The sequence below is a fragment of the Rana temporaria genome, chromosome 3 (genome assembly GCF_905171775.1).
Source record: "Rana temporaria chromosome 3, aRanTem1.1, whole genome shotgun sequence".
Lineage (NCBI taxonomy): Eukaryota > Metazoa > Chordata > Amphibia > Anura > Ranidae > Rana > Rana temporaria.
This window is the reverse complement of record NC_053491.1, coordinates 247,538,031-247,649,851: the sequence shown is the minus strand read 5'-3', so window position 1 is coordinate 247,649,851 and position 111,821 is coordinate 247,538,031. Positions and strand designations below refer to the sequence as shown.

The following is a 111,821-nucleotide window of genomic DNA, read 5'->3' as shown; positions in this document are numbered from 1 at the left end:
CGTGTACGTGCCCCCTACCTGGAATTGCATAATCCGGTACGTATACATGACTGTATAGAACGGCTGCCCTGTAGCAGTAAATCTGCTATAGGGCAGTTGGCAAGCAGTTATATTTCATCAGTTGCCTTCTGCTTTATTGCCAAGGCCAAAATGATGTCTCTGGGCCATATTCTGAGTATAGTTACGATGGAGTATCTCAGGATACTCCATTGTATCTCTCTTTTTTGGCCCGCGTATCTATGCGAGTGATTCTTAGAATAATTTTCGCATAGATACGCTTAAGATCCGACATGTGTAAGTCACTTAGGCTGGGTTCACACTACGGTTTTCCCGTCCGTCAGCCGCATACGATTTATATGGAAAACCGTATGCGGCTGAAACGGACGGGAACGTATGGAACCGCACACATGTGCGTTTTCCATTAACATTAATGTTAAAGGAAAACGTATGCGTTTGCCATACTGTCTTAAAAACGACCGCAAAACCGTGGTTGAACACGGTTTTGCGGACGTTTAAAAAACGTTTTGCCAGCAAATCGTACGCACCCGGATGCATCTGAGTGCATACGATTTGCAATGCATTCTCTATCTATACGTTTTCCCGTCCGGGCCCGTACGTTTTCAATACTGAAATCGTATGCGGCTGACGGACGGGAAAACTGTAGTGTGAACCCAGCCTTACACTGTCGGATCTTAAATGTAATTACCCAGCCGGCCGCTAGGTGGCGTTTACGTTCAGGTCTCATTTGTTTATGCAAATGAGCCTGATACGCCGATTCCCGAACGAATTTGCGTTGCGTAACCGTCGCTAACGTCGTTTGCGTAAGCGTAAGGTTACCCCTGCTATATGAGGGGTAACCTTCCGCCAGTCCCACGTAGGCCATGTTAAGTATGGCGTCGGGTCCGCGTCGTGTTTTCCCGTCGGGTACGTCGTTTTACTAAGTCGTTCTTGAATACGACTTTACGTCAATGACGCACACGTCGGCGTCATTGACGTTTTACGCCGAGAACTGAAGCATGCGCACTGGGCTATTTTAAGCCCAGCGCATGCGCAGTTTGTTAGAATCGGGGGCGCGCTTAATTTAAATAGAAGCCGCCCCCTTGGATTTACACGGGGATACGCCGGGCCAAATACACTACGCCGCCCCAAACTACGGAGCAAGTGTTTGGGGAATACAGCACTTGCTCCTGTAGGTTGGGGCGGCGGAGTGTAAATGGCTTACGCGCCGCCCGCCGAAAATGTAAGAGAATATGGCCCATACATTCTAAGAGTCTTCACAGGCATTTTTGTTCTTTCATTTGGAGGAGGGGAGGAGAGGTTTTCCAAGCTAAACCGACCCTCCTGCCTGCACACTTGATCCAAGGGGAGATGGATTCCAGGAAGTAAATGCTACATGATTCGCCTGCCCTTACTCAAGATGGTTGCAGATAGAAATGCTAGCGTGTTTTTCAAAGTGGTTTCTCAACAAATAAAGCATGGAAATATGGATGGATGATTAAATAATGAAAATGAATAAAATTGCACTTTTGGTTTCTGGTGCTCAGATACAGTTAAGTTCCACCTTATGGTGGAGTAGAAACATCATACATTGCTCCATAACAATCTTATGGCACTTCCTTTATGCAAAAATAACCACAGCTAAAATATTTTTGACACCAAAAAAATGATGGATTTCTTTTACTGTCATCCGAGAGTTATGATTATAAGAGATACACGGTTAATTGTATTTTGCCGCCGCATTGGGAGCCTCACATGCGCTGGTCTTTGGCTATGTCCATTGGTAAGTATGGGGTTTTCCATATCAAGGGCCCCCCTTACCCTGTGCCCTTCATATCATACTACATACTTTATCTTTTCATTCTAGATATACCACGAGCATCTACCCCTGAAGAGCGAGCTAAGCCGTGCGAAACGCGTCGGGTATACACATGATGCTTGTGCGTTTTTTAATATGGACAGTTACTTGCAATATTATTTTACCCATGTTTTGTATTCTGTATGAATTGGCTCATGTTCATGACATTAATGTATGTACTGCTTTTTATTTGAATTAAATATATACAGTAATTACTCCTGTTATTTTATTGGCTCCATAGTGCTCACCTCACTCAAAGTCCCAAGGGCAAATTTTTATTTTTTGGGTTCATAGTGGTGGTGTATTGTAATGGTTTGCAGATAGCATTATACCTATCATAGGCCATTGTAGCCAGTATCAGACATTTAGTAGCCTCTATAGCCAAGTGGAAATAGAATTGCACGACAAATCCCAACATTATTATAGACGTGTCTTTGGATAGCGTGTTTGCTAAGATCTTCAGTGTTATGGTTGTCAAGAAGCAAATGTCAATGAAAGAGAGGTTACTTAACCTCCCTGGCGGTATGATTCTGTCTGGAATTACGTACCAAAAGCGGTACAATTATTTTGCAAAGAAATTTGGCGTTTTATACTGTAGGCCTGCAATTCTTAGAAATAACTAATTTAAATCTGACCAAACAAGAGTCTAGTAGGCATCCCGGGTATGATTTTTTTTTTAAAAACAAAATTATAATATAATAAATAATTATAAATAATTATAACAAATAATAATATAATTATAATAAAAATTATTCAATAATAGAATCAACTCAAAATCACTGAAATTTGCTCAGTTGCAGAATTTTCGCTGTCATTACTTTTTTATGACGAATTTCCTCACAAATCGCTATCGCACAATTCTGCGACAAGGGAGGTATGTATTTTTTACATACAGTACTGTAATATATAAGATTACAGTATACTGTATGTAATGTGTTTGTTTACTTTTTTTATTTGGCGTCGTTCTCCGCCCCCGTGCGTCGTAACGTCGCAGGGAACAGAGATCAGCGGCACACGGGGACACTGTGAATCGAGCGAGGACCCGCTCGCTCACACAGCGGGGATGCATCGCAGGATCCAGGGACAAGGTAAGTAACTTGTCTGTGGATGCTGCGAAAAGGTAAGCCACGCCACTGCACATCTACCCCGAGCGTGACTCAGGGATACAGATCCTAGCATAGAAAAACAACCCAGAGTCACGCCCGGGGATACCGATAAGGGGGTTAAAGCGGTTGTAAAGGGAAAAAAAAATTCCCTAAATAGCTTCCTTTACCTTAGTGCAATCCTCCTTCACTTACCTCATCCTTCAATTTTGATTTTAAATGTCCTTATTTCTTCTGAAAAATCCTCACTTCCTGTTCTTCTGTCTGTAACTCACCACTGTAATGCAAGGCTTTCTTCCTGGTGTGGAGAAAGCATCTTGAGGGGGGAGGGGGCGAGCAGGCAAGTCAGGACACTCTCTACTTTGCAGATAGAGAAAGGAGCTGTGTGTTAGTGGGCGTCCTGACACTCCTGCTCGCCCCCTCAAGAGGCTTTCTCCACACCAGGAAGAAAGCCTCACTTTACGGTGTGTAGTTACAGACAGAAGAACAGGAAGTGAGGATTTCTCAGAAGAAATAAGGACATTTAAAAGCAAAATTGAAGGATGAGGTAAGTGAAGGAGGACTGCACTAAGGTAAAGGAAGCTATTTAGGGAAAAAAAATGTTTTCCTTTACAACCCATTTAAGAAAAAGTACATGGGTGTATGAAGTCGGGTATTAAGCTTCACTGCAATGACAAAGGTACATGGGTTTGAAGTTGGGTATTAAGTAGTTAAAACCAACAATGGGGCAATTTTCCTCCCACTAATATTGATAGGGCATTCTTTACCCACATTGACACGGGGCATTTTCTACTCACACTGGCCACAGTCTGGCCCTTACAAAGTCTGAAGGACAGAAAAGTGGCCCTGGCTTAGATCATAGATGTCAACTGTCTGATATGACTACTTTGAAAAGCTCAACATTTTGTTTTATATGCAGTACTAGTGTCTCTGAAGGCATCACACTTACTCATTGGACTACCTTCTGTTACCTAAGGGCAAAATAATAACACAACTACAGTACATCAATTTAATTCCACATTAAAGATAGGCTTCCAATATTCTGTCAAAATCAATATAAAGGAGATGCTGTATCTAGTGACAAAGTGAGAAGTGTCCTCTGGTTGTTGTTCCATGTTTATGGAGTATCCCATAGCTCCCTGTGTCCTATCCAAATTCATTCAGGAATAAATATCAAAAAGGCAAACCAGTAGACTTCATTGAGCCAAAGGGAGAGTGATTGTTGCTGTGTGCCTGGCTCCCGCTGACCTAATCTGGGAGAGGAACTTTTGGCCTTGCTGTAGTAAACGCTATACCACTTTTGTCACAATTTGCACAATTTTCACTTTACCAGTCTAGGGACCCTGCACTTCTGTGCAAGGGAATTTAAAAAGACTCACCTAATACTGCCGAAAGTAAAGGGCAGGCACTGGAGCTTTTTGGCATGTGGCTTTAGAGCAAAAAGGAGCACCTCTCTTTAGGATAAACACTGTAAAGGCACGTGAAGGTTATTTTTCTGCATGTGCAGAATGCCTCATAGGGCTCTGTGCTATCAGCAGATGGACTGAGGACAGTAAAAAAAAAAAGGGGAGGATCAAAGAAGACTGGATCAAACAGACTTTTTACATATAGCAGAGCACTAACCCTTTAGGTTCCACAGTAAGTATGACAAGCATGCTTTACTGTAGATACAGACTGATTTTACTGTTGTGAGTTCAGTAACACTTTAATCTTTATATGTAGTGACAGTTATTTTTTAACATGGAGGTTGGATTGCCCCACTGTATGTCTGTAAAATAATGGGTCATTATGTTGTGATAAGGGTCAGCATTGTACTGCTCCAGCTGCCTCATTTGGTTTGGTTTGTAGTACCAAAAATAATACCACAAGATGGCAGAAAAGGGTTACTCAAAGAGGAGTTCCAGCCTGAGTGAAAATAAAATAGAAGTCAGCAGCTTCAAATACTGTAGCTGCTGACTTTTAATATTGGGGCACTTACTTGTCCAGTGATCCCACAATTTCGGCACCCCAGCCGCTCTTCGGATCGACTCCCGGGTGTTGCCGCCGCCTTTCCTGGTAAGGGAACCAGGCAATGAAGCCTTTTGGCTTCACTGCTGGTTTAGGGTGACCACGTTTCCCAGATTGCCCTTCAATCCAGGACAATACAGTGTTCCGGAATTAAACTGACACAGCCACCTGATGAGCCGATGGGGGAAACTGTCTGTTTCCCAGCCCAGGGTGTTTGCCCAGCCAAATGCCCTGCAATGCACTGCGCCCAACTAGGGCGCAGTAAAAGCTGGTTGTTAAGGAGCGGGGCTGGTAAGCCGACATCCTTAACAACTGATGAGTCATCAGCTGTCAATAGGCTTCTCCGCTGAATGATAAAAAAAAAGAAGCTGCCAATAAAAAAAAAACGGCGTGGGGTCCCCCTCCCCTAGTCCATTCCAGACCCTTTGGGGCTTCCAGATTCCAAATTCCCCTGCCTGCATGCCACCACAACCACCATCCAGGGTAAGATGGGGACAAGGTGCTTTGGGGTGGGGGGGAGAGCCCGAGGGGTCTGGTATGGACTAGGGGAGGTGTTTTTTTTGAATAGCCGGATGCAACCGTGAGTCAATTTAAATGTGATTTGACTGTTTTTTTCTTTAGAAATGTAATTTTTGCTGCAGCATGTTCAATACATGGTACACATGCACCACTTTACAGGCAGACTAAGGAGACCTCCCAGGCACTATATTTAGAGGAATTGTTCATTTTTATTGTTGCACTTTAAAGCGGGGGTTCACCCGTACATAACACTTTTTCCCCTTAGATGGATGCTCGTTTTGTCTAGGGGAATCGGCTAGTTGTTTTAAAATATGAGCTGTACTTACCGTTTACGAGATGCATCTTCTCCACCGCCGCTTTCGGGGTATGGGCTGCGGGACTGGGCGTTCCTATTTTGATTGACAGTCTTCCGAGATGCTTCCGACGGTCGCATCCATCGCGTCACGATTTTCCGAAAGAAGCCGAACGTCGGTGCGCAGGCGCAGTATAGAGCCGCACCGACGTTCGGCTTCTTTCGGCTACTAGTGTCGCGATGGATGCGACCGTCGGAAGCCTCTCGGAAGACTGTCAATCAAGAAGGAACGCCCGCTCCCGAAGACCCATACCCGGAAGCGACGGAGAAGATGCATCTCGAAAACGGTAAGTACAGCTCATATTTTAAAACAACTAGCCGATTCCCCTAGACAAAACGAGCATCCATCTAAGGGGAAAAATTGTTTTATGGGTGAACTCCCGCTTTAAGCATAATTAGAATCACTGCTCCTGAAAAAATTGTAAAAACATTTTTTGCATTGATACATGTCCCCCGAGACAGTACCCGGACCCCCATACCCCTATTATGGCCAATTACTTGCTTATAAGCCTTTAAAATTGGCAACTTTTTGTGAAGGAGGGGGGTGTCCCTGAATGGCAGTTTGGAAATGTGGTCACCCTATGCTGGTTCCCTACTGCGCATGCGCAAAGTGCGCTGCGCTTTCTAATTGGCCCGACTGTGGGGGAAGGAGAAGGAGGGGCCAACTTCCATCTCCTGAAAGTGGGGAGGGGGACCTGTCAAAAATGGGTCCCCATTCCCCCCTCCCCCTGAAATGTACCAAATGTGACACAGGAGGAACTTTGCTTTAAATAATGAGACGCACACTTTCAAATTTAAACTTTTATCCAGGTCATGGTATATCTAGTAGTGGTTTGTCACATTCTGGATTCTTTCTGAAAATAGTGATGAGGATCCATGTTTGGATCCTAGTCCGAACCCACCTGAGCAAGCCTACCAGGAAGCTGTCACTGTGGCCGGGGCAATACCTGCCCCACAAATACAATTGATGTCTATATGCATGGCTGTGAGGCAGAGAATGCGTTGGCTGCTTATGATTGGCCTAGCACAGGGACAACTTCCTGGCAGAGTTCGCTGAGGAGGGTTGGGACTTGGATCCGAACACATCTGAGCTCATTCCTATCAATAATGATGAAGACATTGCACCACTTATCCTAACTGATTATTCACTGCTGATGAGTGTCTGGAATATACCCAGCATTAGAGCTGCACGATTAATCGTCAAGAATCTAAATCGCAATCTTTATCCCTTCCTGATCTTCAAAACAGCATGTCATGATCTAACAAGTGCAGAGAGTTCTCACAGTTGGAAAAACAAAATCCAGGCAGCCTGCCAAGTTTTATTACAACAAGTGAAAAAGTAGAAACAAAGTATCTCTTCGTTCTTTTATCAATGGAAAGAGCTCAGCATGTAGATGAAGGAAGTTTAACCATTTAAAGACCAAACCTTTTCTGACATTTATAAGTAAATATCATTATTTTCTGCTAGAAAATTACTTGGAACAACCAAATGTGATATATATATATTTTTTTTACAGAAACCCTAGAGAATAAAATGGAGGTTGTTGCAATATTTTATGTCATGCCATATTTGCGCAACAGTTTTTCAAATGCAATTTTTAAAAGAAAATACACTTTAATGAATTTAAAAAAACGAAACAGTAAAGTTAGCCCAAATTTATTTTTGTATAATGTGAAAGAAGATGTTACACCACGAGAATCGTGATCTTTATTCTAAGCAAAAAATTATTCTCATTTTAGCCAGAATTGTGCAACTCTACCCAGCATTTTTGAAGTCACACAGGTAACTGTTGATTGTCAAAGAGCAGAATGGGAGAAATGAAGGTTTGTGGAAAGACTGGTTTTATTATTTTATCCAATTCCTTGCATCTACAGAAAGTCTGCAATAGATATTTCTATCAAAAGAATTTCTCTGTAGATCAGGATACAATAGACTTGGTCGTTTCAAAGGAATGTCTTTGCAGAAGAGTAAAAATTCAGAAAGAACCCTCTGCACACTGCTTTCAACACTCTTTCTAGCAAACTTTGCATACAAATTTGTATTTTTAGTCCACATGCATTCCAATGCATGTGTAAGCTGACCAACTACATCAAAGTAATCCCTCTCTGACCAGTTCTACACTACTCTAATCTATATGTGTGTAAATGTGACAAGCCGACTTTTGATTTTCATATGGTAGCAATCTGGCAGCTGTGTAGCAGCGGGATCACTTCCACACACCCCTGTAGAAAGGTTTTTTTTTTTTTCAACATTTTTATTTATATCACAAAAAAATAAAAAACCCAGTGGTGATCAAATACCATCAAAAAAGCTCGTTATGTAAAAAAATATATAAAGTTTGTTTGCGTACAAACCACGTGATTACCAGTTAAAGTAGCACAGTGGTAAATAGCCAAAAATGGCCTGGTCATGAAGGGGGTAAATTATATGCAGGTGGGCAGATTAATTGTTTGACAAAGTATTTAAATAGCAGTCAAGTCCTGTGTGTAACGTGTTATGATTAGGCACCCGCTGGCATGAAACACATCAACACTAGCTTTGTATGGACATTTCTTGCACCTTGAAATAGACCTTTGGATTTTATGCATATCGGTGTGGGGTCAACCAGGCTTCATTCATGCTATCCAACGGTACAAGCCGGAAAAGAACCAGATCTTTTGAAGCTGAATGGTTGTGGGAGGCCCACCTACTGTAGAGTGGTGTATAATGCTTAGGATCCTTTATTATAGGCCTCTTCATTTAGGCCCCTTTCACACTGGGCTGATCTGCTCAGCAGAGTCCGCCAGCTCAGCGGGAGATCGCTCCATTAATCCCCGCTAAGCAGGCGGATGACAGGTCCATCTTTGCTCACTGAGTAGGGACAGACCTGTCAGAGCCCCGCTGATTTGTATGGGGAGATCAGCCAAAAACGTACAGCATGTCCGTTTTCATCTAATCTCATCCCATCCAATCTGCCAGACGGATAGCTGAACATATCCCCATACTGTTTTTAGCGGATCAGATGGCAGGTGGGTGTCAGCGGACACATGTCCGCTGACACCCACCTGCCCATAGGAGTCAATGGGTGGCCCACTCGGATCTACCTGAAAAAAAGACAGGCGGATCCAACACTTCAGTGTTGTATGTAATTTGCATGAGTGTAAAGTCTTATTTTTACATGTTTTGCCAAACTTGCTCTTCTCTGCCAACCCCCCTCACGTGCTCTCGTGGTTCCTACTCTATTACGAGTGCCCACATACAGTAGGTGAACCCGATTTTGTGTCAATCTCGCTCTCTTTCTCGGCGAGATTGAGCACCTACGAGCCCCATCGCGGGAGCCAGCGCCGAGCTGGCTTGCCGCGATGGAGACAGAGCCGTCATAGAAGCGACGGGAGATCCGACTTGGATTCCCGCCAATTCTACACGTGTGCGGCGTTTGTTATGAATCCTGAGGGGGAAGTCCCCGCCGGATTTTAAATAAAAATCCGGCATGGGTCCCCCCTCAGGAGCATACCGGGCCCTTAGGTCTGTTATGGGTTGTAAGGAGAGCCCCCCTACGCCGAAAAAACGGCGTAGGGGGTCCCCCTACAATCCATACCAGACCCGTATCCAAAGCACGCTACCCGGCCAGCCAGGAAGGGAGTGGGGACGAGCGAGCGCCCCCCCCCTCCTGAGCCGTACCAGGCTGCATGCCCTCAACATGGGGGGGTTGGGTGCTCTGGGGCAGGGGGGCGCACTGCGGCCCCCCCACCTCAGAGCACCCTGTCCCCATGTTGATGAGGACAGGGCCCCTTCCCGACAACCCTGGCCGTTGGTTGTCGGGGTATGCGGGCGGGAGGCTTATCGGAATCTGGGAGCCCCCTTTAATAAGGGGGCCCCCAGATACCGGCCCCCCACCCTAAGTGAATGAGTATGGGGTACATCGTACCCCTACCCATTCACCTGCAAGAAAAGTGGTAAAAACACAAATAAACCACACAGTGTATTAAAATATTTTATTTTTCTGCTCCGGAGGCCGCCCCCTGTCTTCTTTATTAGCTCTTTTACCAGGGGGGGCTTCTTCTTTGACGTCTTCGGGTGGGTGGGGGCCGCCGTCTGGTTCTCTTCCACCGCCGGGGGGGGTGGCTTTTAAAAAAGCCCCCACCCCCCCGGCGGGTTTCCTCCGGCGTCTTCGGCGGGGCTCTTCTTCTTCCGCTATCCCGACGGGTCTTCTCCGCTATCCGGGGGGTCTCGCCGCTCTCCGCTGTTGACTCGTCGCACCCCGGTTCTTCGTCTCGCAGTCCGGTCCCTTCTTCCGTGCTGTACGTCTTCTTCCGCGCTGTGACGTCATGTTCTTCACTTCTCTTCTTCTCCCGATGTTGACTCGCCGGTCCTCCTCGCTGAAATGACGGATGCGCGCCTTGCATCGGACCTATATAGACCTCACAGTCCCATCATGCTCTGTACCTACCCATGTGATACCTACCCACGTGGTAGGTATCACATGGGTAGGTACAGAGCATGATGGGACTGTGAGGCCTATATAGGTCCGATGCAAGGCGCGCATCCGTCATTTCAGCGAGGAGGACCGGCGAGTCAACATCGGGAGAAGAAGAGAAGTGAAGAACATGACGTCACAGCGCGGAAGAAGACGTACAGCACGGAAGAAGGGACCGGACTGCGAGACGAAGAACCGGGGTGCGACGAGTCAACAGCGGAGAGCGGCGAGACCCCCCGGATAGCGGAGAAGACCCGTCGGGATAGCGGAAGAAGAAGAGCCCCGCCGAAGACGCCGGAGGAAACCCGCCGGGGGGGTGGGGGCTTTTTTAAAAGCCACCCCCCCCCGGCGGTGGAAGAGAACCAGACGGCGGCCCCCACCCACCCGAAGACGTCAAAGAAGAAGCCCCCCCTGGTAAAAGAGCTAATAAAGAAGACAGGGGGCGGCCTCCGGAGCAGAAAAATAAAATATTTTAATACACTGTGTGGTTTATTTGTGTTTTTACCACTTTTCTTGCAGGTGAATGGGTAGGGGTACGATGTACCCCATACTCATTCACTTAGGGTGGGGGGCCGGTATCTGGGGGCCCCCTTATTAAAGGGGGCTCCCAGATTCCGATAAGCCTCCCGCCCGCATACCCCGACAACCAACGGCCAGGGTTGTCGGGAAGGGGCCCTGTCCTCATCAACATGGGGACAGGGTGCTCTGAGGTGGGGGGGCCGCAGTGCGCCCCCCTGCCCCAGAGCACCCAACCCCCCCATGTTGAGGGCATGCAGCCTGGTACGGCTCAGGAGGGGGGGGGGGCGCTCGCTCGTCCCCACTCCCTTCCTGGCTGGCCGGGTAGCGTGCTTTGGATACGGGTCTGGTATGGATTGTAGGGGGACCCCCTACGCCGTTTTTTCGGCGTAGGGGGGCTCTCCTTACAACCCATAACAGACCTAAGGGCCCGGTATGCTCCTGAGGGGGGACCCATGCCGGATTTTTATTTAAAATCCGGCGGGGACTTCCCCTTCAGGATTCATAACAAACGCCGCACACGTGTAGAATTGGCGGGAATCCAAGTCGGATCTCCCGTCGCTTCTATGACGCGCTTGCTGGGATGTGCTGTCACTATTCCAGTGAGTGCAAGATGTCGGCGAGATCTCGGCACCGTGTCGCCGAGTATCAGCGCGACGCTGTCGTGCTAAAAGCACAATATCACAAACACCTACTGTAGTAAACCGCTTGCTATGGGGGTACTTGAGCGGGCATACAGTGTACAGCTCAGCCATGCCCCTCTGCTCCCTCTTCACAGGATTTAACTGACATCAGCAGGAGTCAATGACTTGGCGTTTGAAGTGATGCCAGATCCTCATTATCTACACCTTTAGTAAATGAGGCCCAGTGCCTGAGAACAACTGCAAATGCATCCATAACCGTTTCAGGGACATAAACAACCTTCATGTAATTAGCACAGTGAGTCAGAGCTGGGCAGTGAGAGGTAGGAATTTATCTTTTCACACTAAAAACTGATCCTCTTATAAGCAATCTTTAACATCTATTTTTTTTCACTGAGAATACATTTTTATATTGGAGTAATTCATCTGGTTTTCAACTTTTATGTACTTGTGCATGATATCCTTGTAGAAAATCTAAGACATTTGGCTACAATGTTTTACACACTACAATCATACAAAAAATGTCAATTGGTGGTATTTAATCACCACTGTTTTTTTTTTGTTTTTGCCAACTACAGTAAATAAAAAAAGATCATAAAAAATATGCATTTTTAATTTTACAAATAAATATTCGTTTTTCATAAATTTAGACCAAAATTTATTCTGCTACATTTCTTTGGTAAAAAATATCCGAAATTTGTTTATATTATTCAGTCTGTAGGAATGTTATAGCCTCTACAAACTATGGTATACAGTGCCTTAAAAAAAGTATTCATACTCCTTGAAATTTTACACATTTTGTCATGTTACAATCAAAAACGTAAATGTATTTTATTGAGATTTTATGTGTGACCAACAAGTGGCTCCATATATCTTCCCCTCAACTCTGACCATCTTCCCTGTCCCTGCTGAAGAAAAGGTGTGTTTAGGGTGATGTGCAGTGTTACTTTTCCACCACACAGAGTGTTTTGCTTTTAGGCCAAAAAGTAAAATTTTGGTCTAATCTGACCAGAGCACCTTCTTCCACATGTTTGTTGTGTCCCCCGCATGGCTTCTCGTAAACTGCAAACGGGACTTCTTATGGCTTTCTTTTGATAATGGCTTTTTTCTTGTCACTCTTCTATAAAGGCCAGGTTTGTGGAGTGCGCGACTAAGGCTACTTTCACACTGGGGCGGTGCTGATGAAATCTTGCTGGGTATGGAGACGAGTGAGGGGAAGATGGCCCCCACCCTTCTCCAGATCACTTCAGGGAGGAAGCGATGTCAAAACGTCACTTCCACCCAATGCTCTTAAAAGGGACATTTTTATAATGACATAAATATTTTTTTATTGCATTGTAGTGTAAATATGAGGTCTGAGGTCTTTTTGACCACAGAGCTCATATTTAAGAGGACCTGTCATGCATTTTTTCTATTACAATGGATGTTTACATTCCTTGTAATAGGAATAAAAGTGACACATTTAAAAAAAATAAAAATAAATTTAAGTGTTAATATCAAGAAAATAAATGTTTTTTTCTTAAAGCACTCCATCCCGACGAGCTTGCATGCAGAATGCATACGTGAGCAGTGCCGCATATGAAAACAGTGTTCAAACCACATATGTGAGGTATATTTGCAATATTTAGAGCAAGAGCAATAATTCTAGCTCTGGACCCTCTGTAACTCAAAACATGCAACCTGTAGAATTTTTTAAATATCGCTGATGGAGATTTGTAAGGGTAAAAGTTTGTCGCCATTCCACAAGCCGGGCGCAACTTTGAAGCGTGACATGTTGGTTTTCAATTTACTCGGCGTAACATTATCTTTCACAATATATAATGTTTGGGGGTCTTAAGTAATTTTTGAGCAAATAACCTGTTTTTAACTTGTAAACACCCAATCTCAGAAAGAGTCTCAGTCCTTAAGTGATTAAATATTACTGGTGTTTAATCATGGATTTTAAAGTTTACTGAGCTATTTTAACTACCTTTATACTGTACACCTCTGTGAAATTAATCACTAATCACTGTATTTAAAACATGCTTAGTTAGTCCAATAAAACACATTTTTTGTATCAATATAACCTTAAATTAAAGTGAAATGTGGCTGGCTCATAGCCCATTTTGTACACCATCAGTTCTTACTGAGGTGTATTTTTACAATTTAGCATTGATACATTAGCTGCTGCAATCTCATCTATTACACTGGACACAGATTGCAGTCTTATCTTGAATAGTTTTTTTTAAATAAGTTTTCTCTTTCAATTATGGGCACTGATATGGCGGCACTAATGGGCACCGATGAGATGGCACTGATGGACATCGATGAGGTAGTACTGACGGGCACAGATGAGGTGGCACTGATTGGCGGCGCTGGTATGCGACACTGATGGGCACTCATAGGCGGCACTGATGGGCACACATAGGCGGCACTGATGGGCACACATAGGCGGCACTGATGGGCACACATAGGCGGCACTGATGGGCACACATAGGCGGCACTGATGGGCACTCATGGGCGGCACTGGGCACTCATGGGCGGCACAAATGGGCACTCATGGGCGGCACTGATGGATACTTATGGGTGGCACAGATGGGCACTGATAGGTGGGCACTGGGCATGGATGGGCACTGTGGGGTGGCACTGATGGACACTGGGGTGGCGCTGATGGACACTGGGGTGGCGCTGATGGACACTGGGGTGGCAGCACTGATTTTTGCCAGGTTGCCAGTCAGTGCCCATTTGTGGGCACTGACTGGCATCATTTTTCTTTTTTTTAATGCTTTTTTTTTTTTAGACTTTTTTTATTCTTTTTTTGTGGGCTTTTTTTTTTTTTTTGCCCACCCTGGTGCTCCAGGGTGGGCATCCCTGGTGGTCCAGTGTGGCGATCCGAGGGGGGGCTGCGCTGATAAACAATCAGCGCGAACCCCCCCTGTCAGGAGAGCCGCCGATCGGCTCTCCTCTACTTGCGTCTGTCAGACGCGAGTGAGGAAGAGCCATCAACGGCTCTTCCTGTTTACATCGTGATCAGCCGTGGTTGGACACGGCTGATCACGTGGTAAAGAGTCTCCGCCGGAGGCTCTTTACCGAGATCGGAGATGCAGGGTGTCAGACTGACACCCCGCATCACCGATCGCCGCAATGCGCGCCCCCACGGGCGCGCGCGGCATGAAATCCTGCAGGACGTTCTAGAACGTCCTGTCAGGATTTCATAACCCCTTCCCGGACGTAAATCGGCTATAGGCCGGGCGGGAAGTGGTTAAAAATGATTAAAAATAGATAAAAATCAATCATATAATGTACCTGCAGTTTAGTTTCGTTTTTAAACTAGTTTCATGTTTCTGTGAAGTACAGAGACACACATAACAAAAACAAATAAACACAGGGCAGTGTTTGTTTTTAAAATTAATCTGATTGGTTCTGAGGAGTTTTAGACACACAGTAATCACACCTTCTTGATCATGGACCACAGTGAGAAGCTGGCATGAGTTTTGTCATAAGGAGCCAGACAAGCAGGAAGTGTGGAGATCAGTTTTCAGATCAGATTTCAGTCTCTCGATGTGCAAAACTGATAGAGACATACCCCAAGCGACTTACAGCTGTAATCGCAGCAAAAGGTGGCGCTACAAAGTATTAACTTAAGGGGGCTGAATAATTTTGCACGCCCAATTTTTCCGTTTTTTATTTGTTAAAAAAGTTTGAAATATCCAATAAATTTCGTTCCACTTCATGATTGTGTCCCACTTGTTGTTGATTCTTCAAAAAAAATTACAGTTTTATATCTTTCTGTTTGAAGCCTAAAATGTGGCAAAAGGTCGCAAAGTTCAAGGGGGCCGAATACTTTCGCAAGGCACTGTACATACTGAGAAAAAACACACTTGTTGCCAGTGAAGAAAACCACTAGAAGAGTGAAACTTTCGTATTTATTACGATACCTTCAAAAATTCAGTGAACATTGAAACATAAAACAGCAGTATAAGCTGCAATTTTACTTATAATAAAGATACAGCTAGAAAGGATTATAGTTCTGCTATAAGGCACAAAATAAATATAACTAATAATAATCCATTTAAGCCTTATCAGGGCATTCCTCCAAGATGTTGCAGAAATGACAGTGAAGGTGATGATATGCTATATGTTGACAGTGGAGCGATTTAAATTATATATATTGTTTTATGTATGGCTAAAGAAATGTTTTATGTATGGTTAAAGAAAGCTAAGACTTCCACTTTATCTGATCCAGAAAAAACACACAATGATGCCAAAAAGCATGGTAGCTACGAAATGGAAAAAATTTAGTTGCAGAAAACATCTGTTCAAAAGTTAAATGTGTTCCTTCTCCAGAACTAAACAAAATAACACTTAATTTTTCAAGAATCTTCTTTTGTCAGCCAGCAGCCCTCTAGTAGGATAAAAAGAGAAATGTATTAGCATTTATTTGTAAAACTTAAAGTGGGCTTAGCATTAAGATACAAACTTTACAAGTATCAATTAGGCAGCAAAGGCAAAGAACATTATAATTTTTATGAGATAAAAAAAAAAAAAAAACATCTGTCTGATTACACATTTTCTGAGTATAGTAAAATAAATCATCTCTGGTTGCAATACCCACCTACTTTCCAATGCTGTCCTTGACAGTAATTTATTTCTGCCACCAGATACCTCTAGACTATGGCTACTTTCACACTGGGGGCTTTCACTCTCTCAAATCGCCGCTAATTTTAGCAGTGCTTTACTGCTGCTATAGCGGTGCCTTTCGACTGCTAGCGGGGTGCTTTTAACCCCTGCTAGAGGGATAAAAGCGGACGCGAAGCACCGCTGCCGAATCGCTTTGCACGCGCTGCCCCAGTGTAAAAGCACTCGGGTTCTTACACTGGGGCTGCAGGGGAGGCATTTTTCAGGCACTTTACAGGCGCTATTTTTAGCACAAAAGCGCCTGAAAAATGCCCCAGAGTGAAAGGGGTCTATGCCCAGGGTTATTTAACCTTGCAGACAGGGACATATTGTTAATGTAGGGCATTGGGGGGCATCATTATGGCAACCTGAACTCACATGAGTTGATTTACTAAAATTAGAGAGTGCAAAATCTGGTGCAGTTCTGCATAGAAACCAATCAGATTCCATTTTTTTGTCTAAGCTTACTTAACCACTAGCCGACCAGCCGCTGTCGTTATACGGTGGCAGGTTGGCTCTCCTGCGCAAATCGGCGTAGCTGCACGTTGGCTCGAGCAGGCACGATAGCGAACAGGCGCACGCTGCCACCAGCATGCTCACGCTATGGACGCGTTCCCGCAGATCGCCTAGTACAGAGGCAGAATGGGAAACATGGAAACATGACAGAGATCTACTGCAGGGGTTGACAAATTTGCTTGGAATCTAGGAGCCAGCTTAAAAAGTTAGGAGCCAGAAAACGCACCCCGTCCCGACGAGCTTGCGCGCAGAAGCGAACACATACGTGAGCAGCGCCCGCATATGTAAACGGTGTTCAAACGCAATTTTGAAGTGTGACATGTTGGGTATGAATTTACTAGGCGTAACATTATCTTTCATAATATTAAAAAAAATGGGGATAACTTTACTGTTGTCTTATTTTAATTTAAAAAAGTGTAATTTTTTCCCAAAAAAGTGCGCTTGTAAGACCGCTGCGCAAATACGGCGTGACAGAAAGTATTGCAACGATCGCCATTTTATTCTCTAGGGTGTTAGGATAAAAAATATATATAATGTTTTGGGGTTCTAATTAGAGGGAAGAAGATGGCAGTGAAAATAGTGAAAAATTACATTAGAATTGCTGTTTAACTTGTAATGCTTAACTTGTAATACCAACGGCCACCACCAGATGGCGCCAGCTCACATCTGGTGGTAATAACTTGTAATACCAACGGCTCACCACCAGATGGCACCAGCTCACAAAAAATGTATTTTTATTTTTTTTGCCCACCTTCCAAGCCAAGTCGCCAGGACATTATTTCTAGTCGCCATGGCGACCTGGCGCCCGGGATTTGTCGATCCCTGATCTACTGTTAACCCCTTGATAAACCCCTAGTGTTAACCCCTTCCTGCCAGTGTAATTTTTACATTGATCACTGGATTTTTATAGCACTGATCAACGTACTAATGTCACTGGTCCCCAAATCTAAAAATTACAGATCGCCGCCATTACCAGTAAAAACAAATGTTTTTTTACTTTGCAGCTTGCTATTGAGGCACTCTGAAAGCAGGAGGAGCCAGAAGCATCGATGAGGGACCCCAGAAGTGGAGGATCTGGGCTGCTCCATGCAAAACCATTACACAGAGCAGGTAAGTATAACAAGTTTGTTTAAAAAAAAAAAAAATCACTTTAAAAACTCTGTGCAGGGAAGATCAGCATCTGAACCCAGAGAAAGTGGAGGTAATAGAAGGCATTACAAGTACTGTAGTTGGTTATTTATATTTACCACTGCATATGGATATTTAAGAATAAATTGCCTTTTTTTTTTTTTTTTTACAAATTAACTAAATTGTACACCACACTTTTTTTTAAGATTATCCGATTAGTCAATTAATCGAAACAATAATCGGCCAACTAATCGATTATGAAAACAATCGTTAGTTGCAGCCCTAAAAACAATTAAAAGTCCCTAAATCAATCCCATAGATTGATTTGCGCAAAACTTATTGCATCTACAATCAACATACGCCTATTGCATTTTTTACCAAAAGTATCTAGAAGACAATATATATCGGCCTAAACTAATACATTTTTTTTTCCGATTTTTTGGATATGTTTTATAGCAAAAAAAAAAAAATATATATATATATATATATATATATATATATATATATTTTTTTTTCAAAATTGTCGCTCTTTGTTTATAGCGTTTGGGTACAACATCACACGCCCGCGCAATTGTCAGTTAAAGCAACGCAGTCCCATATCGCAAAAAATGGCCTGGTCATTAAAGGGGCAAATCCTTCCAGGGCTAAACAAGTTGAAGTTAGAAGCTGATTGGCTACCATACACAACTGCACCAGGGAACGGAGTCTGGAGCCTGAAGTTGATCTTTAATTTAAAAACATGCACACACACATAATGTTCATTTAGTTCAAACTGAAAGTGAGTCACACCCGGGGCTAGGTATAAAGAGAGGTGTCATCCCAAGTGTCCCAAAGGCCTCCAATATAGAAAGAATGTTCAAAAGGTTGCAGAACTAAAGTGGAAGTTCACTCTCTCAATCAACATTGACTATTTTTATTCCTTATGCTGCTAGCAGTAAATGCATAGGAAAGTATATCAGATTTACTAATTTTAAACCTTGTTTCTTCAGTTCCTTCCTTGTTTCCAAGCCTAGGTAAATGATGTCATTCATTCCTTGAACCTTCAGGAGGGGATGAGTGTTTTTTTTTTTAGCTGAAGCCTAGTACACACGGGCCGAATGTCAGCCTATTCGGCTTCTGTCGAACGCTCATGACCGAAAGAGGTCTGCTGACTGGCTCCCGATCGGTGCTCTCAGCCAACGGCTGAGATCGCAAACTGGAGTCTTCTGAAGGGGGGGGGGGGGGCAGGGCAGGGGAGATCACTGTATTAACACTGAATTGCTAGTACAGCGACTTCGACCAGAGCTGTCAGATTTTTTTTCCGATCAACCCACTGGGTTGAACTAAAAAAATAGTGGTGTGTACTAGGCTTTTGTGCTGTTAAATTCCAGGAAGAAAATGCAACATAGACCGTCGGCCCTCACTCAAGATGACCACGGCAAGAAATACTAGCGGGCGTCCGCGTGCCGTCGTGGGTCCCGCAGACTCGATGTTCGCCCGCGGCCCACAATTGTGACACAGAGAGTCAGAACGGGGAGATACCTATGTAAACAAGGCATTTCCCTGCTCTGCCTAGCAACATGACAGGGATCCACTGCTCATCAGGAGCAGTGATCTCTGTCATGTTGTAGTGAGACCATCCCCCCCCTGCAGTTAGAACACCTCCCCAGGACACACTTAACCCCTTGATTGACCCCTTCCCTGCCAGTGACATTTATACAGTAAATTAGTGGCTATTTGTAGCTCTGATCGCTGTATAAATGCCAATGGTCCCAAAATAGTGTCAAAAGTGTTCGTCCTTAATGTCGCAGTCCCGATAAAAACCGCAGATCGCCGCCATTACTAGCAAAAAAAAAAAATATATATAAAAAAAAAATACAATAAATCAATCCCATATTTTGTAGACGTTATAACTTTTGCGCAAACCAATCAATTTCCACTTATTGCAATTTTTTTTTACCAAAAATATGTAGAACACATATCGGTCTAAACTGTGGAAGACATTTTTTTTATATATTTTTGGGGGTATTTATTATAGCAAAAAGTTAAAAATAGTTTTTTTTCAAAATGTATAAACAAAAAATGTTTTTTTGTTTATAGCGCAAAAAATAAAAACTGCAGAGATAATAAGATACCACCAAAAGAAAACTCTATTTGTGGGAAAAACTTCAATTTTTTGGGGCTACAGCGTTGTGCGATCGCGCAATTGTCAGTTAAAGCGACACAGTACAGAAAGGGGGTAAATCCTTCCGGGTTAAAGTGATTACATGATAGAGACAGAATATCAACCAAAAATCCAGAAAAAAACTTGATACAAATGTTATAAATTGAGTTTCAGTTCAGTGAGTAAAATTAGTATTTGACTCCAAGCAAAAAATTACTTAGTACTTGGTGGAGAAACCCTTGCTGGCAAGCACAGAGGTAAGATATTTCTTGTCGTTAGTGACCAGGTTTGCACACATCTCAGAAGTGATTTTGGTCCATTCTTCCTTACATATCTTCTCTAAATCCTTAAGGTTTCTTGGCTGTCGCTTGGCAACTCAAAGTATTAGCTCCTTCCATAAATTTTCTATAGGGATTAAGGTCTTGAGACTGGCTAGGCCATTCAATGACCTGAATGTGCTTCTTGAGCCACTTCTTTGTTGCCCTGGCGGAATGTTTTCGGTCATTGTCATGCTGAAGATTTATCCATGACCCATCTTCAGAGTTCTGGCTAACGGAAGAAGGTTCTCATCCAAGATTTTACAATATATGGCCCGTCCATTGGCACCTAAATGTGGCAAAGTGGGTATGTTCATTTAGCAGAGAAAAAAACCCAAATCATAATATTTCCATCTCTGTGCTTGACTGTAGGGATGGTGTTCTTAGGGTCATAGCCAGCATTTTTCCTTTCTCCAAACACGGTGAGTTCCCCTCCTCAAAAAGGCACACGTACAGTCATGCTAATGAAAATATAAATGATTCAGAGGAGGGTTGAGAGAAAGTGCTGTTGTCAGATGAGACCAAAATTTAGCTCTTTGGTATTAACTTGACGATCCATGTTTGGAGGAACAAATATACTGACTATGACCCTAAGAACACCATACCTACAGTCAAGCACGGAGGCGAAAACATGATGCTTTGGGCAGGGGTCAAGTCCTGGGGAAAAAAGTGTGGGAACTCCCACCCAAGATCCACTCCCCCACCAAAAAATAAAAATAAATGATACGCTCATATGTATAATTACTAAACCGCAAGACTTCTTTCTAAATCTCGCAATAACTTGCGTCAGACCTCCGCAATGTCTCCTGGGAACAATGACAAAAGCTACTACCTTCCAAAACTGCACAAGGATCCAATCTGCCCCCCGGGACGTCCCATCGTTAGTGGGATAGATTTGATCACGTCCCGGGTGGGCAGATATATTGACTTTTACTTACAGCCTATAGTCAAAAAGATGCCTTCTTATGTCAAGGACTCGAGACATATAATGAACATCTTGTCTAGTTTCACAGTGGTTTCAGATATGTGGATGGTAACTATTGACGTGAAGTCGTTATATACCATCATACCCCATGCCTTGGGCATGGAGGCAGTCCTGTATTTCCTCTCTAAAGAATCAGGCCTAAATAATAAACAGATAGAATTTATTATGGCTCTACTTAAGTATGCCGCTGGATCAAACTACTTTTGGTTTGACAACAAGTTCTACAAGCAGGACACGGGGGTGGCTATGGGGGCCAAATATGCCCCAAGCCTGGCCAATTTATTTATGGCCAAATGGGAGGAGGATGTCATCTTTTTAAAAAATGTACCCCAAGTGGCCCTATGGGCAAGGTACATTGATGACATCCTCCTCCTATGGGACGGTGAATACGATGATCTTATTCAGTTCATCTCTGATCTCAACTCTAATACCAGGGGGATCGAATTAAAGTATGAGGCAAGTCAAGTAAGTGTCCATTATTTAGATTTGAAGATCAGTATCAGGAATGGTGCCTTTGTCACCTCCACTTACTTTAAGGACACTGACCGCAACGCCTTTATCCCCACTGATAGCTGTCATCATGCCCCTTGGCTGAAAGGAGTTCCCAAGAGCCAATACCTCAGGCTAAGGCGCAATTGTTCGGACCATCAAGAGTTTTTAGATCAAGCTGGGGTCCTTACGGAGAGGTTTTTGGAGAAAGGGTACAATGAGCGATCCTTAAGAGAGACTCTAGACCAGATCACAACTATAGATAGAGGTGAACTACTACAAGAAAGAGAACGTGCTGTAGGTAGTCAATTTCCTGATGGTGTGCCTTTCATTACTTCCTATTCCATCCAACACCGTTCCATTTCACATTTAATTCAAAAACATTGGCACATCGCCAGGAGTGATCCGGTGTTGAGGGAAATTTTACCACCAAAACCCAAGGTGATCTTCAAAGGGGTACAGTCCCTTAGAAATAAGATTTCCATCAACGTAATTGACCCTCCCCTTAGAGGTATTGTTTTTTTCGATCAGCTTAGAGGCTACTACAAATGCAAGAAGTGCCGAGTATGTGCCCTTAGTAGTAACCATCAAAGATGTGTAACAACATTTATTTCTACAGCCACCTTGAAAGAATTTAAGATTGTGCCATGTATCACCTGTGCATCCACAGGGGTGGTATATTTGGTCCAATGCCCTTGCGGGCTGCAATACGTAGGCCGGACCAAGAGGTCATTGCAAATAAGGGTAAATGAACATATTACAAATATCCTGGCGGGCTTTAGGAACCACTCCGTGTCCAATCATTACAGGCTTAAACATCATAAGGACCCCTCCAATACCCTATTTCTTGGGATCGACAAATATAAGGCGCATTGGAGGGGAAGCAATTTGGTTAGGGAAATTTCCAAAATGGAAATGGGGTGGATCCATCGTTTGAAATCATATAGCCCTCATGGCCTGAACATTGAAACTGACGTGAATGCCTTTATTAACAACGCCTGATGTGAACCTCTGCAAAGGGTCCCATGGAAACAGACGCGGTTTTCAAGTTTTTTTAAATTTTAAATTTTAAACTGTAGTTGTACCTACATTTGGGGTTTTTGTCCAGAATTTATATACTAACAATTCAAATAAAGTTTTTTTTTCCCTATAGGATTTTTATACTTTGTATGAAGAATGAACTATAGCCTCAAAAGATTTCACATAAAATATTTTCACATAAAATGTATTTAGTTATATTGAAGCACTGTTTTGGCCGTTTTTGGCCCTTCCCCCTTGGGGTTTTTTGATAAACCTGGGGGTGGACTTAACATATATGTATAAGATTAATTTTACACTGAGCACATTTATTCACTTTTACATAAGTTAATTAAATAAAATAAGCACTAAAAAAGAATAATTTATATTCAATATTTAAATTCATATCTTTGGGTCATTAAGGATCCACTGATCACGCCAATCATAGGGTGTGTACTATAACGGACCCCGTGACCTGTTTGTTTTATTTTCCCTTTCTTCTTTTTTATTGGCTTTTAGTATACCACAAAGCCTTATACCACTTAGTCAATAAGATGAAATAACTAATTTTTGATGAGGACTTTATTAAATATTATATAGGAGTCTAATAATCCCCTTTTTTGGATATATTTGATAGATCCCATAAAAAACCTTCTGTTAGGTCAGAGGCTTTGATTCCTCTTAAGCCGTGTATTGTCATGAATGAATTTACCTCTTATAAAAAGAGATTTTAACTTAATCCACAAGATGGCCACACTGAGCCAAGGGGATTTCTGTCTTGTGCCGGATTTATAGATCTTCCCTCGGTTCTCCTGTTCTCTTTAGGATTTATGTACAAGCACTACACTTTTTTTTTTTTTTTTTTTTATAATTTTTTATATTTATGTTATCAATCTGTAGAGAACGAAGCTCCATCCTCGTTATAAAAACGATGGCGAATGCTTTATACTCTTTTCCCTGGCCGCGCTAGCTATGCGCGGTTGTATGGGCAAGTTTTTCCCTCAATAAAGATGGCGGGGTCTGTTTCTATGGACCACCCTTTGCATTGAGTGGCCGCTATATATGGTGCCTCACTGTTGCTAGCCCTACCCCCATTGAGAACGTCCAATAGGACGAAACGCGTCTGGAGGCAGCGTCAGTGACGTCACCACGCCTAGGAGGAGGGCTCCTCAAGCCGGCCGGCTTTTTACCTAATACACACTGTTTTTAAACTGCCTAAGTGTAAGTACATTACTATTCTTAATAAATCTGTTATACCTACGGTATCACGCTATTGCGTCCCTTTCTGTCTTCCCGCCTGCATGTGAGCCGGATTGGGTTACGATTGCTGTTTTACTGACGGGTTGTGTTTGCGTCCTAAACCGCAAACACTCATCACTTTCAATACCAAGGCTGCCATTTGACTGGGAATCTTGGAGCATCTTAGCCCAGGGGATTTAAAGGCCGTGGCTGGGCTATAGCCAACTGCACTAAAGGCTTGCCATCTGGTAAGCTGATATACATTTCTGGTGGTGGGATTACACAGATTGTATGCATGTCACCAGGTGCATTGAAAAGCTAACATCTCTACATGCAAATCAGCTTCTGATCAATATATTGATTCTGTCTTTGCTGGATGACTAGTTGAAAATCCACTACCATTTATATCATCTGTGGACTGTCTAACTATTACATAGATATTTGTTTTGACATTTGGCGCAGCTTTTTTATATTGTTTTATTCTTCTGTCATCGCACGCTAGCCGCCGCCTAAAAACGGTGTTGTGTTAGCGCGGTTTTTTGTTGTATGACAAAAGCTCCCAGGAGACATTGCGGCATCGAGGAAGTGACAGAATACCCGCACACTACCTGATGAATCCATATACAGGAAGCGGCCAGTAACATAAAGGATTACTAAGGTTCGCCTGCCCCTGACAATGACTCGAGCTGGGCATCGCCGCTTAGTGAAGGATTGGCTCGGGCAGCTCGGCTGCTCTAGTCCTGCAAAGGGAACTGAGTTCCTGCTGTGAAAAAAGTGCAGGAACTCCATTCCCACGCGTTCCCGCAGGACTTGAGCCCTGCTTTGGGGCTGTTTCTCTGCTTAAGGTACAGGCCAACTTTGCCGCATTGAGGGGCATATGGATGGGGCCATGTTGTGTAAAATCTTGAATGAGAGCCTTCTTCCCTCAACCAGAACACCGAAGATGGGTCTTCCAGCATGACAATGACCCAAAACATACAGAGAAGGCAACAAAGGAGTGGCTCAAGAACAAGCACATTAAGGTCATGGAGTGGCCTAGTCAGTCTCCAGATCTTAACCACTTCCATACCGGTCCTATTCTGGCCCTCCTCTCCTACATGTATAATTCATCTTTTTGCTAGAAAATTACTCAGAACCCCCAAACATTATATTATTTTTTTTATCAGACACCCTAGGGAATAAAATGTTGGTCGTTGAAACTTTTTATCTCGCATGTTATTTGCGTAACATTTTTTCAAATGTTTTTTGTTTTTGTTAAGCCGAGTAAATAGATACCAAACATCACACACACTCATGGAATGGTGCCAAACTTCGGTACTTAAAAAATCTCCATAGGCAACGCTTACATTTTTTCCTACAGGTTACCAGTTCAGAGTTAGAGGAGGTCTTGTGCTAGAATTGTTGTTCGCGCTCTAACACACGCGGTGATACCTCACATGTGTGGTTTGAACATATGTGGGCGGGACTTCCGTGTGCGTTCGCTTCTGAGTGCGAGCTACCGGGTACAGGTATATTTTTTTACACGTGCTTTTAAATTTATTTATTTTTGATCACTTTTATTCCTATTACAAGGAATGTAAAAATCCCTTGTAATAGGATTGGTTCGTGATAGGTCCTCTTTATGGAGAGATGCAGGGTCAATAAGACCCCACATCTCTCCTCCAGGCTGGAAAACATGAGATCAAAAAATAAATAAAAAAATTCACAATCTCATGCTTACCAGTTGTGATCGTGGCTTTGTTTACAACCGTGGCCCGGACGTAACGTCATAACGTTGCGCCCGGGCCTCCGATGGTCATAGAGATGACTGGTGACCATTTGGTCACCGGAAATCTCTATGGTCGTCATCCGGCGGCGGACGATTTTTTCTCTGGGTCCCAGATGGCACAGGAGAGCCCGGAGAAGCACCGGATGGCGGCGGGACCCCCCCTGGTTTGTCCACTCCCGTTGCCTGTAAGAACGATCAAGCGGGGGAACTGCCGCTATAATAATTCTTATGGTGCACAGAATCACCAGCTAAAAACAAGGATGTCTGCATGACACCTGTAGCTGCAGGCATCATTCAGATATTCCCACTGAAAGTCAAAGACGTCATATGACATCCTTGGGCTGGAAGTGGTTAAAGTGGTTGTTAAGCCACATTGTTGCCTCCTTCCAGTCTCTGTGTTTAATAATGTAAGGTGTCCCAGTGTCTGTGCTTTATGAACAAAAATGTTGTTCCATACCTTATTTCAAAGTGCCTCTCGGCACTCATGTGACCGGCTGCCTTTCTCGATCTGACAGCTACAGCAGAAGGGGCCAAGAATCCCTCACTGACGTCAGTCGGGAGAAGAAGAGAAGGAGAGAGGCAGCCGGTCACATGAATTCTGCTCTGAAATAAGGTATAGATCAGCACTTTTTATAAAGCAGAAATACTGGGGCACCTTACATTATTAAACACAGAGGATTGTATGAAAGAAAAATGTAAATGTAATTTCAGAAGCAGGAGGGGAGGGGCAAGCACAATCACTAGCTTAAAGACAGGGAAGGAGAGGGGAGAGAGAACAGAGGAGGACAGGAGAGCTATGGATGAAGGAGGCACGTCAACTGACCACAGTGTCAGGGTTTAGCAGCCATGATAAACCATGGTAAGTTTACAGGGGGCAGGGCAAAACCAGGCAAGATCAACCAGGTATTTCAGGTGATACAGGGGGTCAAATTACACATAACAAGCATTGTGCTGCATAACATGCTTTAAAGGGAACAGAACCCCCCCTTTTTTTGGGGTAACAAACGCTTTAACCCTTTTGAAAATTTATGAAGGGAGCCAAAACTTAGAATTGCAAAGAGACAGCCAAGAAACCTTAAAAATTAAGAGAAGATCTGTAAAGAGGAGAGGACCAAAATCCCTCCTGAGATTTGTGCAAACCTAGTCAGAAAATACAAGAAACGTCTTACCTCTGTGCTTGCCGACAAGGGTTTCTCCACCAAATACTAAGTCATGTTTTGCTTGGGGATCAAATACTTATTTCAAGCACTGAACTTCAACTTAGGGTAAATGGCGCAGATGCATGAGGTAGTCAAGTACCAAAAATATAGTATTTTATAAGCGTTCTTATAAAGAGTGCAAATGGAGCTCTTAGCCGCTTCAGACCATATCACCCGCCACAACTACAGAGGCAACTCCTTCCTAATCATCTGTTCCCACTTAAGCATATAGCTATGTTTCCCGATACATATTGGAAATTAAGACTTTTTGCGACAGGCCCGCTAGGACTAGCCACTCAAAAGGAGACAGTTTAGAGAACTGCAATGTGGGAGCAAAGGAGATCACATAGTGGCGTATCTGGAGGTAACCAAAATAGGCTTTGCGGGATGGAGCCGGACGGCTCAGTGATCACAGACCCCCCGAAGGTGGCAGATAGATTCAAAGATTTTTTATGGGGCTCTATATAAATCGCAATGTCAAAACACGCCAGCGGAAATTAGAAACTATTTACATAGATTGCAGTTCCCCAAACTTAACTCAGAACAAGCTAAATTATTAGAAGCCCCGGTTACAACGCACGATATAGATAATGCAGTATCGCAACTGGCCAAATCTAAGGCGCCGGGACTAGATGGTCTACCATTAGAGTTTTATGCCACCTACTCAGAGGTCCTAATCCCTAAACTGAAGGAATTGTTTCACTCCATATTTGAACTAGAGAAGCTCCCTTCTTCCATGCAGGAGGCCCAGATCATAGTGCTACCAAAACCGGGCAAGGATCTACAATACCCAGAGTCATACAGGCCTATATCCCTGTTGCCAGTGGATATAAAGATCCTGGCCAAGGTACTGGCCAATAGACTAAATGAGGTTATTCTTTCCCTAGTGCACCCGGATCAGACCGGGTTCATGCCGGGGAAGAATACAGCAATGAACATACGTAGACTATTTATGAATATCCAAGCTCAACACGATAACACGGGGACGAGAGTAGTAGTGGCGCTAGACACGGCCAAGGCCTTCGACTCAGTCGAGTGGCCATACCTGTGGGAATGCCTAAGGTGCTTTGGATTCGGACCAAATTTTATAAAATGGGTGCGACTTCTGTACCAGACCCCCAGAGCTAGGGTTTACGTTAACGGCTGGCTCTCGGATCATATATCCCTGGAGAGGGGTACGAGACAGGGCTGCCCCCTCTCTCCACTGTTGTATGCCCTTTGCTGCAGAACCCCTAGCTATCGCCATACGGATGAGCCCGGAGGTCATTGGACTTAGAAAAGGTGACACATGGGAAAAGATAGGACTATATGCCGATGATACGGTCCTCTATTTAGCAGACCAGGGCCCATCACTAACAGCGGCATTGAACATCATAGAGGAAATAGGAAGATTCTCCGGGCTCAAAATAAACTGGGATAAATCCAAGATCCTCCCACTAGATCAGTTCCCCCCGTCAAAGACCCAATCGGAAATGCCACTACAAAGGGTAGCAGAGGTTAAGTATTTGGGAGTTATGGTCACCAAAAATCTACAGGAGTATGTGTCCCTTAATATAGACCCTCTATTTGAAATTATAAAATCCAGAACACAGGCATGGGCGAGACTACCTCTGGGGGTCATGGGAAGAATCAATTTAATCAAGATGATCCTACTACCCAAAATTTTGTATATGATATGGCACGCTCCCCTATATATCCCACTGAAGATATTCAAACAGATGGAGGCCATACTAAATTCCTTTGTATGGGGATCTGGCAGACACAAACTGGCATGGCATGTACTTAAAAATCCAGCGGCGGAGGGGGGTTGCTCTCTACCAGATATCCAGGACTACTATGTAGCAGCTCAACTCTCTCACCTCTATCATTATAACACAGTTGAGTCGGGGAGATACAGATCGCTGGTCTGCAACAAGCCGGGAGGGGTGTTTCACACCCCCTGCCAGGCAATATTCAGAAGAGGACAGGGAGGCTGTAAGACATCGCAGTTTGGAGCCGGTATGCTAATACACCTTCAAAAGATATGGGACATAGCACTTAAAAAGCAACACAGGACACATATGCACTCGCACACGCCGCTGTGGCTAAATGGAGGCATGACCGAATTGACATCAGTACCAGACCCACAGATCTGGGCAGCATATGGGGTTCTATATCTCTCCCAGATCCTAACAGAAAATGGGGTCAAGCCCTTTTCGGTGGTAAGGAGGGAGTTCTCCCTTCCACAACAGTTCCTCTTCAGATACCTGCAACTCAGGCACGCAATTAGCAAACAAATAGCATCGGCAGCAGTAGACTTGAGTGTCTCACCAGTGCTGGGCATCATATTTGGAGCAGACCCGACCAAACTCATTTCCAACTTATACTATGCTATCAGGCAAAGTAAAGTAAACAGAATAACCCAGGCAGCAAGAATACAGTGGGAGCAGGATGTAGGCCCCATCGAGTCAGAGGAATGGGGGGAAATTCTGGAGGGAGTGAAGACCGCATCTCCCAAGCTCTCAGACAGACTGACGCAACTGTATATAATACACCGAGCATACCTGACGCCACTGAGAATGACAAAATTCCAACCCACGAGAAGCCCACTATGCCCCATGTGTCTATTGATGGAGGGCACCTTCTACCATTTAATATGGCAGTGCTCCGACATGCAGGCATACTGGCTTCAAGTGACGCAATTCCTGCATGACAATATGGGATCACCAGTGGGAATGGACCCAAAATTGTGCCTACTGGGCCTAATACCAGACGTTGAGGTTGACAAATACCAGTCCATATTTATGCAGGAATCACTGTTTGTCGCAAGAAAAGTGGTAGCCAAGACATGGTTGCGAGCAACGGCTCCATCCTTACGGGATTGGAAGAAGGAAATAAATGCTGTATTACCCTACAGGAAAATGATATATAAACATAGGGGCCGTCCACAAAAATTCTCTAGTGTATGGGACAGGTGGTTAGAGGATGGGGAAACGTGCACAGTATAACCCAGGAGTAATACAGGGAAGGAAGTGGGTGAAGAAGAAAATGTATGACCACTGCATATTGGGAAATACGAAAAGGGATCCCTCATGTACGATATGGTAATGGCGATTGTAATAAAGATAGGTATACATACCTGGAACATATTGTCAAGGCGGAAGGCCTTGAGTTCAGAATACATATGTTGTAAGTCAGGAGGAAATGTAACTCCTGTATTGTATGACCTGTACACCTTGAACACATCTCAATAAACTTGTTTTTTGAAGTTAAAAAAAAAATAGGCTTTGCGGGAAATATGTTTTTTTTCCACGGAATATCTTTGAATGAAGTCGATTTTGGGTTATAGGATCGACTAGGTGGCCAAAGTGAAATAGGTTAGCATCTTAGGGTTGGACAAGAAAGAGGTCAGTGAAGTAGTATCAGACATGAGAGAATGTTTGTTTTGTTTCCACAGACTACGAAGAAATGCCATAGTATGCAAGAGAGAGGAGGAGGGAACATCAATGTCCACATTCCACAGCAAATTATTTGGATGGACTGTGGCTGACCATAATTTATCAATTTCAGTCCAATGGTTATATGCAGGTAGGGTAGCCGATGGGGCAATTGCTTTTAGTTGGAACGCATAATAATACCGCAAGAGATTAGGCAAAGTCAAACACCCATCATTCAAAAAATAACAGTTATCTACTCTATGCTGTTTGTAACCAGGAGGTACAGGGACAGGTAACGTACCAAAACAATACAAGAGTTTGGGCAGTATAGTAATTTTGCCCGATGCGTCCCAACCAGGAAATCTGATGGCGTTTCCAACAAGCCAACAGGGATCTTATTGAGGCAAACAACGGTTTAAAGTTTTACCGCAAAGAAATTCATATTGAGAAGTTATTTAAACTCAAAGCTTTTTAATGGCAGCAGACTTTCAAGTGTATGAAACACACCCCGACAGTAGAGGAACCATGGAGGGAGGGATATTAATAAGTAAAGCATCAGATTTAGAAGGATTAACTTTATAGCCTGACAAAGCACTGAATTCATCAAGGAGTTTGTGCAGGTTAGGAAGGTTTCCCCGGGGCTGAGTTATGGTAAGCAGGACATCTTCAGCAAACAGTAACATTTTTAATTCCCATCCCCTGACTTGAACTACATGTATAGTTGAATCACTGCATATTTGGGATGCCAGGGGCTCAATGCACAGAGGGAAAAGAAAGGGGGCAGCCTTGCCTCATTCCATTGGAGATGGTAAAGGAGGGGGAGGTGGAAAATGGGGTTCTAACCACTTGTTGACTGTGCTAAAGCCAAATGGCGGCTACAGCCGGACGGTTCTGGGAGGGTGTCATATGACAACTTGCAGTGATCACGCCCGCCGTGGCTGACAGACGGTGCACTCTGTTATGACGGTATCTTCCAGACACTGCTGATCACAGATTAAGGTAAAGAGCCAATCAGTGTCTCTTTACCACGTAATCAGCTGTATCCAATCACAGCTGATCATGATGTAAACAAAAGCCAGTTATCGGCATTCCTTTCCTCACACTGACAGCGTAAGCATAGCCGATGACCGGCTTGTGTAAAAGGGACATGTACACTAATAATCAGAGCACTGATTATGAGTGCAGTCCCAACAGTGCCCACCAGTGCTGTCAACCATTGCCTCCTCATCAGTGTCACCTATCAGTGCCACCTCCCAGTGCCCATCACTGCCGCATATCAGTGCCAATTAGTGCTACCTATCAATGCAGCCTCATCAGTGCCCATTAATGTCCATCAGTCCCACCTCATCAGTGTAGTCTTATTTGTTCCCATCAGTGCAGCCTCATCAGCACACATCAGTGAAGGAGAAATTTTATATAAATAACTATGATAACGTTTTGTTTTTCTCAGAATTTTCAGTTTATTTTGATTCATTTAACAAAAAACCCAGTGGTTAATAAATAGCACAAAAAGAAAGAGCTATTTGTGTGAAACAAATGCAAAAAAGTTCATAAACAGTGTTGCATGACTGCACAATTGTCATTTAAAGTGTGACAGCACTGAAAGCTGAAAATTGGTTTGGACAGAAAGGGGGTAAAGGTGCCCAGTAGATAAGTGTTTAACTAGGGCAGTTGGCACTGTGTACAAGTGTCTAAGCACTCTGAGGATAGGGCCCCTAAAGTGTTCAAGAGTAGTAAATAAAAAGGGCCAACTTAGCCTATCAAAAGCTTTCTCAGCATCTAAGCTGAGTAGAAATGCCTCTATTTGTTTCCTATTAATAACATCTATAATGTTAACTACCCTTCTGGTGCTGTCCCTGGCTTGTCTCCAGAGGATAAAATCCACCAGATCTTTATGTATCAATGATGGAAGATGCATGATCCTTATCTGGTTTAGGGATTAGAGCGAGAAAAGAAGATTGCATGTTCCTTGGGATCGCTTCTTTATGCAAAAAAAAAACATAAAAAAGTCGGGTCATATGTGTCAGTAAGATAGGTAAAAGGGCCTTCCGTAGGTGTAAAGTGGGATAGTTGGATTATTATAAAGATGCGAATAGAAGATACAAAATCACTTTGCTCCTCCCACAACTTCTGAGGGGCCCCGACTGGGTTTGCTCTCTGAGTTTAGAGGCTAGCAGAGAGGTGCTTATTGCCCTTATCGAAGAAGACTTATCACAGTTGCGTGAGCGTTTTTTCTACCTTGCCCAAGGCAAGGTTCTTTAAAAGGTGTTGCATAATTGGACTATTTCACATAAGAGACGGGGCTGTCGACAGTCGGGTATTCTAAGGCGCAGAGTCTAGTTTCAACTTGCTGAAGTATTTTTTTTTTTTATAGGCCGTTGAGAGGGCAATACACTGCCCCCTCACCACTGTCTTCTGGGCCTCCCAGAGTGTACACTGCCCCCTCACCACTGTCTTCTGGGCCTCCCAGAGTGTGTCAAAGGATATCTCTGGGGTACAATTCTCTACAAAATAAAGTCTAAGAGCAGATTCCAATCCCTTCCTTGTGGGTTCATGCTTAAGCAGTGGTTCATTAAGCTGCCAATGGCAACATTTAACTTTTTAAGTGTCCAGATACAGAGTCAACCGGCTCGCAGCATGAGCCGACCAATAAATGGATAGGACGTCTGCGGATTTAGTTGCTCGCAAAGTGGGCCATTTACAAAAAAAAATTACGAGACATGGGTGGGAGTAGTGAGAGTATTGGCAATCTGACAGATGGGCAACCCGCCAGGAGTCAAACAAAGCGTGTTTACAGGTGAGCTGTCAAAGCAGCTGAGATTAACGAGACAGACATGGCGGGAGAGGGCCTTTAGAAAAAGAGGTCCTATCCAATGACAAAAAAAATGTCAGGTTATAATCACCCCCCACCCCCGCTATGAGATGTGTGATCTGAACAAAATAGATGGTTATAGATGTGGGCGAGGAAGGCCGATTTACTAACATTGGGTGCATACAGAGTACGTGTGGGTATGCAAAAACAGGGATGCTCTTTTTATCAAAATTGCTTCTCCCATCTTCTTCCGTGAACTGGAGGCTAGATAGGTAGGAGAATAGTGTTTATCTGCAAACTCCAATGTGCCCCTCCTATCAAAGTGCATCTCAAAAATCGCATCTGCCTCTGAGGACCGGAATTTCCCCAACGCCAGATGCCTTTTAAAATTTGAATTAAGACCATTGACAATTAAGGAATATATCTGTGTCATGGCAATAACTAGGGGGGGGGAGCTGAAAAAATAATGAAGAATCCAAATTCTTATCCAACCCTGGTTGCCAGGAGATGAGCCAAAACAACGTGAGGGACCTTCTTCAAGACACAGCGTCCCAAAAGTCTTGCGGGTGGAAAGGCAAGAAAACAGATGGCAGATATAATGGAAAGAGAAGACAAGAGTAAGAATTAGCAATGTACGCACTGCCGGTCGACGTGTGACCTGGGGGGAAATGAAAACTGAATGAACAACAATAACGTTCCATAACACCCCCACACACCGTACACCCAGGTGTGGGGGATATAACATTAATTAGGAACTCAAGATCACAAAGAACGAGGGGTAGTGTCAAAAGCAGAGCTAACAGAACGCTCACAATAAACCAATCTGTGCCAATAAAGCATATTGGGGGGGGGGGGTGTCAATCAATTAGGAGGTAAACTCCATATCAATAACTTTTATATATGGGCAAACCAAAAAGGCTTAAAAGGATGTGCCACAGTCAAAATGCATATGTCAGAAGAAAGCTACGACCGCTGCGAGATGAACTACAGCAGATCTTGGCAAAACTATATATTAAGAGGTATGGAAAAAACATTCAAAACATAACATGTGCAAGTGCAACAAAAGTATTCTAGCTTGCAAATGTCAAAGCTGTGGAAAAAAAGAACAAATTAGGTAGGGTACCTCAGATTCACTAAAGAATGAGGGCAAAAAAGAACCCCAATAAGTTTTAGCAGTCCCTCAACCTGGCTTTATCTTGGGACTCTTGCAGGGGGAAGTCAGGAGGCCTAAGGCACTTTTTAGGAGAGACCTTGTGCCACAGAACCGGAAGGGGGGTCAGATCCCACCCTAGGAGTTCTGGAACCGGGATGTCCACAATTTCGCAAAAGAAGCATAGGTCCTCCAAAATTCAAAGAACCGCCGATTTTGTGGGATGCTGAGAAGCTGAATGGGAAACCCCATCTGTAAATTACTTTGGCCTCACAAGAACAAGCGATTGAAGCAATCTCGGCTTCTGGTGAGTGATCCAGGATAGATCCGGAAAAGTTGAATTTGTGTCCCTTCATAATGAATCTGTTTTGTCACTCTGGTCTTGTGCATGATGTCCTCTTTTTCAGAAAGTAGGAGTATATCCTGCAAATAACATCTCAGGGCCTAGACAGGGGGCCCTTAGGTTTCAGGGCCGATGGACTCTATCTATTTCGATCTCCATCTCCATCCCAGCAGGGCATTAAACAGAGTCTGGAGGACTAAGACAAGGGGAGGGGGAATTTGGGACTTTAAATGAGGTCATGGCTGGGTAGATTCATGCACCTACATCCCTATCATTTGAAATAAAAATGGTGTTAGCATTTTTATTTCAGAGTCTGGAGGACATTCTTCAAGTCCTCAAAAGCAGATGCCTCAGGAAGACCACAAATTCTAATGTTATTGTGACAATTGGGATTATCCAAGTCCTCCAGCTGCCGTTGCATGCCACAGAGAATATAGCAGTCTACTTGTTGAGATTGCACCCGAGGGACAGCAAGTTTTGTGCTTTGCAAATCTCTCAACATCCTTCACCCTGGTAACTGGATGGAAAAAATCTGTTTGAAAGGCCTTGATCTTACTCCGACAAGCTTTTTAACATCTGTAATCAGTTGCTTAAAGTCCTCTTTAGTGACAGCGAATGTAACTGTTCCCGCCATGAGGAAAGCTCCTCCGCAGAGAGAACAGAGGAGGCCTTTGCAGGGTCCTGAGCAGACCCAGTAGCAGACAGGGAAGAGTCCTACATTTCACACCACTCCTGTGGTTGGGCCAACAGCGGCGGGTTTAGCAGGAGCCTCCTCTGAGGGACTCCCAGGAAACAGAGAGGGATAGGTGAGACTTCTGATATTGCGGGAGATGCTGGTTTCCCAAAAATGTTGGGCTCAGGGCAGAGGCGATGGCTGGCCTAGGCAGTTTGGAGATTCCATCAATTGCAGCGGGAAGAAAGGCAGCGTGAAGGAGTAGCCGGGTCCCGAAACAATAGTGGGGTGCCTAGGGGAGAGCTGTGATCTGTCAGAGTCACTGCTGAGGCCCTTGATAATGATGGAGGGCTCATCTGGAGAGTCTCGGCCTGGTCTCCCATTGGGACTACCCAATATGGTCGACCTGACCTCACGTAAGCTGGTGACTGAGGTTCCGGCGGCTGGATGCCAGGCGTTCCAGGGCTTCCCGACTGACGGCTGGTGGGTCTGGACACTGTTGATGCAGCAGTAGGTCCTCCGTGTCTGTCAGGAGCCCGGGTAAGCGGAGGCTACGGCGGGGGTCGTAGCAGCGCCATCTTGGCCTCCTCCTGGAGCAGCAGACCCAAGATTGGCTTGCGCAAGGCGTAGATCGGCTGTACTAAGGGGGAGGCTGTAAAGCACCCCTGCTTCTGGGACTGTGTGGAGTGCGGTTTGCCCATGAACATGTACCCCAGTTGGAGCGGATTTCACACACAGGTCAGGAGGAGCGATCAGCTCACACAGCCATTCTGCTTGACGTCCAGCCATGCACCCCGAGTCACACTGTTATATGTAGTGAGGGTCTCTGCCCGTTACATAAATGTGGGAGCATTTGAGCTGAGCAGCAAGAAGAGCTGAAACCGAAAAGTTATAGAAAATTTCAGATACTACTGACATGTCTGCACTGCAACCTGAGACCTTCTAGAAAAGATACAAAGACACAGCTATGCAAGTGCGCATATATCCACTATTTTTAACCTGCAATTTCAGGATACATTAAAATAGTTTTGCTTTAAAGTACTTTGAAGTACTGATCACATAGGCAGCATTTACTGTAGGCATTTCAAGGATTCGCTGTCAATTTAGGCTGGAGCATGCCTTTAATGTTCTAAAAACAATGCAACAGTTGAGGTATCTTGACACTTACATTCACTATCTTTCTTGCTGTGCTGTTGAAACTTCAGTCTAAGCCGTTCATTTTCAAGCACATTCTGTTTAATAAGGTCCATTACAATTTCTTGGTTCTTTTGCTGGATACAAAGATAGTAAATTAAGTACATTGCTAACATCAACCTCACTGAAGAGCAAACAAGTGAAAAACAGAAGTGTCTCTGGAAACAGTGGTTTATTCTTGCCATCTGTGCAATGATAGCAAAATAATTAATTACGCTGTGCAGTCTACATAGGAAGAACCTGTAGAAAATATTTCCCTTGTGATTCCTTTTGATTATTCTCATGCTGCAACCTCTGAAACCATAACTGATGAACCCTGCAGTGTACTGTGTATTAGAAAGTTCCAAAGGAGATAAACCCTCAAATGTTTTTCTCTTAAAATTATAAACATACAGGGCCGCCATCAGGAATTATGGGGCCCCTTACACGCTTCAGGCATGGGCCCCCTGGAGCAGAGAACCGGGGGGGGGGGGGGGTGCTGCCGCCTGAAATTGAGAAGTGGGGGGGCTTTACAAAAAAGGAGTAATAAAGAAGAATATATATAAAAAAGGGGGGTAGCCATCCGGGGCCCTGGGGACCTTTGGGTCCTTTAATAAAATAAAAATACATTTTTAAAAATGAGGGGGGTTGCCATCTGGGGCCATGGGGACCTCTGGGCCCTTTAATAATTTTTTATGAAAATAAATTACAAAAAAAGGGGGGTTGCCATCCGGGACCTCTGGGCCCTTTAATAAAAATAAAAAAAATAAACCTCTGGGCCCTTTAATAAAAACATATATATAAAAAAAAGAAAGATAAACATTTATAAAAAAAAGGGGGGTTGCCATCCAGGGCCCTGTCGACCTCTGGGCCCTTTAATAATAACAAAAAATATATATAAACAAATATATAAAAAAAGAAATAAAATATATATATATTTTTTTTTTTTAATAAAAGGGGGGTTGCCATCCGGGGCCCTGGGGACCTCTGGGCCCTTTAATAATAATAATAAATATATATATATATATATATATATATATATATATATATAAATAAAAAAAGGGGGGGTTGCCATCTGGGGACCTCCGGACCCCCCCCCCCCAAAAAAAGGGGTTGCCATCCGGGCCCCTGTGGACCTCCGGGCCCCTTACAAGTGTACTGCCTGTACCCCCCTGATGGCGGCCCTGTAAATATGTCATAGTTGCTTGCCCTGTGCAATGGTACCGAAAAATGATAATGTTGCTACTGATGCATACTATATACATCAAAAAATATTTTTGATACTTTACATCACCATGTTTTCGGAACAAAAAAAAAAATAACCCTTTCTACACTTCTTGTATTGCTCTGTGTCACTGTTGGTGAGAAGCACACTCTTTACATTTCCTGATGGTCACTTGTCATCAGGACATATAGTAAGGGAAAATCCCAAATTTTGGGAAGTCACCAGACCAGAAATGGAGAGGAAATCTTCCAATGAGGTTAATATTTATGTGGCAACTGTCTAAACAGGCATTTCCCTCACTTTGGAAATATTTCCTCTCACTTCGTTTTGTACCTACTAATCGGGAAGTGAAGTGAAAGCTCCCCAAGGCTCGCAAGGGGACACAGAAGGAAAAAAAACTGATTGGGCATTTAACCATTGCTTGTTTCTATTGCAAACAAAATAAGTCTTGTAGACATTACTTGTAAGCAGGAATTACTTTTTCACGCTGCAGAAGTTTGTGTGCAAAACAGAACTAAACCCTCCCTTCCTTTACAGGCAAGGATGCTGCATTCTTATGCCGCATACACAAGATCAGAAATTCTGACAAGAAAACCGTGGATTTTGTCGGAAAAATTTAAAACCAGCTCTCAAATTTTTGCTGTCGGAGACTCCGACAGAAAAAGTCAGATGGAGCCTACACACGGTCGGAAATTTCCGATCAAAAGCTCACATCAAACTTTTCTTGTCGAAATTTCCGATCGTGTGTACGCAGCATAAGCCTATGTTTGATTTTCAGTTGCTATGGAGCTGCCCATGTGATCAGTTATGACATCAGCCATTTGATGGCTTGACAATGTGGTTGAGAGCACAAGCTTCTGTGACAGTTCAGTCACTGCATGCCTTGAAGGTAACTGTTTTGGCAACTTCATCTCTGTATTTTATATTCTTATAACCCTTGCATGTTCACGCATTGTGAGAGTACAGAATGGGTTGGTACAAATGCTGACATACTTGATAGACAATGGTATAAAGACCTGGCAAGTCTTTTAATTTTCTTATAGTACACTGTATGTAGGTGAAAGTTAAAAATGTTCATGCGTTGGCAAGAGCCATGTGGAGCTTCAATCTTTGGTTCGCTCCTATAGTGGCATTGGTCACCTTAGTGGTTTCTTGGGCATTTTTGAGTCCACTGAGGGGCACAGGAGCCACCACAGTGGCTCTCATGTTCTCAGTACTGCTTGCTACATAACTGAGGCATGCTGGCAGTGGGAGGAGTTATACTAGGTTCACCTACAGATTTTTATTTTGCCCATGTCCAATCCTCCTGTATGCAGCAGTATACCCAAAAGTAAAAGACTTTCTGTGCCCCTCAATGGATTTGGAAAAGGGGATTTTACAGTGAGTACAAAAATCTTATTATTGTCAGTTAGCTAAGAAATTTTTAATCCTAGTTTAACTTTTCTAGCTGTCTGGATTTTCTGACATAATGAATAAACTGAACTTTGTATTAGAAACCACAGACTTTCTAAATATTCCAGCTACCTTCTTCGATGTAGATGTGAATCTCCTCTTTTCAGGAACTTTGTCATGTTGGTCAGGAATATCAAACTTTCGGCTACCTAAGAAAATATATATCATTATGAAATAATATACTCATGCATATTTAAAAGGATAGGATAGTTCACTTTTACAAAAAACCTCCATATGTAGGCCAATTACATACCTTATGAAGTCTGACTGGAATACTCCCAGGACGTTTTCAAAAAGTTTGAAAGTTAGAGAAAAGAAGAGGACTATGACATGGTAAAGGAGAGAGTCATATAGGTGAGACTGGTCATAAAACTATGCGATAGTGATTTAGAAACCTGGGGCCAGATTCACGTACTTGCGCTGTGGCGTAACGTATGTCATTTACGTTACACCGCCGCAGGTTTTAAGCGTAAGTGCTTGATTCACAAAGCACTTGCCTGTAAACTTGCGGCGGCGTAACGTAAATCCGTCCGGCGCAAGCCCACCTAATTCAAATGGGGCGTGTACCATTTAAATTAGGCGCGTTCCCGAGCCGAACGTTCTGCGCATGCTCCGTTAGGAAATTTCCCGCCGTGCTTTGCGCGAAATTACGGCACCCCGACGTGTTTTTTGAACGGCGACGTGCGTTACGTCCTTTCGTATTCCCGGACGTCTTACACAAAAAAAAAAAATAATAATTAAAATTTGACGCGGAAACGACGGCCATACTTTAACATGGGCTGTCTAATATTACACCACCTAAATAGCAAGTGCAACTTTACGACGGGAAAAACCGACTAGCGACGACATAAGAGAATGCGACGAACGCGCGTACCTTTGTGGATTGGCGTAAACAGCTAATTTGCATACCCGACGCGGAAAACGACGCAAACTCCACCCAGCGGTCGCCGATGTATTGCACCCTAAGATCCGAAGGCGTACGAAGCCGTACGCCTGTCGGATTTTAGCCAAATGCTGTCGTATCTTTGTTTGTGAATTACAAATAAAGATACGACGCGGCAAATTTGAAAGTACGCCGGAGTATCAGCAGATACTCCGGCGTACTTTTTCTGTGAATCTGGCCCCTGAAGTCTATGTTTAGTCAGTTATCTCTGATATTGTTACAATCACTTTTTTCAATAAAATTGTGTAACTCCAAGGCAGATTTTAAAATGTGTAAGAATGTCATGATTCATTAAAGCAGAATGCTGCATATTTTCATTTAATAAAAACAAAATATAAAATAAAGAGTTCAGTGCTCCAAAAAGAGGGAGTGCAGTGGGGGGGGGGGGGTAAAGTTGGAGTTCCCCTTTAATTACCAGTGGGCTTCATGTATCAACATCTCTGAATGCAGAACCGGTGTAATTTCGAACAGTCTACAAACTGACTTAAAGCAGGATTCCACCTATGCTCTATTATATAAACTTTTTTCTCACCATGGACAGTAGACACTCACATTTACTTACAAATCAAAAGCAGAAATTGTATATTACACCACCTGCAATGTCATAGAAAAGCAGCCAAGATTCTTGTTATGGCTGGATCCCGGGAGAAGTGTCCAGTTAGACCCATGTGATTTTTTGCCAGATATGTGTCTCACTGATCTACATGTCCATGATTAAATGGGACACTAGTGATTTGATGGGCGGCCCCATGGACAGTGAGAGTTGAGTTCTCTGTTGTATTACCACAGCCCACATAGCCAGTCAGTTATTCTCTGTTACTGCATGGGTAACAGAGAAAATTACCCTACAACTAATAATGCCAACTAGCGGTGTCAGAACTGTCAATTTGTTCCGAGCCCGGAGAACTACAGAGGGCATTTTAAAGGTATCCTGCAGAGACAGGAAACCAAAGTGGAAATAGGTACATTTCTGGAGAGAGAGTTTCTCAAAATCGCTGCATGTAATATACAGTTGATAGGTACACTCACTGCATATACTATACAGTTATTAGACTCTAAACTTTCTGGTAGCTCAGATAAGATTTTTAATGCAAACTGTTATACCCTAAAATGGCAGCTGGAATCTGGCAGCCTAGTAAATATTTATTGCATTGTTCAGGAGTATTTTGAATGAAATTAGCCATGAGTGTGTGGTGTACCTGTAGCTTCTTGCAAGATGGTAAACTGTCTCATTAGCCATAGAGGCTCATATTTAGTTCATTACCAGTTTCCTGGAAAGCCCTAACACCAGAGGGGCTCTGTTATGTTATGCATAATTGTGACTACAACTTAAAAACACCAAAAGTTGTATCCCATTGGTTTGATCCCTTTTTTACAGCTTTTTGGAGGGGGGTTGCGTGTACTGATTTTTCCGCAATTATCACCTAAGTATGGCGTCCCTTGCCCTGCCCCCTCCCGCAGCCTCCTGGGACATGTCACATGTCCCAGGAGGCTGCAGAACCATTCACGAAGAGCTGCATGTTGGAAGTCAGCTGTAGTTCCTCAGGAAGCCACAGGCGATACCTATATCCAAGATGATGATGCTGGCATAAGAAAAATTAGCCCGCAGCAAAAGAAAAAATAGCCCAGGCACTTGTTTTTAAAAGTCAGCAGCTGTGGTATTTGTAGCTACGGACTTGAAAAGAAACAAAATCAAGATGAAGCTCCTCTTTAAATGCACAATTTATAACGCTTGTGATAACAGCTTTTTTTTTTCAACCAACAAAACATACACAGAAGCTCAAAACAGCACATTTTAAAGAGTGTTTTACCTGATGCTGCTGGACATTTAACATTATTATTTTTCTCAATAAGCTGATGCATTCGGTCATTTCTTTTCACATCTAGTTTAACCAGTGGTTGTGATTCTTTCTAGGTATACAAACAAAAAGTAAAACACTGATCATAATCAATCCCATATAAAGAGAGCAGGTATAAACGTGTCTTTGACTGTTGCTTATACTTACCATATTTAGATTTTTTTTATTAACCGGTTAACGACCGGCTCCTGTACATATACGTCGGCAGAACGGCACGGCTAGGCAGGGTAACGTATATATTTATGTTACTTTAAAATTCCCACCGTGCAGGCGCCCCTGCCGCAAGCTCCGTGACAGTGCCCGTGGGACACGCGTTCTCGATGTCCACCGGTGTCCCGCAATCAGGTCACAGAGCTGCAGAACTGGGAGAGGCAAGTGTAAACAAGCATCTCCCTGTTCTGCCTAGTGACACGGTCACTGACCGTATGCTCCCTCTCATCGGAAGCAGCGATCAGTGATGTGTCACTCGTAGCCACGCCCCCTAATGCCACGTACAGACGGTCATTTTTTGTGATGAAAAAAAAAAACGTTGTTTTTGAAAACGTCATTTAAAATGACCGTGTGTGGGGAAAACGTTGTTTTATGTCTTCTGAAAAACGAAAAAAAAAGAAAAATTCGAACATGCTTGAATTTTTTGTGTCGTTTTTCAAAACGTCGTTTTTTGTGTCAATTAAAATGATAGTGTGTGGGCAAAACGACGTTTTTAAACCCGCGCATGCTCAGAAGCAAGTTATGAAGCTAGCTTCAATGGAAAAGAGTGCTGAACTTAACCGCGCTTTGCAAGAGCATTTTGAAAAAACGATGGTGTGTAGGCAACGTCGTTTTTGAAAATGAAGTTTCAAAAACGTTGTTTTATTTCATGATTTAAAACGTCGTTTTTTTTTTCATCACAAAAAACGTCCATCTGTACGCGGCATAACAGTTAGAACCACTCCCTAGGAAACACCTAACCCCTTCAGCGCCACCTAGTGGTTAACCCCTCCACTGCCAGTGTAATTTTCACAGTAATGAGTGCATTTTTATAGCACTGATCGCTGTAAAAATGACAATGGTCCCAAAAATGTGTCAAAAGTGTCCGATATGTCCGCCATAAAGTCGCAGTCACAATAAAAATAAAAATCGCAGATTGCCACCATTACTAGTAAAAAAAAAAAAAATTATAAAAATGCCATAAAACTACCCCTATTTTGTAGATGATATAACTTTTGCGCAAACCAATCAATATACGCTTATTGCGATACACGATCGGAAATTCCCACAAGAAAACCGTGGATTTTGTCGAAAAAATTAAGAGCCAGCTCTCATATTTTTGCTGTCGGAAATTCTGACAGAAAAAGTCAGATGGAGCCTACACACGGTCGAAATTTCCGGCCAAAAGCATATAACCACTTGTAACGAGACCCTTGCTCGCTCGCTTCCGCTCTCCAGACACTACTCTGCTACTAGTGAGTCAGTTGCAGATCGCAACGTCTGATGGTTCGGTCATCCAAGGCTCCGGGATTCGGACTACAGCTATGTGTCGTTCGGAATCCATTAGAACAAACACCAGGCAGGCTGTATGTAAGTTCAAACAGAAAGACCTTTATTGGAAGTACACAACACACTTTTAAACAGAATTTGGAACATCCCGCCCCCAACAATTGCTTTCCTATTGGTCAATTGTAAAGTACATGTAGTCCTCCTTCAGGTCCTCTTTAGCCATGCAAATGAGGACTTGAAAATGAGTCAGCAGGGATTGGTCCGATAGCTCGATTAGACGGACTGTTATGTGTAATGAGACAGAAGCCCCAGGGGGCAATCAATGTACACAATAGCCAGACACAGAACAATGGAGCCGTCTGGAGCTTTAAGACAGGGAAGAAGACCCCCCACTGTGTAACAGCTTTCAAGGAGGAACACTTCTGCATTCCACAGTCCATGACAATACTTCCCCTGGGAAACAGTCCAACAGGCACAGTGGGACCCCGAACGGGTCAACTCGAGGATGTTGGAAAAGTAGTCTTAAGGTTCCAGGTCTGTCTGCTGGGATAACCCATCCGCTTTCCTGTTTTGAGGCCCTGGCCCATAATTCGGAAGGCAAGAGGCTCGCATTCAGTCCTCTCCAAAAGCCTCTGTCCCGGCTAGGTCTGTCACACATCTCCCCCTTTGGCAGGAGACTAACACAGGTGGAGACCCCAATGCCGGTACCCACACAGTAGCCCAAATAAATTGTCCCAAACCGAGCATTACTCACCCAGCCAACCTCTGCCTCTCTCAGAGAGCATGCCTGCCGCTGGGGAGAAGCCTGGACTGGCCCTTCTCCCTGGAGTCCTTTCAGCCGCTGGAGAGAAGACAGGGTGACTGGGCTCAGTTCATCATGCTGTTGGGGATCTGGGCCAACTGCCCCCCATCCCTGGGGTATACAAGTGGAGACTGAAGTCCTGTCCACTTGTGGTAGGTAAAAATCCCCAGGTGCTTGCAAAGCAAGGCTGCCATCCTCCTGTCTCAGTGATTCAGCTAGGAGCAAAAGCTTTACAACCTCAGCTTGTTGCTGGGGAGAGGGGCCAACTGCCCCAGCTCCCTGGAACTCCACAGTTGTTTCCGGTGCTGGGCAGAGATTGGTAGCACTCTGCCCTGTTGCCAGTACTTGAGCTGGCGATGCATAATCCATAACATCTTCTGAACAGTCCATTAAGTCCATACATTCTGTAATCTGTGGCTGGGGAGATGAGCCAACTGCCCTAGCCCCCTGGAACTCCATATCATCCCGCTCCGGCTAACCGTTGGGGAAGGAGGCTAGATTCCGCCACACCCAAACTGTGTAGCTACCATTGGGGAGGTGAGCTGGCTGCTTCCTTTTCCGTTCCCTCATCTGGCTGCTGGGACAACATGTTTGTGGTACTGTCTCCCAGATGCATGGATCTTTGCTGGGGAGGAAAGACCACCTTCTCCACCCTGGCCAACTGTTGGGGAGGGACAATGAACACCTCCTCTCCCTTCTCCCCCTGTATCTGCTGCTGGGAAGTGATCGCCACCTTTTCACCCAGAGCCTCCGGAACTGCCACAGGGGTGGGGCAGAGGTCTTGAACCCTCTGTCCGGTGACCAGCGCTTTAGCTGGGGAAATTCCTTGTAACTCCACAGATACTGCCCTTGGTGCTGGGCAGAGCACAGTGAAGTTTGGCCTTGATACCAGCTCTTCTGCTGGAGGCTCATCAGGTTGTTCTTCCTCAGCACAAAAGTCTATTAAATCCCCTGTCTCTGCAACTGGTGTCTGGGGATAGAGGTTCCCCATCTCCTGTCCATGGAACCCAGAAGATGCTATAGGTACTGAGCAGAGGTTAGCAGAGCTCAGCCCCGCTGTCAGCACTTCAGATTTGGGAATGGCAATCTCCAGATTTTCCACTGCCGATTCACTGGCATACTGCTGGACAGGCACATTCCTCCATTCAAGATCATCCCATGCAGAAACAGGATCATCAAGGTCAGTCAGCACTTGCTGCATCCGCCATAAGACCTCCGCATCCATAGCTGCAGGGGCAGGTTGGCAAAGCACACTGTTACTCTGCCACATTGCCGATTCTTCAGCCAGGATTTCAGCGTTGTCCACTGGTATTTCCTCATAGTCCCAGGCAAAGGGGGTCCCACCCTGCTGCTGAGCAGAGTCTAGCAGCTGTCTGTAGGCGATCTCCAGCTCCTCTTGTCGCTCTCGTTCTCTCTCTTGTCGCTCATCCTGCAGCTGGATGTCTCTAATGGCATTCTGTATGGCGGTCTCTGATGGGTTAGCACCATACAATGCCAACCGCTTTCGAACTCGTTGCTGAAACAGATCTTCAACTGACCGGGGTCCTGCATCACCATCCCTCTGATCCATCTCGGCTAGCTCACTGATCAGGGTGGCCTTGTTCTTTGTCTCACCGGTCCCTCCACGGCTCTCAAGTAAGTCTTTCAGCGTGGCTCTCCTGCATGCTGCTTAGCTGGTCATTCATTGTGGTGGTTTGGAGTGTCCCAGTAACTGGAGAGCAAATCCCACTGCTGCCAACCAATGTAACGAGACCCTTGCTTGCTCGCTTTCGCTCTCCCGACACTCCTCTGCTACTAGTGAGTCAGCTTGCAGATCGCAACGTCTGATGGTTCGGTCATCCAAGGCTCCGGGATCCGAACTACAGCTATGTGCCGTTCGTAATCCATTAGAACAAACACCAGGCAGGCTGTATGTAAGTTTAAACAGGAAGACCTTTATTGGAAGTACACAACACACTTTTAAACAGAATTTGGAACATCCCGCCCCCAACAATCGCTTTCCTATTGGTCAATTGTAAAGTACATGTAGTCCTCCTTCAGGTCCTCCTTAGCCATGCAAATGAGGACTTGAAAATGAGTCAGCAGGGATGGTCCGATAGCTTGATTAGACGGACTGTTATGTGTAATGAGACAGAAGCCCCAGGGGGCAATCAATGTACACAATAGCCATACACAGAACAATGGAGCTGTCTGGCCTTAAGACAGAGCAGAAGACCCCCCACTGTGTAACAGATTTCAAGGAGGAACACTTCCGCATTCCAAGGTCCATGACACCACTCTATGGCGCAAGACGATCGAGTTTCTTGGAACCCTAATAAGAAACCATTTATCCAAAGGAGGTCTGTTATCTACACCACGCAAGGTGTCATCATTTCCCCAGAGGGGATAACTGCTGATTTTTCTCTAAAATGAGGTGAGCAGCCTGTGAAACTGGTGGTGGAGGCCACTCATCCTTGTTTGCACTGTTTAGTGAATTGATTTATGACAGGATCCTCTTCAATCAAATATTTTTCACATGAACTTTCACTTTAGATGTTTACACTTAAGGATTTGAGTATTATTATCATTGTATTCATTTACTAGCGCAACATTTAAATATATTGTATTCACAGTTTATTGTTCACGGAATATGCATGGTTTTAGGTAGCACAGCACTGCTTTTTGGCACATTATATTGTTTATAGGTGGTAGTGAAATCACCTAAAAGTGACAGTAGCTACTTTCATTATTACGTTTTCACATTGATTTTCACAGTATATTGTGCCAATTGATTTATTCAACAACCTATCATATGTGCCCATATGCACCACAATTTATTATCTTTGTCCCAAGTGTCCATTTCTTTGGTTTGCTTTTCCTCCATAAGCATGACGTCATTCATGAGGTCCAAGCATTTACAGAAGGGGAAACAGGAGTCTTCCAAAATCGGGGAATGAGCTGCTGGGCAGCCGATAGGAAAAATCAGAGAAGATTCAAGTTTTGGGACCTAATTGAGCCTATTGGGAGTGCTAGCTTAGGAGAGGGGCTGGGGGACTCATACATTTTGTTATATACTTGGAAGACCCATTTCCAAAAAGGATGGATACAGTCCCACTCTCGACCGGTTATGCAGATATGTGCATCTTGCTCCATGGCAGCACCATCAAAGATCCAAAGAATTAGACCCCTTTCACACTCAGGCAGTTTTCAGGTGGCTTAGCGCTAAAAATAGCACATGTAAAGTGCATGAAAACTGGCTCTCATGCTTCCCCAGTGTGAAAACCCGAGTGCTTTCACACTGGGGTGGTGCGCTTGCAGGATGGGAAAAAAGTCCTGCAAGCAGCATCTTTGGGGCGGTGTAGGAGCGCTGTATACAGCACTCCTACACCGCCCCTGCCCATTGGAATGAATGGGTAGCACTTCCGAAGCACATGAAAAGCGCTTCGGAAGTGCCACAACACAGGCGCTTGTGGGGGGGGGGGGTTTACAAGCACCCCACTAGCGGCCGAAAAGCACCGCAAACACTAGCAGAGCTTTACCGCAACCGTACCCGCCACCCCAGTGTGAAAACAGCCTTAGGGAAGATCTGACTCAGTGTGACTGGGTCACAATAGCATCTGGATAATATTTTGAAGTCTTTCTCCTGAGTATAGCAGGAGATCAAGATTTGTGTGTGAACATAAATGCTGTAGAATGCAATTTAGCAGTTTCTCCTGAAGAGAAGTTCTGTGTTTTCCAATGAAAGAACAATAAAAGTTATTTCTAAAAATAACTGGGACTCCCTTAAAACAGCCCATATTCAGCATTTTACACATTAACATTTTATGTTAGGACAGCCAATTCATTTTGAATTGGCTACCGACACCTAAAATTCGACAAAGACCTTTTTTAAAGTACCCCACATCACATAGATGGCTCCCATTTGTACAATGTGGTGCAACTACAAGGTGCACATGTCAGCAGCACACAAATGTGGAGCTGGCATGAATGTACTCAGTGTAAAATGAATAATGCTAGCTAAACTTTCCTAACAATGTTATCATATGCCGTTAGTAACCAGAACTGAATATTTGTATAACAAGGGAAAAAACACAGCTTTTCTACATATTCTTTCAACTACCTTCTTTGATGCTGATACAAATAGCCTTTTCCTTACAGAAACCTTGTCAGGTTGGGCAGGAATATTAGAATTCAGGCTACCTGAAAATGAAATTCCATATCATTATGAAACAATATACATATTTGTCTTATATAATTACTTTGGGAAGAGTAGTCCAAAAACAAAAACCTCACACTAAACTAGAAATTACAAAACTGCTAGTGTTTCTCATTTCCAGATGTATTAAGTATTAAAACTTGAAACTTCAAATTCAATTAAACTGGATGTAAACCCCCCTATATACCCAGTGAAGTGAACAGCCTCAGATGATACACAGAGATTAACCAAATCTCCCTACATACCGATTTTATAGGTATACAGTATATGATGTGTTCACATTTATATACTGTTTAGAAAGTTCATATTTTGTTAGGAGATTGTCTCTTCCTGGTAAACACAGAAATTTCCGACAACATTTGTGAGACCGTGTGTATGCAAGACAAGTTTGAGCCAACATCCATCGTAAATGTATCCATGGTTTTGTAGTCGGAATGTTGGATCGTGTGTACGCGGCATAACAGTAAGGCCTCATTCACACCATGGTGCACAGAAGTCAGTTTTTCTGCTGCGTTCTGCAAGGGCACAAATAAAACAATTGCTCTCAATGTGCTCTCTTCATACCACAACATGCAGATTTTTTCTGCGCAGGAATCAACGTGTATGCAGTATTCTGCACGGGAAAAAACTGACATGACATCAACATTGGTGTTGTGAAGGAATGTGATGAATATAATGATAATCATAAAATGACTATTTTCTATGCATCTTTCTATACTATAAAGTCTATATTTTACTTTGTATTAGAGCTGCACGATTCTGGCTAAAATGAGAATCACAATTTTTTTGCTTAGAAGATAGATCACAATTCTCTCACGATTCTCGCGGTGTAACATCATCTTTTACATTAAAACAAAACAATATGACAAATTTTACTGTTTCGTTTTTTTTTTTTTTATTATTCATTGAAGTATATTTTTTCCCAATACAGTGTGACAAAAAATATTGCAGCAATTGCCATTTTATTCCCTAGGGTCTCTGCTAAAATATATATATAATGTTTGGGGGTTCCAAGTAATTTTCTAGCAAAAAATATTGATTTTAACTTAAGAAACAAGGGTCAGAAAAAGATTTGGACTTTAAGTGGTTAAACTTCCTGCATTTACACACAGAAGTTTGCTCTAAGAAGGAAGTTAATTACAATGTTTCATGTTGTTACAAACTTGGCAGACTGCCCAATTTTTTCTTTACACAAAGAAGTTTATCCCTTTGATCTTAGAAGGAAGCATTAGTTACAATGGCCCAGATTCACAAAGCACTTACGCCGACGTATAACACATTACGCCGACATAAGTGCCAATGTGCGCCAGCGTATGTGTGCGGCAGACCCACGAACCAACATGCGCCTAAAAACAGGCTACACCCCGCCGACGTAGCTTGCACACGTCGGCGTAGGGTGGGCGCACATATGGGCTGGGCGCATGGTGCTGCTCCCATTGATTAGCCATTCAAACATGCAAATGAGGGAAATATGCCGATTCACGAACGTGCGTGTGCCCGGCGCATACTACGCGAGATGCGCGTAAGTTGTACGTCCGGCGTAAAGTTAGTCCCCATAAATTAGGTGCAACCCGGCAACAGACATGCACAGGTCTGCACCAGGGAACACAAGCCGGTGTATTGTGCGTTGGACATGTGTCTGGCTGGGCGTACGTTATGTTCACGGCGTACGCGGTGATCCGGCGTAGCTTAGGCAGTTGTGCCGGCGTGGTTGTAAGCAGGCGCAGGGGGGTGCTGTGCATGCGTCCATGTCACGGCGCATACGCAGTTCGTGATACGTACCTGTCTAGCGCTCGGGCCATCATTTGCATGGGGTCACACCCACTTCCACCTACGCCGGTGTGCGCCTTCGAGTGAATCTGGCCCAATGTTTCCTGTTAAGAACTTGGCAGACTGCCCTTGACAGCTGAGTAAGCAGATAAGTCTCTCCACTTGTTATATGAAAGAATGGGCAAACTCTGCATTGGAGATTGTCAGGGGGATTGAATCGAGATCACGATTTTTTAACGATCAATTGTGCAGCTCGACTTTGTATATATATAGAACTGCCTTTATAGACTTCCTCACTCAAAATGGCCGCTAGTATCACTTCCACTGGGGACCAGGTGTTTTTACTATGTGGGGACATGTGTGTGGGGACATGGGTGTGGGGACATGTGTTTTTACTATGTGTATTTTACATTGTGTGTGACACTAGACTGGTGATCAGTGAGTAAAAAGCTGTAAAAATCAGCAGCGATCCCTCTCCTCTCCTCACCGACAACTTCTGTGTGAGGAGAGGAGAGCCGATCGCCTAGCAACTGGCTCTGTGTTTACATCACATGATGGCTTTGATTGGACACGGCCGCCATGTGATCAGGAGGGCCAATCACAGAGCCCTCCTGCAGATCTGAGATGTGCCGTGTCCGGGTGACACGAGTGCATCGGAACGCACGCACGATCCCCCTCCTTCTGAGGGACGTTCCTGAACGTCCACTCAGAAGGAGAGCGCCTGCCCGGACATATATGTACAGTGGCCAGGTGGGAAGTGGTTAAAGATTTCTTCATTTAAAAATAAGGGGGGGGGGTGTGAATTGAGAAGTGGGGGTGCCACAAATTGGGGGGTTGCCCTGGGGGCCTCTGGGCCCCTTACAAAAAAAAGAAATTAATATACTGTATATATATATATATATATATATAAAAAAAAGGGGGGTAGCCATCCGGGGCCCTGGGGACTTCTGGGCCCTTTAATAAAAAGAAAAAAAAAAAGAAAGAAAAAAATATATAATTTTTTATTTTATGAGAAATAAAAGGGGGGGTTGCCATCCGGGGCCCTGGGACCTCCGAGCCCCTGGGGACCTCTGGGCCCTTTAATAAAAATAAAATAAAAAATATATCTAAAAAAATGTATAAAATAAAAATAAAGGGGGGGGGTTGCCATCCGGGGCCCTGGGGACCTCTGGGCCCTTTAATAATAAAAAAAAGAAATAAAAAATATATAGAAAAAAAAAAACATTTTATTTTTTATAAAAAAAAGTAGGGCCCTTTAATAAAAACGATTTTTTAAAAATAAAACATATAAAAAATAAATTAAAAAGGGGGGTTGCCACCCGGGGCCCTGAGGACCTCCGGGCCCCTTACAGGTGTATTGCCTGTACCCCCCTGATGGTGGCCCTGCTCCCTCCCATCGAGACAAGAATGTAGCTGAAAGATGGCATCTACCCCCCGCTGCCCATGCACTTAAGGAATGAGGAAATACAGGAGAGGACAAGCTCAACCAAACTTCGGACACCAAGTTCCTACATTCTTCCTGTATTTCAGCCAATTAAGATGTGCCTTTTAGAATGACCACAGTAGTGACGTATATTCTATTGTTCTTTGTGTACAAAAAGATTGGGCACTGCCCACAATAAATAGAGATGTGAAAGTGATCGAACTGAGTTGACTCTGTGTGGTTACTTCTGACGTGCATGTACATTCTCACTTTATAATCAGGAGCAGGAGCAGGAGCAGGAGCAGCTCTGATCCATTGCAGCGTAAATAGGGCACATATCTGACGCGCCTGAAAAATGATGTCAATGTGCATGAAAACTGATGTGAAACTGATGTCTCTGCAAGTGAAATCTGTGCGGTTTTCTCTTCAGTTCCCATGCACGTATAGTGTGAACGAGCCCTAAGACACCTTTCACACTTGGGCTTTTTTCATATCGCCCCAATAGTGCCTGTAAAGCGCCTGAAAAATGCCCCATCTGCAGTCCCAGTGTGAAAGCCCTTTCACACTGCTTTCAGTGAGTGAGTAGGGGTGCAACGGATCACAGTTGATCCGTGATCCGAACGGGTCACCCCCTTCGGATCGGATCACACTGTGATCCGCGGATTGCCACGGCTCCGGAGCTAGGCCGAAGCCGCGGCCTTTCCTAATGATACGGCGGCGGCTCCGGAGCTAGGCCGAAGCCGCAGCCTTTCCTAATGTTATGGCCGCGGCTTCGGCCTACCTCCGGAGCCGCGACCATAACGCTAGGAAAGGCCGCGGTTTCGGCCTAGCTCCGGAGCCGCCGCCGTAACATTAGGAAAGGCAGCGGCTTCGGCCTAGCTCTGGAGCCGCGGCCATCTTGGTACACCCGGCGGCGGCCCTCCTCTGTTTACACCCACAGAGGAGGAACCCGCACTCGGACACACCGCTCGGGGAGTGCCTGTCGGTACTAGCTGAGGGGGGGTCACTGTACTGAGGGGGGGTCACTGTACTGAGGGGGGGTCACTGTACTGAGGAGGGGTCACTGTACTGAGGAGGGGGGGTCACTGTACTGAGGGGGGGTCACTGTACTGAGGAGGGGGGGTTACTGTACTGAGGGGGGGGGGTCACTGTACTGAGGAGAGGGTCACTACTGAGGGGGGTCACGGTACTGAGGGGGGGTCACTGTTATGAGGGGGGGTCACTGTACTGAGGGGGGGTCACTGCTGAGGAGGGGGGGTCACTGTACTGAGGAGGGGGATCACTGTACGGAGGGGGGATCACTGTACGGAGGGGGGGGGTCACTGTACGGAGGGGGGGGATCACTGTACAGAGGGGGGGATCACTGTGAGGAGGGGGGGGTCACTGTGAGGAGGGGGGGTCACTGTACTGAGGAGGGGGTCACTGTACTGAGAGGAGGGGGGGTGTCTGCACTGAGGGGGTACTATAGTTGGTGGGGGGGGGGGACATGTGGATATTACAGTGGGGGAGATTTTTTTTTTTTTTGCCGATCCGAAAAATGATCCAATCCGTGACTCCTGATCCGAGGAACGATCCGAACCGTGAGTTTTTTGATCCGTTGCACCCCTATGAGTGAGTGAGTGAAAAACTAATATAGCGCAGCACATGCGAACTGAATCGCCTCTGGGCGATGTAACCCTTTCGTGCGTGAAACCCCTTGATCTCAGAAGAGATGGGTTTTAATCTTTCTCCTGAAGGCCAAGTGGTCCCCCTCTAAACGGATGGTGGTTGGGAGAGTGTTCCACAGTCGAGGTCCCTGGATGGCAAACCTTCGATCTCCTTTGGACTTGTATCTGGCTTTGGGAATCTGGACAAGGTTTAGATTGGTGGATCGCAGAATACGATTGGGGTTATGAGCTTTTATTTTTTCGCATAGATATTGGGGGGCGTTTCCTTTAATGCACTTATGCATTAGGCACAGTGCCTTGAAGGAGATTCTGTCTTTTACCGGCAACCAACGAAGGGCTCTCAGTGAAGGTGAGATTGATTCCCATGTTTTTTTGCCGGTCACTAATCGTGCGGCCGTATTTTGAACGACTTGCAGACGAGTGATTTGGAATTTGGGAAGTCCGAGGTATTTGCATAGTCAAGTATGGAATTGTTAATTGTTCTCACCACGACTGCAATGTCCTTTTTGGGGATAAAGGGGGTGAGTCTGCGTAGTAGGTGCAGCAGATGGTGTGCCCCGCTGACTACCGACCCTATTTGTGCATCCATTGTCATGTTGGTATCAAAGATGACTCTGAGACTTTTGACTTTGGAGCTAGGGGTGATAGTTTTACCCAGAATAGGCGGGGGTGACCATGTTGTCGTTGGATGATTTTTCCGGTTGGCTTGAAACAGGAGAAGTTCTGTTTTCGAACCGTTGAGTTTAAGATAACTCGTTGTCATCCAGTTTTCTATCAGAGTAAGGCATTTCTCAAGTCCGTGAGAATGATCCTTTTTGTTGCATATGCGAAAATACAGTTGTGTATCATCAGCATAAGAGTGATAGAGTAACTTCTGGTTGCTGATGATTTCAAAAAGAGGGCGGAGATACATTTTGAACAGAACAGGCGACAAAGGGGATCCCTGAGGGACTCCACATGATACCGTCCGTTTTTCAGAAGTGAAAGGCCCCAGTTTCACTGTTTGTGATCGGTTTTCCAAGGAGGAGAACCAAGCTAAATCACCTTCCGTGACTCTGGCTACTTCAGCTAGCCTAGCCAGTAGTAATTTGTGGTCAACCGTATCAAAAGCAGCGCTTAGGTCCAACAGTACCAGAAGACAAGATTCTCCTTCGTCTGCTGCCTCGAGGGCATCATCCCATATTTTGAGCAGCGCTGTTTCTGTTCCGTGACCAGGACGGAAACCTGACTGAAACGGATCGAGTAATTTATGGGTGTCTAGGTGAAGTTGTAGCTGTTGTACAACTTCTTTCTCCATTACCTTGGAGAAGACATTTAGGCCTGTTATAGGTCGACGGTTGTTTGGGTCTTTTGGGTCGAGGGTGTTTTTTTTTAGGATTGGTTTTATTATACCTTGTTTCAGCAAGGTGGGCACCGTGCCCTCCTTAAATGATTGGTTTAAGAGCTGCGTGATAGATGGTGCCAGTATGTCGGCACACTCTTTGAGCAGTTTGGTGGGGATGATATCATTTGGCGCTGAGCTGTTTCGCAGAGTACCGATGATATTTTTAGTGGCCTCGATGGAAATAGGTTTTAGAGAGAAATTAGTTGATTGGGATGGTTTTATGTGGGTGATAGGTTTGGGCTTTGGGGAGGGGTTGCTGACGGTTCTATTTTGCTGAATGCTTACACTGATTTTTTAAATTTTATTGATGAAATAGTCCGATAATTCATTGCAAAATTCTTGTGAGTTGGAATTGGGGGCCTCTAAACAAACTGGGTTCATAGTCTGAGTGACCAGTTTGAAGAGCTCGCGGGGGCGGTTTAGGGCATTAGCGATGGTGTTGGAGATGTGATTTTTTTTTGGCCATAAAGATTTCTTTGTGGTATTTCTTGGTTATTGTCTTATAAGTAGAGTGGTTTTCCTCTGAAGAGCTTCTTTTCCATGCAGCTTCTGCTCTTTTACGGTCTTGCTTTAGCAACGATAGCTGGTTATTAAACCAGCTGGCTTTGTTTTTCCGGATGCATGTTTTGTATTTTGGTGCTACTACGTCAGCTGACTGTAGTAGAGCCTTGTTGATGGCGTTGAGTGTATCTGTGGCTGTTTGCTGTTGTTGGATTATTTTTATTTTGTTCCCTAGTGTTGTTTTGAAGAGTTCCGAGTGGAGCTTCTTCTGAGATCTAGTCCAGTGAGTTGTCACCGGTTTTATCGTTGTTTTTAAGGGGGAGTTTTTGGTAATTGCGAATTTAATAGCATGATGATCTGTCCATGGTTGCGGCTCATTTTCCACGACGTCGATTTCCACATCTCGTTTGAAAATGAGATCGAGCGTATGACCTGATGCATGAGTGGGCGCATGTACTAGTTGCTGCAGACCTAAACCTTCCAGATGGTCGATGCAGGCATCGGCGATGGGATCCAGCGAGGAGTTGGCCCAGAGGTTGAAGTCCCCAAGCATCAAGAGGTGTTTGATGTTTAGGATATAGGTGGAGATGAATTCCGTTAGTGACGTGAGAAGGTGCGTTTTTGGACCGGGAGGTCTATAGCAGAGAAGAATGTGGACAGTGTCTTGGGGATTTGTTTGCAGTTGCAGAGTGAGGGTTTCCATAAATGGAAGCGAGTTATGAAGGACTGGTTTGGTGATCGAGAGGTGAATCTTATGGATCACCGCCAGGCCCCCCCCCCTCTTTGCCCCACTCTGTTTTGCGTTTGAATGCTGTAATTTTTTGGCACCAATTCTCCCAGAATGGTGTTACAGTCGGCTGTCAACCAGCTTTCTGTGATAAAGAGGCAGTCTAAGTCGTATTGTAGGATGAAGTCATGGATTTCTTGTCGGTGTTTTACTGCCGATCTAGTGTTGACCAAAGCGCATGATATGCTCTTCGGCTGGGGTGAATGGGTATAATGTTTGACTGTCGATCGTCGAACGATTCTCAACAGTTAGATACTCCTTAGAGCTTTTATGGTGACCTCTGATAATCTTGAGGCAAATGGTTTTAAATCCCGGATGGTTTCTGCGGTATATTTCAAGTAAGCCATAGTCGCAGAAACGCCGGGAAGATGATGTTGATCGGGGGGTATTTGAAAGATTGATGGGGGGAAAGATTCGCCAAGTGGGTCTCCACTCGCTAAAACCTTCCCTCCCCGTTTGATCCAGAGGAAGGCGAAAAAAACCCTAACCGTGCTGTGTCAATCTGCAGCGATAGGGAAAAAAATTCCTTCCTGATCCCTCAAGGGCGATTGAGCAAAGCCTGGATCAAGTAATGAACTGGTGGGCGTTCCTGGGTTTTAAAGCTGAGGAGCTGACGGAGGGGGGGCTTTGGGTAATATGCACCCCTGAATTCGTGGGTGGACGGAAGGAGAAAAAAACCCCAGCGCTAGGGATCCAGAGGGTGCATAGGGGCAATTGGAAGCGGGGGTCACTGTAGTTGGAGGGTGTACCAAGATGGCCGCCGAACCGGGAACTAGGTCCGAGCCGGTGGCAACGGTTGAGGGGGGCGAGGTGAGGTAGTGGGGGTCCTCCTGGGGCACGGGGGAGGTGGTGGAGGTTTGGTGGAGGATATATGCGATATGCAGGGGGTGCAGAGCAGTGGGGGGGTCTATGTAACATGCAGGAGGTCCAGAGCTGTGGGGGGAGGGGGATCTGTGTAACATGCAGGGGGTCCAGAGCTGTGGGGGGCATCGACTGTGTAATGTAAAGGGTTTCAGAGGTGCAGGGTGCTGTGTAATGTAAAGGGGTCCAAAGGTGCAGGGTGCTGTGTAACGGAAAGCAGTCCAGAGATGCAGGGTGCTGTGTAATGTACATGTAAAGGGGTCCAGAGTTGCAGGGTGCTGTGTAATGTAAAGGGGTCAAGAGATGCAGGGTGCTGTTTAATGTAAAGGGGTCCAGAGGTGCAGGATGCTGTGTAATGTAAAGGGGTCCAGAGGTGCAGGGTGCTGTGTAATGTAAAGGGGTCCAGAAATGCAGGGTGCTATGTAATGTAAATAGGTCCAGAGATGCAGGGTGCTGTGTAATGTAAAAGGGTCAAGAGCTGTGGGGGGGCTGTGTAATGTAAAGTGTATGATTTAGCACACATCCGCCTCCTTCCACCAAGGTCCCGGATGACGTCACGGTGCTCGTTCAGAGGCGGAAGTGAAGTAGCTTTTCTTTGCATGGTGTGGAACGGAGATGACAGAAAAGGTGGTTCCACCCAGGCTGTGGAGGATAATATTGTTTATACCGAGGAATATGACATGGTTCATCTTATGCCTTGTATACACGATTGGTTTTCCCGGCGGTAAAAAATTCCGCCGGGAAAACCGAGAACCTGCTCGGAAGCTTTTTCCCCCCTACAGACGGTAAACTGCCATGAGAGCTTTGGTCGGGAAACACGGCCATGTGTATGCTCCACCGCAGTATTTCCCATAGGGAAACTGCCAGCTTAAAAAAACGCCAGGAATAAAGAGAACATGTTGGGAAAACTGCGATGAAGCATACACGCGGCCGATTTTCCCGGCCAAAAGCTGTCATGGCAGTTTTCCCGACGGGAAAACTGGTCGTGTGTATGAGGCATAACTGATAAAATTAGTTTTTTGGCCGAGCATGTAATGTGAGGTCAAGAATCTAAGATGAGTACATCTGTTGGTGGCTTGGTGCACGTTAATTATTTAAAAAAACACACAGAATGGGGAAGCACATTATTAAGGCAAATCACAAGACACATATGAAGCAATTGGATTTCGATTGGACTGCATGGTTTAATACTAGCACTGCACTGTTACATGGTCATGAATGAGTTAAATAAATGCACTGATTAACAGTTAGCATCATTAAACTCACTCCATGTGGTCTTAAGTTGTAATAGACTTCAGGTGCATCATGATGGTAGCCTGGGCTCACAGGACAGTGCTGCAGACAGTGGCACCAAACACAGAGAAGGAAGAGAACCTGAAGTTGCAATATATTTCCGTCACACACCTTACAGGCTCATCCAGTTTGTGCAGGTTGCTGTATTCCCATGCAATCATGGGAAAATAAGGATCTTCACCAGCGCACCTTGGTATAGTGATAAACTAGTACGTTATAAAATATAAAGCAACAGGGATCACAGGCCAACATTTCAGGACCTCACAGGATCCCTTTTTAAAGGCAGAACAATGACTTGCAAAGGCAAGATTATCACTATATCAAGGTGTGCTGGTGAAGATCCTTATTTACCTGTGATGTCACAAGGGGAAGGGTGTTGTGGTGGGGGGTGCAAACTTACGTACAGTAATTAGCTCATTTAACTTTAAGGTAATTTGGGATTTTCAAATGAAAGCAAAAATAAGCTGATGTATGAGGAAGGCAGCAATAAAAAATCAAGTTATTAAAAATCTAAAAATACAAAATCTATGTACTTGGTCAATCTAGACAGGCTTGATCATCTTCAAACTTAAGAAATGAGTAATGCAGAATTCTGACCACCTTTTCTGTACCTGAAGCATGTAACATCAGAGCACCATGATGCCACACACATGGTTCATAAGCCAGTCTTTGAAGTCACAGATATGACTACATTTTAAGAAATAGTGTTTTACCTGACTCAGCTGGATATATATCATTAATACTTCTCTCAATACGCGGGGGCATCTGGTCATTTCTTTTCACATCTTGTTTAGCCAGTAGCTTTGTATTTTTCTAGGCAGACAAAAGATAAAATACACTGGTTATCGCCAACCCTATGTAAAACTACAGAACAGGTCTAAAATATAAAAGTGTCTTTGAAACCTCATTTAAAACACAAAGTATATTTTGAATTGAAGATTAATTTTTATGTGTAGCCATCACTCACAGACGTCTAGAAGGAACTATAAGGCCCCTTTCAGACTGGGGCGGGAGCCGCGGTGGCGGTATAACGCCGCTAAAAATAGCGGCGATATACCGCCGGGATTGCCGCGGGAATCAGCCGCTAGCGGTGCTGTATTAACCCCCGCTAGCGGCCGATAAAGGGCGAATACCGCCCGCAATGCGCCTCTATAGAGGCGCATTGCGGGCGGTATTGCCGCGGTTTCCCATTGTTTTCAATAGGAAGGAGCGGTGAAGGAGCGGAATACATGCAGCTCCTCTCACCGCTCCAAAGATGCTGCTGACAGGAGATTTTTTTGTCTCCCGCCAGCGCATCGCCTCAGTGTGAAAGCCCTCGGGCTATCAAATTGAGTCTGCAGTGAAGGAGTTTTTCAGGCGGGATAGCAGCGATATTTTTAGCGCTGTACCGCCTGTAAAACTTCTGAATGTGAAAGGGGCCTAAGGCTTGTTTATAAAATGTTTTTCCCTTGCTCTCCTATGCAGATTTCTTTCCTGCATAAGAGGAGCTGGGTCAGGGTGGGCAAAGGGTGAGAATCTGCTCCCAGGGCCAGTACAAATAATATATAATGTACTGTGGGTTGAACTGGTGGCCCTGAGTATTGTATATACTGTATACTACCCTATTCAGACCTCAGAGTGGGACCCACAGACAGTGACAGATGCTGGGTGTCAGTAGGTCTATCTTCTCCCTGTTTAGACCTGCCAGCACCTAGCAGCTCTGAGATGTTATATGACTGAATGCAGACAACTAAAATATAAGTTCATCCTAATAGAATGCAAAACTATTGTGTTCATAATGAGGCTAAATATGATCTTCACCCTAGAAATAAAAAAATAAAAAGGTCAGTAGCTTAAAAAAAATGTAGCTGCTGACTTTTAATAAAAGGGTACTTACCTGTACAGGTACAACTTATGTAGGAGGAATTGTTTCAGCTCTGTGTAGCACCTAAGGCCAGTCATTTCACTGGGTATACAGTGGGGAAAATTATTATTTGATACCCTGCAGATTTTGTAAGTTTGAACACTTACAAAGAAATTAAGGATCTATAATTTTTTATCATAGGTGTGGTGCTCTCACCTTTTGAATGACAATTACTCAGTCATGCAACACTGTACCCATATGACATTGTTGTCCTTTTTTTTTTCTTTTGGTGGTATTTGATCACCACTGGGTTTTTAATTTGTTGTGCTATAAATTAAAAAAGACTGAAAATTTTGTAAAAAAAAGTACACTCATAAGTATTTAGTAAGAGGTATAGTGAGTTTTTTAAAGTTGGCATTTTTTTTGCCCACAATTTTTTTGCAAGATGAAGTTTTTAACTTTCTTTTTTTTCACAAAATTGTCATATTAACAGGATATTTCTCACACACAGCATATGCATGCCACAAATTACACCCCAAAACACATTCTGCTATTCCTCCTGAGTATGGCGATACCACATGTGTGAGCTTTCACACAGCGTGGCCACATACAGAGACCCAACATGTACAGAGACCCAACATGTACAGAGACCCAACATACAGAGCACCTCCAGGCATTCTAGGAGCATAAATTACACTTATCATTTCTTGACTACGTGTTGCATTATTGAAGGCCCTGGAGCACCAGGACAATGGAAACACCCAAAAAAAGTACCCCATTTTGGAAAGCCAACACCCCAACGTATATTCTATGAGGCATATTTTTTTTTTTTTTTTTCAATTGAAATCACATATTTTTGATTCAAATCAGATTTTTTGGATTTATATCAAAATGTATTTTAATAAAATGCTTTTGGAGTAAAAATCTATCTAAAGGGTTTTCTATTTAAGATACATCATTTAGTTTATTCAGCATGAAATGGAGCTTAGTTATGTAGCATGAGGCTGTAAATTCTGTAATATTTACATTTTTGGTAAACTCATTCAATGAATCCTAGCTCTGCAAGCTACGATAACATGCACTGTCAATGTTATTGTTTTAATTAAATAAAATAATTTGAGTAGTTCTCCAACTATGCGTGATTAACCTAAAATTGGTTTTGATATTGCCGTTTTACTAACCTGACAGCTTATTATTTGAAATAGGAAACCTTCATTTTGTTTGTAGATAATAAAGAATCTAACCGCCAGCAAAATTAAATCCTTACATTAAAGAGCACCTGTCATTTCAGATGCATCATGGCAGCGCCTGTTAGCGGGCATCTACTCACCTGCTTCCGCCAGGTCCCTCACCTTGTTGTGTCACTGTCATATCATCAGCTGTCTCATTAAAGTGAATGGGACTGTCGGTGAGTCAACAGCGGGTCAGAGAAGGAGCCATTGTGGGACAGAAATGACAGTTTCCCTTTATGATTTAAATCGAGTTGATTTAAATCAAGCCTTTTTACTAGTGATTTAAATTGTGATTTAACCACATCCCTACCGCGTCGTTGTAAAATGACGGCGGCAGGAACCCCTCCTCGATCCGGGTGGACGTCATATGACGTCCTGCGTTCCCGGCGATCTAGGGCGCGCACGCGCCGTGGCGACGGTCGTGACCCGGCGCGGGTGCCCGGCGGCCGCGATTGCCGCCGGGTGCCCGCGATTGTCAGTAATCACGGCAGGAGTGTGGATCTGTGTGTGTAAACACACAGGTCCACCTCCTGTCAGCGGTGAGGAGACCAATGTGTGTTCCCAGTACAAAGGAACACACATCGGTCTCCTCCCCTTGAGAGTCCCCTCCCCCCTACAGTTATAACACATCTTAGGGAACATATTAACCCCATCAACGCCTCCTAGTGGTTAACCCCTTCCCTGCCAGTCACATTTACACAGTAATCAATGCATATTTATAGCATTAATCGCTGTATAAATGTGAATGGTCCCAAAAACGTGTCAAAAGTGTCCGATGTGTTCGCCGCAATGTCGCGGTGACAGTAAAAAAAAAATCGCAAATCGCCGCCAATACTAGTAAAAAAATTAATAAAATAAAAATGCCATAAATCTATCACCTATTTTGTAGACGCTATAACTTTTGCGCAAACCAATCAATATATGATTATTGCAATTTTTTTTACCAAAAATATGTAGAAGAATACGTATCGGCCTAAACTGAGGAAAAAAAAATGTTTTTTTTTTTTAAATTGTGATATTTATTAAATATTTCTTGAAATTGTCGCTCTTCTTTTAATTATAGCGCAAAAAATAAAAACCGCAGAGGTGATCAATTACCACTAAAAGAAAGCTCCATTTGTGGGAACAAAATTATACAAAAATTGTTTGGGTACAGTGTAGCACGACCGCGCAATTGTCATTCAAAGTGCGACAGTGCTGAAAGCTGAAAATTGGCTTGGGCAGGAAGGTGTGTAAGTGCCCGGTATGGAAGTGGTTAAATCGACTTGATTTAAATCAAATCCACCCTGCTTGGGATCATTCGCAAGCTCCTGCCGTGTAGTTCTGGGCTGATTCCTCACTTTGTTTTTTTCTGAATTTTTGTTTGATATTCTGTCATTTAAAATACAGACAAAATAACAATTATAGACCCTTCATTTCTTTGTAAACAATTGATCGCCCAACATAAAAGACAATAGACATGATGGGTGCCGCCGATCGGCCAACATACACTGCCATCGAACATAAACACTGAGAAGCGGCGGGGGGGGGGGGGTATTTGCCGCCGATCGCCCATCATTGAAGACACAGGGTCGTACTGCCAATCGCCCAACATACACTGCCATTGCACACTATAACTTGAGAAGCGGGGGCGGCGTGTTCCGCCGATCGCGGGACATTGAAAAAAATTGAGATGCGGGGAGGGATTGTGATCCGCGGGTGCCGCGATTGCGGTTCATTTAAACTATATTGAGAAGAAGGGGGTGATCCGCGGGTGCCGCGATTGAAATACGGGGGGCATGGCTACTGTCTTCTGGGATTTGTGCCAAACATCTCCCAGGAGGGGGGATGACACAACATTCCCAGGAATCTGTGCAGTGTAGGCTACAGAGGAAAACAACCGCAGTGCAGGAAGAAGGCAGATTAGAAAGTCTGCCTAGCAACAACCGTTTTAAGGTATGTAAAAAAATTTTTTTTTTTTTTTACTCGGCTAATGACATTTTTTTAAAGATGCTGATGCAGAATTTGATTTGAGGGTGGAGCTCCACTTTAACACTGGTTTGCAAAAAAAAATTATGTCCAGCTAAAGTCATGAAAAATTACCAAATTCTCTGTAACTCTCTTCATATTACAAATGATATGCTTGCCTTTTTGCAAGAAACCACAATAAGAAATATCAACATTATTTTCATACCTTCTTTCTACTTTTCTTCACATCCACCATGTCATGATCATTAGAATTTGGGTTGCCTGAAAAAAATATATATATGAGTAAAAATGTGAGTGCAGTTCAAATACCCTGTTTACACTCAGAGAGGTCATGAATCACTAAGGGCCCGTACACACAGTCGGACAAAACCGATGAGAATGGTCCAACCGACCGTTTTCATTGGTTCACCTCTGAAGTGGTCGTACGGCCTGATATGTGTACACACTAGGGCTGCAACTAACGATTATTTTGCCGATTATCTTTTCGATTAATCGACTAATCGGATAATCTTAAAAAAAAAGTGTGGTGTACAATTTAGTTAATATATAAATAAATAAAAAGAGGCAATTTATTCTTAAATATCCATATGCAGCAGTAAATATAAATAACCAACTACAGTAATTGTAATGCCTTCTATTACCTCCAATTTCTCTGGGTTCAGATGCTGATCTTCCCTGCACAGAGTCTGTAAAATTATTTTTTTATTTTTTTAACAAACTTGTTATACTTACCTGCTCTGTGTAATGGTTTTTCACAGAGCAGCCCAGATCCTCCACTTCTGGGGTCCATCACTGATGCTTCTGGCTCCTCCTGCCTTCAGAGTGCCTCAATAGCAAGCTGCAAAGTGTAGTATAGAGCGCCCGCTATAGCAAGGTTTAAAAAACTTCTGCCTTTAGAACCACTCATTTCCTGCCCAGGACTACTTGTCCCATGAGGCATTGCTCCTCACACTTGCACATTCACAAATTCTCAGGCACTTAGTGACATGTATGGATGGTGTACTGAGCTGTATGTGTGCTGCACTCTATTTCCTGATATGTAAACAAATAATGCATTCTATATGCAGGCCAACTAATCAACTGTCCGATTATTCGATTATGAAAATAGTTGACAACTATTTTCATAATCGATTAGTTGTCGATTAATCGATTAGTTGTTTAAGCTCTAGTACACACCATCAGTTCAAAATCCGATCGTGTCAGAACGCGGTGACAAAAAAACACACGACTTGCTGAAGAAAATGAAGTTCAATGCTTCCAAGCATGCATCGACTTGATTCTGAGCATGCGCAGGTTTTGAACCGATGCTTTTCTGTACTAACCATCGGTTTGGTCCGATCGGGCAGCGGTCCATCGGTTCGGTTTTGAAGCATGTTTTAAAATTTTGGACCGAAGGAAAACAGACCGATGGGCTATACACACGGTCGGTTTGGTCCGATGAAAATGGTTCGGTTCATTCTCATCGGACCAAACCGACCGTGTGTACGGGGCCTTATAGTTCCTTCCTATGGAAATCATGACTTTTCCAAAAGACGAAAATTGCATAGAGAAACCCCCAATAATAGGCCACTAAAGCATCTGCTTTCGGTGATGGAGTGAGGGATGCTCCACATCCTGATGCTCAAGATTTTCCGGGAATTGCCACATAAAATGTTCTCTTTCAGCACATCACCTTAAAGTGTTACTAAAACTAATCCATATCCAATAAAATTTAATTTCTTCATAATTTTAGGCCAAAATGTATTCTGTTACAGGTCTTTGGTAAAATAAAATCTTAATAAGTGTATATTAATTGCTTTGTGTGAAAGGTATAGTGTCTACAAACTATGGTAAAATAAGTATTGAACACGTTACCATTTTTCTAGGTAAACATATTTCTAAAGGGGCTATTGACATGATATTTTCACCACATGTTGGTAACAACCCATGCAATCCATACATAGAAAGATACCAAAACAAATAAGTTCAGAAATTAAGTTATGTGTAATAATATGGAATAACACAGGTAAAATGTATTGAACACATGAAGAAAGGGAGGTGCAAAAAGGCATGGAAAGCCAAGACTCCAGATAAAATCTATCAGTAAGGCCCCTTCACACTGGGGCGGGAGGTGAGTCGGCGGTAAAGCGCCGCTATTTTTAGTGGTGCTTTACCGCCAATTTCGCGGAGCTATTGGGTTAAAAACCACCGCAAAGCGCATCTGCAGAGGCGCATTGCCGGCGGTATAGGCGCGGCGCCCCATTGATTTCAATGGGCAGTGGTGGTGGAGGAGCGGTATACACCGCTCCAAAGATGCAGCTAGCAGGACTTTTTTTACCGTTCTGCTAGTGCACCGCTCCAGTGTGAAAGCCCTCGGGGCTTTCACACTGGAGACACAGCAGCAGCTGTTTAGGGTCAGTTTGCAGGCGCTATTTTTAGCGCAATAGCGCCTGCAAACCGCTCCAGTGTGAAAGGGGTCTAATTAGAACGCAATCCTGATCCCTGTCAGTGCGAATTAATATCATCTGGTTTAGTCTTAATTACTGGCCTTTAAAAGGGTGTCTCATTACCAAGGTGTCACAGAAGAAACCTCTCATGATGGATAAAAAGCAAAGAGCTCTCTCAAAACTTTCACAATTTTGTACAAAGTATCAAATACATTTCAGTTAGTGTGTTCCATACTTTTTCCCTGAGTCATTCCATTTTATTACACATAACTTAATTTCTGAACGTATTTGTCTTGGTTTCTTTATATGTATGGGTTGCATGGGTTGGTGAAAATGGGGAGGGTAGTGCTGCGCTAATCAGTGGTGAATGGATAAGTGAATAAACAGGTGGGGGAGGGGAATGAAAGAAGGTGTAATTGAAATGAGGAGCAATATAGCCCAAATGGCATCAGCATAAAAATAAATATAAATGATCAGTGAACAATAACAGTAATGGTGCAAATCATATAACTACACAGGTTCCTCTTAATGTGATGAAATACACTATAAGTAATGGTGCAAAAAAAATTCCAGGTAACTGTGCTAAGTGACACTCCTATACTGGTGATAAACAGTCCATCAACAGAGTTTGAAAAATATTAGCAAAAAATATAAGTAAAATTTCAAAAGTCCAAGAAAGCAAAAGTGCAAGTGTGGGTCCGCAATATGGAGTGAGAGGAAAATGGGTATCCAGTGATCCTTTTAGGGTAAGTAAGGATGTCCCCTTACCTTACTGCTGTAAGGTAACAGCATATAGATCCAACCACATTAGATGGTTCACTCGATGGGCTCTGATCCAACAACGGCAGGTCCTCCTTGGAGTTCTCGTCCCAGATTGGTCAGTTTCTCGCCCCAAAGAAATAAAGCATCGATGGTGTGATACCGTTTTAAAAATTTTAATTCTCAAAGAATGCATGGGTTGGTACCGACACACGGTGAAAATTTCATTTGAAAATTGATTAATCCTGATGTACTGACAGTCTATCTCATTTCTTGAGGCCATTCAAATGTCAGGACAGCACAATTACCCCCCAAATGACCCCTTTTTGGAAAGTAGACAGTCCGAGGCATTTAGTAAGAGACATGGTGAGTTTTTTTAAGTCAATTAATTTTTTTACAATTTTTTTTAAAATGAAATGAGATGAAAAAAAATGTTTCTTCACATACTGTCACCAGTGCAGTACGGCGCCATCTTATGGCGGTGATAGGGGATACTGACTGGTGACAGTATGTTTACTATTTTTTTTTTTTACATACTTTCATCAGAGTAGTTCAGCGTCACCATAGTGACAGTGTACTAACAGCAATGTTATGAAAGATCATGAATGGGTTACATTCATTATAGCTCTGAATACTACAGTGTGCTGTAATTGCCTCATAGCTACCACATGGTAGAGGGTGCTGTGATTGGCCCAGGAATCATGATAGCTGTGGGCCAATCACAGCATCACAAAACTAAGCACAGCTGTTATGAATAGAATCCATTTATAACATTTGTATTTACATAATGATCATGTCATACCCAGGCAGCTCAAAGCGAGTACCAGGAGCTACGTACTTGTGATGTACATGTACGCAATTCAGCCTGCCTGTGCCACCTTGTTAAAAACGTAAAAAAAATTGCAGGTAAAAACACAGGAACGTTGTATCTTTTCTTATGTTATTAAAGGACGTTATATTTCGTGTTTTTGCCCTTTTAAATAAATAAAAGATTTATGTATCAGGCTGCATTGGATGGGCGCAGATCAGGCTGCAGATGGGCACAGAGGCTGCAGATGGGCATCAGGCTGCATTGAGGCTGCAGATGGGCATTAATCAGGCTGCATTGATTGGCACTGACCATTATTTTGCTTCAATGTGGTTTATTTGAAAAAAAAGTTTTCTTGCTGAAATTTCACCATCAAATTGAAGGTGCGTGTTATGAGCCGATAAATACTTACTTGATGTTTTTTCTTTACTTGCCACGTGCCTCTGAACTTGCCAGAAAATGTGACTACTCCAGAAAAAGTCAATTCTATAGTGTAGCTCCCTTGCACATCCTAGTTTGCTGCTTTTATGGTAGTGCCTAATCACTGGGTGTGCTGTCCCAGCTCCTCCACCTTCCCTCCCACAACATAGCCTTTTATATACTGTAGCTGCTGGAGAAGGAGTCAATACTACTGAGTATCAGTTAAGTGACTGCACTGAGCCTGCCAGGGTTGCTGATATCATATCCAAGATGGCTGCACCCAAAGCAGTTTTAGGGCTTTTGGATATTTACACAAGGGAGGCTTTTACATGTTAATACAATGCAAAAAATACATTATGGGATGTTTTTTGTTGCAATGAAGGGTCTGCCAACATGCTCTCTTTAGAAAACTATGCACTGTTTAAAAAAAAAAAAAAACTATAACTAATATTTCTGTGCTGTGTATTTAAAAGCAGTCGTGCTCACTGTAATTTAACTGCACTTTCCAGCGTATGAATGGTACTGCATGTACTGCACACAAAATGTGGAAGGGACTCTCTCCTATGGAAAATGCAATTAAATGGTTCTCTAAAGTCCAAGCTTTTTTATCTTAATACATTGTATAGACTAAAAATCCATGGAATGAGCGGAGCGCCTAGGTTCACACTGACAGAGGTATGGAAATTGTGCAATTTCAGCTGAACTCACACAATTTCATACCTGCATGTTAGTCCAACTTTGGGGGCGATTTCAGAGACATCTGTGTGGTCTGCTGCACAGATGTCTATACAAATTGCACCCGAAGTGGCCAAAAGTAGGGCAGGAACTACTTTTGAGAACTGGTGCGGCGCCGTACATATTCGGATGGTGCCATTGCCGGCAATAGACATGTCAAATCGCACATCAAATCGCATCAATGTGAACCTAGGATAAAAACTGTACACACATCGTTTTTTTGTATAGGTTAGGCAGGATAAGTAGCTGAAGGAGAAGAGAACATTTTTAAGAATAGTATGAGGCTGAAATTCCACATTTTAGTGGAATTCTCACAACAACATAATATTTTGTGCCACTTTTAGCATTTAAATACAGCAATACTAACTAGTGTATCATAAACAGCAATACTAACTAGTGTATGTCTAATTTATAGCTTGCAACAGAACTTTGCATCATAAACAGTTGTTTTTAACCACTTCAGCCCCAGAAGAATTGGCTGCCCAATGACCGGATCATTTTTTGTGATTTGGCACTGCGTCGCTTTAACTGACAGTTGCGCGGTCGTGTGACGTTGCACCCAAACAAAATTGGCATCCTTTTTTTCCCACAAATAGAGCATTCTTTTGGTGGTATTTGATCACCTCTGCAGTGTAATTGCACTATAAACAATAAAAGTGTAAATTTTTTTAAAAATAAGCTATATTTCTTACTTTTTGCTATAATAAATATCCCCCAAAAATATATATAAAAAAAAAAATTTTCCTAAGTTTAGGCCAAAACGTATTCTTCTACATATTTTTGGTTAGAAAAAAAAAAAAATATCGCAATAAACGTATATTGATTGGTTTGTGCAAAAGTTATAGCATCTACAAAATAGGGGATAGTTTTATGAAATTTTTATCATTATTTTTTTTTTTTTTACTAGCAATTAGCGATTTTTTTATCATGACTGTGATATTGCGGCAGACACATCAGACACTATTTTGGGACCATTGTCATTTATACAGCGATCAGTGCAATAAAAATGCACTGGCAGGGAAGGGGTTGAACACAGGGGGCGAGGAAGGGGTTAAGTGTGTCCTAGGGAGTGATTCTAACTGTGTGGAGGATGGGCTACATGTGACATGGCATTGATCAATGCTCCCGATCACAGGGAGCAGTAGATCACTGTCCTGTCACTAGGCAGACACAGGCATCTCCCCATTCTGCCGCTCTGTGACACGATCGAGTCTGCGGGTCCCACAGGCGCGGTCACGGAACTTGTGGTGGGTGGACACGCGTGCACCCGCTAAGCGGCAGTTTCAAAGCAACATACAGGTACGTTGCTTTGCCTGCCTGTGCCATTCTGCCGAAATAAATGTACGTTAGGCAGTCGGCAAGTGGTTAATAAATAACTTGTCTTCACTTTTTTCATCCTTTATTGCATCTCAATGTTGCTGATCTCCTACAGCATGGATCCTCAAACTACGGCCCTTCAGCTGTTGTAGAACTACACATCCCATGAGGCATTGTAACACACTGACATTCACAGACATGACTAGGCATGATGGGAATTGTAGTTCCTGAACAACTGGAGGGCCATAGTTTGAAGACCCATGTCCTACAGCCTCTGTGCAGCCACCATTCGTCTACATGTATGCACTGCGATGATAATTCAGGGCAGGTTTCCTGGTGGTGAAAATAATGGACCGTGACTGTACAGTATCAATAAGACCCCTTGTAGTCTCCTTTGGAAGTCCATGTTACAGAGCACTGTTACCCTATAAATGGGGATAATAGCACAAGGACCTTCATTGCAGAATTATCATCTGGTATTTTCTACTAAAAACCTGCAGATTCAGCCTAGGTTCACACTGATGCTATGCGAGAACCAGTGCGATTACAGCGCTTGTTCCCGCATCGCTCCTCTGCCGCAGGCAGGTCACACTGCCTTCTGCGAACCGCTGCGGGTGTCGTTACATTGTTAATGACACCCCCAGATGAGTTCACAGAGTGCAGTGCGAACTGGAAACTCGCACAGGAATCAGATTGCATAGGTGAGTACACCTATGCGATTTGATTCTAGTGTGGGGAAAATCAAGTCCCTGTACTTTTTTCTGTGTGAATCTAATGCGAGTTCAGCCTCACAACTGTATGGCTGAACTCGCATCTCACAGACATCGCAGATCGGCACCGTCTGTGTCTGTGATTGAACTGGTGTGAACCTGGGCTCAAAAAGATTAAAAACTTTTGACAAGACACCAACGTGTTAAAGCTTATATGAGATTTTGGTGATTGGGTTAGGTCTACCTTACATTCTGTGGACTGGATGAATAATTAGTATTGTGCAATGATCACTGATCTCCAATCCAGAGTTATTAATTTGTGTACCTCATGCACATGAGACCTAAAAAACACTACTTAAACAGGCCTGTAAAGACACCTCTATGTAAGCCTATATGCGCACATGTAGGCATTTACAGGTATATTAGAAGAGAAGTGTTTACAGGCAGAAACAAAATCCACCAAAGGCACATTCTTGAGAGAAGCTGAAGAGCAGAAAAATCCAGAATGTGTCTGAAGCATATGCACATTAATGTATTCCAATGACCAGAAAAATTTAATATTCTAGCTAGTAGAATGCATCTACGCACAAACACTATACGTGCCTAAACGCACGTGCAATATGCAGCTATTAGTGCACTTTTAAAGCAGTTTTTGTTCCTTCCAAGAGTTATGGCTCTCAGAGAGGCTTTCACAGACATCCTGCATGTATGAGGCAATATATACACTTCCAGAGGTGTTTTTTTTTCAGTTCTGGCAGCAGGTCGATATTTTGTTCCATGTTTTCCCTCCATTTCACTAGAAACCAGAAGCTTCCCAGTGCTAAGCCAATACACTTCTGATGTACGACAGTTATTACTATTCCATCAGATTGATATAGAGGGTGGCAGAGGGATGTTTGTGATGCATTCTAGTGCAGGGGTTGACAAATTTGCTTGGAATCTAGGAGCCAGCTAAAAAAGTTAGGAGCCAGAAAACGCACCCCGTCCCGACGAGCTTGCGCGCAGAAGCGAACACATACGTGAGCAGCGCCCGCATATGTAAACGGTGTTCAAACGCAATTTTGAAGCGTGACATGTTGGGTATGAATTTACTCGGCGTAACATTATCTTTCATAATATTAAAAATAATGGGGATAACTTTACTGTTGTCTTATTTTTTTAATAAAAAAAAAGTGTAATTTTTTCCCAAAAAAGTGCGCTTGTAAGACCGCTGCGCAAATACGGCGTGACAGAAAGTATTGCAACGATCGCCATTTTATTCTCTAGGGTGTTAGGATAAAAAATATATATAATGTTTGGGGGTTCTAATTAGAGGGAAGAAGATGGCAGTGAAAAATGACATTAGAATTGCTGTTTAACTTGTAATGCTTAACTTGTAATACCAACGGCCACCACCAGATGGCACCAGCTCACATCTGGTGGTAATAACTTGTAATTGTTTTTTTTTTTTTTTTGCCCACCTTCCAAGCCAAGTCGCCAGGACACTATTTCTAGTCGCCATGGCGACCTGGCGCCCGGGATTTGACGATCCCTGTTCTAGTGCATTTTTGTTCCCCTCATCTCAATTCAGGACATATGAGTTTTGGTGAGTTTGTGATGCGTTTTGCACATTCTATACCAAAAAAAAAAGCATCATGTTCTACTTTTATTGATTGCACTGGAACGCACTGCATTGGTGTAAACTAGGGCCCATTGGAGTCCATGTTAAACACTGTCCATGCATTTTTGGTGCCAAATAAAAAAGCACTGCAGTGCATCTGGTGTGAACCAGCCCTTAGCCAGAGAGCTAGTTACTGTCAAGATCCATGAAGGTGGTTATTGAAGTACTGCCTCTAATAGGGATACACTGACCACTCTGGGATCATTCTTTTACGCTTGATTCATATCTATGCATGTTGCTCTGAGTCTAAAGCATTTCTGCAGTGCTTTTTGCTGTGCTTTCTGCAGGTGTTTACCATGATTTGCGTTTTTTTTTTTTTTCTACTTGACACATTCACTGTATATAGTTGGTTGCTAAGGAGCGGCCTGGGAAGCTGGCCGCCGCACCCTTAATAGCCAATGAGTTACCAGCTGTCAGTCAGCAGGGTTCCCGCTGACAGTTGAATGTAAAAAGAAAAAATATTGCCAGCTCAAAAATCCAGGAAAAAAAAACAGCATGGGGGTCCCCCTCCAAAACCGTACCAGACCCTTTGGTATGGATTTTGAGGGCAAACGACAAGATCAAAAAAAAAATACACGACGTGGGGTCCCTCCCAAAATCCATATCAGACCCCTATCCGAGCAGGCAGCCAGGCGGACCAGGAAAGGAAGGGGGGACAAGTGAGTGCCCCCCCTGAACTATACCAGGCCACATGCCCTCAACATGGGGGGGGTGTGGTCTCCATGTTTATGGGGACAAGGGCCTCTTCCCCACAACCCTGGCAGGTGATTGTCGGGGTCTGCGGGCAGAGGGCTAATCAGAATCTAGAAGGCCCATTTTCCCCCAGATCCTGCCCCCCCCCCCACATGTGAATGCGGTATGTCAGAACTTCAGAGCACATGCGCCCATGATGTCACCGGGTGCATCCAGGGTGAATATCTCCTAAATGGAGCCTTATTATAGGCTTACCTGAAGGTAAAAATCATAAAGCAAGCCCACTTTAATGTTGCTAGGAGGAGGTGTTTGTTGTCATGCAGACAAATGCACCAAAAATTCACGCACATGGAGCCAAAAACGTTACATGCTGTGTGTAAAAAAAATAAAAATAAAAAAGCCCCTGCATCTTTCCAAAAATGTGAATGGACCCAAAGTAACTAATGTTAAAGTTCTATTAAAGCTTAACCACTTCAGCCCCGGACCATTATGCTGGTCAATGACCGGGCCCCTTTTTGCGATTCGGCACTGCGGCGCTTTAACTGACAATTGCATGGTCATGCGATGTGGCTCCCAAACACAATTGGCGTCCTTTTTTCCCCACAAATAGAGCTTTCTTTTGGTGGTATTTGATCACCTCTACGGTTTTTATTTTTTGCGCTATAAACAAAAATAGAGCAACAATTTTGTAATAAATATCCCCAAAAATATATAAAAAAAAACATTTTTTTCCTCAGTTTAGGCCGATACGTATTCTTATTCATATTTTTCGTTAAAAAAAAAATCGCAATAAGCGTTTATTGATTGGTTTGCGCAATCGGGACCATCGGCATTTTTATAGCGATCAGTGCTATAAAAATGCATTGATTACTATAATAATGCCACTGGCAGGGAAGGGGTTAACACTAGGGGGCGGGAAAGAGGTTAAGTTTGTTGCCTGTGTGTGTTCTAACTGAAGGGAGGGTGGGACTGACTTGGGGAAATGACAGATCGCTGTTCATACATTGTATGAACAGACGGTCAGGCATTTCTCCCCTGGCAGGACTGTAACGAGCGATCGCGGTTGCCCGGCGGTGATCGTGCCCGCGCGCCCCTATTGGCTGAAACGCAAGATGACGTATAGCTACGTGATCTCGCGCAGCCGAGCCGACCTGCCGCCGTATAACTGTGGCGGCTGCTCGGCAAGTAGTTAAAGGATCACTAAAGATTTTTTTTTTTTAAATAACAAACATGTTATACTTACCTCCACCGTGCAGCTCGTTTTGCACAGAGTGGCCCCGAACCTGGTCTTCTGGGGTCCCTCCCCCGCAAGGATTCAACACCTTAATGCATGGTGTTGAGTGCTTGCAGGCGCGCTCCCGTGATACAGCCGCTCACTGTATCACTCGGCCCCGCCCCCCGGCGCGCCATTGGATGTGATTGACAGCAGCGCAAGCCAATGGTTGCTCTGCTATCAATCAACTAATGAATGAGCTGGGAAGACGGCCGAGAAGCCTGCTCGTTCACGGCGTGGGACTTTCGAGGGGTCAGGTAAGTAACCGGGGGGCCGCTAATACTGCATAGAATACATTAAGGTGAAAAAACATTTACCTTTACAACCCCTTTAATTTTTAATAAAATAATAAACATGTCATACGTACCTTTGCTCTGAGCACTGATATTGCACAAAGCAGCCTCAATCCTCCTATCGGATCCCCCGATGGCACTTCTGGCTCCTCCTCTTCGGTGATTGCCCACTTTCTATGGGGGCACTCGTGCGGGTTCGCTCCTGAGCCGTGCTGTCTGCGTCTATTAACAGACACCCCCTTGATGACTCCTGCTGGTATCACTCTGCCCAACAAGGAGGGAGACCCTCAGGTCTCACACACAGTGCTAGATCGGTAATGGGCTCATATAAGTATAAAGGAGAGCTGGGGGGGATTCTGTAACATGCATTTGGTTTTTACCTTAACGTATAGAATGCTTTCATGTAAAAAGGAAAAAAATAAAACTTTCGGCTTGCTTTGCTGCAAAACGCATAGGTATACATTATACTGTACATATAATGGAGTGAGGAGAGAGTGAGGAGCACACCACCCACCGCGCTTGGCTGCTCTGCCACCCTCCTCCAGCAGGACTTTAGGCAGACATAGGACAGGAATCACAGGCGACGTGTCAGTCATCACTGGAGCTCGTGTGTCTTCTCTTCTCTTCACCCTGGGCGACATTCTGTGCCCGGCTCTCTCCATTCCCCGCTCTCCTGACACCTCCACCCATGAAGAGCGGGAGTCCTTCTTCTTACTGGAGCTTCTCTTCATTCTGCAAGTTACCTCACCGACCGGACTCCGCTCTTCCCGCTGCCGCTCACCGTGTATAAGAGGGAACACAGCGCCACCCTATGGCCAAATCACCGCAGAAGAACAACGCCAGCCTCCTCCTATAGGGCTGAGCAAAAACAGCTCCGCCTTTCTGATATGTGACTGAGAGAGAACAGCGCCACCCACCGGCAAATGAGTACAGCTCCGCACTGTGGCCCATTGCGATGGACAGACTACTTTGGCTCTGGTTACTTCTTAACCACTTCACCCAAAAAAAAAATTTTTAACATTACATTCAGCCGAGTTGTCAGAATGACAATCGCCTGTTTTTTTTTATTTTATCCCCGTACATACCGTATTTTAACCGCCGCTTCCGGGTATGTCTTCTGCGGGACTGGCCGCTCCTAATTGATTGACAGGCTTCCGACCGTCGCATACAGCGCGTCACGAGTTGCCGAAAGAAGCCGGACTGCGAGTCGGCTCTATACGGCGCCTGCGCACCAACGTTCGGCTTCTTTCGGCAACTCGTGACGTGCTGTATGCGCGGGTCGGAAGGATGTCAATCAATTAGGAACGCCCAGTCCCGCAGATTACATACCCGGAAGCGGCGGTGAAAATACGGTATGTACGGCAATGAAATAAAAAAAAAAAAAAACAGCCAAATGTCATTCTGTCAACTAGGCTGAATGTAATGTTAAAAAAAAATTTTTTGGGTGAACCCCCGCTTTAAGTCATTGTTAAATGACCAGGCCACTTGCGATTCGGCATTGCGTCGCTTTAACTGACAATTACACGGTCGTGCAAAATGGCTCCCAAACAAAATTAACATCCTTTTTTCCCACAAATAGAGCTTTCTTTTGGTGGTATTTGATCACCTCTGCGGTTTTTATTTTTTGCGCTATAAACAAAAATGGAGCGACAATTTTGAAAAAAAAAGCAATATTTTTTACTTTTTGCTATAATAAATATCCCCAAAAACATATATAAAAACATTTTTTTTCCTCAGTTTAGGCCGATACGTATTCTTCTACATATTTTTGGTAAAAAAAAATCGCAATAAGTGTTTATTGATTGGTTTGCGCAAAATTTATAGCGTTTACAAAATAGGGGATAGTTTTTTTGCATTTTTATTAATTATTTTTTTTTACTACTATTGGCGGCGATCAGCGATTTTTTCCGTGACTGCGACATTATGGCGGACACTTCGGACAATTTTGACACATTTTTGGGACCATTGTCATTTTCACAGCAAAAAATGCATTTAAATTGCATTGTTTATTGTGAAAATGACAGTTGCAGTTTGGGAGTTAACCACAGGGGGCGCTGTAGGAGTTAGGGTTCACCTAGTGTGTGTTTACAACTGTAGGGGGTGTGGCTGTAGGTCTGACGTCATCGATCGAGTCTCCCTATAAAAGGGATGACACAATCGATGCGCCGCCACAGTGAAGCACAGGGAACAGGTAAGAAAGCTGCCGCTCCAGGTGAGCTCACTAGGGTAATTGATGTCCACTCAGAAGCAGATGGGTGCTGGCAATGCACTGGATGTGCAAAAAACAACAAGGATATGGACAGCCGCACTCCAGTAACTTGAAAAAGACGTGCCCTTTAGTGGGTACAGGAAAAAATACACTACAGGTATCAGCACACAGTGGGATAAACAGCTGAAGCGTTTCATATTGAGTGTCAATGCTTAATCATGATTAAGCATTGACACTCAATGCGAAACGCGTCAGCTGTTTATCCCACTGTGTGCTGATACCTGTAGTGTATTTTTTCCTGTACCCAATAAAGGGCACGTCTTTTTCAAGTTACTGGAGTGCGGCTGTCCATATCCTTGAAGCACAGGGAAGCCGTGTTTACATACGGCTCTCCCCGTTCTTCAGCTCCGAGGAGCGATCGCGACGGGGCGGCTATAAACGAATAGCCGCGCCGTCGTCCCGGATCGCTCCCCGCGGGAATCTGCCCACTGCACGCAGCGGAGGGGGTCCCGATCGGACCCCCGACCCGCTAGAAGGCAGGGACGTATATATACGCCCATCTGCCTGTACGTGCCATTCTGTGGACGTAAATAGGCGTGCGGCGGGCGTTAAGTGGTTAATTAACAATTGCGCGGTCGTGCAAAATGGCTCCCAAACAAAATTAACATCCTTTTTTCCCACAAGTAGAGCTTTCTTTTGGTGGTATTTGATCACCTCTGCGGTTTTTATTTTTTGCACTATAAACAAAAATAGAGCGACAATTTTGAAAAAAAAAAACAATATTTTTTCCTTTTTGCTATAATAAATATCCCCCAAAAATATATAAAAAAAAAGTTTTTTTCCTCAATTTAGACCGACACGTATTCTTCTACAAATTTTTGTAAAAAATAAATAAAACAATCACAATAAGCGTTTATTGATCAGTTTGCGCAAAAGTTATAGCGTCTACAAAATAGGGGATAGTTTTATGGCATTTTTATTAATATTTTTTTTTTACTAGTAATGGCGGCGATCAGCAATTTTTATTATGATTGCGACATTATGGCGGACACTTTGACACATTTTTGGGACCATTGTCATTTTTTACAGCGATCAGTGCTATAAAAATGTATATCGCCAATTTAAAAAAAAAAAATACGAATTTCTTCATCAGTTTAAGCCAAATTGTATTCTACTACATGTTTGTGGTAAAAAAAAAAAAAAAAAAAACACGAAAAAACCCAATAAGCGTATATTGATTGGTTGGCGCAAAAGTTACCACGTCTACAAACTTTGGGATCGATTTATGGCATTTTTATTTTTACTAGTAATGGCGGCAATCAGCGACTTATAGCGGGACTGCGACATTGCAATGGACAAATCGGACACCTTTGACACTTTTTGGTAACCAGTGACATACACAGTGATACAGTGATCAGTGCTAAAAAAATATGCACTGTCACTGTACTAATGACACTGGCATAAAGGAAGTTAATATCTAGGGTGCTCAAGAGGTTAAATGTGTGGCTAACATGTTTTACTGTATTACTGTGTGAGCTGTTTAAACTAAGCAATGTGTTGTTTTTAACTCACTGCTTTGCACAAAGAAATAAAACAGCACATCAGTCTGTCAGAAGAGAGCATTGGGCCAGATTCAGGTAGATCCACGCAATATTTGCGTGGGCAAAGGGCAACGATTTTTGCTCTGCGCCCACGCAAATATTTTGATATGCCCGCGATTCACGGAGCAGTAGCTCCGTAAATTGCGCAGGCGCTATGCTAAATAGCCGGGCGTAAGGGTGCCTAATGTAAATGATCCCGCCGGGGGCGGGAATCATTTAAATTAGGCGCGCTCCCGCGCCGAGCGAACAGCGCATGCTCCGTCGGGAAACTTTCCCGACGTGCATTGCGGCAAATGACATCGCAAGGACGTCATTTGCTTCTAAGTGAACGTGAATGGCGTCCAGCGCCATTCACGAATCACTTACGTAAACGACGTGAAATTTAAATTTCACGAGCGGGAAGGGCGGCTATACTTTAGCATTGGCTGCCCCTGCTACAGCAGGAGCAACCTTGCGCTAAAGTCGCCGTACGGAAACTCCGTACCTTGCGTGCGCAGGGCCCGCGCAACTTTTGTGAATCGGTGGTAGTATGCAATTTGCATACTATACGCCGATCACAATGGCCGCGCCCCCTAGCGGACAACGCAAGAATGCAGCCTGAGATATGAAGGCATAAGGAGGCTTATGCCTGTCATATCCTAGGCTGCAGTCCGCGTAGCGATGTTCCTGAATCAGGGGCATTCGCTACGCGGGAGCAAAACAGCTATTGCGCCGCGCAACCTATGGTTGCTCGGGCGCAATAGCTTCTTGAATCTGCCCCATTGTGTTTACCTACACAGGGCTCTCTTAGGTAATCTCCAGAGCTGATTGTCAGGTGTTGGCAACCAATCAGCAGCTGGCACCCACTGACTGGTTCATGCTGCAGCCAATCACAGCACAACCAGGGCGCGCTCCCTAGCCTGACGCGTGGATCACGTACTAGATACGTGATCCGGTGCAGGAGAGCTGCCTTGCTGCCGTATATGGATAGCAAGCAGTTAAAGACGTTTTAAAGCCTTAAAGGATAAGTTCACCTTTGGGAACATGTTACGTGATCCACCTGATTTTAGGGTGTAACATGTAACATGTACCCAGTGCTGGGAAGCAGCTTACCCTGGGGGCACTCGATGAAGAGGAGGAGCCTGGAGCACCAGCGGGGGGGACCCCAGAAGATGATCGGCGCTGCTCTGTGCAGTATAGGCATGTTTATTTTTTTAGACAAAAAAAAAACCAATGCTTTATTACCACTTTAACCGCTTAAGGATCGCCGCACGCCTATTTACGTCGGCAGAATGGCACGGACAGGCATATGGGCGTACGTGTGGTCACTGCGTGGTGACGCACCGCCGCTGGCGCGCTCGCAACCCTGCTGCGAGCTCCGTGAGCCCTGCGGACTCGAATGCCACGGAGATACCCGCGATCGTCTCACGGAGAGATAGAGCGGGGAGATGCTAATGTAAACAAGCATCTCCCCGCTCTGCCTAGTGACAATGACACTGGTCTCCGCTCCGTGTAATCGTAGCAGAGATCAGTGTCATGTGACACGTAGCCCATCCCCCCTACAGTAAGAATCACTTACCCGGTCACACTTAACTCTTACAGCGCCACCTAGTGGTTAACCGCTTCAATGTCAGTGTCATTATTACAGTAATCAGTGCATTTTTATAGCACTGATCGCTGTAAAAATTACAATGGTCGCAAAATGGTATCAAAGTTGTCCAATGTGTCCGCCATAATGTCGCAGTCACAATAAAAAAAATCGCTGATCGCCACCATTACTAGTAAAAAAAAATATTAATAAAAATGCCATAAAACTACCCCCTATTTGGTAGACGCTATAACTTTTGGGCAAACCGATCAATAAACACTTATTGTGAATTTTTGTTACCAAAAATATGTAGAAGAATAAGTATCGGCCTAAACTGAGGGAAAAAATATGTTTTTTTATATATTTTTGGGGATATTTATTATAGCAAAAAGTAAAAAAGATTGAATTTTTTTTAAAAATTGTCGCTCTATTTTTGTTTATAGTGCAAAAAATAAAAACCGCAGAGGTGATCGAATACCACCAAAAGAAAGCTATATTTGTGGGGAAAAAAAGGACGCCAATTTTGTTTGGGAGCCACGTTGCACGACCGCGCAATTGTCAGTTAAAGCGACGCAGTGCCAAATTGCAAAAAGTGGCCTAGTCTTTGACCAGTGAAATGGTTAAAGCCCAAAAGTGGACTTTAATTTTTTTTATGTCCCTATTTTTTTTTTTTTTAACTGCCTCAATACCAGATACTTTTACCCCCTTCCTGCCCAAGGGTTTTTTCAGCTTTCAGCGTTGTCACACTATAAATAACAATTGCGGGGTCATGCAACACTGTACCCATATGATCATTTTTTTCACACAAATAGATCTTTCATTCGGTGGTATATAACCACTTCCTTACTGGGCACTTAAACCCCCCTCTTGCCCAGACCAATTGTCAGCTTTCAGCGCTGACGCACTTTGACTGTCAATTACCTGTTCATATAACGCTGTACCTAAATTACATTTTTATCATTTTTTTCACACAAATAGAGCTTTCTTTTGGTGGTATTTAATCACCGCTGGGGTTTTTATATTTTGCTCAACAAACAAAAACACATGGAAAATTTTGAAAAATAAATAAAAAATTCTCCTTCATTGATATGCGCTGATGAGGCGGCTCTGGTGGGCACTGATAGGCTTCACTGGTGGACACTGATAGGCACAGATAAGGCAGCACTGATGGGGACAGATAAGGTGGCACTGATGGGCACAGATAAGGTGGCACTGATGGGTGGCACTGATGGGCACTGGTAGGTGACTCTGATGGGCACTGGTAGGTGACACTTATAAGCACTGGTAGTGGACACTAATGGGCGGCATTGGTAGGTGACACTGATAGGTGGCACTGTGGGCTCTGATGGGTGGAACTGTGGGCACTGATGGGTGGCACTGGTGATCACTGGTAGGCAGCACTGTTGTGCATTGACAAGTGGCACCGATGAGCATGGTCCCGGTCTCCTTCATCGGGACCGATGTACCGATGACAGCCGCCGGTGATCGGCTTTTTTTTTTCTCCTCACGCTATTAGCGTGAGGAGAAAAAATAGTCGATTACCAGCTCTGTTTACATCACATGATCAGCTGTCATTGGCTGACAGCTGATCACGTGGTAAGGGATCGGGATCAACCCCTTACTCCGATCTGTGATCAGCCGAGTCTCATTGATTCGCTGATCATCGAGCGCGCCCTGAAGGGGACGTGCAGGCCACTCGAGCACAGGAGGACGTCCAGGGACGCCCTCCCGGCAATTCAGATATGTGCTGTAGCGGTCTTTCAGCTATAGCGTGGATCTGAAGTGGTTAATCACTGCTGAGTTTTTTATTTTTTGCTAAATAAGCAAAAAAAGACTGGAAATTTAAAAAATTCTTCACTTCTGTTATAACATTTTGCAAATAAATAATTTTTCTTCGTAAATTTAGGCCAAAATGTATTCTGCACTCATTTCTTTGGTGAAAATAACCAGACTCAGTGTATATTATTTAGTCTGTAGGAAAGTTATAGAGTCCACAAACTATGGTATACCGTATTTATCGGGGTATAGCGCGCTCCCGCGTATAGCGCGCACCCCTAAAGTTGCCCCGAATTCCTGTGGAAAAATTTATTTTTTGTACTTACAGTTTTGGTGTCTTGCGCGGCGTCCATCGGCAGCCTCGTCGGGTCCGGCGTCCATCTGCGGCTTCGGGTGTCCTCTTCGTCGGGTCCGGCGTCCTTCTGCGGCGTCCTTCCCGCTCGTTTCCCGCGCCGAGTTTGAATACTGCGCCGACATATACAGAGCGCAGTACACTCGTGTATTGTCGGCAATGCTCGGCTACTCTCGCGCTGACGTCCTGTACGTCCAGGACGTCAGCGCAGGAGGAGCCGAGACTGCCCAACAATACACGAGTGTACTGCGCTCGGTATATGTCGGCGCAGTATTCAAACTCGGCGCAGGAAATCGGGTATCGGCGTATACTGCGCACCCACGATTTTGCCCTGATTTTCAGGGCAAAAAAGTGCGCAGTATACGCCGATAAATACGGTATATCTTAACCACTTCCCTACGGTAGGGCATCATATGACATCCTGTACTTTGTGTGGGCATTGGGCATATCTGGATAATGCCTGCAGCTACAGGCATTATCCAGATATCCTTCTTTTCAGGCGGCGATTCTGCGCACCATAAGAATGATCATAGTGGAGGTTCCACCACTTGATCGTTCTTATAGGTGGCGGGAGGGGACGTCTCCATGCTTCCCTGGGCTCTCCCGTGCCATCGGAGGCTCGGAGAAAAAATTGTCCGCCGCCAGATGGTTACCGGTCATCTCAATGGCCATCGGAGGCCTGGGCGCGATGTGATGATATCACACCCGGGTACCCGGAAGTAAACAAAGCTGCAATCGCTGCTGAAAGCATGAGATTGGTGAATTTTTTTTCACGATCTCATGCTTTCCAGCCTGGAGGAGAGATGTGGGGTCTTATTGACCCCGCATCTCTCCATAAAGAGGACCTGTCACACACTATTCCTATTACAAGGGATGTTTACATTCCTTGTAATAGGAATAAAAGTGATAAAAAAAAAGTGTAAAAATACAAAAAAAAATTAGTAAAAAAATAAATAAAATTAAAATGCCCCTGTACCCAGTAGCTCGCGCTCAGAAGTGAACCCGCACTTAAGTCCTGCCCATATATGTAAACGCTGTTCAAACCACACATATGAGGTATCGCTGCGTGCATTAGAGTGAGAGCAATAATTCTAGCACTAGACCTCCTCTGTAACTCTAAACTGGTAACCTGTAAAAAGTTGCCTATGGAGATTTTTAAGTACCGAAGTTTGGCACCATTCTATGAGTGTGCACAATTTTAAAGTGTGACAAGTTTGGTAACCATTTACTCGGCGTAACATCATCTTTCACATTATACAAAAAAATTGTGCTAACTTTACTGTTTTGTTATTTTTTAATTCATGAAATAGTTTTTTTCCAAATGTTTGGGGGTTCTGAGTAATTTTCTAGCAAAAAAATATGATTTTTACATGAAGGAGGGAAGTGCCAGAATAGGCGCGGTATGGAAGTGGTTTAAATCAATCAGTCCTGATGTACTCTCATTTCTTGAGCCCTGAAAATGCCAGGACAGTACAAATACCCCCCAAATGACCCTTTTTGGAAAATAGATAGTCCAGGGTATTTAGTAAGTAGGCATGTGCATTTCGTTTCGTTCCGAATCGAAATTCGGACAAATTTTTCATTATTCGGACATTCGGATGCATACGAATTCCCGAATTGTAATATTAACGAATTTAACCGAATCCGAACGAACGTTTTAGAATCGAAAACCCCTGGATGAAATTCGATCGAATTCGAAAACAAATTCTATTTGAATCGAAATCGAAAACAATTCGATTCGAAAACAAATTTGAATGAAAATTGAAAGCAAATTTAAATCAAAATCGAAAAAATATAAATCGATTTCTATAAAAGAATACAATAAAATAGAATATAAAAAAATAAAACAATAGAATGAAAATCAAAGAATAGTAAAGAACAGAATGGAATTTAATAGAATGTAATCAAATACAATAGAATATGACCTGGCGGCTTCTTCTATCTATCTTCCATTTTCTGAAATTCGAAATTCATATAGAATGAACTCAAATTCGAATAGAAAAATATTAGAAGAGTAGAATAATAAATATATATATATATATATATATATTATATATATATATTATATATATATATATATATATATATATATATATATATATATATATATATATATTTTTTTTTATTCTGCTCTATTCTAATATTTTTCTATTCGAATTTGAGTTCATTCTATATGAATTTCGAATTTCAGAAGATGGTTTTATATATATATATATATATATATATATATATATATATATATATATATATATATATATATATATATTACATTTATATATATTTAACCATCTTCTGAAATTCGAAATTCATATAGAATGAACTCAAATTCGAATAGAAAAATATTAGAATAGCGCAGAATAAAATATATTTATATATATATATTGTATTATTCTACTCTTCTAATATTTTTCTATTCGAATTTGAGTTCATTCTATATGAATTTCGAATTTCAGAAAATGGAAGATAGAAATTAATTAAATAACTAATTCAAACGAAACAAAACAAAACAAATATTTCCCTTTTGCACATGCCTATTAGTAAGAGGGATAGCAAGTATTTTGAAGTTGTAATTTTTTGTCACAATTTTTTGAAGGAATAAAAATAAAAATAAAAGAATTTGCACAATTTTTTTACGTACTTTCACCAGTGCACTACAGTGTTATCATATAACTGGTGTGGCGATGATCAGGGACACTGACTGGTGACAGTATGTTAAAAAAAAGGATTTTTTATTTTTAATTTTTCTTCTTTTTTTAACCACTTAAGGACCGAGCCTCTTTCTGAGATTTGGTGTTTACACGTTAAAACATTTTTTTTTTGCTAGAAAATTGCTTAGAACCCCCAAACATATATATTTTGTCTAACACCATAGAGAATAAAATGGCGGTCGTTGCAATACTTTTTGTCACACCGTATTTGTGCAGCGGTCTTACAAGCGCACCTTTTTTGGAAAACAAATCATTGTTTTGAATTGAAAAATAAGACAGCAGTAAAGTTAGTCCATTTTTTTTATATTATGAAAGATAATATTACGCCGAGTAAATTGATACCTAACATGTCCCGCTTCAAAGTTGCGCCCGCTCGTGGAATGGAGACAAACTTTTACCCTTAAAAATCTCCATAGGAGGCGTTTAAAAAATTCTACAGGTTGCATGTTTTGAGTTACATTGGAAGTCTATAGTTAGAATTATTGGCCCAGATTCAAGAAGCAATTGTGCCTGTGTAACCGTAGGTTACACAGCGCAATTGCTTACTTGCCCCGGTGTTACGAATGCTCCTGATTCAGGAACATTGTAACGCCGACTGCAGCCTAAAATCTGCGTGGCATAAGGCTCTTATGCCACGCATATCTTAGGCAGCATTCTAGCGATGACCGCTAGGGGGCGCTCCCATTGTGCTCAGTGTATAGTATGCAAATTGCATACTAACACCGATTCACAATGTTGCGCGAGCCCTGCGTACGCAATTTACGTAGTTTCCGTACGGCATGTTTAGTGTAAGGCTGCCCCTTCTAATAGCAGGGGCAGCCAATGCTAAAGTATACCCGTCTTTCCCGCATCGCGACGTTCGAATTTTACGTAATTTGCGTAAGTGATTCGTGAATGGTGCTGGACGCCATTCACGTTCACTTTGAAGCAAATGACGTCCTTGCCACGTCATTTGCCGCAATGTACGTCGGGAAAGTTTCCCGACGGAGCATGCGCTCTACGCTCGGCGCGGGAGCGCGCCTAATTTAAATGATTCCTGCCCCCTACGTGATCATTTACATTAGGCGCCCTTACGCAGGACAAGTTTACACAGCGCACACGCAATTTACGGAGCTACTGCTCCGTGATTCGCGGGTAGCGCAGTAAATTTGCGGGGGCGCAGGGCAAAAACACTGCCCTGCGCCTCCGCAAATAAGGGGCAAATCTACCTGAATCCGGGCCACTGCTTTCGCTCTAACGATCGCGGCGAAACATCACATGTGTGGTTTGAACACTGTTTTCATATGCGGGCGCTGCTCACTTACTGTATGCATTCGCTTCCGCAAGCTCGTCGGGACAGGGAGCTTTAACCACTTCAGCCCCGCCGCTTTAACTGACAATTGCGCAGTCCTGCGACGTGGCTCCCAAACAAAATTGATGTCCTTTTTCTTCCCACAAATAGAGCTTTATTTTGGTGGTATTTGATCACCTCTGCGGTTTTTATTTTTTCCTTTATAAACAAAAATAGAGCGACAATTTTGAAAAAAAAACAATATTTTTTACTTTGCTATAATAAATATCCCCCAAAAATATATATAAAAAATATTTTCTCAGTTTAGGCCGATACGTATTCTTCTATATTTTTGGTAAAAAAAAAATGCAATAAGCATTTATTGATTGGTTTGCGCAAAAGTTATAGCGTCTACAAAATAGGGGATAGTTTTATGACATTTTTATTAATATTTTTTTTTTACTAGTAATGGTGGCTATCAGCAATTTTTATTATGATTGCGACATTATGGCGGACACTTTTAATAGTAATGGCAGCGATCAGCGATTTTTATTGTGACTGCGACATTATGGCGGACACATCGGACGCTTTTGATGCCATTTTGGGACCATTGTCATTGATACAGCGATCAGTGCTATAAAAATGCACTGATAACTGTAAAAATTACACTGGCATTGAAGATGTTAACCAGGAGGGGGCGCTTAAGGGGTTAAGTGTGTCCTAGGGATGTGTTCTGACAGTGCTCCAGGACCCTTCTCCTTGCTGAGTGCCCCCAGAGCAAGCTGCTTGCTATGGGGCCACTCACACATGCTTTCTCCCGAGCCACCTGTAGACAAGCATTTTCCAATTCTTCCTACTGACAGGACACTGATCACAGCTCCCTGTAATCGGTGATCAGTTTCGAGTCACACATAGCCACCCCCATTTGGGGGGCGCGTGGCTACGTGTGACTCAAAACTGATCACCGCAGAGGGGAGGGGTGGTGCAGAATGTATAATGGCTGCTGGAGAAGCTCTTGGCAGTGGATACTGAGGAGTGGCTGGGTGTCAGGAACAGTACCTGGTGCTGGGGAGAGCCCTGCTCCAATAGATTATCATGGAGGCCATGGAGAGGTGAGCAAAATCAACCAATCTACACTGTTCATGTATGGGGGGGGGGGGTGTAGTGCAGGAATCAGGTAGGTCAGTGTAGTGGTCAGTATAGGAATCAGGTAGGTCAGTGTAGGAATCGGGTAGTAATTCCTACACTGGCCTACCTAATTCCTATACTGATTACTATAGTAAACTACCTAATTGCTACACTGACCTACCTGATTCCTATACTGACTACTATAGTAGTTTAGTATAGTGGTCAGTATAGGGATCAGGTAGGTCAGTGTAGTGGTCAGTGTAGGAATCAGGTAGGTCAGTGTAGTGGTCAGTGTAGGAATCAGGTAGGTCAGTGTAGTGGTCAGTGTAGGAATCAGGTAGGTCAGTGTAGTGGTCAGTATAGAATCAGGTAGGTCAGTGTAGTGGTCAGCATAGGGATTGGGTCAGTATAGGAATCAGGTAGGTCAGTGTAGTGGTCAGTGTAGGAATCAGGTAGGTCAGTGTAGTGGTCTGTGTAGGAATCAGGTAGGGCAGTGTAGTGGTGAGTGTAGGAATCAGGTAGGTCAGTGTAGTGATCAGTATAGGAATCAGGTAGGTCAGTGTAGTGGTCAGTATAGGAATCAGGTAGGTCAGTGTAGTGGTCAGTCTAGGAATCAGGTAGGTCAGTGTAGGAATCAGGTAGTTTACTATAGGAATCAGGTAGATCAGGTAGATGTAGGAATTAGGTAGTTTTGTATAGTGGTCAGTATAGGAATCAGGTAGGTCAGTGTAGTGGTCAGTGTAGGGATTAGGTCAGTATAGGAATCAGGTAAGTTAGTGTAGTGATCAGTGTAGGAATCGGGTAGGTCAGTGTAATGGTCAGTATAGAAATCAGGTAGGTCAGTGTAGTGGTCATTATAGGAATCAGGTAGGTCAGTGTAGTGGTCAGTGTAGGAATCAGGTAGGTCAGTGTAGGAATTAGGTAGGTCAGTGTATGAATTAGGTAGTTTTGTATAGTGGTCAGTATAGGAATCAGGTAGGTCAGTGTAGTGGTCAGTGTAGGAATCAGGTAGGTCAGTGTAGTGGTCAGTATAGGAATCAGGTAGGTTAGTGCAATGGTCAGTGTAGGAATCAGGTAGGTCAGTGTAGTGGTCAGGTAGGTCAGTGTAGTCAGTGTAGGAATCAGGTAGGTTAGTGCAGTGGTCAGTGTAGGAATCAGGTAGGTCAGTGTAGTGGTCAGTGTAGGAATCAGGTAGGTCAGTGTAGGAATCAGGTAGGTTAGTGCAGTGGTCAAGTAGGTCATAGTAAGAATCAAGTTGGTCAGTACTACTGTACTAGTGGAAGGGATTTAGGGAGTGCTAAAAGTCTAGCGGGGTGTTCAAATTTCTTGCCTTGTCCCGGGCGCTGACAACCCACTCTACACCACTGATATATACCGTATTTATCGGCGTATACCGCGCACTATTTTGCCCTGAAAATCAGGGCAAAATCGCGGGTGCGCGATATACGCCGATACCCGCTTTCCCGCCATGAGTTTGAATACTGCGCTCGCATATAGCGAGCGCAGTACACTCGTGAATCTTCGGCCAGTCTCGGCGCCTCTCGTACTGACGTCCTGACGTCCTGAGCGTACAGGACGTCAGTGCGAGAGGCGCCCGAGCCTGCCCGAAGATTCACGAGTGTACTGCGCTCGCTATATGCGGGCGCAGTATTCAAAGTCGTGGCGGGAAACGAGCGGGAGGACGCCGCCGAAGGACGCCGGACCCGCCGAAGATGGACACCGGACCCGCCAAAGATGGACACCCGACCCGCCGAAGATGGACGCCCGACCCGCCGAAGACGGACGCCGGACCCGCCGAAGAGGACACCCGAAGCCGCAGAAGGACGCCGGACCCGACGAGGCCGCAGATGGACGCCGCGCAAGACATCAAAACTGTAAGTACAAAAAAACAAAAAATCTTTTTTTCCCACAGGATTGGGGGCCACTTGGGGGTGCGCGGTATACGCCAGAGCGCGTTATACCGCGATAAATACGGTAATTTGACAAAAATATGCATATAAAATAGTTTACCATTTGGGGAAGAGGGTGGGTGGTATGTAGCAGTGGACGGTGTCAGTATTTTTTTTTTTTTTTTAATAACAGATTTTTTTACAATTTAATTTGTTTCCTTAATTATTATTTTTTTGCACACTGCTTTTTGGGGGGAGGGGGTTGGGGCAGTGGACAGTGTTGGTAGGGCATGGGAGTTTTTTTATACATTTTTTTTTTTTTTTTTTTTTTTTGGGGGGGCCTTGGTGAGATGTCAGCATATACACTTGTTATTTTATATATATATATATATATATATATATATATATATATATATATATATATATATATATATATATATATATATATATATATATATATATATAATTATTATTATTTAACCACTTAAAGAGGTTGTATACCCTCTGTCTTTTTTTTTTTTAAACCTGAAAAGCAAAAGCCATAATCAGCTAGTATGCACGCATACTAGCTGATTATGAAATACCTTGGAACGAGGTGAGAGGAACTTACCTGGTCCACGCCGAGGAAGATGTCATCTTTCCTCAGCGTGTCTTCCGGGTACCGCCGCTCCAGCGCTGTGATTGGCTGGAGCGGCGCTGTCGTCACTCCCGCGCATGCGCGCATGAGACTGACACTTTTTGGGGACCAGTGACACTAATACAGTGATCATTGCTAAAAATATGCACTGTCACTGTACTAATGACACTGGTTGGGAAGGGGTAAACATCAGGGGCTGATCAAAGGGTTAATTGTGTGCCTAACATTGGTGTATGCAGTCTTTTACATTAAGGTGTGCACCCTTAGAGCACAAACACACATGCGTGTATATCAGAAGAGAAGAGGACGGTGTCAGTAAAGCAAAGATTGGTGTTTATTGAAGTTTAGTTTAGGGTAGTTTTTATTTTTATTATTTTTTAGATTATTTTTGACAATTTTATGTTTTCAATATTTTTTTTACAATATTATTTATTTTTTGTATTTTTTTAGGAGCCCATTGGGGGGCTTTGGTAAAATATTAAGGGCCTAAACAGAGAGAAAGGGACTGAGGACAGAGCTTCCGCAACCCCTTCCTCTGCAACCTCAGCTGCACCGGACAGTGAACAAATGGCAAGTGCTCTATGCTGAGCGGCTTTCTGTTCATTCACAAATTGAAGCATAGTATACATAGTTTAGTATGCTTTAGTAGCGGTGCTGCTTTCCCCCTTCCGCCGGCCCGTGAGGCGCCAGCACCGCACCACTGAGGGACAAGCTCGGCTAGAAGCTCCTGAGCTGTCCTCCTGTGTCCTGGAAGTTGGAGCTCCGTGTGTGGCCATGCTATGGGCTCCGCTCCCTTACTCCCTCCTTACCTCAGGGGCCAGGCCAACCGTAAAAGAAGATGATGATAGTGCCGGTGTCCGGCTGGAGGCTGTATTATCTTACTACTACTACTCCCGTGAAGTTGTAGAGCCCAGAATAATAATACACAGGGTACAGGAGTCATCCCAGGGCGAGGTAAGTCATGTGGGAGGAGGAGAGGGGGGTAAGTTTATCTCACAAACACTCCCTGCTCTGGCCATAACACAGACCTGTTGCTGCTCAGGTAGCCTCTAGATTTCTTGTCACATACAATGTCAGTGTTTATTATTTCTATGCTCCTAATTGATTTTACAATCCCATCATATCATCTAGATTCAAACACTAAGGGGCAGATCCACAGAGCAAATACGCCGGCATATCTACTGATGCGCCGGCGTACTTTCAAATTTCCAGTGTCGTATCTTTAGTTTCAATCCTCAAACCAAGATACGACGGCATCTGGGTAAGATCCGACAGGCGTACGGCTTCGTACGCCTTCGGATCTTAGATGCAATACTTCGGCGCCCGCTGGGTGAAGTTTGCGTCGTTTTCCGCGTCGGGTATGCAAATTAGCGATTTACGACGATCCACGAACGTACGCGCGGCCGTCGCATTCTCTTACGTCGTCTCTAGTCAGCTTTTTCCGGCGTATAGTTAAAGCTGCTATTTGGCGGCGTATAGATAGACTTGCCATGTTAAGTATGGCCGTCGTTCCCGCGTCGAAAATTGAATATATATTTTTTTTTTTGCGTAAGTCGTCCGTGAATAGGGATGGACGTAACTCACGTCTAAGTTAAAAAAATGACGTCGTTGTGACGTCATTTCGCGCAAAGCTCGGCGGGAAATTTCTGGACGACGCATGCGCAGTTCATTCGGCGCGGGGACGTGCTTCATTTAAATGAAACCCGCCCCCTGATCGCCGATTTGAATTCCGCCGCCAGAAATACACTACGCCGCCGTAACTTACGGCGCGAAATCATTGAGGATTCGAAATTCCGCCAGGTAAGGTACGGCGGCGTAGCGTATCTCTGATACGCTGCGCGGATCCAATTCTCTCTGGATCTGGCCCTAAGGCCCTGGTCACATCTCACGATTTGGAATCGTGGGCAAAATCGCCGCCATCTTAAATTGCAGCACTTTTGGGTGTCATGCAATTCTGGTGTGGTACTTGTTCGAGTGGCAAACTGGACCTTTCAAAAACGATGTGAAGCTTGTGGCTCAAAAAAGAGGCAGCAGTTCCTTTTTGGGCAACAAACACACGTAGGGTTGGCTCTGTGTGACGCTAAATTGCTCAACCACAATCGCGAGCGGGAACGCCTTAAAAGGGTCAGTGCAGCCTATGGTGACCATACACGCTTCAGTAAATGATCAGTTTCTATTTTGATCAATAGAAATAACCAATCTATAGTTGAAAGGCCATTAGATCGATACGCAACACACAGGGAAGTGGATTTCTATCGACCGGATACAATTGCAAGGTATCGATCCCATCTCTGTTTTCCATCACGTGATTTTATAATCTGTTCTATCGAAATTCCATTGTATTCATGAACAAAGTATCTCGGCACTGCTAATCAATGCAAAACGATCAAAATATTCCCACCCTGTCCAATCTAAATTAACCAAAATCAGTAATGTTAGGGCTACTCGGTTGCTTGCAGGTATGATCGTTTTGATTGAATCACACATCAATTGGATAATGCAATGCGGGCCGGTTCATGTGATGGAAACACAGTCCAGATGCGATTCTGCATTAAAGTTTTTGATGCGTGTCGGTGCATTTTTTTTCCTTTCACCTTAAAGTGGAACTTCAGTCATTTTTCTCATCTTTCCATCTAATAAATCTTCTGCCCTTGTTGTTTTAACTTTGGATAGAAAAACTTTTTTTTCTGCCAGTAAATACCTTATGTAGCCCACTTCCTGTTTCTTGTCTGGTAAAAAGCCTAGGCTTCATAGACATCATGCACAGCTCTCTCTCTCTCTCTCTCTCTCTCACTCTCCTGAGAGTTTGCCAAGAAGGGAGGATTGATGAGTCATAAGAGGGCAAATGAGACCTGCAGAGTGTCTGTGTGTCTGTGTAACTCCAGGAAGTGAACAGGCAGCAGCTTAGGCTGCCCACAGTTAAAATGGCTGCAGCCAGACTCAGTGGAGGGAGATTTCTGCAGCATATTTGGCAAGTACAGAATCACATATATATAAAATAATATGCAAAGTGGTTGGAGGGAAGTTTCAGAATGGCAAATATGTTTTTATTACAAATTACGTGAGCAGTTCCTACTTAAAGTGATATTAAAGTCTTGTTTTTTTTTTTCATTTAAAAATAACAAACATGTTATACTTACCTGCTCTGTGCAGTTGGTTTTGCACAGAGCATCCCAGATCCTCTTCTTCTTGGGTCCCTCTTTGGTGCTCCTGGCCCCTCCCTTTTGCCAAGAGCCCCCACAGCAAGCAGCTGGCTATGGGGGCATCCGAGCGATTCAAACATGGAGATGTGTCTCGGCCCCTTCTCACTCCTAATTTGCTCAATATATTTGACAGCAGCAGGAGCCAATGGTGCCTGCTGCGGTGTCTCAGCCAATCAAGGGGGAGAGTCCTAGACAGCCGAGGCATTGTGCAAAAGCGCTGGTTCGAAATGGAACTCGGGTAATTATTAGGGGGGCTGCTGCACACAGAAGGTTTTTAATCTTAATGCATAGAATGTATTACAATAAAAAAAAAAAAAAAAAACTTCTACCTATTTAACCACTTCAGCCCCAGAAGAATTTGCCCCCTTAATGATCAGGCTATTTTTTGCGATACGGCACTGCGTTGATTTAACTGGCAATTGCGCAGTCGGGCAATGCTGTACCCAAACAAAATGTATGTCCTTTTTTTCCCCATAAATAGAGCTTTCTTTTGGGGGTATTTGATCGCCTCTGTGGTTTCTATTTTCTGCGCTATAAACAAAAAAAGTGTACATTTTAAGAAAAAAAAACTGTTTTATATAAAAAAAAGACTCGCCTTAAACACCCAATTCAGGCATGCTGCCTACTGGAGGGTGATATCATCAGAATTAAGGGTCCAGGATAGCTGAGGGTCGCAAATACCTAGGGAATCTGCTCCTGTACTGTTTTTGAACATATCTTTGCGAGATTCATGATCCCAAACTTTCCCAGGATTCCACAGTAAAACCTAGTAAATGTCACCAACACACAACAAGTGGCTGAGAGTCTGGGTGAGGAGCTGCCCGTACAATTTTAGATTGGGCTGAATGAAAAAATAATCAAACCGGTTCATCCATCAATGCTATACAGTGAGGATGGATGAAGCCCCCTGGTGGCTACCATCAGAATGCCTGAGCAGCAGCTGCATCTGATTGGATATTAAGCCGTTCTTCACCCTAAAAACAAAGAATTAAATGTCAGCAGCTACAGGGGCGTACCTAGAGCATTTGGCACCCGGGGCGGATCCAATATCTGGCACCCCCCCCCCCCACCCACGTTAAAATGTAAAAACACCCCACTGTGCCCCCTGCATACCTCTGCATCCTTCAATATCTTTTTGTTACTACTGTGTACCCCTCTCCACAACTGCACCTCTGGACCACTTTACATTGCACAGCTCCCCGTATCTCTGGACCACTTTACATTGCACAGCACCCTGCATCACTGGACCCCTTTACATTACACAGCACCTTGCACCTCTGGACCTCTTTACATTACACAGCCCCCTGCATCACTGGACCCCTTTAAAATTACACAGCACCCTGAATCTCACAGCCCCTTTCACCTCTGGACCCTTTTACATTACACAGCACCCTGCACCTCTGGGCCCCTTTACATTACACAACACCCTGCACCTCTTTACATTACACAGCCCCTGCACCACTGGACCCCTTTACATCACATAGCCCCCTGCACCTCTGGACCCCTTTACATTACACAGCACCCTGCACCTCTGGACCCCTTTACATTACACAGCACCCTGTATCACTGGACCCCTTTACATCTCATAGAACCCTGCATCTCTGGACCCTTTTACATTGCACAGCACCCTGCATTACTGCACCCCTTTTACATTACACAGCCGCCTGCACCTCTGCACCCCTTTACATCACATAGCCCCCTGTACCTCTGGACCCTTTTACACTACACAGCCATCTGCACCCCTTTACATTACACAGCACCCTGCATCACTGCACCCCTTTTACATTACACAGCCACCTGCACCTCTGGACTCCTGCATGTTACACAGACCCCCATTCAGTGCAGACACCCCCTCAGTGCAGGCTCCCCCCCCTCAGTGCAACCCCCCCTCAGTGCAAACCCCCCCCCCTCAGTGCAACCCCCCCTCAGTGCAAACCCCCTAGTGCAAACACCCCCAGTGCAAACCCCCCCCCCTTAGTACAAACCCCCCCCCTCAGTGCAAACCCCCCTTAGTGAAAACCCCCTCAGTGCAAACACCCCCTTAGTACATCCCCCCACCCCTTCAGTGAAATCCCCCCAGGTGCACACACCCCCCCTCCCCATTCAGTACCTCAGATCATCGCAGGCAGCGCCACGGCACATGGACAGAAGGTCCCCTCGGCCCCTCCCCCCTGTACACACAAACAGAGAGGAGGGGGCTGTGCCTGTGTGCCGACTGCCGACCACCGCTAACAGCCGTGGCTGTGAGAGGAGGGGATGGATGGTGCTGCGGTGTCACCCCGCAACCCCCCTCCTCTTGTACCGCGGCGCTCCGATTCCGCGGCGCTCATCGCTGCAGTCGCGGGGGGGGAGCCGCCCCCCCACATGTCAGCTAAAAAAAAAAAATGTTTAAATCGGGATGGTGTCACCCCTCTAGCGGGTGTCACCCGGGGCGGACCGCACCCCCCGCACCCCCCTAGGAACGCCTCTGAGCAGCTACGAATCCTGTAGCTGCAGACCTTTAATAATGGGACACTTACCTGTAAGGATTCAGCTCTCTTTACCCAAGCTGGCTCTTCATTGGTCCTCTGGCTCCCGGCACTGGAATGCTTACCTTTGGAAAGCCAGCTGTGACTGCTTGCGGCTTTACAGCCAGATTCCCACTGTGCATGTGCAAACTGCGCTTTTTAAATGGCCCTGCACTATTCTGGGGCCTGTGCCGTGTAACCAGAAGGCTGCAAGAGGGGCGGGGGGGGGGCTTGTCCTGTTTGGATTGCCCCCAACCCACCCACAACATTTTTTTAAAGTGCCAAAAGGGAGAAGGCAGACAAGCAGAACATCCCTATATAGAGATATATATATAGATATATAGCTCTACCCCCAGAGGAGCTGCTGGTTTTGTTTGGGTGGCAGGTTACCTTTATTTCCTCGCCGTTTTGGGGTATCGGATGAGAGTTGAGAAAAGTTCAATGTCCATACGTTGCACTTCTTTTTCTAAGATTTTTTTGGTGAACTTGAGAACAGAATAATATAAGTGGTTGAAGAGGTGGAAGGGTAACAGGTAAATAGGTTCAAGTTCAATCAGGAAACACTCCTGGATCCAGTAACACAGCTTTTGTCACCACTCTAGCTAGAGTGGGTTTTGCGCACCCGGATAGGTTTCTCTCATTAGCCTAGCAGCCGGAATGGCGCACGGACTATGGTACAGTCTCTGCCACAGACCTTCCCACAGGTGGAGATATTTTCGGCCCAAAATCCTCGTAGCACAGGATTCAGCACCCGGATCTCTCCAGATTAACTTCTTATAAACTTTGAACTGACAGGCGATCATCATCCAGCCTTTCAGTAATGGTGCATCCTTTGATGAAGTTCAAGGCCTCTCCTGAGATACCAGCCTTGTGCTCTGTGCTCTCCAAGATAGGTTCTTCATCGAGTGGCTTCCTCCCTCCAGGATGGACAGCACAGGACCACTCTGCAAGCGTAGACCCAGTCTGACTACCAGGCCTACTTAGGTAAATCACAACCCCGGACCAACGTGGTCCCGGAGCCAGGAACACAGGAACACGCATCCCCAGTGTGCAAACAACGACAAGGATATGGACAGCCGCACTCCAGTAACTTGAAAAAGACGTGCCCTTTATTGGGTACAGGAAAAAATACACTACAGGTATAAGCACACAGTGGGATAAACAGCTGACGCGTTTAAACATAAGATTCAAAGGAGACGTGCAAGCCACCTCTATAGAATACCTGGATGTTAGACTTTCAGGCACTGGTGGGGGCATCGCCACCAGCATTTTTCGGAAGCAGACTGCGGGCAATGCCCTTTTACGGGCGGACTCAGTGCATCCCGGACATACTATTAATGCCATCCCTTACGGCCAATTTCTTAGGCTAAAACGCCTGTGCAGTTCTCCTGAGAATTTTTCTGTAGAGGCCACTGAAATGTCACACAGGTTCAGAGATAGGGGATACCCTGTTAAAATCATTAATAGAGCTCTATCAAGAGCCAGTGCCATACCCAGGGATTCCCTCCTGAGCAACATCCACATTCCAGCCAGAAATACACATAGCATTCCCTTTAGTGATGTTCCTGTCTTTTCCACTCCTTACAGCTCTGAATTTAACAAAATCAAGTCTATTGTCAACAAATATCTCCCTATACTATATGGTGATACAATTTACCAACATATTCTGGAGAAGGGCATTAGATCTGTCTCCCGCAGAGCACCCACCCTCGGTAGTAAACTGTCTCCCAGTCTTTTTCAAAGTCACAATACTAACATGAATTGGCTTCAGTTTCAGGGTACTTTCAAATGCGGTATTAGTGGATGTAGGTACTGCAAACTAATTATTCCAGCGAGAAAAGCTTTTCCATCAAACATTTTATAAACTGTAACACCAAGTATGTCATATATGTAATTGGCTGCAGCGCATGCAAACTTCAGTATGTGGGTCGCACCACCCGCAGAATGAAAGACAGGTTGCGTGACCATCTATATGACATCGATAAAAATCATGACACCAACGTGGCTAGACACTGGAACCTCATACATCATAAGGACATATCTAGTCTCACTGTGCAGGGAATTGAAAAAATCACAACACCCATTAGAGGGGGGGGACAAATTCAGAATTTTGTGCAAAAGAGAGGTATTCTGGATATTCTCCCTTTACACGAGAATTCCCAAGGGCCTCAATTTTGAATGGGATGTTTCCCATTTCTATGACTGACCAGCCTACCGGAAAAATCCTCATCTCATTCCATTATACTGCACGACACAGCGCATCAGTTTAACACACCCATGAGCGCTTGTACATTCTGTTATTTGTTCCCCCTTATTTGTTCCCCATTTCTCTCATCTGCATTTGTGTCCTCATGGATGGCTGTCCGCATGCGGTATTCACTTATCTGCATGTGGGTACTCATATGTGTGGCTATTTGGCCCACCATATATATTATACAGAGCTTTTGTACCCTGTTCCAACCCTTCATGCTTTGTGATTTTGCTTAGACGCGATTCCCATATGTAACTTCTTTTTACATGGCCCTTTCACACAGGGCCCTTTCACACTTGTTTAGTATCAGTGGGTTCAAGCGCCTCAATATCAGATATACTACATCATTGGCAGTAAGGACCAGTATATGCCCTAGCTGAGTACATATACACATGCATTCACATGCATGCACATTATACACATGTTCAGTTGGAGCTTTTTATTTTCAATTGGTCTTTTTTTTTATTTATGTGCATATATATATATATATATATATATATATATCCATTACCAGCCTGACTAACTGCAGATCTTATTTCATGCACCTATTGGGTTTTGGTATCGGTTTATGACTAGTACTAAAATCTGTCCGCATGCGATATTCACTAATCTGCATATGGGTACTCATATGTGTGGCTATCTAGCCCACCATACATATTATATATAGCTCTTGTACCCCGTTCCAACCCTTCATGCTTTGTGATTTTGCTTAGACGCGATTCCCACACATAACCTCTTTTTACAGGGCCCTTTCACACAGGGTCCTTTCACACCTGTTTCAGTACTAATGGGTTTAAGCGCCTTAACATCAGAGATATTACATCATTGGCAGTAAGGACTAGTATATGCCCTAGCTAAATACATATACACATGCATTCACATGCATGCACATCATATACATGTGCAGTTTTTTTTTTTTTTTATATTTTTTCAATTGGTTTTCCCTTATGTGCATATATATATCCATTACCAGCCTGATTAACTGCAGATCCCATTTCATGCACCTATTGGGTTTTGGTAACGGTTTATGACTAGTACTAAAATGGCTGTCCGCATGCAGTATTTACTAATCTGCATATGGGTACTCATATGTGTGGCTATTCAGCCCTCCATACACATTATATACAGCTCTTGTACCCCGTTCCAACCCTTCATGCTTTGTGATTTTGCTTAGACGCGATTCCCATATGTAACTTCCTTTTACATGGCCCTTTCACACAGGGTCCTTTCACACTTGTTTTAGTATCAGTGGGGTCAAGCGCCTCAATATCACAGATACACTACATCATTGGCAGTAAGGACTAGTATATGCCCTAGCTGAGTACATATACACATGCATTCATATGCATGAGATTTTGCTTAGACGCGATTCCCACACATAACCTCTTTTTACAGGGCCCTTTCACACAGGGTCCTTTCACACCTGTTTCAGTACTAATGGGTTTAAGCGCCTTAACATCAGAGATATTACATCATTGGCAGTAAGGACTAGTATATGCCCTAGCTAAATACATATACACATGCATTCATATGCATGCACATCATATACATGTGCAGTTGGAGTTTTTTATATGTTTTTCAATTGTTTTTCCTTTATGTGCATATATATATCCATTACCAGCCTGACTGGCTGCAGATCCCATTTCATGCACCTATTGGGTTTTGGTAACGGTTTATGACTAGTACTAAAATGGCTGTCCACATGCGGTATTTACTAATCTGCATGTGGGTACTCATATGTGTGGCTATTTAGCCCTCCATACACATTATATACAGCTCTTGTACCCCGTTCCAACCCTTCATGCTTTGTGATTTTGCTTAGACGCGATTCCCATATGTAACTTCCTTTTACATGGCCCTTTCACACAGGATCCTTTCACACTTGTTTTAGTATCAGTGGGGTCAAGCGCTTTAATATCAGGTATACTACATCATTGGCAGTAAGGACTAGTATATGCCCTAGCTGAGTACATATACACATGCATTCATATGCATGAGATTTTGCTTAGACGCGATTCCCACACATAGCGTCTTTTTACAGGGCCCTTTCACACAGGGTCCTTTCACACCTGTTTCAGTACTAATGGGTTTAAGCACCTTAACATCAGAGATATTACATCATTGGCACTAAGGACTAGTATATGCCCTAGCTGAGTACATATACACATGCATTCATATGCATGCCCATTATATACATGTGCAGTTGGAGTTTTTTATTAAATAATTTTTTATTTTATTTTTATTTATTTTTTCATTTGTTTTCCCTTATATGCATTACTAGCCCTTACTAGCCTGATTAACCACAGATCTCATTTCATGTACCTATTGGGTTCTGGCATTGGTTCATGATTCACAGGTTATCCACCATAATTGTCTATTTGGTATGGTTTCATACACTTGTTGTGATTGCCACATCATGTATACAATATTCTTCAATATACCTACCATTTACATGATTTTGGTTTTAGAGGGTTCTACTCACTCATTTTTACTTTCATTTAATATTTTACCTATAATTTCAAAAATGAAGAAAACATGGTTTTATTTATCTGGAAAATTTACTAGTTCCAAAGACACATTTCATTTGGTACCCCTTCCCCCCCCCCCCCCCTCTCCTTATGTGTACGGCCTTCATATGTTCTGTGCATATACTGTATATATATATATTCATTCACATATATATATATATTTTTTACTGCCCTGGTTGGGCTTTTCTACAGCACACGGCAATGAACCTCTATACATATACACATACACTGAGGGAGGTGATACATCCCTTTAGTGATGTACCTTTCGAAATTCTGTCTATTCTTTTACTTATCACTTTTTTCCAACACCACACACTACTGGGCACCTTTGCATTTATATAATCTTTTACCGGTTCATTATTAGTTTTATGACACCTTTATACATATATTTTTTTTACACATATATTTATGTATATATACCTATATATATACCTTTCACATTTCATACACACTTATTTAACATAACATAATAATCACAATTTTTTATATTATAATATGTATTGCAATTGGTTCCTTGCTCACATCATTCTGTCCTTGCTTTAAATATAAGTGACATCATATGCTTCGATTACATGGGCTTGTCGGTCTTTATTCAGCACATGCTTATAATACATTTTTATTAATCACCCACTCACTTTCTTTATTCACATTTATATTTACACCACATCCCTGCTACACCTTAGCTTTTAACATGTTTTTGATTACTATTTTTATTTTCACATAATTATGTGTTGCCTTTTTGGTCACATTTATTATTGTCCACACTTGTATTTACAGATTTGTTTTACTTTGCAAGACAGTTTGTTTTATGTGTGCTTTTTTCACCTATGCCTCTTCCCCCCCCCCCCCCCCCCGCATGTGTGTTGGATACTGGCTAATTGCTGTAGTCAATCACATGCTGGGTGGGTTCAATTAAGCATAGATTTCTGTGTGTATATGTATACCTGTTATTTTTTATTTCATCTAGCTATGATTAAGCATTGATACTCAATGCGAAACGCGTCAGCTGTTTATCCCACTGTGTGCTGATACCTGTAGTGTATTTTTTCCTGTACCCAATAAAGGGCACGTCTTTTTCAAGTTACTGGAGTGCGGCTGTCCATATCCTTGTCGTTTTTTGCACATTCAGTGCATTGCCAGCACCCATATGCTTCTGAGTGGACATCAATTACCCTAGTGAGCTCACCTGGAGCGGCAGCTTTCTTACCTTCTTACCAACACGCACCCCCGGCCAGGAGGGCCACACAAGGGGGGTTGTGGGATGACAGACCAGAGATCGACGACGCCGGTCCAATGACGTCTGTCCCTTAAAGTGGAGGTTCCATCAAAAAAAATATTTTGCTTTAAACTGTAGCTTACGACTAAAAAAAAAAAAAAAGATTTTTTTTTTTACTCATCTGGAAATGCCTGTTGCTATGCGGTCCCACGAAATCGGCCTTTGAAACCACCTAGGATTCTGACATCATCTCCCTCTAATGCTCCTGGGAAATGTGTGTCATCATTTCCCAGGATGCAGTGCGCTGTCCAATTATCACTCCCCATCCAAGACTTCCAGGAAGTAAGTGCCTGTAGGCTTCACAATGCCCACAAGCAAAATGACAACGGTGTAGATATAGTTTTATAAACTATCTTTTTTGAATATCTATGCAGATCGGCAGCGGATTGTAAAATAGTAAGTGACCAGATTTATATTATAAAAACGCAGGATGAAAGGACATACATTTAAAAAATGCTAATTGTGGTTGGAACTCCGCTTTAAGTACCCCTCCCCAGCATGCACAGCGGGACGATCAACCCCCACTGATTGGCTGCCGAGGGGGAACTCCCAAAAAACTTGACCTAACTGCTCCCACCCTTGGCCTGGGGTGGTAATGGCACCCCAGACAAACAATAGTGGTCACTCACAGTACAGCCATGGCTGGAACAGAGGCCCAAAATTTGGTAGAAATCATAACTGTCTGAGTCAACTAACTCTCAGACTTCCCTCTAAATTTGAAGCAGCGGCGGATCAAAAGGAGCAAGCCACTACATACTCCCCCCGCTAAACTAGACACTGTCCCCAGTGTCAGAACCATGGCGTCTCAAGCCTGAGCGCCAACACCTGAACCCACATAAACAAAACAACAAGGGGGAAGTAGAAAGAGAGAAAGGATAGAAATACAACAAGTATTATCACATCTCAATATTATGTACAATTTACATTATTATTCCTATCTATCTAGTCTGTCCCATTCTCCGACAGTCTTGATAGAAGATCAACTGGACCTAAAAAATAAACAGACAAACACACACACAATTCTGTATCTAAATGATATACATTTTAGAGGCAGAGCGAAGCTGCACCTTCTGTAAAGGTAGAACTTCCTTCTATCTCCTAAAGAGCATTTAAACCTAAGTGCTAGGTGAAAAATATCAAAAGAGAAAAAAAACACAGTCTCTCCTGAGCATAACTGAGCACTGCCCTCCAGTGGCTATGATTCACAGCGTTGCACCAACTTTCTAGCCGAAGACACTTCTTGACCACAAAATCCTCAGAGGCCCTGTCCTAACTGACTAGGTTCTTTCCCCCTAAAGTCAAAAACATCTTCAGCAACAGAAGGGAAGATAGTATAGTTCCTAATGGACTTCTTGAAAAGGGAAAAAAAACAAACCCTGCGAGCCAGTTCTGCCGGTTCCCCGTTTTTTTTCTTCTTGTCTACAAATAGAACCGGGGATCGGACAAGGTAAGGGTTTTTCCCTGGTTATCAAGGGTAGTAATTGAGTAGATCCGGTCATCCTTCCCAGGCTATTGAATCAGCATAAATGTGACGGCCATAACTCCAGGACTGCTGACATCCTTTAAAGCGGTGAGCCATAATGAACGACAAACTGAAATGGCTTTGGCACTTTAAGGTAGTCCCAAATAGCTTCTTGGTACTAGGGATGAACCGAACATACCCGCGTTCGGTTCGCACCAGAACGTTCGAACAGACCGATCGTTCGCGCGAACATTTAGAACCCCATTGAAGTCTATGGGACTCAAACGTTCGAATTCAAAAGTGCTCATTTTAAAGCCCAATATTCAAGTTATTGTTGGAAAACTTCTTTGAGAACCCGGGTCTTGTCCCAGGGAACATGTATCAATGGAAAAAAAAGTTTTAAAAACTGTAGTTTTTTCTTGAGCAGCGATTTTAATGATGCTTAAAGTGAAAAAAAAATAAAAAAATTCCTTTAACCACTTGACAACCGGGCCTATTTTGGCACTTCTCTCCTTCATGTAAAAATCACAATTTTTTTGCTTGAAAATTAATTAGAACCCCCAAACATTATATATTTTTTTTAGCAGACATCCTAGGGAATAAAATGGCAGTCATTGCAATACTTTTTGTCACACCGTATTTGCGCAGCGGTCTTACAAGCGCACTTTTTTGAGGAAATTTTTTTTTTTTTAATTAAACAATAATTTTTGCACAATTTTTTTATATATTGTGAAAGATAATGTTACGCCGAGTAAAATGATACCCAACATGACACGCTTAAAAATTGCGCCCGCTCGTGGCATGGCGTCAAACTTTTACCCTTAAAAATCTCGATAGGCGACGTTTAAAAAATTCTACAGGTTGCATTTTTTGAGCTACAGAGTAGGTCTAGGGCTAGAATTATTGCTCTCGCTCTAACGATCGTGGCGATACCTCACTTGTGTGGTTTGAACACCGTTTTCATATGCGGGCGCTACTCGCGTATGCGTTCGCTTCTGTGCGCGAGCTCGTCGGGACGGGGCGTTTTTAAAAAAAAAAATTTTGTTTTCTTATTTATTTTTATTTATTTTTATAATTTTTTACACTGAAATAAAAAAATTATCACTTTTATTCCTATTACAAGGAATGTAAACATCCCTTGTAATAGAAAAAAGCATGACAGGTCCTCTTAAATATGAGATCTGGGGTCAAAAAGACCTCAGATCTTATATTTAGACTAAAATGCAAAAAAAAAAAAAAAAAATTTGAAAATGTCATTTTTTCAAATGACAAAAAAAAAAAATGTTGCTTTAAGAGGCTGGGCGGGACTGACGTTTTGACGTCACTTCTGCCCAGCAGAGCTATGGGGACGGGTGAAGGAGATTTTTCCTTCACTCGTAACCCCGCTCAGCTGCCGAACGGTCCCGATCGCCTCCGCCGCTACCGACGGCTCCGGTAAGCGGCGGAGGGCGCGGGAGACCGCCGTTATCGTTTACAGGACCGTTGCCACTAAAGATAGTAGCAGCTGCTGCCGTTACCGAGATATCCATCTTTAAAGTGCCGTCGTTACTGTACGTAAGGCGGTTGTTAAGTGGTTAAATATGGTACCTGCTGGGTGTCTATAGTTGTGGCACGTGTTTAGAAATGTCCCTGCACAACATGAGATTACTCTCAGAAAAAAGTAATTTAATACTGCTTGCGGCTTTAATTTAATGTTTGGTCCCTGCAATATGGATAAAAATCATTGAAAAAAATAGCATGAGTTTCCCCGCCACCACTCCCCCCAGGTCATTACAAGACCCAGTGCCAATCCTGACCTCCCTGGGGCCCTAAGCAAAATGACATGGCACATTAAAAATGAGAATCGGGGGGGCGCTGACGACAGTGACATGTCACATTAAAGAAAGTTGAGAAGCGGGGCGAGGGGGCGTTCTGCTGTCAGAAATGACTCAGCCAGCGAGTTTAGAAGCAGGGTGAGGGGGCGAAAATTACTTCTCACCAGGTGGGGTCTCTAGTAATTTGGGGGGCCCTTTGCAGCTTTGCGGGGCCCTAAGCGGCTTGCATAGTGAGCCTATAGCGAGGATCGGCCCTGACAAGACCCTTTGGCCCTATATACATTGAACAGCAGTATACAGGCGATGCAAACAAGATAAGGACTGTAGGTTTCTTAAGTAGAATCAGAACCATGTCATACTTTGCTCCTGCATGTTGCACAATTTCCTAAAGAGACCCTCAACAAACTACATGACACTTGTGCCTGATGAGGCCACTGATGTTCCAGTGGTGGTGGCCCGTGAGACTGTCCATACAGGCTTGGCCCCCCAAAGTGCACGTGCTGTGTGGCAACAATATGTCGATTATTTTAGGGGTGGGGGGGGGGGGCATTACAATGCCAGATCTTGGCTCAATAAATTATTTTTTGGGGAAAGAAAAATGCTAGAAAAAAGGGGGGTTGCCATCCGGGTCCCCCTTTGAACAAATTCTGTGAAGAACTCCTGTTTTCTGAAGGCCTCCATTATTTCTGCAAGTCAAAATGTATAAAAAAAAAAACTAATGTCAGCCAAGCCTTAGCTTTCTCCCCATATCAAACCCACAAACTCATCCACTGATCATAAAGTCCAAAAATCAAGTTTCGTATCGTCGTACTGCATGATCGTTTTCACGACGTTTTCTACCGACTGCGGACGACGTTCTCACTCACGCAATATCCCTTTATACACTATTAAATAGCCCACGTGCAGTAACAGCTAATGCGTTTATGGGCAATTAAATAGCAAACGTCCACTAACACTGACTACTATGTTTAGGTGTAAACTAAACACTATTGGGTAGATTCAGGTAGGGGCGCGCAAATCTAGGTCGGCGTAGCCTAGCGTGTTTACACTACGCCGCCTTAAGTAAGAGAGGCAAGTACATGTTTTACAAAGTATTTGCCTCCTTACTTAGGGCGGCGTAGTGTAAATGCGGCGGGCGTAAGGGTGCCTAATTCAAATGGGTTGGGGGGGCGTGTTTAATGGTAATGAGGCTTGACCTCACGTTTTAGACGTTTTTTTGTCACTGCGCATGCGCCGGACGACTACATTTCCCAGTGTGCATTGCGGTTACGTACGCCGCACGGGCCTATTGATTTCGAAGCGGACGTAAACGACGTAAATCCCGGTTCGCGGACGACTTACGCAAACGACGTTAAAATTTCGAATTTCGCGGCGGGAACGGCGGCTATACTTTAACATTGTTATTCCACCTAATAGGTGGAATAACTTTAGGCCTCCTAAGGCCTTACGTAAACGGCGTAAATTGACTGCGGCGGCCGGGCGTACGTTCGTAAATCGGCGTACAAACTCATTTACATAATCTACGCCGACCACAATGGAAGTGCCACCTAGCGGTCATCCGAAAAATTGCAATCTAAGATAGGACGGCGCAAGCCGTCGTATCTTGGATATGTTTAAGCGTATCTCTGTTTGAGCATACGTTTAAACATACGTTGGCGTAGATTCTGAGTTAGGCCGGCTTATAAGTCGGCCTAACTCTTACTGAATCTACCTATATGCAGGCAATACAACACGTTAGAGCACTGCATCTAGCACAATCTACTGCCTAACAATAGGAATAGCTGATCTAGCTAAGCTATACAGTGTATAAATATATGTACAACGCTAGGATGTATATATATCCTCTACACACTGTAAATTTAACTAAACTGACTAGCCTTCCTGCTCTATATATCTATCTATCTATCAGAAAAGACACTGGGCCAGATTCACATAGAAATGTGTTACGCTGCGGCGGCGTAACGTATCCCATTTACGTGACACCGCCGCAAGTTTACAGCGTAAGTGCTTGATTCACAAAGCACTTGCCTGTAAACTTGCGGCGGCGTAGCGTAAATCCGCCCTGCGCAAGCCCGCCTAATTCAAATGGGGCGGGGACCATTTAAATTAGGCGCGTTCCCGCGCATGCTCCGTCCCTAAAATGTCCCGACGTGCATTGCGCTAAATGACGTCGCAAGGACGCCATTGGTTTCAACGTTAAAGTAAATGGCGTCCAGTGCCATTCACGGACGACTTACGCAAACGACGTGAAATTTCAAATTTCGACGCGGGAACGACGGCCATACTTAACATTGGCTAGACCACCTAGAGGGCAGCTTTAGTTTTACGCGACGTATCTCTACGGAAACTACGTAAATTTAGAGCGACGGGCAATCTATGCGTAACCTGATTCTATGAATCAGGCGCATAGATACGACAATCGTATCTCAGAGATACGACGGCGTATCAGGAGATACGCCGTCGTATCTCTTTTGTGAATCTGGCCCACTGTGTCTCTATCTATCTCTCTCTCTCTAACTGTCTGACTGTTCTTTTTTTTTAACAAAGCTGGAACACACTACACGCGACCACCTTACAGGCGGCCTTATATAGTGTGGGGCGTGTACTAAACCCCCTGAGCCATAATTGGCCAAAGCCACCCTGGCTTTGGCCAATTGTGGTTCTTCGTTTTTTGCGCCTTGTGATTGGCCAAGCATGCAGGGTCATGGTGCATGCTTGGCCAATCATCAGCGCGCAACGCCGCAGTGAATTATAGGCCGACGCACGTCACTGAAATTTGGCACGAACGACCCGTTTTGTTCGAAATTCGTCCAACGTACGAACAGACGATGTTCGAGTCCAACACAAAGCTCATCCCTACTTGGTACCATCTCTCATGATTGTCCACAATCTCTTTCATAGTGGTCTCGGGCACATAAGGGAACTCCCAGCCATAATCAAGGGCTACCGAGATCTTTTAAGGATAGGTGTCATGGTTGGAGGCACATCCTTCTCCCCAGTAACGACACCTGCATTCTACACCACTTCCCAATTCACACTCAGGATTTCCGCCCGCGGCGTTATATCCCCAGAATCCATGGGTGAGCATTTCCCTGAATTACGGGTAGTGGCAGCCCAGGATCTCTTATCCCAAGTCAGTTCAGGGAATTCTTGCTCAAACCAATGGTCAACACCCGCATCAGATGATGAATCTGTCTCAGAGTCTGCATACTCCTCTGCAGGCAAATAGGTACGCACGACTTATATCACATTGTCCCCAGTCTGCTTACCATTCCCGTCATGGTCTCTACGAGGGCAACATCCTCCTCGGAGTCCGGTTCAGGTAGATGCTGGGGTAGGCCTCGACCACGGCCCTGGGAGGCCTTCACGTAACCCACTTTCTTTGCGGCGGGCCGAACAGGTACCATCGCTGTACAAGTAGTTTCCATAACAGCATCCACAGGTGATTCGGGAACATTCTCATCATTTTTGGCAGTCACTCACTGTAGCGGACACAGCAGATGTAGCAGCAGTAACAGGCCAAGGAGTAGCTTCCCCCAAAGTAATGCACTTTGTCACCCAGTCCACCCGATAGGCACGGGGCGATCCAGTAGGCTGGTCCACTTTGAACAGGTATTCTCCACAGTGTAGACATCGGCCGAAGGGTAGGATTTGAACAGTCAGTCCCTCACATCTTGGGCATGACACACACAGCGCCTCCACGCTGCCGCTCATGTAGAGTACGAAACACCCTTCATCCAGATTCCTGTATCTGTCAACAAAGCTCCTGTTGAAGCAGAACTTGTACTAGCTTCAACCAGGGACATAGTAGGCCTCAGTCTTGGCGTTGGATACGCCGACATGACTGCACACGATCTTCTCTCCGCGATCGGGCCTGCGCCCGCCGTGTAGAGCTGACTGCGCAGGCGCCATATAGAGCCGATTCGCAGGTCGGCTATTTACGGAAAACTGGTGACGCGCCTTGTGCGCCATGGGAAGTTTTTCACCAGACGTCAATAATCTAACCCAGGTATAGGAACGCCCAGTCCCGCGGGAATCAGAACCCGGAAGCCGGGGGGAAAATAACAATATAACAGTATGTACGGCGAAAAAAAATAAAAATACCTGCATACTGTACATTTAGTTAGTATGCTGGATGTAATGTTAGATAATTGTTTTAGGGTGAACCTCAACTTTAACCCCTTCTTTGCGAGCACAGTCCAGTACCTCGACAAATTCAGACTCTCAATGGCGAATTAAACTCTTGATATCATTGTCAGAGGCAACAGCCAATCCCGGACGAGCCCCCACGTGTAGCACTACCCCGAAGGAGATTCTGGTTAGTTTTTGGGTCTACGCTCTGGCTATCAACCCCTGGAACTGGCTCAAATCCTCCCTTGGCACAACTAGTATCGGTAAGGATTGTGGACCCCACTGGTTGCTGAGGAACACAATAGTATCGCACCACAGTAAAATTTGCAAATAAGTTGTCACCTTGTGTTGTGTTGTGTTGTGTTTACACTTAACCAAGGAAGCTTTACTAAGAAAATAAAAGTAAATGAACAAAAGTAATCAAGTAGTGGACTGCTTACAGGGCCCTGTAAGAGTCAATATTAATAAATATTAAACAGGTTTAATTATTGTATTTAAACATAGACCTGTGTAAGCACACAGCAAAGGGATTCCCTCAGTAAGGTATATACAACACTGAAACACCTCTTCACCAGGCCTCACCCAGCTCTCACTGACAGCAACACTGTGCAACTTAGTATAACTAAATACTTTAAATATAAGTGTAGCGCCCCCCCCCCCACTTTCAGTACGGGCGCTACACAAAAGTTAGTGGGGAATGGGAGGCTTAGTTTTACTCCCATTCACAAATTATGGAAATTCAAGCTGCTGTCAATTCCAGAATTTGTCCTGTAGGTCAGTCTGCGCTCTGGGGGTACGTTGTCACCCCTGGGCGGCAGTTGGCGCTAGAGGGATTCTGGCAGACACATCTGCTCCCAGCAGCCAATCAGAGGGGGCTTTCCCTTTTTGGGCATGCTGGGGGGGGGGGGTATATCTGGGGGAGCCGCGTTTGCCGGGTTCTGCTTGCGGGGCCCGAGTTCCAGGTGCGGTACCCACCTTTAGGGTACGCGCATCCATGGGCCCCGCCACCGTGTCCTGCCATGCCGAGGCCGTGTACCATGCGGAGCCTTCTCCTACTATCGAAAGGGGCTCCAGCGACTTGCTGGGTCCTTGCCTTCTGCTGAGAGGATCCTAGGCTGGGAGCCGTGCGATGGGGGATTGGCCCGGGAGAACCTAGAAATAGAGGTTGTCCAGGAGGCCCAGACGAACCATCGGGGATCCAGTCACCACACCGTATGACAGGTATTGTCAGGACCTGGACTTGAACCTGGGACCTCATCTGTGTCTGGCAGTGAACCTTCTAACTGAGCTATATGGGATGCTGGACAGCTCCCTGTCTGATCTGCTGGACAAACCCATCTGATCCATTGGACATTCCTGCCTTGTGTCTTGATTGCCTTGAACTTTGAACCCCTTGCTCCTCCCACAGACTTCCTATAAAAGCCTTGTCTCTGCACTTCCTCTTTGCCAGGTTATTGTGCCTTCCCAGCCAGTGCCTTGTGATTTGTCTGCTCTGCTGCCATTGTATCTGCAACCACCTGTGTTTGACCCTCGGACTGTTCCTGGACTTCTCTATTGCCTGATCCCAATCTGCAATCACCTGTGTTTGACCCTCGGCCTGTTCCTGGACTTCTCTATTGCCTGATCCCAATCTGCAACCACCTGTGTTTGACCCTCGGCCTGTTCCTGGACTTCTCTATTGCCTGATCCCAATCTGCAACCACCTGTGTTTGACCCTCGGCCTGTTCCTGGACTTCTCTATTGCCTGATCCCAATCTGCAACCACCTGTGTTTGACCCTCGGCCTGTTCCTGGACTACTCTACTGTCTGTATACCTGTTCTGTCACTGCTATAGCAATTGGCCTCTGAGTCTGACTCCAGACCGTGACAGAATAACCTGGCCTAAAACATGGAGGCCGCTATAGCAAAGGCTGTGGCTCCTCTCAGGCAGCAACTTTTGGAGCTCCAGCAAGAAGTGCTGTTACTGAAAGGTACAGTAGGCCCAGCCCTGGAACCAGCATGTCCTGAGCCATTTGTGGTGATGCCAGAGAGGTTTGATGGTAGCCGTGCATCATTCTTGTGCTTCAAGGTGGATTGCAAGCTGTTGTTTGCTCTTAAGCCTAGGACCTATGCCACCGATTATATAAAGGTTTGCGCTACTATTAACCTGCTCACTGGATCAATCAAAACATGGGCTCATCAGGTATTACAGGAAAAGAGTTCAGTCTTGGACAGCTGGGAAGCATTTATGTTAGCTCTGGACTCTCACTGTACAGTTGCCAAGAAAACCAGGGTTCCCAAGTCTGCTCCTAGCTCATGTGGCCTACGGGAACGCAGGGACAGGAATACCCTGTACAGATACGACTCTGAGCCATCCCAGTATGTGCCAAGCCGTGAAGCCCTAACACCACAAAGCCTTGGCATTCCTGTGGATATACACACACCTATCCTGGAAGATGTGGAACCAATGGAGATCGGGGTCATCCAGACCAAGCTGTCTAAAGGTGAAAGAGAGCGAAGGAGAGGCTATGGCCTTTGTTTCTATTGTGGAGAAAGAGGTCACCTTATCTCCCTCTGCCCAACTCGCCCACCTCGACCAAAGGTTCTTCAAGTGTGTACTATTGGGACTCATCATGCTATCCCTGCTGTTCGGCCTGTGAACTGCCAAGGTTGCTTTAAGGCCTGTCCATGTTCAATGGCACAAGTGGGTTCCCAGACTACGGTGGTCAACGATACCAGTGCCCCTCTTGAACCTGCAACCAATACCCCTGTGATACCCCTACCATCTGGCCAAAAGGCAACTATGCATCTTCCTAACAACAGATCAGTTGCAGTAGTCATCCCACACTCCACAATGGTAACTTCTGAAGCAATTATAAGGTTCACTCACCTAGATTAACAAGAGTATTCCACCAGAGGTTTTCTCACAAGCCAAGTCCTAGGACATCCGGAGGATATCCTGAGAGGAGGGGAGTACTGTCAGGACCTGGACTTGAACCTGGGACCTCATCTGTGTCTGGCAGTGAACCTTCTCACTGAGCTATCTGGGATGCTGGACAGCTCCCTGTCTGATCTGCTGGACAAACCCATCTGATCCATTGGACATTCCTGCCTTGTGTCTTGATTGCCTTGAACTTTGAACCCCTTGCTCCTCCCACAGACTTCCTATAAAAGCCTTGTCTCTGCACTTCCTCTTTGCCAGGTTATTGTGCCTTTCCTAGCCAGTGCCTTGTGATTTGTCTGCTCTGCTGCCATTGTATCTGCAACCACCTGTGTTTGAC

The 111,821-nt window shown here is 44.1% G+C and overlaps 1 protein-coding gene across 1 annotated transcript; it reads right to left on the bottom strand.

Moving 5' to 3' along the window:
- Positions 1 to 15,333: 15,333 nt before the first annotated feature.
- Positions 15,334 to 75,073, bottom strand: LOC120932283. The gene is made up of 8 exons (XM_040344554.1): positions 74,767 to 75,073; positions 63,364 to 63,419; positions 58,829 to 58,928; positions 48,334 to 48,413; positions 41,906 to 42,005; positions 39,224 to 39,300; positions 36,470 to 36,572; positions 15,334 to 15,834 (listed from the first exon to the last, which is right to left on the bottom strand). Coding segments are annotated over exons 1-8 (735 nt in total). The 5' UTR covers positions 74,984 to 75,073; the 3' UTR covers positions 15,334 to 15,832.
- Positions 75,074 to 111,821: the final 36,748 nt, after the last annotated feature.

Excerpts from the sequence above, each read along its gene's own strand:
- LOC120932283 (XM_040344554.1), bottom strand. The coding sequence starts at position 74,983 with ATGAAGAGAAGCTCCAGTAAGAAGAAGGACTCCCGCTCTTCATGGGTG. Across the intron at positions 63,420-74,766 it reads TGGCAGAGCAGCCAAGCGCG|GCAACCCAAATTCTAATGAT; the intron begins GTGGGTGGTGTG and ends TATTTTTTTCAG. Across the intron at positions 58,929-63,363 it reads TGAAGAAAAGTAGAAAGAAG|AAAAATACAAAGCTACTGGC; the intron begins GTATGAAAATAA and ends TTGTCTGCCTAG.